Genomic DNA, 121,896 nt, shown 5'->3' on the forward strand with positions numbered 1-121,896 from the left:
TCCCCAGGTGACCCACGCCGCGGAGGCCCGCAGCCTGGCGCGCCTGGCGCTGGCAGAAAGGTGGCAAGACCTCATTACCATACAGCTGAGGGTTTATCTCTCCCTCCCTCCTTCCCTCCCCCACTCCGGCCTCCCATCCATTTAACAAGCTGAAATAAAAAGCCACATGAAAGGCCTTCTCTGTGCTTGGCTTTAATGAGGGACACGCGACCCAACAATAAGCGCACGCTGCAATCAGGCCAAGGGCTTTATGGCACACGCCAGACCGCAACCCGGCCGCGGCCAGGCGGCCAGACACGGCCCGCGGCCCCGCTCCCGCCCCGCTTGCCTGCAGGCGCCCGAGTTTTCCCCTTGCCCACGTTTCTGGGAGTCGGGACAGCCTGGGGAAAACCCAGCTCCGTCCCTGCTGTCGACCTCGGCCACCTCGCAGGAGCGCTCGTTCGCCACCGAATTCGGAAGGGCGACCGAGCGCCCGTCGATCGCCGCCGTGCCCGCCTCCCCTGCCATCACCCACCCCTTCCTCGGCGGGCTGCGTTAGCCGGGTCAGGAATGGGGCCGCGCCTGCGGCACGGGCGCCCCAGAGCTGGGCGCTGCGCCCCGGGAGCCGCCCCGGGTGCCCGCCTGCCGGGCAAACACCGTTTTACTTTTGGTTTCTAGCCGGGGCCAGCCCCCGCCGGGCAGGGCAGCTCCTGCCCGCCGGCCGGCCGCGGCTGCAGGGCACCGCGCCGCCCCGTCCCGCCGCCCGGGACACGGCCGGGGAGGGGGGACACGCGTGGAGTTGTGGGGTGGAGGGCAACGGGGAACGAACAAACTAACTAACTAACGAGAGTATTTTTGAAACATTTCATCCTCTATTGTTCGACCGCCGTAGAAAGCTGCCCTGTGGAGAGGCGTCTGATTTTCGAGGGAACTCTCTCTCCCAGTGTGAGCGCCGTAAATATCTCAACAGATGCTCGGCTCGTTCGTAATCAGCTCGGCTCCTCGGCGGGCAGCGCGGCAGCAGCGGCGGCGGCGGCGGCGGCGGCAGCAGGGTATTAATTCGGGATATGAGGGCTCTCCGCAACATTTGGTTCTTTTTTCCAGAAAGGAAAGATGGAAAAGGGGAGGGATCGCCCGTGAGTCTGACTGACAGTTTACATAATGAGCTTGTGAGGATGCGAGGCAACTATATAAACAGCTCGAAGCGAAGCAAGTTTTCCATTTACTGAGCGCTGTTAGCACCGGTTAAAGGAGGAGCGGTTCCACACTAAGCACTCCCCTCCGCGTCTCTCACCAAACCCACCCGGCTTCGGAGTTTATAAAGGCGACGACAGCGATCAGAGGTCGGCGGCTGGCTACAGGATTAATTTCCAGAAGGGGACGGATCGACACCTGGATTTTACCTTCCGATTTCTGCTGGTGCTCGGGGAATATTTGGAAGAGCAGGTTGCTCCCGGAGAATCGCCGTGTCCCCCCTCTTTTCTCCCTCGACCGAGAAGCGCTTGCTTGGTCCATTTGAGGAATACAGAAGGAAAACTAAACCCACTAAGAACTGGGAGCTCGAATAACACAAGGATGACAGCCTTGCGCATCTTTGGCTTGACGTTTCTGTTAACGATTTTGCAGCAGGTAATCGCACACGAAAAAAAAATAAAAAGGGTACGCGAAATGTAAAGCGGGTGATGGAAGCAAGTTTGCATGGCAAAGCCGGGTAAGGTCTGATTTGGCTATTTTGTGTGTCTCCCCTTTGTGCAGAGGGTGTCCAGCTCCGGCGTCTTCCAGCTGGAGCTACACGAATTCGTGAATAGCCACGCGTCTCTGGCCAGCGGGAAGCCCTGCTCCCCCCACTGCAGGACCTTCTTTCGCGTTTGTTTGAAGCATTTTCAGGCAGTGGTTTCCCCGGGCTCCTGCACTTTCGGCAGCATCATCACCCCGGTTCTGGGAATAAACTCCTTCAGCATCAAGGATACAGAGAGATTTGACAGCCCCATTAAGCTGCCCTTTAACTTCACGTGGCCGGTGAGATTCTACTTTAAACCCGATTTTGATGGTGGGGCAGGAGGGTGGCAAGAGCAGGCTAGCCACGGCGGGCTGATAACCTGTAATGTAAACAAACTACTTTTGCTTTTAGATTTATTTCCAGAACTTCCTTTAAAATAAAAAAAAAAAAAAAAAAAAGAAAAGAAAAGGAAAAAAAAAGCGCAATGAAAAAAACTCATCCAGATCAGAAGCACTTGGGATAACTAATGTTACTAAGAGAAATAAAGCAAGGGGCTGAGGGGCTTGGAGGTGGGGATGTGTATCCGTGGTCTGTGGGAGGGAAGGAGGGAAGTATGTAGCCGCGGGGAGAGAGCGCAAATGCGGGGCAGGGCAGGGCAGGGCAGGGCCGGCCCGGTGTGCGGTGGCGCGGTGGGGCGCGGCTGGGCCCGGTGCGGCTGTGCGCGGTGGGGTGCGGGGCTGACGCTGGTTTCTCTCCCGCAGGGAACCTTCTCCCTGATCATCCAGGCCTGGCACGCGCCGGCGGACAACTACCTGCCGGAAGGTGAATACTGCGCGCGCCGCCGGCAGGGGGCGCCCGCGCGGCGGGAGCGGCCTGGGGCCCGTCCCGAGTGTCCCCCCCGGGCCCGGCGGCCCCCCCGGCTCAGCTGTTTATGCCATAACTCCGGGGCCGGCTTTATCCCACCATCAGGAGCCGGTCCCCCAACGATATCCATCAGGGGCCGCTTTGATTCTGCCCCGGCCTAATCTCCAACACAATTGCGTTTCCTCCGGTTTATTTTTGGCGTGGGAAAGCGAGGCGGGCTGCGGTGAGAAAGCCGGGAGCCTGCCAGCAAGCCCCGTCCGCCTTTTCCTGTATTTTACACCTTGCTCGAATTCCGCCCTTTGGAAAGGAATAATGGCTTTGGGATGTTTTTCTGAGAGGAGAGGAAAAGGATATTTCACAGCAGCCCTCCTTTCACAGGCCCCTCGGCTGAGTCCCTTTGGCCCGGCCGCGATCGCACACCCTGGTGGCCACCTTTTTTGTACCCTTGCATACATCAACATCCATCCACACGCGTGCCTGTGTATATGTGTGTGTACATATATATACGTATGTATATGTATATGTGTGTGTGTGTGTGTGTGTGTACATGTGTACATGTGCTCGCGGGGTATCCCGCTCCGCTGGCCCGGCGGGGCGGGACGCGGCGGGCTCAGAGCCGCTGACCCGCGCCCGCTCTCCCGCAGGCTCCCGGCCGCCCCCGCAGGAGTGGCTCATCAGCCAGATGTCGATCCAGCGGTCGCTGTCGGTGGGCGAGGACTGGTCGCAGGACGTCCATCAGGGCCCGCTGACCAAGCTGCGCTACTCCTACCGCGTGGTCTGCAGCGAGAACTACTACGGCGAGAGCTGCTCCCGCCTCTGCAAGCGCCGCGACGACCGCTTCGGGCACTACGTGTGCGCGGCCGACGGGAGCCTGGCCTGCCTGCCCGGCTGGGCCGGCGAGTACTGCACCGAGCGTGAGTGCCGCGGGCAGCCGCGCGGGGGGAGCGCGGCGGGCGTCGGCCGCGGCTCTAAAGCTCACGGAGGCCTCCCGTGGCCCGGGCCGTGTTTTCGTGCCGACCTCTCCACTCCCTGCCTGGAGAGGCAAAGCTGCGCGCTGAGGACTTTGGCCCCTTTGCTGCAACCACCCAGCGCTGTGCTGCACCTATGCGAGCCTTAGCGGCAAAGAGCGAGCTGGCAGGAAAGGGACCTTGGCTGATAGCCCTGAATAGCAGTAGCTGTTGCAAGGTAAAAGGGTAGCAGCTTGCTCGCACGAAGTCTGCCACCAACCATTCCTGCAGCCAGAGAACATGAGACGGGTGTTGCAGTGTAGTAGTGGGGGCCTTTACTCTGAGCTCAGGGTATCATTGGGTTTTTTCAGCCCTTCATTAGCACAAGCCAAAGCCGCTTTCCCTTGCTGCTTTTCTAGCAAGAGTTGCAAGAGTTCATGCTTGTTGCATAAACAGAAAAACCAAAGGACAGCTTGTCAAGTGTTGGCTCTCCCTGTTTACTTCCTCCTATTTCAGAACTCCCCGTACCAAGAAGTTTTAAAACAAAGCTTTGAAAGTGTAAAACTCTTTTTAAAGTGTTTTTAAAAGCTTTTTATCCTTTAAATGTGTATTCTGTAGTGCCATGTGTATTTACCTAAACATTTATGCTTTTTTATGTTCTCTTCACAGCCATCTGTCTGGCTGGATGTACCGAACAGAATGGATATTGCAACAAGCCTGGAGAGTGCATGTGAGTAGATGGCAAATGCAGTCTGAACATCAGTTAAAGTGTCACCTTGTGACATAGAATAGAAACTTAAACTCTTCTCCATGTCATTAATGTTTTAATTGGACTTTTCTTTTAGCTGCCGTCCTGGTTGGCAAGGCCGCTACTGTGATGAATGCATTCCCCATATAGGCTGCCGCCACGGGACTTGTAAAACACAATGGCAGTGCATATGTGATGAAGGATGGGGTGGCCTCTTCTGTGATCAAGGTTAGTTCTGAAGCTTGCACTTACTACTCTAGGTTGGGTAGTCCTTAGTAGTGCACCAAGGAATCTGACCCACTGGATCTGGAATTAAATTTCCCCAAGGTACATCTTCACAGGCATCCGTTTGTACCACTGCAGCCTTACATAACAGTTCTTGTAGTAATTTTGTTTGAAAACAAGGAAACCTCTTCGGTAGCTGCAGCTTTTTTTCTTGCAAAAGAAATTTCTCTTGGAGAAGGACCTAACAATCTTGATGAGTGTTGAACAGACAAGTTTTCTGCCTGCTCAGGCTAAGTTTAACTTATTCCTTGTACAAGTATAAGAGTTTACTAAATAGTTTCCAGCAGCAGTAAACACCATCATTTGGGCCTTCCTTATTTTGCATACAAGGAAGTTAACTCATGTGATAAGTCTGGAGCATGAGAGAAAAATCATGTATGCAAGAATGAAAAGTACAGGTTCCATTTTAAGGTACACCAGACCACTTCCACCTATTCAACCCACTGAATCACTGAACTGTAGCCAGCTGAGCAGTCATGTCCTCAAGGCCATATATGCACTGCTGGCACTGAGATCATTAAGTGCTCAAAGCAGGCTAAGTGTTTCCAGGACAGTTATAGGATTAACATGGTGAAGGATGAATTGAGCAGGAAAGTTGGAAAGTTGCAGATTTTTTTCTGCTTATAGTTACCTATTAAGCAGTTGCATTCAAATTACTCTATAATATTTATAGAGATAAGAAAGCTTTTCTTACTTACGTCCTATGAACTTATGCTTAACCTCTGTCTCAAATTTAAAGGAAAAAAATGTAAAACCATCGAGCTTGGCAGAGCATTTGACAGTTTATTCTACTAACATCCATAACAAAAGAGCAAATAAACAATAAAAGATTTTTAGTGTTTGTTTAAACCTCAAAGCCAAAACATTATTTGTTTTTCCTCCCTGCCACACAGAATGTGCCTAAGAGCACACCTTTTAAAGATGGAGCTCACTCTTTTAGTGTGTAACATGGTGTACGTGAACTGGCCTAGTGCTGTGGTGTGTGTTTTGGAGAGCACACGCTTTTGAAGTACACTTTCCAGTTGGGTAGCTAAATCCCATTGCAACTAACAGTTCTATGTCCACAAAAAAGGGAGAATATACCAAAACACTAAGAAAGTTATATTTTTGCCAGCTCTCTCAAAATTCAAAGCTCAAGTGATAGATGGTAATCTGATTATGACTGAAAATAACCCGGGTAACAATCTCCAGTATTCCCATTGATACCAAAATGAAATGCTTCATTGGAAGTTGTCTTTTTTTTTTTTGACTGAAGCCTTTTTGTATGTGTATAATTTCCCAGCTGTCAAAGACGTGTTTTCCTAACTCCTGGTACCTTTGCAGATCTGAACTACTGCACTCACCACAGGCCATGCAAGAATGGAGCAACTTGCATGAACACCGGCCAGGGCAGCTACACGTGTGCGTGCAAACCTGGCTTCACCGGCGTCGACTGCGAGCACGAGATCAGCGAGTGCGACAGCAATCCCTGTAGGAACGGCGGCAGTTGCACGGTAGGGGCATTTCAAATGTAAAGCCTTTGTGTGCAGCAAGCCCCGGTGTACCTTTTCAGCAGTGGTTCTGTAACAACATAATGGGAATTCGATAGGACGCGGGTTCATTACTGACGCTCACAACTATCATACTGAACCCTTTCTGAGAGGTGTCAGGGGAGGAAGTCTGTTACAGGAGGAGATGTATCATCTAGATGAGAACTGGTCAACTGATCCTTGGGTTTCTGTGGCAGCCATTATGAGAGCTTGGCAAGATCCAGGGTTGATGAGGGAGCAGATCTGTTAAAAATAAGGTTCTCAAACCACCGGTCATACAGAAATGCGCTAAGTCTGTATTTTAATAGCAAATAAAAGAAAATTTTGCTTTCTGCTATAGAACGTGAGAGGATAGTTCAAACAATATGGGGGCAATCAGCTGAAACTTTCTGTAAAACAGAATTCCACACTTTTGGATTCTCATAGTTTCGTGTTTCAGCCTGTTTTTGGATCCACTTAATGATGGATTCTTACCAATGATGGATTAGTAAAAGCTGATTGATTATAGATATCAAATGTAATCTGATTCATTTTTAGATTAAAGCCTATGCAATTTTTAGATTAAAGCACAAGACCCTACCTCCCTTCTCCCAAGGCCTTGGACATATAGCCCTTGGAAAGAAGAAAGAGTTTGTTATGATTTAAGTGGTCGGACTTAGGCAAACCAAAGCAACTTAAACCCTTGTGAAATAAAAAAGGGCTCTCACACTGAGGATAAATGGCCTGATCACAGCTGTGAGGTCAACACATACACTCTGCTCTGGGAAGACGTCTGGGAAGATCTCTGGATCCCATTAGAGAGTAGTGGTGTTAGCAATGCTTTTGTGTAGCTGCCTGTGTGGTCCCTACACCTGCATCTGCTCTGCGTGTGTAGCTGCACGGTCACTCCTGTGCGCTGAGTATGGCTGATCCACCACTCTGTCCCTCACAGTCCAACCTGCAGTTGTTTATTCTCCTGATGTCGCTTTTGCCACATCAGGCTGTGGATGAGAGGGGACTGAACAGCGCTTGCTGCTGGCCAGAACTAAGCATGTAGGGAGCTATCATTTCTTTCCATGAAATAACAGTGGCCTAATGTTGTGTTTTGCAGGATATGGAGAACGGTTATCACTGCCTGTGCCCCCCTGGCTACTATGGCAGTCACTGTGAGCACAGCGCTCTGACATGTATAGATTCTCCGTGCTTCAACGGTGGCACGTGCTTGGAAAAGGAGCAAGGGGCCAGCTACACTTGCGTTTGCCCTTTCGGCTTCACAGGGTCTAACTGTGAAAAAAAAGTAGACAGGTGCACAAGCAACCCGTGTGCAAATGGTGAGTCTTTTTGTCAAAAAATCTCATGACCCTGACTCATTTGTGCTTTTCAGTGCAGAAGTGATAGAAATCCAATCTGACCTCTACTCTTCCTCTAGAACATTAGTCCCTCTCCCCCGCTGTATTCCACATCCACCCTAATTTTAGTCTCTTGCTGGGGCGGGACTTGCACTGGCATTTTCTACGCAACAAAACAATGCATGAGGTTTATCATATGGTGGGGAAGATGGCAGAATTAAATTAAATTAACTCTATTACATACTTAGAAGGGGCATAATTTTAAGGCGCAGTGATACAATTAGGTAAAGTAGAATGAACTTTTAGGTGTGCGGCTGTTTTGTAAAATAACCTCTCTCTCCTTGAGGTAGTATAACATGCTGACCAGAGAAGGGTTTAGATTTCTGAGTGAAGTGCATTGAAAACTAATTTTTATTTCACTTTTTTCCCCCTCAGATGGTAGTTGCTTTTACCTTGGGCAGATTCGTGTGTGCCGCTGTCGGGCTGGTTTCTCTGGTCAGAAATGTGAGATAAACATCAATGATTGTGCCAGAAACCCATGTTCCAATGGGGGAACTTGTCATGATCTAATCAACGATTACACCTGCACATGCATGCCAGGCTACAGTGGCAGGAACTGTGACATCAAAACCAGAGATGAATGTGCTTCTGGGCCATGTGAGAATGGGGGCACATGCTACAGTGGACTTTATAGTGCCAACTTTGTTTGCTACTGTCCTTCTGGCTTCATGGGCAACCGCTGTGAATTGCCAGTTTATTCAGTGCCCGTTACGCTTCCTCCTAAACCAGTCCCCTGGATTGCTATATCCATGGGGGTGGGGCTGGTGGCTTTGCTCATACTGTTCTGCATGATAGCAATGGTCATCAGGCAGATGAGGATGCACCCAGAGCAAGAGCTGGAGACAATGAACAACCTGTCTGACTTCCAGAAGGACAATCTCATTCCAGCTTCCCAGCTGAAAAACACCAATAAAAATAAAGACCTTGAAGTGGACTGTGGGCTGGAGAAATCAAACTACAAACCCAAGAACCATAAACTGGACTACAATCTGGTAAAAGACCTGACAAGTAGAGGGACACCGGAAGATAAATATTACAAAAGTGAAAAGTGTTTAGGAGAGAAATCTCCCCTCCGACTACACAGGTGAGAATGCAGTTTTTATTACAGTCTTTCTTAAAGCCACTCATCTTCATATCAGTCTAGAAGCAGGCGAGCATATGAGGGAAAAAGAAACCTCGAGCAGATAAAATACAAAAGAAACCAGATCAAAGCCAGGAATCTTCATACTGGAGTACGTGTGTCACAACCAAGTGCTATCCTTAGCTAAGTCCACTAATTTGAGTATTTGTGCAGAGTGCTGCTGGTATGTGAAGGAACTGGAGTGGCTAGGCCAGTGGTGAAAGTAAGAAGTATCTTTCCTTCCTCAGTATATCTTGGAGGAACAACAGCAAAGGCATACAGTGATTAAAAATAAGTATTTCACTTTGTAAGAAGGCAAGATGGTCTGCTTACTGAAAAGAATGATGGGAGTGAAAACAACTACTCTTTTTCAAAAGGAGAAAAGGGCAGGTGTTCAGTAGCTTATCAGTCTTCTGATTCATGTGCTGAAGGTCTTGACTGGGATCTGCATGTGGCTGTTAGACCAAGGGCTCTGAGGAACCCGCTGCTAGGTTGGACATGGCAGGAGCATAGGAAGACTCTCGCTGTTCCTTATTTCCACTTCTTTAGCATAATATCCCGACAGACACAGAACGTGTGAAACTTGATCCCATGCACTTCCCTTCCACACCTTCATGGCTATCTCGTTCCACCGCTCCATATTCATGGTAGATTTTGAGAGTCATGCTTGTCAGTAGTCAGCTAATGTTCTTTTTTCTCTGTTCTGCCTTAGTGAAAAGCCAGAATGCAGAATATCAGCGATATGCTCTCCAAGGGATTCAATGTACCAGTCCGTCTTTGTGATAACAGAAGAAAGGAATGAGTGCATCATAGCCACAGAGGTAAGTAAGTACTGAGGTGGACAGGCATTAATTCACAAGGTAAAAGGGTAAATTATCCTTTGGTATTGTATCTGAGAAGGTTCCCTTATTTCCAGGGATCATGATGCTTCCAGAATTATCCTGTCCTCTTCTGTGGCCCACACAGAACATGCAGTGGGGAAAATAAAAAAATTAAGCCGCTCTGACTTTATTAAACTAGAGGTTTTGGGCATAGATAAGTCAGTGGTAGATGAAAACACAGAACATCAGCCTATAAAAATTCAGCACATTGTAGGATTATTTCCTCTTAAATAGGTGGTCAGAAAAAAATGGAAATAATAATCGTTCTTAGGCCCATTGATGTAAAGCCATGTTTTTTCCTGTGACTACAATGGATAATCTTTGTTCTGTGGAAACAGGCATAGCTATAGATTTCTAGCTGAAGATGGAAGGTAGCAGGATGTGTTAGTGGATAGGCATAACAGCCATTTAGGGAGTCTGTTATAAGGTAATTTCAACCTCTTAGCATTTAAGCTCCAGCTAAATACTTTCTAGCAGAAGTTAATGCTGTTACTGATAAAAACATCTCAATTTTTATGTTATATTGAAAAGTTGGATACAAAAAAAAAAAAAAGAAAAGCCTAATACTACTGAACTTAAAAGACTTTGAAAAGCAAATATTGAGGAACCAAGTAGTTCCTGAAGAACTACCAGCCCTTTGGAAAAAGTCTCAGTGGAAGTTAAAGGCAGTTTGACTTTAACCAATACCTGCCTTCTTCAGTGTAGTCATCTTTTGGACTAATTTCAGCCTGTTGGAAAGAGAAGCTTGCTGTGCCATACAGCAGTGATCTGTGAAGTCAGATCTGCAGGATTCAGTCTGCCTTTCCAAGGTGGATATCAGATTTCCCCTTGAAAGCAAGCTGGAACACAAGTCAACCAACAATATTAAAAGTTTAAGACTAAGTGAAAGGATTCAGAGATACAAATGACAGCTAGACGCTTCATTCTCATTGTGACCTAAGTACTGTATCTTCAAAGATCTTGCTGACCAAAGCTAAGCTCCCAAATTTACATCAGGCATCTCCAGAAATGTTTCTGTTTTCAGAATGACAACCCCTAGAATCTCTCTGCACACCATGCAAGCTTAATGCTTTTAAACACAAGCTATTTAGCTATACCATGTACTTTTTTACAGATCCCTAATGTTAAGCACCCAGGTTTGTAAACATTCTCCCCCTCAGGCCAGGTAGAGAGGCCACTCATCACACAGATGACTTTTTTTTTTTTTCCTGGTGATTCTTTGCCTCTGGACCCAACTGAAAACATTAAGCCCTAAGAGTTTAGCTGCAGTAATGTTTGGCTTAAATTGTTTAGGTTTGACATAGCTGAATTATAGTTTGTTAGTTCTGCACTACTCTGCATGCTGTGATTCCTTCTCATTCCTGGTGGTATTTTATATCCTGACAGGTATAAGACTGAAGATCAGACCATTTGCACCTCAGATTTGATGATGCCAGTAGATGGACGTTCCTGCTGCATTGTTTACAATTCAGAACTGGATTGGACTGTTTTTAATTACATGCAACTTGCTGCTCTCAGGCGGAGGATGGAACTGAGTGAACTGGACAGACTGTGAATTTACTGAAAGATGCAATACACCTTTTTGTTCTTACTGCCCTTGTTTGAAGTTTGATACCAGAAATCTCACTTGCTATTGAAAAGGGGAGGCAGAGGGAAGAGAGAGGTTAAAAATGTTGGTGTTTTAAAAGATGCTGAGGCCAGTTCCTCATGGACAGACCCCTGGCTTTCCAGAACTCTGGTTATGGGAGGTGCTGGTAGATAAGGAGGCACGTAACTGTCACAGATGTTGCCATGGAAGGTGCGAAGCAAGACACATTGCTATGCAGATAACGGATACAGTATAAATGAGGTCTCAATTTTTTCTGGGTTTAAAAGTGCCTATAATGTGTCAAGAGAATCTAACAAGCCCAAACAGAAACTTGACTGCTCTTTTTGCAGTTACCTGAACAGTACTGGGCAGAGGTAGTTGATACTTCCTGCTAAACATCCATTTGCATCTCCTCTCTCCTGCTGCATGTACTGGAGACTGTGTAAGGGGTGAGAGGAGGAGGAAAGAAGAAAACCGAATCTACGTGTCAACTCATTTGGTGATGCTTTGGAGAACTGATTGACTCAAGCCACAATGTGGAACATGATTTTTGTGGAAGTTGTGATAAGGAATGTGTACTGCCTCGTCCCCATTGATAGGGAGGAGGTGATCCCAGCTCTATATAAGGCCTTACAAATGCGTTTAAAATCAATCAGCTCCTAGAACCTTTATGTGCTGAGCTGCCTCAGCCGTTTTCATGCCCTTTGCACTACCAGTGATTGTGAATAGACATTACTTGTTTTCTTCTCCTTCCTCATTCTCTTCCCCCTGCCTTATTTTGACACAAATTCAGGGGTTTATGTAGTGTTTCTGAATTAGGTGCCACCTTTTACTGCAAATAGTCTCAAAATTGCAGCTGTTACTTTCTGAAGAAGCAGCAGCAGTGTGACAGAACCCACTTACTCCCCCCCCCCCACCATTTCTCCATCTGGTTGCAAAACTCCAACTCTTGTTCTTCATCCCAGTTCTAAATGCCTAGTAGTGAAGCACTCGCTGAGATGCCCCCTGCCAAAACAGGTGGAGATTAAAGTTAGAAGGTTTTAGGCTCATCCTGTTTCTTTCATACCCACCCAGTGCTCCATGGAAAATGCGCTGTGTCTGTCCCTGGCAGCCAGAGGCGGGCAGAAGCTCCTTTCTTCTATACATATTTACAGCAATAATACCGGACACCCCAGTGGAAAGTGCCGTGACACTCATGAATGAGACCAGGGCAAGGGGCAGAATGAGGAGGGAGAAACAAGATCCCTGAGAGGAAACCCGGACTGTGCTATCTCTCTGACAGCGATATTCCTGCCCTTGTAAAGCCTGTTGGACTAGCCCATCTACTCCCTTGAACTGTGCAGACAAGACCCCTTCATATTGTCCACTACTGACCTTCTGCTCTGACCACGTAGGACCATTTTGAAGATGACCTTCAGAAATCAATAATATGGGTTTTAGTTTGTCTGTTTGTAGTTTATTTTGAAGACTAGTATTTCAGTAATTTAAAAAAAATCAGAAGCACTGAACTTTCTACGTTTTATAACATTATTTTGTATATAATGTATATTTATAATCAAAACAGAAGTGTAAATATGTTTATTACTTCTCATGTAATGTTTTTAATGTGATGACAAAGTTTGAATTTTATTTTTTTTTTCAAGCAATGAAAATACTTTCCTGCTACTACAAAGTTTGTTGTGGTTTGTCCTTTTACACATGTTATTCTGTGACAGCCAAAGTTAGCAAAGCCCCCCAGAAGTAACCTCGCCTGCCTGGTCCCTGCATTTACATTTTGCACACCAACTGATGTCAGCTGCTTTTTGTAAAAAAAAGTTTTGGTGTTAACACATGTCAACAAAGTTGTTCAGCAGAGTGGCATTCATCTGACATTTTGAAATGTTATACATATTTATATTGTGATAAACTATTTAAATTACATATATACACACACGTATATATATACACACATTCTTTTGCTATGTGTGGGACTGAACTGTCAGGAAAGTTATTTTTATTAATGCTTCACTCTTCTTCTCCTCTGACAACTCATGACACAAAAGATGCAGATTTAATACCATTTCAAAGTGGCTTAATAAATGTGTTGTCTTGGGGTTCACTTACAGAACAAAACGCTATTACCGTCTTTTTTAATCCTATTTCTTTAAACACTTTTAATAAGATCCAAATCTAGTCTGTAGCTTACTCTGGCACAGCCTCTACACCTACAGATATAAGATTGTATCCTTGTTTGTTTGATTGCAAGGGGTAAGATTTGTCTTTCACTTGTGGGATTAGGGGGAGTTTCAGGCTTTCTCCTCCCCAGTTTCCTACACTACATCAGCAGCTGTGTCCTCCCGGGGAATCACAAAGTCATTATCCTCTACAGCCCTTTTGGAGGACGTTTCCACAAAAAAAAGAAAAAAAAGTGTAAAAAGCACACTTGTATAAACACTCCCAGCAGGTTTAGTAGCCTTTGAAGCACATACATTTACAGGCAATTAAGTCTCTCACTAAAGCTAGGTGCAATACAGCCAAGATCTGAGTGCACAAAAGCAAAACTATAAGAACAGGAAACTACGGCTGCTCTATTTTAAAATCAGGGGGTTTTGTTGTTATTGACAAAGTGCCAAAAATCATCTGAATATTGGATGCCTTTCCTATCTTTCCCCAAAATAAAATCTAAACAAAATTTGCTAATTTTTTTAATCAAAAAATGAAAAATTAAAAACCCCAGTAACATTTAAAAAGCACCATAACAAATTATTTTTACTTCATTAAAAAGAAGTCATTAAAATACTGCAAATAACGATTCATAAGGGTCCTTCTGAGTGTATTATTAGGGTTACATAAATACTGTTAACTTTGGATGGTTTTGTTTCTCCTTCTTTAGACCTTTTCACAGCAAAATTAACTTTCAAATCCCAGCCAATTTCCCCAGCTACCATAAAAATAAATTTAAGATGAAACTCAGAAATAAAAAGCCACCTCCCCCTCCCCAAACATTCACCCTGTAGAGCAAATTATGAAAAACAAGCCATTGATAAAAAGCTGAGCAGATGCTCCCTGCTTGCAGTCCTTCCTCGGCAATGTGAAATAAACCCAACAGATGCCTCTCTTAATTGAGCACATGGATTACATACACACATGCACTCTGTCCTGCTTAAAACAAAACACACACAAAAATCAAACAGGAAAATAGACAGAGAACTCTTCCCAATGCCTAGGCAAGCAGGAATGCTAAGCCCAAAAAAGACTCAGCTCTTCCTGCTCAAAACACGACAGGAAACTGTACCCATAGACAGAAAGGAGTTGAAATCCATTAAAACCTGTGGACCTGATTATGTAGATCCCATGGGGTAAAGCAGGTACAACACATGCCTTTGTGTATCCACTCAGGAGAAAGGAAAAAAAAAAAAAAAAAGCATCATCTTACAAGGAAATCTGTGAATATTTACTGGAGGCAGCACTGCACGATGCAGCTACCGGAATAGATCACAGATCCTACACAGGAAAAACAGGAGCGGTGCCTGCTTCCACACAGGGGGACATGGAAAGCATATGTGAATCCCTGCACGTGTGCACATCCCCGAGTCCTTGCCAAAGAAGCCACAAGAAAGTTAGCGGAACACATAATACGACCTGGATTTAACCCACATCTTTGGCCAAAACCTTCCTCACCGAGGGCCACTGTGCTCTGACTGCTCAGCAGCCTGGCTCCCCCCAGGTGAGTACACCTCTGAGCCACAGTGCGGGAATTCACCAGGAGGAGCTGAGATCCCTCTGGCTGGAAAGACTCCTCAACCTCAGTTTCAGAGATTCCTCTTGAGGACCACAGACCCTGTCAGGACCAAAATGTTGTGACAAGCAGTGTCTTTTCTCTTAACAAGCTCTTGACAAGCTTATAGACTTCTCAGACCAAACTGTACAGTTTTTTGCTTTCAGCATAATTTCCAGTAACTATGGTAAGATTATGGATTTGGCTCAAGGACTGCAGCTAAACTTGGCATTCAGTTTTAAAAGACTGCACAAATTCACTTGAAAGCCATGTGAAAAAACAACAATTTTAAGAATGGACTCTGCTTCTGAGAAACTCTTTCATGCTTCCTTGTATTAGCACCTGTTAAAAACTTTTCCACAGCCACACAGAGCCTTTCGGTCTAAGTAATTTTGGAGCTGGAATGAGTGAGAAGCATACTGCCTCGGGCAGTGCTTCCCCTAAGTTGTTTCATGTTCGGCTCCAGCCCTACATCACTTTCCTCTTTGACGACTCCGCTGCTGAAGGGAGACAGATGCCGGGATATACCCGTAGCTATAGCACCCACTGGTGCTGAGACAACATGCAGCAGGACACAGCACAGGGCACGGAGTTTACTTAAGTTAGTGTAGGTGAAGGGTGCTTGTAGAAGTTGGGGTCGATACAGGACATGCACTTGAGCAGCAACAGCTTTCAGCCTTGAAAGAGCTGCTGAGGAAGAGTAAATCAGTTATTGTGCAATTGCAGCCATCTAGTCCAACAGATGAAACTATCTGTAAAAATGCATATCACGTATTTTCATTGCTCCTCAGTCTTTTCTTTCATTAATTTATGCTAAAATGAGAAAGGCACTGTAGGTCACTAACAAACCCTCACTCCAGCAGCCTAAGTGACAGTTACATATCTGTGTTTGCCTGTCATTCCCTTATCTCCCATACCTGACCCATAAATACACATTGGTTTTACGCAACAAATATGACACTCCCAGCACATTTTGCTCTCAATCCAAACTCCAGTTGTGGAGAATTGACATCACTCAGTGGCCCTCTGCCATATCTCACTGTTTCCACAACTTCAATTTTATACCCTCTCCATCAAGATCCCCTGCCCTCATTCTGCTTCTCCCTCTCTAAGTCCTGCTCTCTCTTTTTAAGTTTTGCCAGCTCAGCTCCCAGAGCTGGCAGGTTGGCCAGTGACACCCAAAGCAGTGAGATTTCTCCTTGATCACTCTTGCATCTGCTCTAAACCATCCTACTCTGCTCTCAGACCTTCTCTGGGAAATGGTGTGACCCAGCACCATAAAGCTACCCTTTCTCCTGCCTCTGCTGGGCATTACCACTGCTATCCTTGCTCCTCTACCCCTATACAGTTCTGGGGCATATTTCTGCAGCACAGTGGTCTCTCATGCTGCAAGGTTAGGATGGAACCCTCTGGTCCATCAGGTAATTGATTGTGTACACAGCAATAATTTCAGATGCCAATGCAATTGTTCCACTCACAGCATTTGATTCCAAGGACCTTTGTACTTTGTGAAATGTTCCCTTGTTTCCTCCCTTTTAGATCTTGATGATAGACCATCAGCTTCCCAGAGGTGCTCCATTCTCAGATCCATCAGCTGTCCCCTCCAACGAGCTTTTCAGCCCTTGGGAGATGCAAAGGGAAAGAGACACAACACTCATCTGCTTACCCAGCTCCCCCAGCAGTCACTGCCACCCAGAGGTCTTCACTGCCTTCCAGAAGCACTCCACACATGTCTCTGAGGAACTCGGTGGTGACAGGCTCTGTGCAGCTCCCCACACTGCACGAGTGCTCCTCTGAACAGGAAGAGTAGGTCAAGTTTAAAAGTGCAGGGCATGGAACGGACTGGAAAATAATTCCTGCTGCCCAAGTCTCCATCTCTCCATCCTTCCCTCTGACTGGGTCACTTCTGGCTGACATGTCATGTGAGAGGGGATACCTACAGCTAAGGCACACAGAGGGGTCTACACCTGGGGATAACACAGCCCTGGGTGCTGTGTGACTCGTGTAACACAGATGATCCCATGACTACCTTATGTCTTCCACAGACTGTACAATAGTGATGGACTTGCCTCTCACAGAGATAGCAGCATAGTACATAACCACCAGGGAAGGGCTTAATTCTTCTTCATTTCCTCTGCAAGCATTCTGTCTTTCCTCTTGCCAGCCAAGTTGGAGGCAGTGCTCAGACTCCATCTATCCCTGCAGCCAACCCACCCTGCCAGCTCCTCAGCATGAAGATCAGTTCATCCCCAGGGAGAGTCACAAAGTTCAAAAGGAGCAACTTGCTCATAATCATGTTTTGCAAATACACGTTTAATGGAGGAAACCATGCAGTTTGAGGAGAGGCTGTTTGGTGATGACATCTTTTAGCTGTACTTTATAGCTTATTTGTTGAATTGTTGCTGGCTTCACAGTGGTTTTGGTGATTATATTTTTAACTACTGCCTAGAAGGTCACAGAGACACCATGTGTGTTTTTATAAATGAAATTGAACTAAGTTGTATTTAACATCCAAACAGATCTGCTGAGAGTTATAGCTGGAGAGGCCTTCACCAGTCAGAACAGGATTTGGCCCTTCCTGGCATCATGCAAGAGCTCTGATGATCCTTGTACTGGGGCACATGGCTCCCACAGAGGTTTGTGAGGAGGGCTGAAATTCCTAGTGCAGATATGAATCACTGTGCATTTGAAAGTACTTCTCTATTAACACTGTTTAATATTTGCCTTACATTTTCTGCTTTGGCAGAAAATGCCAAAGCGTTGCCAAAGCATTTTGTTCTTGATCATAAACTCATTTGTTCTCTGGAAGATTGTCAACAAAGAAACAAAAGACAATTTGAACAACGTGTATCTGGGGGGTAAAAACTCACATGAGATAAAAGCATGGTAATTAAAAAAGAAATGGCCCTCTTTCAATTCAGCCCACCAGCTCCTGGTGTTGGTTTCTTCATCAATAGTTTCCCGTCCTCTCATGTCTCCTTATAGTACAGAGGCTCTTTCCTTCCTCCCAACCCTCTCCTATCATGAAGCTTACACTGATTTTCATGCTTCTAATGGTATTTATGATTGTCATGAGTTGCTTAGGAGGAGGTTTTTGAAGTTCTTCAAAACTCTAGATACAATTCACAATACCTGTCCAGGTTTCTGGAGGTAGAGCTCACTTACGTCCTAGGAAGAGGTAGAAATACCTGTGCACTTATAATTCCAAAAATCTCCTTTTTCATGGAGACAGTAATGATAAGAAACCCTTGCATCAGATACATATTTTTCAAACATGAGGAGGAAGAATTTCCTTGCCTTTTTGGCAGTTGCCGCACAATCTGCTCTCAGTCATCTCCAGCAGATGCAGATTCATCTCACCTCACTGCAGCCATCCAAGCGCGAAGCGTCTCGTTTAAGCCAACCGTGTGACTTATCTAGGGTTCATGGAGAAAGGCAGATCCTTCCAGTGTTTGCTCCTGGAGAGGCATCTGAAACAACTGGGGGGAAGGATGACGCTTGGAAGGGTCAATGTCATTAACTGAAACCTGACAATTGCTTTTAAGATGGTTTGAGCTGCGCAAGAGGCATCCTAAAGCATGAATTTGAGGAGCAGGCAGTGCTTCTCTGAAGGGAGCGGGGTGCAGGCACTTAACCCCTGCATGTCCTTGAGGAGGTCTCCGTTTCCATGGCTGGCCGTTTCTCTCTCCTCAAGTATGAGGTGGAATCGTTACTGCTGATGCGGCTTAGAAGGATGTTGGAAGGGCTCGCTCATATCCTTCAGCCTCCTCATGGCTGCGGAAGTGTAAACAAGCCTTCACCGGCTTGGTCGTATTGTTTAAGAGCTGCTAAGGATAAACAGCCCCTGGGCACGGCGAGCCGTGCTGCTGGACCGTGCAGAGCAGACGCTGCTCGCGCCACCTCCCTCACAGCAGCCCAGCAGCGCTTTCCTTCAGGCTGAGCCCGCACCGGGCCGCGCTGTACCGCCATCATCGCTTCCTGTTTGTTACCTCACAACCCCATTTCCCGTTTCCTGCCTGATTATGACCATGCCAACTGCTTTTCCCAGGCCTGAAACAGCTTCCCAGCACCCCCATTCCGACTCAGACGGAAACACCATCATGGACACTGTCCTGGTGGCAGAGGGTGCTCCTGGCTGCCATGTGAAGTACAGCCCTCTCCCCACACTGTCGCCTTCCCTCTCCCTGCCCAGTGGATGCCCAGTCCCAAGCTAAAGAAGTGAATCTCACACATCCCAGTGAGTGGGAGAGAACCAAATGAAGTGCTGATAATTCCCAGGGTTTTACTGCAAGCCAGCAGAAGGCAGTGAGGTACCCTGCCGAGTGTGAGTCAGCTGGACAGAGGTGGTGACATGAGGGACTCATGGGCCCATCTCTACAGACACCCTCTCTGTCACTGGACTTTCTGCTTATTCAGACACCTGGCACTAAGCTGCCTAAAGCAAACACTGTGGGAAATCACATGAAGGCATCAGAGTACAGGGGATTAATGTGGTCTCCAGCAGTGAGTCCCAGTATCTCATCCCCCCCATGGTAGAAATGCTTCCACTTCCATCACTGAACTTGCTTTCAGCATCCAGACACTTCTGGTTATGCCTTCCTCCAGTCTATTTAGGGCTTATTAGTGTGTGGTATTTTCTCATTTCTTGTAATAAAGTGATGTCCCCAGTCCTGTTTTGGTACCTGAGGCAGCTGAGCCCTTTCAGTCTCTCCTGGAATGTCACAGCTTCTAAAGCTGAGGTGAGGTCCCTGTCTCAGGTGGGAAGAAAACCTTCCTCCTACTACTCTTTGCACCCTTGTTTAAGCACCCAAGGAACTCATGGTCCTTAGAAGGTGTCCCTTCCCCCAGTAAAGGGCCTTAGTAGGTGTCCCTACACCTCCAGTATCCAGTTCAGGGCCTGACCCAGCTAATATATATTGCCAGTTACTTACTGTGTTGTGTCACCACTTTTCAGATATGAAGAAAAATAAATAGCTTTGCAGACAAACACCAGGGGTATGGTACTTTTAAGCTGATACTTTTATTTCCATACATCTCACCTACAGCAGGTAAAAAAAAACAAACAAACAAAAAAAAAAAAAACCACCAACAAAAAGCAACATTCCTGTTCCTTCACCTTTTGCCTATTCAGTGTAAAGTACTTGAGGAAGGACTTGTCCTTTGCTGCATCTTTCATAATATTTAGGTGTTTCACAGATGCAACACTGGAAAGACCAGTGGGTCTTTCCCACTGGGCATTCTAAACTGAAGAGTGAACACAAGGAAGTGGTGATCTATATCATAAAAAACAAAAACTGATTTCCCTAGCTGACCCTGAATGAACACAATGTGCATGTTTGTACCAGGTGTTTTTGTACTAAAACACCTGGCAATGAGACTGTACCACTACGAGTGGTCCCCTTGCAGCATCAAGTTTATGACCATTCCATTTGAGGGTTCTTATGAGAAATCTGAGCAGGCAATGGTAGCAGGGCACTTTCTGTACATTATAGTTAGAATAAACTCTCCCCCAATGAGTAACTGTGGGGTTCACTGCTGGAAACAGGCTGGAGAGGAATGGAGCATACCAGGTCAATCCAAACTGGCAGGATCTGAGAGTGGAGAGAGTGCTGGTGAGGAAGGAGCTCTTCACCATGGACAAACTGTTACACTCAGATTTTGTTTTGGGAAAGCTGAGTAAGTTCATCTGTACCAGAGAGTGTGGAGAGCAGCAGGAAAAGGGAGTACGTGTTTGCAGCAGTTTCTCAAGCCCTGCAGCCCCCGGAGCCGGCAGTACAGCATCGCTGAGCAGCCCTGTTCAGCCAGTAGGGGTCTGTAGAGTCGGCACAGCCTGAGCCGGCAGCTGCGCAGGGTAGGTGGCAGACTACATCTTCCTGTCACAAGGCACCTTAACTGAGCAGAACTGTGGGTCTCTTGGAACTGAAGGCACACCAGATCTCTGTCCCTAGAGATTATTGCACAGTGGTTACTGGGGAACAGAAAAGTGGGCCTAATAGAGGGTAAATATTGCAAGATTTGTGGCTGTGGGGATCCCTTACTAATATTGGGAGTACAGGTGTGTCATTGCATGGTCGCAGTGTGCAGATGTCTGGCCAAAATGGGGTGTTTAACACAGTTAAAAGGTTTTGCACAGGTCTGGAACCCCAATGGCAAGGTCACAAGTGATCATGGAAAGTGAACTGAGGCACTGCAAAACACTGCCTTCAAGGATCAGGTTGGAGTCACGGGAGGAGGGTGTGTGGCACCCAAACCCACATTACAGTACAGACAAGGTATCAGAACGTTCCCCAGCAGCCAAGGGAAGGCAACTCAGGCATTTTCAATGAGACTCAATGTTAACACCCTCTCTAAGCTATAAGAGACAAACCAACCTCTACCCTTTCAAAAGCCCACAGGGATCAGGGAAGTTTTATACCCTGGCTTTCAGTGACTAATTTCTGCATGGCACATGATGCAGCACATCAGGTAACACACATTAATTCAGTGCCAGTGTGCAGAGCCAGGAAGGGCATCTCTCTGAAAGTCACTGCTCGTGTTTCAGCTTCAGCCTGCAGCTCCAGATGAGAAGCATTACTGCAGAGCAGCAGGCACAGGGAGAAAACAGCATTGCTCCCCTTCAGTACCAGATTCCCACCCCAGGACCCTCCTCTGGTGTGCTCCCTGGCCATGAGCTGGATTGGTGGGCTGCAGCTGTAGGACCAGGAGGAGCTCCTCAGTGACAAAAGACAGGCTAACACTGTGTGGGAGACAGCAAATTGCATCTCTCCCCAGCCCACTATCACAAAACTGACTGAAAATAGCTGAACCAGAAGGCTGCAGCACTGCCACCCTGCAGTTGGTGCTTTCTGTTGGCACAGAAAAGCTTTCTGCTTTTCTCAGTTGCACCTTTGCTTTAGGGGACACCTGTACACCTGCTTCAGCAGCAGTAGGGTCCTTGGCAGCACTGGAGCCCTCGGGGGGCAGGAATTCAGCTCCAGACGTCAAACAGCAGCCTGTGCATGCAGCACGGTGCTTGTTGTCAGAGGCTCATTGACATACAGCTATTTAATCAGTGCCTCTAAGGCAAACAGGGAGAGAGGCCATGGAGTACAGGGCTTCTGAAGGTTTGCAGGAGAGGCAACACTCCTGTCAGTCGGACTGCAGGCTCAGAAAACCCGACCCCCTGGCAGCCTGGAGGCGTGTGGGAAGGACGGACCATGTGCTTCTTTAGGTGTGGCTAAGGATGTCACCAGAACCCCTCAGGGTCCAGCACAGTTAGTCACTTCTGCAACACTGATGTTTTGGGTGTGGCTGGTTAGCTTTAGTTTTCATTTTCTCAGGCTCACACACATGCTGGAATTATACTAGTGAAAGGGCAGTTAGAACAGTTTAAGGGGTATTGGTAAGCCTACACCAGAATTAGATAACAATACCTGATGGGGAATGTGAGAGACAGAGGGTGAACTCTACAGTGTGCAGTTGCAGAGCCTGATCAGAAATGGATGCCCCATCTCTGGAAGTGTTCAAGGCCAGGCTGGATTCGGGGATGGGGCTTGGGCAGCCTGGTCTAGTGGAAGGTGTCCTTGTCCACAGCAGGAGAACTGGAAGTAGACAGTCTTTAGGATCCCTTCCAACCCAAATGTTCTGAGATTCTATAAAAAGGCGTCAGAATGTCATAGTAAATAGCTGCATTATGTACATTTACGTTGAAAAGGATTTCTCACTGTCTACCTCTGCTTGTCTTTCTCTACTGTTTCATTGCTCCAGAGCCTGTTCCCTCCTTCCTGAGTAGCTAACTGCAGCTCTCTAACTTTTTTGAGTCACGTTGCGGAGAGGCACAGGCATTCAAGGCACTGCTAGGCAGCCACACAGGACAGATACCTCAGGAGAAGACACCACCCCCAACCTGCAGAGATCAGCCATTTCCCAGGAGGGTGGATGCCATTCTCTGTATCCTTCTAGGTGCAGTTGTTCATTTCCACAACCACCACCTCTGTTTCTAACACTGTTAGTCCAGCCGTCCCCCTGTGTCCTGTGGCAGCTAATGCCACAGGGCTGCAGTTGCCAAATGAAAGAGAACCCTCTTCATGCAGGCACACGTCTGCCTTCAGGGTGCTGAGCAGCCTCACCTGTAACTTTGCAGAGCTGAACGATTATCAGGTTCAAAATGCCTTTGCATTAACCTGAGCAGCATTTTATGCACACATCTTGTGTTCTCCTTTTATCCTCTGCTTTAGTTTTATATAAAAAGCGTTGCTAAATAGTTGCAGCGTGTAATTTCCTGTAAGCTGGATGGAGTGTGTTCTGGAGTGTGAAGAAAGCTTTGCTAGTAGAACAAAGAACAGCTGGTGAAGTGACATGGAGCTAATTTTTTTATTTCTCAGCCAGCTTTCCTACTAATGTAATTGCACTGACTCCTACAGTTACATTTGTGTAAATTGGGATGAGAGGGATTCAGGGTTAGGGATCCATTCCCTCTCTTCTTTCCGAGCTCCTACTGTACAGTCTCTGCAGCTGGCCTCTGCAGAATCCCCCATTTCTCTGTGCACCGTGTGCTCCATCAGGCGTTGTTTATCCACTGTCGGTTGCAGCAGGTTTGTACGGTGCTTGGAGATCCTCTGTCCATGGAGGCAAGAGTTAAGGACAAACACCTCTCTGCAGTCACCTTGCTGTCACTTAGCAGCGTGTGGGATGTGCCCAAGCAAATGGCAGAGCTCCTACACTGACACGAGGAGAACCCTGAAGAGGCACTACTGAAGAGATTCCTTTGGCTGCAAACCCGCGCTGCTGGAGCCGCCTGCTTGTCCGGAGAGAGGTGTTACCACAGCATGGCGCTGTGGGTCCTGCGGGCACTCCGCTCCCGCCACTCTGAGCTGGACAGGCTTTATACTGAGCAGACAGAGGAATTAGGAGAAAATAAGAAGGGTTGGTCTTTACCTGGTGCTTCACTGGCTTCAAAAGCTTTCGGCATGAGTTCATTCTTTGCCCCTTTATCCGTCTCAACAGAAGGACTCAAGATCCCTACACCGATAGATTCACATGCAAACAGAAATCTTCATAAAAAGGAGAGCAGCTCTGCCACTGAGGATTCAGTGCACAGACTGTTAGATTGCCTGATGTGAGACACACATTTCAGCTTTCCTTTAGGGAACAGGTGTGCTTTTTCTGATCTTTTCCAGTGGGACCATGCGGACTGCTCAGGGGATGGGAGTGTTGTTAAGCAGTCACATGAGTCTTGAATAAGCCCGTAAGGAATTCACCCTTTAGGTCATAATTAAGTGTATTATATATTTATTACCGCTGTGCTGTGGGGTTTTCAACAGGCCACTGTCACTGACACAGGACTTGCTCTTCAAATTGTTTTGAATGCCACAAAGAGAAGGTTTTTTGCATGGCTTCTGCTGGAATTGTCCAAGCTCAAGTACCTGCTCAGTGTATGAATAGCTCTCTAATTCTAATGTTCAGTTAAAAATTCATCCACCATAGATGATGTTTTGATTGGTTGTTTTGGGGTTTTTCTGGGTTTTGGGGTCTTTGTTTTGGATGGGAGGGGGCGGTTGGTTTGTTTGTGGGTTTTTTGTATTTTTTGTTTTAATGAATACCTCATTACTTCCACACTTTGTCTTCATATTCCAGATCAGCAGCTGGTGGTGAAGTTTGAGAACAACCTTGAAGGATGAACCTTTATGCTCTTTGGACCACAGAGGAACTCACTTTTGATCTCTTTAAACCTACTTGCTCACACTTTCTTGCAGAAAAATTTCTACTAGTTCCAGGATGACATTCCTGCCAGACTCTGAATGTCATCATATGGAGATCTGCTCCCACACAGAAGGGTGCAGAAAAGATGATGTGCTAATGAGCTACCTTCTTATCCCTGCTGTCAGTTCAGTGACTCTCCCTCCTCCTCTTCCCTTCCCCTGAACTGCAAATGTAATTGCTTTCCAGCAGCCCTGTGAACAGCCCGGTCCATCTGCAGCCCTGGAATCCCTCCAGAGGGCAAAGTCTTGGCTTTTTGCTTCAAATTATCTTGTCTTTTCTTGAGAGGAGAAGGAAGGAAATACCAACCAGGGCACTGATGCAGCCAGACTGAGCAGTTGAAATGAGGCCAGCATCCCTTTTGCCATCCGACTACCCAGGCTGTCCTCCTGCCAGTGCTCAGCAGGCCAGTGGAGCCTGTTGCCTGACTACCATGTCACTAGCACTGTCATTCTCCTTGGCAATGCAGCTTGTGCCCCTGAGCCCACTCCCCTCGTGCATTTCTCAACACATTACCTGGCACCCAACTTGCAATATAATATCTAACACAGAATGTTAGCCCAACACTTAACTCCTCTCCCACGTTCTGCAAGGAGCTTCACCACTTCTGCATGCACAGGGCTCGGGTGCAGGCAAACAGGGTATTTGACATTGCTCACACTGGTTGCCAATTAAACTTGGGTCAAGCCACTTTCCCCTTCCACTCTTCCTCGGTGTAAAGTGGGGCTGGTACTCACTCATCTGCCAAGAGGGGTAGTTAGACTCAATTAACTGGTGTAAAAAGAGTTCTGCACGTTACTGGAGGACACTGATGCAACATCTGAGCCTGCTCAGGCAAGAGGTATGCTCAGGTAGAGCACTGAATGGAGCAAGGTCAACACAAACTTTGATGATACTTGTGGTCTACTAAAGCCATAAAATAATTTCAGATGTCATGGTCATCAGCATCTTGCTTTCAATCACCTCTTCATATGCAGATTAGAGCTTGCTAAGAGGCACATGATGTGATTCTTGAGGCTGTCTTCAAGACAGGGCCAGGAGTTCAACTAGGATCATCCTGTGGGTTCCTTCCAAACCAGAATATTCTGTGATTCTAAGTGGTCCTGCTTAGGGCACTTGGAAATGGGGAGAATGAGAGATCAGAGGAAAAAAAATCTGCATGAGAAGAGGAATTTGCCTGGTGAGTTTTCTTAAGAGGGTCCATTGGCACAATATTTGTCAAATAACACTATCTAAGCAGTTGCTTTAATTTCTCTCATACAGAGGCAACATACCAGGAAAAAGATTTGTCAATAAAAATCTGACAAAAGACAATGATGCTTTTAAATTGTGTTGTTCCCCAACTCCCTTGTTTATGAAATCTATGCCAGCCTTTTATAGCTTTTTCAATTTAAAGGTTCATATTGAGAGCTCAGCTCTGTTTCCTGCCCTGCCTTTGTTTCTCAGTTTCCCATTTGTAGTTGTTTTTTGACTAGCCTGGTTGCAAAGCATGAAATCAATTGTTTTCAAATCTAGTGCACTATGTTCCCAACAAAGACACAGAAAAACTGAGAGATTCAGTTTGTAACTATTTTGATCTGATATCTTCTGGGAAAAGCCACATGTGAAAACCAGCTGGCCTTCCCACATGGATTTCTCCCACTTAAAGGCTCTTCAGATGCTCATTAATGGTACTGCTCAGCCTTATGATGCAATCTTTGGTACATATATCATGAATGCTGTAACATGCCACAATGACCCTTCTACCCAGCTACTGAGTCCTCTCACAGCACGTTCCACCATGAGCAATACCTAAAACGTGAGGCTATTGCACAATCATATCATGACACCTTCTTTCCATTACCTCCAGCACAGCACCTTGAAATTCCTCTTTAATTGTTCTCATTATCTTCCTCTACCATATATATCTCTAAAGAACAGCCAAAAATAGCTCAAAGAAAATAGGCCAGTTCTGTTACAGGAAAGTGGCTGAAATTTGTCAGAGGGGTTATCTCTCAGGCTCAAGACTCCTCAGCGAATGCTATGGAATCTAGCTTTGACTTTTCTTTGGTGCATAACCCAATGTTATGACACAACTAGAAGACCTCACACCTGCTGATATTTGAAAGAAGACACATGGCAAAGCAATATTTATGTTCAACACACACCAAGTCACCCTGGCTTGAAGAGAGGAGGATAATAGACAGTTCTTGGCTTAGATTTGGTCTCCCATTGCCGTATTGCAGTATTGCCTGACTTCAAAGAAGTGCAGTACATGGGCTTTGTTAGATGAATGGAGCTCCCCCCAGCTACACCATCACAGCTTGGTGCCATTCCATCATCTTGCAGTGAAATCTGAATCCTTTCTGCTGCTGCATTTAACCTGCCTATCCACGTATCCACCCACAACTGCTCTTTTACAGCCAAGCCCTTGACACACAATAGTTGTCTGCTCCCCTTCCTGTTGTCCGCTCACTCATGGAAATCCAAGGGCTAAGAAATCCTAAGGCTCTACAGTGATGCTTTGCAATATAGGAAAGGGAAAATTTTAGAAAGCCAGTTTAATGAGGCAGTTAAGGGAAAAGAGGGATGCTTGGAGGTGCACTCTAAGCTGCTGTGCCATCAGATGTCACCTTAATCTGCTGAAGAGCAGTTTGCTTGTCCTGCTCATTTAGGATAAAACATATACACACAGCTCTGCCAGCAGACCTGGAGAAGCCACAGGAAAAGCTAGGGCTTTCCCGCCATCGGGATCGAGAAGAGAACAGCCATCCACAGCCTTGGTGTGAGGAAACTTCATGTTAGAGGCTCCCATTTCAGCATAGAAGGTAATGGAGTGGGGGATAGGAGAAGAATAGGTGATGATGATTCAATCATCATCTGCTGGAGATGCAGCATGGAACAGTCCTTGGGCAATAGTGTGATGCCCCAGCCATCTCCAGGATTAGAGAAAAAAGACACTGGCAGATTCAGAGGGATTCTTTCTACCTCTGACTCTGAAGACCTCTCTTGTGCATAGGCTCAGACTCAAATTAAAGGAATCACTAACTGCTTAATCTTAAGCACATTATTAAGTTCAGCATCAAGTGATTTAAACACATTCTTATCAATCTTCAGTCAGGAACCTCTGATCCTTGTTTTCTTGTCTAAGCTTTAAAACACAGTGGGGTCTGATCATGGCATTATAAATGCAGATGGCCAGTCTATGACAGGGCAGCATTGTCACTGTGCATTGTCACTGCACACAGTCACAGCTTGAGGCAGTGTGACAGGGAATAAAGCTAAAGGTTTTGGCATTAGATTGCAGTGACAGACTTTAGGAATAAGCATCTTCCAACCAAGATCTTAGAAAGGAGAACACTACTGTCCTTTCACCGCGCACCCACCTCTGCATGAAGTCTCTCTCCTCCAGACAGTGCCCAGGTGCTCCAGCTGATGCTGCAAGCTACCTGCTGCTAAGCTGGGGTCTTGGCAGATTGTAGCCAAGTGCTCTCAAAAGGTTGAGATTAGATGGCAATTTTAAAAAGAGAAAATTACTATCCTGAAGAATCATTAATCTCTTAAAAGCTACAAGGCAACAGCTTTCCTATCTTAGCTGGCACAGATTTCCTAAAATGGGAACACAACTAGAACAGATTAAAATATATTAGAAAACCCTCACTGTTCCACAACATGACATGTATGTGTAAAATTAAGAATAGGCTGTACATGTCCCAGCGCTGCTGGTAGCAATGCCACATTCATCAGAAACTGGAACACAAGCAGCTGTACAGCCACTTTGTTATAATGGTCTGGAGGCTGTGGGGTAAGACCTTATTTATTCTTTTACTGAGAAGATGTACTCAAGGAACTGTTTCTATCCAAAGCACACAGATAATGGGACAGAGTCTTTCCTCAACAGTGCAATCTGTACCAAGGTGGGATTCACACATCTCTGAGTATTTGAAATATATGTGTTAGCTGAGAGTCCTGAAATCTTATACTGAGGATACCATCAAGGGAACATTTAGAGGCTTTTCTTTGAAATGAGGGGAGGGAAATACCTCTCAAAAAAAAGCTGACATTGTCAGCTGCTGTCCTGGCACCAGTTAGTGTTCCCACCTCACTAGAATCTGTCTGTGTGCTCTTTAGCCTGATGTAACCTCAGGCTATGTGTAACATCAGAGTTAGTAAACAGGTGGTGACGGTGCCTCTGCTTGTGTACAACATTCCAGTCCAGTCATTACGTAACATACCAACCACTCAAGCTATGATTTTGATATTCCACTGACACACCAGTCATCAGCTTCCAGGGTCCATGCCACCAGAGTGTCTGCAGGTTTAGTTTGTCTCAGGAGCACATTCCCTATGGTCAGCACTGTACTGCTCACTGCCAGATTTCACACTGGCCATTAAACAGGGATGGTGCCTTGCTAAAATCTGGATCCAGTTTCAACCAAACCACATCACCCTTTACTCTCTGTTGTTACAACTGGCTTTTGAGGAATGAGTGCTACAAATGTTGTTACAGGGATGCAGGTAGAATTCAGATTGGATTAATTTAGGTAGATTACATCTAAAAAAGCACATAAACCAAATCAATCTCACTCCTCCCTCTTTTCCACCTCCTCTGAAAAAAAGTCCCATTGTTTTTTAAGAGCCAAATGGGCCCAGATGCATGTGGTACTGCACCCTACACTGTCCTTTACTCCAGACAAGGCAGATAAACTGTACTTACATTCTGCTTCGGTGACATTGTTACTGTCTCCCCATACAGACAGATATAACTAGGCAGGGTATTTGGCATTGAGAAGATACCACAGCACCTCAAACTACTGGATAGCTGCTGAGAGATGACATTAGAATGGGAAGAATGGCAAGAAAATCTCTGGCCTTGACATAAAGAGATGAAGTTACTGAATTTAGCATGGCTCACCTGAGCTTCTGCTCTCACATCCATTCCAAAGAAACTCAGCATGTAGCAGGGTTTCAGCTGAGACAAGGTTAGGAACATGAGAAGAATTAAAATCTGCGCTGGAGACGTGTCATGGCAGAGCTGGAAAAGGTTAATGCCAGAACAGGATCGATAGCAGAATCAGACCAGACAGAAAAAAGCAATCTCACAGGGAACATTGATAGGGTCAGGGCTAGCCAAAAGAGCAGCAACATCAGGACATGGTGAGAGCAGGAAAGAGTTCAGTCTGACACTGCAGTTACATGCACAGAGAAGTTATGCAAGCAGACAGGTTAACAGTAAATACCTCGTTCTGTCAACACTGGATGCTGTTTTAGGCCATGGCTATTAAAACCCTGGCACAGTACGAAAGCTCTGGACGGAGAAGAACTCTCTTTGCTAGTGCCCACAGGTCATTGATAGCTGAGGAACTCCTAAGAGGAGTTCAGATGACTTCAGTCGGGACCTTAACCAGCCAAAAGCTTGGTCACTGTCAGCCTATATCATTTTGCTGTCAATCCCACAGCTTCTGTGTGGTCCAGTGCCTGTTCTTCAAGTCACCATGTTGCCTGCACAGAAGAGGATGCAATGTCTCATGAGTCACTTTCCTGTTGCCTCCCAATTAGGAGCACGGCCCACAGAACTGCACTGTCAACACTTCCCACACACTGCTTACATGGCGAGAAGGTGCAGCAGAAACATCTCTGCACCTAGAAAAGCTGTTGAGTTACCCTTCCTTGCCATGCATTCCATCAAAAAGCTGACAGAAACCTTCTCACACATGCACTGGGAGCAGGGAAGTTATAATTAGTGCATGGAGAGGCTGCTCAGGGCTGCAGGAACCCTGCTTGCTCAGGCACTCTGACACAGCACGGGAACAGAGCTACCCTTGCACACAAAGGGCACCCAAGACTTATGCCCAGAGAATAAAAGCGAAGACACAGCTTCTGGGTAGGGACTCCTGGTTTCTGCCTGGAGGAGGGAGGTGAAGCCAGTGCCTGCAGGCACAGGCATGTCTAGGTGACACAGAGCTAGGGCAGAAACACCAGCGGTCACTGCAAGCCGGGCTGCCAGAGCCGCGCAGTCCAGGGCTCTGCACTGACAGTGCCCTGCGTCACAGGCAGCACAGGTGAATCAGCCCAGTCTTATACGTGCCTGGAGTCAGCTTCCCCCAAACACACCCCCTTACACACAGTGCAGCCGCAGGGAATTCACCTCAATTTATGCTAATGCCTGACTCACCCTGTTGATCAGCTTCTCTCTTTGCAGCCACTACAACAGCAGTCTTGGCCGGACAATCAAGTGCCTGAAGCCTGGACATCGGTGTTCCTCCTACCTGCCTTCTGTTACCAGCACAGCCTATGACTTGACATGTTCTCAGAAGCCCTCTGTTTCCATCTTAGTGCAGGACAGCACAACCCTCTGCTACGTGGCCCCAGTGTTCCATATGGGGCAGAAAGGAAACCTTCCCTCCCCAAAAAGAGCACAGTAAGACCCACATATTGCTGGGGTTTTTGTAAAGCCAAACCAGATTTCAAAGAGGCTGTGACCAGAGCCACTGCCTGTCTGGTAACAAGACCACAAAAATCATGCCTTCTCTTCAAGACAGGATTCATCTTATTTCACTAGAAAAACTCTGTTTCCACATGAGCTACAGCTGCACTTTCTGACCTCTCATTCCAGTAGGCTTTGAAGCATTGTATCTTCTAAAAACTCAACTGAAAGAGGTTTAATGTTGAAATAAATTTACCTTCATAATCTGCAACGGTTTGAAAGTATTTGAGGGTCATGATATCCCCATGATGGAAATGATAACACCAAGCTTTCGAATGCTTCTACAGCAAACTGCCACAAAGGTTATGAAGCATGGAATGCACCAGGACAGCCCAGGACTGGCCACGACCAGCACGCAGGACAGCTCTGTCCAGGCAGATGCTTTTCCTGTTTTGATCTTGCATGTGGTTGAGCATAGGAGGACAATGCCCATCCTTGGCCATACAGAAAATCCAAGAGCCACTGATTACTTTTGAGTATTCTCAGCTGTCCAGCCACGCAAGTTTTTGCTGTTCCCACATGCAAGAAGGTGGCAGGCACTTGACTTCAGAGAGCAGCATGACTGGTACAGGCAGGAGTTTACCCAGCTTTGCAGAGATGCTCCAGAACTGCCTGCTGGCCCACAGGATGGGAAGGATGGTGCGGACTGACTGCTGGGCAGCACATGTTACTTATGCATTTGTGCTCCAGGCTGAATGAGAAGTGTTTCTGTGGAACCTGCATGTCTTCACACAAGTTCTCTTGCCTGATATCCTGGCACTCATCTTTGTCTTCTGGAGCAGAGACAGCATGAGCTGATACACAGATGCTCTCTCTGAATTAAAGAGCTGGCAGATCTTGCTTATCATATTTGCCAGGGCACCACAAGGAAGACAGGCAACACTTAGCAGGTGTGTGAGTCATGTCTTGGCTTATTAATTAGCTTTTTTCCATAGCATTTTGGTCTAAATAAATAGCATTGGGCTTTAAGGAAGGTGCTGATCATTGGTGTGTTTTGCTCCTCATCTTAGGGAAGAGCCCCTGTAATTAGGAAGGACAGGTCTTTGGATCTGCTGGGCTAATCACAGGAAGATTCAGAAAAGGAAACTGCAGACCTAGGTTACCAAGTTAAAGTACAAAGAAAACAGGGTTTTATTTTGAGACAGCTGAGAACTAAGTGCCCAAAACCTAAGTGGACATGACTTAGAAAATCACAAAAGGAATGGAGCTACTGTTGAGACAGAATCTATCCTGTTAATGCCACAAAACCAAACATGCTAGATCACATACAACACATCTATACCTGTTTTTCAAACCACAAACAGTTTTCAGTGTATGTGCCAGAATTACTAAAACAGAAAGACATATATTTTCAGCAGGACGGCAAATTTCCTTCAGACATAAAGATAGTCTTTGCATCAGAACACAAAATTCTGCCCAGCATGGCCACATTTAAAGCAAAATCTTTCAGTAATTGTCACTAACAATAATCTGCTCGCTATGAGCCACAATCTCAAGACTATTTGGGGTTTTTGGTCACAGCAATGAGACTTTTAGTCATTCTAGAAATAAACAAATCCTATTTACTGATACAACAGCAAAAGCAGCTGTTTTCCTCTACATTAGTATCACATTAGGTAGGTCATTTGCTTGCAAAGGTTCAAAAGAATGAAATACAAAATAAGTGAGTCATTTGGACACATTAAAAACTGTAAAGGAGAAGGGATGCAGTGAAGGAGGAAGTTCTTATTGAGATAGCTACTTATCACTCTTTCTCCACACTGATTCATAAGTCCCACACATTGAGTGGCTGGGTTATTGCTTTGACTGTAAAGTCAACACACACATATTCCTGCCCTGGAGCAATCAAGAGTCAAAAGCACTGTTCCTACTCTCCTTTTTGCCTTGATAAGGACTTGCATGAGTGTGTAGCAGGTGGGTTTTCTTCCTCTCTCAGATGAAGACTATTAGTGACTATTCCAGGTGCAAATCCATCCCTCTGGCCATTACAAAGAGGGGCAGGGCTGCTGGGAGGCTGGCTCTCTCCTTACAGTGGGGTATGGCAGTGTTATCAGATGCATGGTAGAGGGAGGTCTTTGTTCCTCTCTGTGCTGTTTAGTCTTGTTGCAGACTTTGCTCTTACTCCCTCTCCCATCTCTTTAGCTGTGTGTTTTATGGGCTTTCTTCCCAAGGGCTTTCTCTTGTGCCTTTATTATGCTTGGCAGCTTGCTGCTTCCTCTCTTTGAAAAGCAAGCTGGCTACTTGCGGTTCTTTCTTAGAGCTTGGTGGCTGACTTTTCAGCTCACTTCTCTGCTGCTAAGCAGAACATGAATTTCAACTTCCTTCTACCCTTCAAAATTCCAGATGATACTGTAATGTTGCTTTATCTGGGGTTTCTCAGTAGTCAAGGGATGAGATGATCTTTCAGGGTTTGCATTTGTTCTGCAGCCCTTGTTTTGTCATGAATATAGCAGTCAGATATTTCAGAACTCTCAGTTTGTGCTTGTTTAGGGCTTTGTGGTCATGCTGTAGCTAGCTGTGTTGTAGAAAACGAATCCACAGCAGAAGAGAGGCAACGCTTCTTACGAAGCCACTGTAACAATCTGGGTAAGAACAGCTGCAAGTGTGTCAGGACAAAACCTCATCACTGCAATCTGATGAAGCCTCTCTGACACTACAAATCTGGGGAAATTCTGGTGCTTGGCTATACTCCAGCTACTTCCTGTGATACTCCTGAAATGAAAACTTTCTGCTCATCAAACAAGAGCACTGGATGGAAAGGCAGCAGGTAATAGAGGTAATGACATCACATAATGTCTGTTGCAGTTAAATCTACATAAAGAACTTATTTTTCTGTTATTGGTCCATCATATAGAGGAGTGAAGGGTGCGGGTTTAAAAACTTGCTGTTCTGCAGGTTAGGATATTCTTAATCTTCAAGCTAAGCCACTCGTGTCCAGTTAATGCTCATATCCCTTTGTGTGAATTCAGTTTCAATAACAGGACTTTAGTTTGCTCAACTGTGTTTTATTTTCATGTCTCAAATACAGGAACCACTTGCTATTTTCCACTCATGGTACCTGCCCCATTTATGTATTTACATTCTTTGCTAATAAACTTTTGAGTTGTGTCTGTTTTTTTCACCTCCCTTGACACAAGCACCAGGAGTTCTTAGAACAGTTCTAAGAACAGATGTGGTAATTTTTTTAAAGCACTCACAGCAATCACCATCCTGTCTTTTATTGGTTTGTGTCTAAGGTATCTTTGGTGTTGACCAAAGTCATATCCCTGCTAGTAATCTCACTTTTATCTTAATCCTCTTTATTTGACTAGAGAGCTTTTTATTGGGTTTTAAACTCTTTGCAAATGTGCAAATTGGCCCAAACTTCTGCAGTTCTTACTTCATTACATAGCTAAGTACCAAAACAGAAGTTTCTCTGTTGCATTATTCCTTTTCCATCCTGTATGAATTCCCTATTATTTCTTAAAGTGTTCTTGAAATCAGCTGGTTACTTCCATAAACAGTTATCCTTTCCTACTTAGGATGCAAATCATAGATTTGCTTTCTACCTTTGAATTAAAATTTCTGTTGTTCTGTCATATTTCTGTCTTTGGACTCTTCAGTCTATCTGCTTGTATCAACCAGTTCCTTCAGGTTTTTCCTCCGACCTGTTTAAAATTTTAGCTGTAAACCCATCTTTCTTCTTTTTATACTGGATCTGAAACTAAATCACTTCCTGCAGTGGAACGAGATGAAATTACATCAGCCCAGACAAGATGCTGACTTTCACAGCCAGGGCTGAGGTTCCCAACCCTGGCCTCGTGGGCCCATGCCTCCCTCACCCCTGTCTCACCTCAAAGCTGCCCATGTGGACATCCACATGACTCCTCAGAATGCCCCTCTGGTGTTGGGCAGCAGAGTGAGGCCATGGGGAGTGAAGAGCTGGGCGTTATACTGTACCAAAAGATGAGCCAGTCGAGTTCATGACTCACAGCACGGCCCTCAGATGAACTCCTAGGTTTGGGATGCTGCGGACTCAAGCAAAAGGAGTTTCCACAAGTCTGTACTCCAATTTTAGGTTCAGTGTCCAATTTGTTCATCCCTCAAGCTAAGCTACTAGGAAGTGTTGGAGCTTCTTTCCTACCCTGAAGGGAGGAAAGGCAAAATTCCCTAAGCTGCTACAACTCTACACAATTTCTTCAGTCTTTGCTCACTATATCTACCTTTATCCAGTAAAAAACAAATCTGAAATTGTAATTCTGATTCTTTATAGAGAATTCTTTTATGTACTAGTCCTGGGAGGAACTTCGTCAGTGACATGGAATATGAGAGAGGGACAGGATGACCAGAGCAATCAAGGCCAGCTCCTGCCAGGGGAGTCAAAACTGCCCACCAGCTTGAAGTGAGGACAGGGTGGGGGAACTCAGAAAAACCCATTGTGCAGCAGATCACTCTGGTGTACAACTCAAAAGCCAGAATGATAGTGCTGGGTTTTCTTAAGGGACCCCTCAGCCAACTACCAAGCCACTGGCAGGGTATTGATGGCATGTTAAAACACTTATTAAATGTATTGATTTATTTTTCCCCTCATATAACTAATTCGAATACAAATCAAGTTTGTAATGTCTCCATCAAGTTCGTCATTCTCATCTGTGAACTGGGGACACTGCAAAATCTCCCAAGGCAGCTGACAACAGTCAGAGCTGTAGCAATCATGGGGTAAACAGACTAAATGTGGAGTAGGTCAGCATCAGTTCAAGTTCTGTCCTACAGAAGAATCACCCAAGCTACCACCTTGTGCTAGACTTGGTTTTCACTCTGATGTCCTTACGGTACTTTTTCCTCTGGCTCTTACAGTTGTTCTTTTTAACACACTGCTGTGTCCTTTGCCATTTCTAGTTCTCTGTGCTCAAGAGTGTATTTAACCCCACGAGTTAATGCATTTAACAATGGAAGTGTGTTCCCTTTGGATGCAGCAAACAAATTCAAATACACCTATTTCCTACTGTTCTATATGTCTTTCCTGATCCCCAGGTTTTAATACAGAAACTTTGACAATGTGGCTTCTGCACTTTGATGTTTGAAACAAGGCTGACTGCATGTTTCTATGGTAAGTGTTCATATCTGGAGGGGATTTGTGAATGCCGTAAGAATTGGATTCCTCAAACAGAAGTGAGTAAGACCCCTGGTGATGCACGTGGATGTGGCTTTCTGAGTATCAGGTGAATAGCACTGATTTGCATTTCTTTATAAAGTCTGCGGCATTGTTTGAACCTAATCTCCAATTCCAGTAGCTTTAATCTTTATTGAAGCCTTCAGGAAAAGAGGACAATTAGTTTTTATATTCTCCTGTCTGCTTTTTGTAGAGAGGAACGCAGTGCCAAGGTTTTGGAAGATGTATTGTATCTGGAAATGATCTGGCAATCCTCCTATCCCCAGCTGATATTTTCTGAACATACCAAATTTTGGTAAGACCCAGTATGTGCCCTCAGTTTATGGAAGTAAATAAGAGCCTGACACACAAGCCACTGCCATGTGTCATGCCAGCCCTGTTGTTGGTTCCTCTGGCTCCAAGGTGATTCACCAGTATCCTGAAAAACAGGCAGCCCTGGCACTGCTGGTCACCCCACACTAACATGGGAATGTTAGTGCTCTGGGGAAGCACAGCAGACTGCTAAAGAGAAACTAGCTCCTCCTTTTCCTTGAAACATGGAAAAACTTGTTTCAGGAGTAACAAATAATGCTATGCTTGCCTTTTTCTCTTTCCCAAAGGTTCCAGGGCAAAGCAAACATTCTTACTGCTGTTAAGATTTGGTTGTTGTTTGTTTTTTTTTTTTTAATTATCATTATATTAACAGAGTATGACCATTATATTCCATTTCTTTTTCCCTTAGGCACTTCTAAACTGTTGAAATGCCATGGTGTTTTTCCATCTCCTTTTGTTGTACTACAAAATCTACATCATATTCCCTAACAGTTAACTGCACTGCTGTTCCACGTCCTCTCTCACATCTGTTTGAACATTCCTGTGTCTCAGGTTAGTAGGCTGCTCACCTGGCCTTTTGAACACAAGCTCCAACCATCTCCTTTATACCCACCTGCTTCACTTACATTGCTGCACCTACGCTGCGTGCAAGACACCTTTTCTGCTCAGGCATTTGGCCCTAGTGATCCTCATGCCCTTAGTTTATTTAACCAAAGTGCAGTGAGGGTACAGTCAAGGTAAGAAATGAATGAAAGAAATCTTGAAACAACAACAAAAAATTCTTAAGCTCTTGCTGTACGTGCTACAACTTCAGTTACAGTCTTCCCTCAGGCTGTGCTCCTAATGATGGAGCAATATCCCAATTTACACAAGAAAATCAGGGACTTCAAAAGGAGTTTCTAACCTCATACCTCATTGATCTGGTTGTGCAGCACTGCAGGGAGCAGAGACCTGTAGTGTTTAACTGGTGTGGGATCTGAAGCTGATCCCCTGAGGCTTTTGCTGTACACATTGGCTCTCCATTGCAAATCTGGCTTAGCCATGCACCAGAGCCTTTAAGCAAAGACACATTCACAAATGTGACAGCTCTGCAGAGGAAAGGAGCAATTTTTCTCCCTCACCAGCAAGCGTGCAGTCACTTCCCAGTGATATAATTTTGAATTTCTTGGTCCAATTTTCCTTAGCTTAATACCAGCAGATAAGATACCTAGAGCTTTGTTTGTCACACATGCATTTCTCAGTCACAGTGCATTTCTCAGATCACAGAATCCCAGAAGATGCTGATTTGGAAGGGACCCATCAGGATCATCGAGTCCAACTCCTGGCCCTGACCCCAAGAATCACACCCTGTGCCTGAGAGTGTTATTCAAACACTTCCTGAAACCAGACAGGCTTGGTGCTGTGACCACTTCCTTGGGAAGCCTGTTTCAGTGCTCAGCCACTTTTGGATGAACAACTTTTTCCTGATATCAAACCTAAATCTCTCCTGACTCAGCTTCATGATTTTTCCTCAAGTCCTGTCCCTGGTCACGAGAGTGAAGAGATTGGCACTTGCCCCTTTGCTTCCCCCCATGAGGATGTTGAAGACCACAATGAGGTCTCTTCTCAGTCTCCTCCAGAGTGAACAAACCAAAAAATGGATAAAATTCACATCCTGGGGAAAGCTGAAGACAGAGGTCAGATTTTTTTTTTTTTTTCAACTGGTGTTACTAAGACCAGAACCTAGCAAGACCACCTTCATCTTATCTATTAGCCTGATTTGTCTCTTTTTGTGCTCTTAATAATGAGGATGCACCTACAGGCAACTGTTTAAATGCTTTTATTAACTACATGTTGGGGGTTTGCTCAAATTTCCTTGATTTTAGCAGGAAACAAAAGGTAAAGAACTGAATATGAAAAATATACAGTTGCCCTACATATACAATGGGACACAGAAGACTTTAATTCCCAGAGGACACTGGTTTCATTTGATTGAAAGGCCACATCATTTTAGCATTGACAAACTCCTGCTAAGGCAGGAGTCATGTATATTAGGGGCCAGGAACCACAAGACTGAAAAAATATAAGACTAGAGATTATTTTCTTGTTTTGCCAACTGGAGCTTTTATACAGGCAGCTGATAAGAACAGTTTTTAGAGCACTTTCTGGTCTGACTAAGGACTCTGAATAGAGCAGCTGTACAGACAGGTGACAGATTCACCTTCTGCCTATGGAAAGGGACCATCAGAAAAGGATTAAGAGGCTGCAAGAGGCTGCTGCTGGCCTGTGCCAGCATGGGTGTGTGGTGTGAAGGGCTGGGAGCATGCCATGCCAACCCCATACCTTTGAGCCTGAGTAAGACAGAGAAGGTGACTGGGAAAAGCGCAAGTGGAGAGGAAAATGAAGGAGCTTTGGGCTCCCTAACAAGGCTGACCTTGTGAAGGGTCATCCATGGTGACAAGTCAGAGAGTCAGTCGTGCAGGGCAGGAGAAAAGGATGTGCTGTGTGAGGCACAGAGCAGCAGGGCAGATGTGAGAGCCATGCAGACTCTTGTCACCCGTGAGGAACACACCACAGTACAAGGAGCACCCACCACACACTGTGGGTGTTTAGCTGCAGCACCCTGTGAAGTGGAATGGAAAGGTGGGTGATGGTTGGATGGGGACCCACAGGAAACTAAGTAGAAGACCGCGAACAGACCGTTTAGATTGATTAAGTGCAAAGGACAAGAACAATAATGAGAAACACTTTGGTGATTTTGCTTTTTATTCTTTCTCCTCCTCTCTCACCAAAAGGAGTTACTTTGTAATGTAAAAGTCCACCTCTCTAGCTGTCACAACCTACCTAGAGCTGGTTGACAGCTGGGTGTCCATCCCATACGCAGACAGCACTTGCATCTCTCCACGTAACAAATGTTATGTATTACAAGCTGACACTCCAGCCTGGATATAGCACTAGGGAAAATGCACCCAAGTAGCGGGATTCAGCACCACGTCCTCGCATTAGTGAGGATGTTATTATTCCGTTTCGCCTATGTTCCTTACACCTGGGCCCTGTGGACGTCAGGTGCTGTCGCGCCACCCTGTTAAACATTAACTGTTCGGTTTTCCAACGCAGCGCCTCAGGTTCTGGGGTAAAGCCAAAGGCGGGAGCGCGGGGCGGGCTGCTGAGGAGGGCCGGCCGCTCCTTCCAGCCCAGCCTCTCCCGTTCGGGCACGGCGCGCTCCGCTCCGGCGGCCTCTGCGTTCTGGCAGCGGCCGATCCCCTGGCGCGCCCGGGCGGGAATCTCGCACCGAGCGCGGCCGGACGGGCCGACCCCGGGCCGGGCACCCCGCCTGACGCAACCCGCGCCCCGCTTTGCCCCACGCGCGGCGCCGCGAAACCTCCCGCCCTCGTTGCATCACCCGGCGGGGCGGGGCGGGGCGGGCGGCCCGGGCCGCCTTTAAAGCGCCGCGGCGCCGGAGCCGCCGCACCGCCCGCAGCCGCAGCCCCGACATGAAGCGCGACCCGCAGCTCCCCGAGGAGAGCCCGGAGCCGCCGCCACGCCCGCTCCTCTCCTCCTCGCCCTCGGGGAAGGCGGAGGGCGCGGAGCTGGCGGCGCCGGTGTGGATCTTCGGGTACGGCTCGCTGGTGTGGAGGCCGGGCTTCGAGTTCACGTCGCGCAAGGTGGGCTTCATCCGCGGGTACAGCCGCCGCTTCTGGCAGGGGGACACCTTCCACCGCGGCAGCGAGAAGATGGTAAGGGGGGGCGGCGGCGGGGGGGCCGCGGGGCGCCGGTGGGCGGCTCGGCTCTAACGGCGCTGCCTTTTCTGTGCCCACAGCCCGGCCGGGTGGTGACGCTGCTGGAGGACTGCGGGGTGAGTACCGGGGGGCTGCGGGCGGGCCGGGGCGGGGGGTGCCCGCGTCACCTCCTGGCAAGGTGCGGCGGCCACCGGGTGCTCTTGAGCCCCGCCGGGATCGTGGGGGGTTGTTTGTGCGGTGTGTTCCCCTTCTCTGCCCTCTTACCGCTCCTGCGGGGACTCCCTGGAGTGAGGGAGCCTTGATTTGAACCGTCGGCGGGCGGCTGGACAGGCCAGTGCATTACAGCATCCCGTAACCGCCCTGCCCTTTGACTTTCAGGCATGCACGTGGGGTGTAGCCTATGAAGTCCGTGGGGAACAAATTGCTGCATCGCTCGAGTATCTCAACATGCGAGAAGCTGTCCTGGGAGGCTATGACACCAAGCTGGTGAAGTTCCACCCTCAGGAGAAAGATGCAGAGGAACCCATCCTGGCTCTTGTTTACATTGCGACACCCCAGAACCCTTCCTACCTCGGCCCAGCATCTGAAGAAGACATTGCAGCTCAAATCATTGTCTCAAGTGGTTGTGCTGGTCATAACATAGAGTACTTACTGAGACTGGCAGACTTTATGCGCTACTTCTGTCCTCAAGCAGAGGATAAACATCTCTTCTCCATTGAAGAGGCTCTTATTTCCATCCTTCCGTGTCTATACTACACAGAGGAGTCTCTAGAAGAAACTGCGAGTGTTCCTCAGAAGTCTAAGGGTTGAAATACGAAATTTTTTTGCAGGATTCAGTAGAAGGGACATAAGGGAGAAGAAAGCAGTGGGGACAATCTTAACTCTGATAAAATATACTGGACTGAGTGAATAAAGGGAGAACTAGCAAGTAGTTGGGGAGGGAGGAAGTGGAGAGTAAAATGCTTGCTATAGGACTTGCAGTTAGTACTTGTTACACTCCTTATCTGTAGCATCACAATACCCATCACTGCTTTCCAGCTGAGGAGCTGGGATCTTCACAGGAACTCTGCTCTGTAAGACTTGCTTCTGGAAGTCAAACCTGAGGCACTCATTTTCTGTAGAGAAAGAGGCTCATCTATTCTGTGCACTTTCTCTTTTTTTCTGACCTTTTTTTTTTTCTTTGAAGACTAGTTGAGCAGGACTTGACTGGGTTTAAGCAGTATCTATGTAATTCTACCTCAGATTGGCAAAAAGCTGTTTGTGTGGTGGTGGAGACTTTGGCAGATTCCACCAAATAAAACCTTTATTTTTTTCCCCTGCCTTGTCCCACCTCCAGTGCAATGACCTGACACTAAATTTTAGAACATTTGTGCAATATAAAGTGAACAGGCCTCTTGTGGATCCTACTTCCTTATGTTGTGAAGGATCACAGTAATGCACTTCTTTTCTAAAATGTCATACTGTATTTATTATGTGATACATTTCCTCTTAGGAGGGGTGTCTAAACTACTCACATGCCACAGTGGTATGCAGCCCACACTCAACCTTGCATTTGTGCCTTCTAGTTTAAATCCGTTTTCTGAGGAGCTAAGCCTGCTTTAATGACAAGCTTTTTTCCAAGCTTCACTGTCCTTGTGCTGCTCCAGACATAACTGACCGTGTAAGAAAAGGTCCTGCCTGTGTGGGAAGCCTGTGCTGCCTGCAGGAAAGCAGGCAGGATGCAGGGGAGTTTTAACTAGCCCTGAACTGGATAAACCTCTGGTGCTTCAGGATGACATGGGTTTCTGTAGAAGTATTTTTTGAGGGTTCCATATAGGGGTGTCTGTCTGGCACCTTCCATTTGACTGCAGAGCACCATGAGTGAGCATACTTGGAAGCCTGTGAGCTGCTGAAAAGCCTGCCTTGATCATGTTAAGCAGAGGCACTGCTGCGAGCTCAGACTTTTCAGCTTCACATATCAACAGCATGAAAACCCACAGTATTTTGTGAGAAAACTGCTGCTACTGCAACTGCAGCAAAACAGCTCTTGAGAGCTGACCCCTGGGACTGCTGGCTCCTCCCAAATGCCATGTGATTTTTTTTATTATAAAAAAGGCTAGGGACTGTTTGTATTACTGTGGCTTGTATGCATATGAAGTGGTACGGTGCTGTGCCCAGTAATAAAACAAACTGACAAAGTCAGTCTCATGTAACTTTGGTGTTAGTCTTTTTCATTATGGACTTAAGAGTTCCTGGGTTTTTGGGTGGGTTTTTTGTTTGTGTGTTTTTTGTTTTTTGGTTTTTGGTTTTGTTTTGTTTTGTTTTGTTTTGTTTTGTTTTTGTATTGTTTTTGGTTTGGTTTTTTTGGTGCACGGTTCTTTTTGGTTTTTTTGTGGGTTTTTTAATGGTGATTTTTTTTAACAAAGCCTTAACTGCTAATGCTGCTGAAGTTCCTATGGATTTTTTTGTGGTTTTGTTTTGGTTTTTTAAATCATCTTGCTAAACAGCATGCCTCTGCCAAATCTAGTGGAAGAACCCAACTGACTCTTTCCCTTTGAGAAAAGGGGATTCAGTGACTTTCCAGCTCTTGTTGATTGTGGAGAGCTGGTACTGACAACAGACACAAGCCAGCCCTCCAGACTCTGCAGGGCAGGCACAGAAATGTAATTCTTCCTTGGCAGGTGAAAGGATTTTCATTCTGAGTGTAATTTGGTATTGCTGTTTCCAAGAAGTAATAGTGGACGGACCAGAAACTGCAGCTGCAGCCAGATCTGCTGGCTACAGTGAGGGAGTCAGTTATTTTTTCCTGCCTTGTGCCCCACGTGGTGTGTACAGGGGTAATGTGCACATTCCCACTCCTCTAGTTACCAGCTCCCTCAGCAGCAGCAGATCACTGTACCTACCAGTATAACCTGCCTCAAGACTCGAGTGATGGAGTAAAAACTAACTGAGACAACTGAATATACCACTAATTAAAGGCAGGGATAACAGACTAGAGAAAAATACGCTTTCACTGTCCTGTGGAGGCTTTCACTTCAGCTGAGCAGCTGCACCCTGGGGGCTGGGGTATCCTCCAGCTGGAAAATCAAAGGTTAAAGATTGAACTTACCTGCAGAGAGGCACTCCCTCACTAATACAAGACTGGGATCAGATTCCAGAATAACTCAAACAAAAACAAAAAACAAAACCATCTTCACACCTTTCCAATCTTTACAGGCACAAAGATGCCACTGACAGGAATTAATACCAGCTGTGCACTGAGCAACCTCCATTGCCATTGCACAGGGAGAGCCCCTTGCCTTGTCCTGCCTAGCCTGGGTTGGCCCCGTGACCTTTCCCATCTGGTAAAAGACAAGCAGTGAAAGCTTGTGAACAATGCAGCAGCACTAGGAATGTTCCTTCGGTGGCTGTTTCTTCTCTGAAAAACTTCACTGTTTTAAGCACAGGTACACTACTCCATTGAACTACCATTTTCTTCCCAAGGAATTCTTTGTAGTGGACTTCCAAAAAAAGGACCCCATTTTCTCATCAGAAGTGGTAATTATGGCAGCTTGCTGCTGTCACCCTGTCACTGCATCTTCAAGTCAGTAAGACACTGAGGTAATTAGCTAACTTCTTTCTCCCGAGGCTTTTACTGTGTCCTGTGAGTCTGGAAACTGGTCATATTTTGGTCAGTTTATTAATTTAAACGGTTAACATCCCAGATTTGAACTTTGGCCATGTGAATGAGGAGAGATGGCATCCTGCAACATTTGCTACATGCCCAGGCTTTGTACTGCTACACAAAGGTGGGGTTTCCTTGTCTCTAATGAACCAAGTGGGAGAAATATAATTGCTGCCTGGAGGCAGTCTCACAACTGTGGCACTTGGGAGTGCCAGATCGATGGTGACACACAAAGACAGTGTCCTACCCCAGGTATATTTCACTATAGGTTTCCTGTCCCCGTGCCATGACTTGCCAGCCCAAGCGGAGCAGCTGGCTGTGGGTGCAGCTCCAGCTTCCGGCAGCTCTGCCACTGACAAATGGCCTGGGAAAAAACACTCACCATTGTCAGAGGGTGGGACAACCATTGCTGCCAGAAATTTCTGGAGATGCTTCCCTATCTAGCAGCTTCCTACTGCATGTGCAGTTTTTTCTGCTTCCCTATGACAAGCTTGTGCCTATCAGGTCACCTCACATTAGAAACCAATTGCAATGGAAACACATTTACCAGCTCTATCAATTGCATATTTCCCAAGCCTAAAACCAGCACAATTAATATGATTTCAGTTCCTTCTTCAGCTCTTTCCATTTTCCTGCCCAGCAGTTCCCACACAGTCTTGGAACATGGGCCTGAGTCACCATTTCCTTGAGTACATTAAAACAGGACCTACCCAGCTGCTTTGCAGTGGCAAAAGCCCTAAATAAAGTAGATGACAACAGTTAATCCAGCCCCAGCCTTCAGATGTTAAAGCACTCCTGAGGGCAAACAGTCCTTGAAAGGCAGGGAAAGGATAAGCAAACTCAGCAATGTTAAAAGGATTCAGAGAAGACCAAACCAAGAAGAAAAACCTCTGGTTTTTAGATGCGACAGTATCATCGCAGTTTCAAGGTGGAGTGTGCAGAACAGAGGAGACCACACAGGTAAATCCACCAAAGTGATTCCAGCTTTAGTAAAAATGTAGTTTAAATAGAGCATCTCCAAGATGTGAACTTACCTGTGCTTCATGTACTTCTCCAGGTCAGAAAATTAATGAGACCAAATTCGTATTTGTGGCTGATGACAATAAATGCATGCCACTTTGCAAGGGAAAGAGGTGGCAGGAGAGGGGAGAAGAGAGGGAACAGACCAGATTTCCTCAAATGGGTGTGAAAGCAGCCAATGGCTTGGTCAAGTCTACCTGAGGAAAAGGTGCATTTGAGCATCCCAAGAGTAGGGCCAGCTCACAAACTTTGAAAGCTACTGAGGAGCCAGCCCAGGATCTCAGTCCCAGGAGGAGCTGAAGGGGGAACTCTGCATGCACGCCCACAGGCTTGAGAGGCTCCCTGGGGCTCTGCCATGTGTGGCAGGGAGAGTCTTGCAGGTGGCCTGCAAGTCACGGGGAATGGCACGCGCCGGACACAGCATCTGTTACAGAACTGCAGCTGGTTGTACGCAGCACATGTTATTCCATATGTGTCAGCCTGCTCCTCAAGAGACAGGCTGTAATATGGATTTAATTACCTACAGATGTTTCACAGGCAGAGGAACAGCAAAAGATAAAACCCCAAAGAATGCTGATCACGGCTCCAGGTCGGCCCCTGCAGCCGGAGCTGCCGTGTGTCGGAGGCTGTGCTGGCCGCACTCCCCTCGCAGCAGAGGCACTTTGTGCACACTGAACACAGGCTGCATCTGTCCAGAAAGCACGTCTGGCTTGGTGACAGCCCGTTCTTCTGCTCCTGCCACCAGGAAAGCTTGGAGGGAAAAGAAAGCAGGGGAAAGAGAGAGGGTCTGCCTGGTGTCAGCTGCACCAGCAAAAGGCAGACAGACTTTGCAGGAAGTATCCAGACGTGGCCACCTGTGTGCTTCGACACTTCTCCAGGTAACACATTCCAGAAACTTCAGCACCAGAATGGGGGCACAGCTGACATGTCCCAAAACCTGGTAGTCAATCTAGGGCTGAAACTTTAAATCAGGTTTTATCACATTCAGTGCAATAATTTCAGCCCAAAGATAGAAAGGAAAGCAAATGAGCAGAATTTGGATGGGAGATGTTTCCTGAGTCAGACTTCTTTCTCACTTTGATGCTGCCAGTTTTCACAACAGGGCACAGACTTCAGTAGCACCAAATCCAAATGGTTTTTAGAACTCAAGGACTGATGCAGCACAAAAAAGGGCAGTCCCAGCGCATGACTGAGCAGTGTTGTGCCATCAGCACTCAGCCCAGCTCAGTACAGAATCAGTCCCTGTGCATGGGAGGAACAGGAAGGGATTAACAAAACTGATTTACAGTCAAGCTGTGGAAAAACTACACTTGCAGCAAAACTAGCTGCTGCTCAAAGCACTTAGAATTTCCTACTAACTTAGTTGCCTTGGTTTAGGTGAAAACCTCCCTAATTTATATGCTGTATTAAAATTTTGAGAGAAGCCCCTTGTGGGTTTGAAGGAGCCTTGAGCCCTGGACGGGAAGGAGGGTGGAAGGAAGGAAGTGGGCATTCTGGGCAGCACTGGGGAAGCTCTACATGCTTTGTTTACAAACCCTGTACACTTTTTGTTTGGCTTTTGGATGTTTTTTATCCCTTCTCAACTCTCTTTTCATCTCATCATAGTGCCAGCCACACTGATGAGTGTTTATGCTTGTGAATTCCTGAAGCACAGCCAGTACCTTGAACTCTAGAGAATGAGACTGAAATAACGTTAAAGGTCAGGGAAGTTCAAAGACAGAGGTGCTGTTTTCCTAGCTGGGGACACCACACTGTTCCCAGACCATGCTGGGCTGCTCTGGGAACACAAGAACAAAGACTTCTCTCTTATGTCCTCCTGTTTACGCTGCTTTTTGCCTCCCTCACCTCACTGTTTTAAAAGGACTCATTTCCATGAAGCTTCAGTTAAAACCACCAGGGATCAATTTGGCCTAAGCCGGGCAACTGAGTAGACACTTGATAGCTACCGGCACTTAAAACTCCTGTCACCGAAGGAAAGGGGAAGTTTTTATCCCAGTACCCAAATCCTGCTGGCTCACATAGCAGGAGGAAGCCCCAAAGTGCTGCTTTGTCCACCAGCAGGTATTAGCTATTGAGGCACCTGGAAATCTGTAAGAGTTTCACTCACAGAAAGGCAAGTCAGAGGGTGACTTTGGAGAGGTTTCATGTACCCGTGCTGGTTAGCAAGCCTGAGATTCAGAAACATGATGAACCCGCACCTGAGCTGGCTGGGCACACGCTGGGTACGGGCAGCTCCCCTGGGCCCTGCAAGCAGAGAGCTCTGGCACACCGGGCACCGTCCCACGCTCCCGCTGCTTCCCCGCCACCCGCGCACAACACCACGCCATGCGCGCACCGGCACGGCACCACACCCGCCCCAGGGCCCTCATGCACGGGAGGCAGGCTAGGGAATGGTCCAGGATGCCGTGAGCACTGGGTTTCACTGCCTTCTGGCCTCAGCTCTCTGCTCGCCTAAAACCGAGCCTGAGGGCTGAGAGACACCAACAGCACAGACAATATGGAAGTCATTTCACAGACGCACGTCCAGCCCACTTACAGCAATTATAACCTCGTCTACAAGCGAGCCGCCGGGGGGCAGCCAGCCAGCTTGCTGATATTTAACTCCGTCTACACAAAGCACACGTGACATTTGAAAACACCTACAAAACAAACTTTTAAAAGCAGCTTTTTGTCCCCTCCTTGTGTGGACGGCGTACCAGCCTTTCCGAGGTCCGAGCGCGCCCCGAGGCAGCGCCGTGCCCCGGGCAGCAGGGAGGGAGGCAGGCAGGGAGGCAGGCAGGGAGGCAGAGGGAGGCAGCAGGGAGGCAGGCAGGGAGGCAGGCAGGGAGGCAGAGGGAGGCAGCAGGGAGGCAGGCAGGGAGGCAGCAGGGAGGCAGCAGGGAGGCAGGCAGGGAGGCAGAGGGAGGCAGCAGGGAGGCAGGCAGGGAGGCAGGCAGGGAGGCAGCAGGGAGGCAGGCAGGGAGGCAGAGGGAGCCGCGCTGCCCCGGCCCCGGGCCAGGAAAGGCAGGGCGCCCGCCTCCGGCCACGCCGCCAGGCGCGGGGCAGCGCTGGCACGTGTGCTTCCACGTGTCACAGCACCGAGGGACAGCCAGGCTGCGAGTGACCTGCCAGGACTGCGGCTGACGCCTCGGTGGATGTGCTGGAGGTGCACAGCGGTGGGAGATCCTGTTACAGACAGCTGGGGCCAGCAGCTCTGTCCTCATGGTGCTTCAACTGGCGTCATGGGCCAGTAAAAGCACCATCTCGCTTATTCTTGTTTTCCAGTGAAGTACTCATTTCTTTAAGTAAAATTGAGCCAAAAGTATGTTTCAAACAGCTAGCAGGTTCTTTGATTATACATAAATTCATTTCAGATTATACACATATTCATTCTTTGCTCTGCTTTATAGGAGTGTGTTTTACTTCAAGTTGTTTCTCCCCACAAACACACAATCCCATTTTAAGAGAGGGAGAAGTGCAGGAGTGCCCAGCTCCCCTCAGCTCTGATAGATGCTGCTTTTCATCTTTCCTTTGACAGCAGCTGTTAGGAGACTCAATTACCTCTGGACATGTTAGGCAGGAGCCAGATGAAAATGTCTCTTGCTGCTGCACAGCACAGTTGATTCTGGAAGCATTTCTGTCTCTAAAACTACATATATACTGAATCTATTCCTGGGGAATATATCCTATAATTTGAGGGCAGATGAGTTCACCATGGAGAGGGAAAAAAGTAACTGCGGGACTAGGCTCATTCAGAATAAATCTCCACTATTTTTTTTCCCAGAGGATTGCTGCCTCATATAATTTGATGGGAGGGCCTTAAAAATGGGCAGCGGTTCAATTCCTTTTCCTCTTGTATATATTTGTTTATGCCTTTATGCACACAAATGCAGGGCACATCACTATAGCAACATCTGCACATCACCGTGGCACCTTGGCAAGCCTAAATTCCTCTTCATGAGACCTTTGTGAAGAGGTGTAAATTCTATTGTACAGATGGGGAGCTGAGACATCAAGAATATGATTTCAAAAGCGCACAATGACTTTCAAAGCACATTGTGAAATACTGAGGGATGATGTTTTTCAGAGTACTCGGAACTGTACACTGGGTGTTCAGTGATACCACACTGGAAAAGAGACAGTGTGTGCTCCCGTAATCAGCACTACATCCTGCTGCAAACACGCAAGAGTCATCTTGTATTTTCATGGATACTCTTATGTTTGCAGTTGGTCAGTAAGGATCTGTGCGGCTGCAAGTTTAGTGATTTGCTCTCAATATTCTTAAACTTTCACATACCAAAGCAACTAAAATTGAAGCTCAGCAGAGAAACACTTTTATATAGCTTGGGGTGTTTTTGCTTTATAGGCATCACTCAAATTTCTTGCAGTATCTCAAGCTTTTACCTACTGACAGTTCCAAACTTCTCACTTGTGTTAATTCCTGTAACATCTCAAACATGAGATCTGGTCTAAAGTAAAAATTTAAACCTTACTTTTCCCATATGTTATCAATTATATCATTGCAAGGCAGAGCTGGGCTTCTCTAATCTGTCTGTGAATATTCTACCAAACCAGTTCTCACACTTAGTATTTAGTTATTTGATTCCAGACAGACATAATGATACAAACAGCAAACTGCAGTGAAACCAAATTACGTTAATTATACGATATATACCCCTGATTGCATATGCTAACAGCAAGTTATCGAAGCCAGGGAAGCTGCAAAGCTCATGATTGGTTGTTTCAAAATCATGTAAAGCACTTCAAAGCAGCCAATAAAAGGAATTGTCAGGACTTCCAGTCCCATGTCAACATTGTTTTAGAAACCTCCTTATGCATTACAGATTCAGAATCACAATGTCAGTAAGCTTCCAGTTAGTCAACTGGAATTTATCTGAGTGTCAAATTACTAGAATACTAAGAAAAAAAATTATTGTGCTAACCAGATTAAATAAATATCTCACTAAAATTATGACTGCAAGTTAGTTACAGTAATTTCTTCCAAACTCTGAACATGAAGAGAATGATGAAAGACTGCAGTCAATCTGGACAAACAGACATTATGGAGCTGAATTACTGTGTCAGGGGCCCTTGAAATACAGAGACTTAAATGTCCCGTTATGCACCTTTAGAGCTATTTCAAGATCCACTTCAACAAAAATGGTGTCCCTGCCCATGGCAGGGGGTTTGGAAGTAGGTGATCTTCAAGGTCCCTTCCAATTAAAACCTGACAGTTTTAGCTACATTCTATAGTTCTATGAAATACCATAGTAGTATGACTGTAAATAAGATTAAATCAAAGGAAAATCTAGAGTAAATGAAAAGAAGAGGGAGGTCTGCAGGAATGCAGACGTTGTTCATATGAACTCTTAGGAAAGACCAGGAGCAGCAAGAAAAACAAGACTCAGAAGGGCCCTCCCATTAGCACCCACCATGCATGGAGTAACCCCCCCCAACAGGTTTTTGGCTGTTAGTTTTCAAAATTCTCTAAAGGTTCATATAGCCTGAACATCTCTCGTTTCCCCTGCTTGCAAAGGAGAACCTGGGAGCTTTGTCACAGACAATGAAGTGTCACTCAAGGGTGTGCCAGGCCACGTGCCATTGCATTTACTGTGCAGCAGCACGCTCCGCTGATCAGCACATAGATAATTGCAGTCACACTCCAAAAGCTTAATGTAGTTTAAAAAAAAACCCACAGCAACATTCAGCCAACTACAGGTGAAATTTGCTGACTCTCTCATTCTTAAAAAAACCCCATCATCCTTCCATAGGCTGAGTGAAATATAGACAGGCACTCTGTGCTGCCGCTTCCGACTGACTGGAGGGCAAGGGCTGCCAAAGGTGACTGCTTTGGAAGCACTTCTGTGAGGAACTCAGATGGGTTTAGACCAATCCTGATACAAGTTTTGACTTGTCTGTGGAGGAAAGTTACTTGAATTACAGAAGACTGTGAATTGTAGAGTAGTTGTTCTCAGCAAATGTGAATGTTCTTCCTCAGCAAAGAGCTTACCTGGGAGGGGAGTTCTTCAGGAACACTGTTGAAGAACAAGCATCATAAAACCACTTGTCTACACAGCAGCTGCAAAACTCTTAAAATGTACTCACTAAACTGAATAAAACACTGAATTTCTGTGTTTTAACTCTACTGTAACATCAAGGGAAACTGTAACACCACACTTAAAAAGAAACCTGAAGGACAGTCACCTGAAAGACAGATGACATCTTACCATGGTATGGAGGAAGGGTTCCCGCCTGTGATGTATTTCTTCCTAGAGGAAGACCCAGTTGGGAAGTTAAGATGTAGGGATACATCAGAGGAGCTACAGAAATAGATCAGAGGTGAGATTAATAGAATTTGCTTCACCTAAGAGGAGAATATTTCTTAAAGACAACTTGAGAAGAAAGCTGCTAGTTTCTTGTTATGAATAAGAAGATTTGAATAAATTTAACAAATTGTCCAAAAATCAGTTTTATGAGACAATCCATGTCAGTACTAAATTTCCAAGTAACTTCTAATCTCTGAGCAACAGTAAGAGTTTTTCTTGTATGCTTAGCTTTATCTTAATTCACAGTCCTCACAACAGAGGTGCAAGTCATAAGGGTCATGCATTTAAAAGTTCACACTTCAGACAGAAGCACTTCCCCTACCAACCAAAAGCACTGGAGACAACACTTGGGTCTTAAAAAGAGTTGGAGAAGGTTGAGGACAGGGAGGAAAAAAACAACTGCTTGCAAAAAAAAAAAGTCACAGAGATGACAAGGGATACTTGTAGTGCTTGGATGTTTAGAAGCTCACATGGTCGCCTGTTAAGTACAGCAGACCTAACAGAACCAGCAACACTGACAAAGAAGGAAGAGACAGTCCACGGGAAACTCAAGAAGACACAAAAGTGGTGTTCCAATGTTTTCATCCCTCATTCTATCAGGGATGCTCATCGGCTGAGGAAGGAAGGAGTCATTGTTTCATACCTGAGTACTGAAACACTTCCTCATGCTTAGGATGCAAAAGCATTCCCTCATATGCCCCTGGAAGAGCATTCTATAAATAGAGTACAGTACAAAATGCCTGGAAGGCCATTAGCTTTGGAGTAACTTCACTTTTCTGAAGGGGTAGGCAGGAGCGAAGAGGAGGCTGAAGCTGGAGGAAACCCAACTCATCTTATCATGCATTCCTCCATTTCAAGAGGCATTTGTTGGATGCTTTTCAGAGGAGCACATGCTAATGTGAGTGCTACAAGAACAACTTGTTTACTCTACAGATCTGCTGGTTGAATCTGAGAGCTGGGCCATCTGTATTGTCCTAATAGATGCTCCCGAGAGAAAGGGGGAATCATCCCTTCCCCTCTCATTCACTGCTAGGCAACTGGTGCAGGCTGCAAATAAAAAAAAAAATCCTTCACAATTCTAGGAGTGTAAGATATGATTGCCTTTATTTTAGTACGTATGTCTCAGTTATACTTCACATGCAAGCAGTATCCCTTTGGGTAGTGAGCTACAAATTGTTTTCTAGCCACTCCAACAGAAATTCCAGAGGACAGCAGGGTGTGCACCACCATCTCTCCTCAAGCAGGAAGGTGAGCATAAGACATGCCTGTAAGGATCCCTGAGAGTTATAATGTGTGTTTCAGACTGGAGAGTCAACAAAAAAAGAAAGATGGAGGCAGAAGTGAGAAGATGAGGAGCCTGTAGGTCTATCTGGGAACAGAAGCAGGCCAGCTCACTGAGAAGAGACAGGACAGAACATGCAGTGCAGTGGTCACAGGGCAGCACTTCCTAAATTACACTGATCCACATCCTGCCCCAGAGTGATTTTATCAATTGTGCTCTTCCTCCTCTCAGCTGCAACTTGGCCGTTCCTGAGCTACAATCAAAGTAGTGCAGATCCCTATTCCTGCTGCATGGAGCTTTTCCCACTGAGCTTTGCGTGCCTCCCCCACTGGGAAATGCTGCTGAAGGAAATACTTTGGGGATATGGAAATAAAGCAAGATACATCTCTAGGCAGACAGGCAGCTTTCTACAAAGGGGACACAAGACAGCAAAGAGCAGGGACACTGTGGTGGGGAAAGCATGCGACAGAGAGGGGAGAAGGCACAGAAGTACATTTGGACAGTGCAGCAATAATATCCTAAAGTGAAGAATTAAAGCAGTTCCTGGTTCAAACCATCCTGCAGTAACCTGTTCATCTCTTTGCAGAATAAGGAAAGGAAATTTAGTGGCTAGCTAAATGGAAAGGACAGCAGACTTGAGCCATAATAGAAAAGAGAAATTAGGGTTAGGGGACAAAGGGTGTTCTGGGTCCCTTCTGAACTAGACAACCCTTGGAGGCTAAACTACCAAAATGTGTGTGAGGCTGGGACACTATAGCATATTCAGGTCCTAACTTCTCAGGACCTAAGAAAATGATCACCTTTAAATGTGTTCAATAGGAGCATTGATTGGTGAACTGTATTTACAGTTTTGTAGTAATCAGTGAGTAAAATACTATAATCAACTAGCATGATGAATACACGGTACTCCCAACATGCCCCAAACCATACTGACAGCTTTTTCACCATTCCAGCTCAATACACAAACTCAGTTCATTCAATCATTGTGTCCACCTTTAGCAAATACCTTGATCTCTTGGAGTGAAGTGAATTTCTCTGCCATTTATGCATATAAGTGCATAACACACAGATGGAGTGAAAAGATGCTCAGATGAAATTATAAAGAACAAAGTTTCAGTGTGCACACCCATTTGCTCACTTCAACAGAAGTGTTCCCCAGGTAATGATTACAAAGCTATCTCCACCTCCTTAAAAAATTCCCAGTCTTTGTCTTTATAGCACTACTTCCTTCCCCAAACCAAGAAATTAAACTAGGACAGCCAGCACATGATTTTTTCCAGTTCCTTGGTTACTATCACAGAATCTTGTCTCCTATGATGCATATTACCAAGAATGTTGAAATGTAGTATCTCACAGAAATTGAACCAAATATGCTCTAGCAGTTCATTTATTTTACAACTATGTTAGATCTTATTGAACTTGGACTGGCACAAACTGTGCAAGCAGTTTGGGCTACCACTGCTTTTGCCACAATTTGTGATGTCATTTGGTGTTTCTCTTGAAGATTTAATGATTTAAAATATTTTTAAAAATTTATTTATGTTACGTTAAATGTATTTAATGATTTATTTTAGAAATATATTCTAAATATATTTATACTCTTAAATAAATATTTTTATTTTTATATTTATCAGTGTTTTAAATATCAATAATTTAATCTTCCAAAGGTATAGCATGTGACAGTAGATATTACATTTTTGCAAGCTTTTCAAATGAAAATTTTTCTTCTCTCCAATTTGGATTATAATCTAGTGCAACTGTCTTGCAGTTTGGAGATCAAGACTGTGCATAAAAAAAGTCCTTTCAACTCCCACTGGAAAGAAAAAGATAAGAAAAAAAAAGAAATAACTATAAGAGAATAATGTCTCAACAATGAACTGTATTGAATTCAACCACTGAAGTCCAGGTACTGTTTTATATTATAGTTGCTTCTGTTTTCTTGTGACCTGCTGCACACTTACTCCAAAATAGATTATGAGGTAATCAGTGAATACAAACATGGGATAAAGGTACAGTTGTAACTGAAGAAGGTTACAAACATGATACTTGCCAGAGCACAGACACTCTAGAGCTTTACACTGAGCAGCGTTTGTCTCCAGAAGCACTTCCAGATGCACACCCCTCCATGCTCTCTTCCCTAATCCTCTCATTCATACAGCTACATGCATAAAAACCACAAAGACACTGATTTACATAAAATTATCTCACTCCATTTTATTTAAGATTTTCTCCTCCAGTTAGTAAAAGAAAGATGTGTCTCTCTTTTATACATATGTACAAGTTCAGTTACAAAAATAGACAGCACATTCAAAGAGAAAAAAAGGCTTGGCATTTGTCTGATTCCCTCTAAATATCATATATACATGTGAATAGAAGGGGAAGGGGGAAGTCTTCATGAGTTAATTAAACATCACCTCCCCCTCAATTATCCCCTGCAAATCTGTTCAAAAATCAATCTAACTAAGCTCAGTTCTGCTATTTTCAGGTGTGCAAATTAGAGGCAGAACCAACAGGAAGCACTCGCTCTACACTGTAGGACGCCAGGCAAAGGATTTGGGGTCAGAAAAAAATTATAATAATAAAAAAAGAAATCATCTTCCACTGTCACAGCCCAGACCTGCAACTCAACTTGCTTCTCTCAAGGGATGAAAGTGCCCCGGCAGAACAGCCTCTTAATTCAATGTGTGAGACAGAACAACTGTCCCCCACCTAAATCTCAGTGCAATGCAGACAACGCTTACAGCAAAGCAAGGGGCTACGGGCAGGGTTTGTGCATCAAGAACAGGGAAGGAACAACCAGGGAACAAGAACACGGATGGGTGCTGGCAGCACTGCCTTCTATCAGCCTCATGGGACACGGCTACTGCCCACACTGCAGTAAACTCAACCACACCAGTATGTGTGATGATCACAAAGATGAAGGGAAAACACACTGCAGGAACAGTTAATGGGATGGCTGGGATATGAGACAATTTTTTTCCCAGGATTTGGCTAGAAGGGGGAATGGCACAGTTCTCTCTCTCTCAGGATTGCTTTTCATTGCTCCTCTCACATCACTGCAAGCTGCAGATCCATGCTCTGCTACGGCACGGTGAGAGGAGCAGCACAAACTCCTCCTCAACACTTCCATTTTCCTCCTTCCCGAGATTTATACAAATAGAGCATTATTTTATTTCTAAGCTTTTAAGAGTTCTGCGCACCTCAAAAACGAGAGATATCATCCTGAACACGGCGAGTGTTCGTGCTGATGAGAACTCTGAAATGCAAACCAATCACTGGCCTGTGGTTTCTTCCACTGTGTGAAGCAGAGGCTGTGCTGCTGCTCTCACAAGGCTTGACAGTGCTCCCTGTATTCTGCAGCTCTGAACATCTTCCTGACAAATGGTGCTAAAAAGAGTCTGCTCCCTGGAAACCACCTGAGACACCTTCCTTTGAATTTCAAGTCTTTAAAGAACCCAGAGATCCACACCAGAAGAACCCAAGAATTTTTTTGATCATACATCATCTTCAGCATAGCCCCCAATTACTCCTGCATGTTCACTGACCAGCTGCCAGGACAGAAATGTCTTGTGACTCTCCAGGATTCTCCTGGGGCTTCAGATACTGATTTCACAGGACAAAATTAATGCTGGGCTCCACCTCAGGCTACAAGAGAGGAAGTATACTGGTGTGACTTCAAGCACACACAGCTGCAGGATATTGCATGGAGTAGTTAGATGCTTTCTTACCCCAGACTCCCTTCCCTCCTTCTTGCAGTGTCTGCAAAGATAGTTTTTTGGAATACACATAATCAAAGTGCTCACATCAACCACCCACTCCCATTGTGCTTTGATTTTCTTTCCACACGTGTGCTGGACAACAACAAGGCATTTGTTAGCACGCCTTCCACTGGCAGGGTGGTCTACTCTGAAAGCCAACACAGTTCAGACAAGCTTTGGGGGCTCAAAATTACTACCGACCACCTGAGGTGTGGGCACCTTTGCTTTGCTTCCGAATTGAAGTTTCTGATATGAGACTGCTGGTCAGGTTTAAACTTTTGGGGGTCCCACAAATACTGTTTCCTTTGCTCAAAGGGGAGCTCAAGGGAGAAGAGGCGTTTGAAGGTCCAAAATCTGCAAGTCCGGAAGGCCGAATGATTGCTGTTTGTAGAGGGCTACTTGCAGACATGCCTAGCAATGGAAAAGAGAATCAAATTCTACATGAGCATATTATTCCACCTGTGGCTCTTCAACAGCAGACAATGGATTAACAATCAGTCCTAAGACCACTCTGTATTCATGACTTACAACAGTTTAATGAAGAAGGATGTCCTTAGAATACAAAACATCTTACAGTTATACCCTGGGCTATCTTCAGCTGGTGTAAAGCTGCACCTCAATCACCATCAGTGTAGCAGGTTTTGGAATGTGATACTGTGACTTCAACATGATGCAATGCAGGAAAACCACAGCCATAGCCATGGCATAAACAACACTATCTGATCTGTCTGAATACCACATAAAAAAACCCCAAAACCAACCAAAAAACCCAATCAATCAAACAAACAAACAAAAAAACCCAAACAAAAAAAAACGAGAGGAAAAATATTTGGTGTGAGATAATTCAAAGGGCAGATGAAACTCAAGGTTATCCGAGGTAAAACTGGCTATCCTCTCACACCCTTACCATGTCACACTTTGTATTGGCTGGATCTCAGAATATAATGGACAAGCAATACCAACAACACAGCACTTAACCTATCTCCTGACAGGCTGTGAGCAGCCATCAGGCCAGCTCACGTTGGTTGTGCTCGGGGCAGCCGGGTGCCTCCCTGCCCCACGTACCTTTGGAGACGTTGTAGCCGTAGGCTGCGTACGCTGCCGCAGAGGCCGCCGCTGCCCCCGCCTTGGCCCCTGCCATTGCTGCTGCGCTCCCCGCTATCGACTTCCGGCTCCTGCCTTTCCCAGTGCCACCTTTGGAGCCACCTTTGGGACGACCCCGGCTTCGACTTGACTGGCCTCTCACAGCGAGAGATGCATCTTGCATTGAAACGCCTGAACAAGGAAAGAATGTTAAACCAGTGACTCATACGGTGTTTCACATGCCTCACAAGTGAGTGCCCATCAAAGCTGCCTACGGGTTACATGAACACTGTTCCTATGTGGCATTTACAGTAAGAGGGACACTGTTAGCAAGCAGCGGTCTCATGAGAAGAAATTATGCATACAACTTTACTCTTCAGCAACAGCATCTTAACTGCAACTACTTGTATTATTATGAATCCAACCTACAAAGAGGTGGAGCATTCCAAGTTCTACTTCAGGATGATGCATTTTCTTGTTTGAAGATGGAGATGCAATTATCTTTCATCTGCTATCTCTAAAGAAACTCTTCAAGAAATATGATTCTACTTATTTCACTGTAAAAACTACAGTAATTAAAACCACTTGACATTATTTAAAATTACATTGCACTTGAAAAAAATTGTTCCAACCACCCACTGGAGAAAAAGAACTAATTATTAACCCAATAGCAAATTCAAGGAAAAGCTTAGAGACTAATAGTTCTGTGGTTGTCTGTAACTTGGTAACAAACGTAAGGGTAAGGAGAGCCCTCAATAACATAGGAACAAAGGACGCAAGGTTTTGAAGTAACTAACACAGAAAAGAGGAAAGTGTGGTAAATGACAGACTATAAACAGATTTCCTCTCAAATCAGAAGTAACTTTGCAATGAAAGGCAATTATTTTCCCCCCAAATCTTGCCAACCATTCATATGTCCTGGGTAGAATGCAGAAAACCTATTACTTAGCTATGCAAAGTCATAATAAAGGTTTAATAAACGTTAGAAATAAATCAAGGCAAGAGTACTGACCATTCACGGTGTCTGAAACGGAGCCAGTAATGGAAGCAGGAGAGTTTGTTGCCCTTGACTGAGGTGCTGAAGAAGCTGGATCATCCACAATCACAAGCATATCATTACTGCTCTCATCGGGAGGGATGGAGCCCATATGTAATTCACTGCTGATGGATATCTAAATGTGACAGAGAACAAAGCCATTAGCTCCTCAGGTTAGGAAAGGCTACAAAAAGAGTAAGATCTTCAAAACCTATACAATCACAAGTAATTGGTAATTGTTCTTTCCCATTTTCTCTACAATAGCAGCATGAGCATGATACCTCATCTGCCTGATCACACCACGCTTTATTTACACGCTGAACAGCAGAAAATACCTCCGCTCACTATTTAGTTTCAATTCATGAAAATACATATCAAGTTATGAAGCAAAAGACTAATCGGCTCAGCAGAGATTTAAGCAAATTGCTGTTCAACTGTGTATTTTCAACTGCTGAAGAGAAAATAGGATTCTTAATCCACTACTACTGCAAATAAAAATATTGATCAATAAAGGAACAGTACAATACAAAAATCTTAATCAACATGGCACAGAACAAAATATATTTGCTGCTAAAACCAACTTGTAATTCTTTACACACAGATGAAGGAAAGTAAGATGTATGTCACTGAGAATTTTTACTTTAAATTCCAGAAGAGAAAAAACACAATAATTCAGAACCTGATGCAAGTGAGGAATCAGAGACACAGACACAGATGAGACTAGTGAGGGGTACTTACAAAGACACTGAATGTCAAGGAGCTATTTCAGGGATACTGTTTGGCTCAGGAGCAGACAGTTCTTGCTATGGAAGACATTGGTATGGGACAGGGCACATGGTTATAAATGTGAGCATGAGAAAGGCAGGGAAAAGGAAGAAGAAAGCAGGAAGAAAGTTAAGTGGGAGTCCAGGTAAGAGTGGAAAAATTTCAGGGACTGGAAGGAAAGTCAGGGGATAAATTCACTGTAAGAAAAGGGAGGCAGAGAGTGAAGGAAGAGGGGAATAATGGAATGTCAAATAACATGAGGAGCTGTAAGGCGCCTTATTAGCAGTTGTTGCATTTTCAATAAACTATTTTCATTTGCATGGTTCATCTTTAAGATGCGTCACTTCCCCGAACACTCAAAGCTCTGCAAGAGCTAAAGTACCAGACAGCAAGAATTCTACACAAGATGTAGGGCCACAACTGAAACAGTATGTGGGTTAAAGCAGCAGTGAGTCTTACCTCACTGAAAGGACTGGGCATGGCAGAGTCTACACTAATGAAAGAGTCATCCCCATCAGCAGACAGGTTGGAGTTATCAGCTGAGGGAACAAATGGGATCACAAGGTTCATGTTCTCTTTCTTTCTCTTCCCATCCAATTCATCTTCTTTCTTCTTCTGAAATAAATGAAGCAATACCAGGAATGAAAATAAAACAATAAAACAGAAGAATGGGAACAAGCAACCCAAAATCTCAAAACCTAGTGCAGTACTTTAACTCAGGAATGCCACAGCAAGAATTTCCCAAAACAAGTTTCTGAAGGATATGGTGACAGATCCCTTAAACGCTCCTTCTTTTGATTTCAGAAGGGTTTTGTTTGTTTTCCTTCATAAAACAGCTGGAATGATGGAGTATTACTCTTACAAAATTACTTTGATATCTAGTACCTTTTGGAGTGAGCTTGCAATTCTTTACCATTATACAAAATTCCAATTAATTAATGTAAAGCCTCCCTGTCTTACAAACTGGGAATTTTCATAAACTGATTTTAGTGATGCTTTTTAAACAAACTAATCTTCCCTAGTTCCATGGAAGCCTCATAGCTGTGTGAGATTTACCTGTGTTTGTGCCTCCTTTACATTCCCCTTTTGTCCTTGCAGAACAAAATCTTAATGAAGTCACCAATTTAATGATCAGTTGATTGTCAGGTTTGTTTGGATAGGCAGTACTTCCCTATTTTTGAAGTTGCTAATGGCTAAAATACTGGTAACTATGCATTACTTATTTTGTATTATCCCTCTTCTGTGTAAGGAACTGCCACAGACTGACTTTCAACAGCAAAGGCAAGGTGGTTTACTCATTAAGACTGCTTTGGCATAAAATGTTTTCAAATTCCCTAACAGTGATCCTGAAGCTCTTCTGGCTCTATTACTGACACAGGCAACCTCTCTGTATCAAAGTACCTTCTCAGCATATTTTTCCCTTTTACGTTTACGTTCCTTCACACGGTTTGTTTCTTCTTGTTGTCGCTTCTCTTCTTGACGCTGACGCACTGTTGGAAAAGAAATACAAAGCTGTCATCATTATACAAAGAAATACAAAGCTGTCACCAAGATACTTCCTGTCCTTTTATGAATCTTACAAGAAGTTCTTATTCTAACAGAACTGGGAAGAACAGTCAGTTGTATTGAAACTAAAACACATTGAAAGCATTACTCTATTAAAACCATTTATTTCCAAGTCACTAAAAAGTCTTACAGGGAAATTCTTCTTTCAAGCAACATGAAAGACTATGCCTCTAACTTCAAAAATATGATGAAATACATCACTTTTACTAATACTTTTCTTGTCATGACCCACATAGTTCTTGTCAAAGCTCTGTCATTCAGGAACAATGTAATGATCCTGAATGAGTGCCAATAAAAACTTAATCACATCATCATGTCTCATTTTGCACAACTTCATTCAGCTCAGCAGTGGTATCAAACCAGCTTGTACTAACAAGAGTTGGCAATACAAAGAGAGACAGGAAACAGAAGTTGTTATCAGCAATACATGTGTTTGTAGAGATAAAAACACAGATTTCATAAGGTAATGAAGTGGAAAATGGGGGAATTGCTGAAATACTAATTTCACATACATTTCTTTTCTAGCTCCTCATCATCCAGCAGAAGGCTGACCACCTCTTTTGGCTTCAAGGTGTCAGGTTTGAAATTGCCACCTGAAATTACCATTCGTTGAATCTAGAAGAAAAAAAACAAGTGAAGAAAAGGAAAGATTAGTCAAAGCCACCATGAAACATGTCTCATTACCCATCACTAAAAGCCAGCTGCAAACAATCATGGAAGTACATCTCTGTTAGTTAGACGTGATCCAATTTCTCTACCATACCAAATTTAGCAGCAAAATTTCAGGGTATAAAATATGAGAAGCAACTGAGATAGAGAGCAGAAAATTACCATCCCTTACGGAAAGTTACATTTTTTCTGAAGTGGTATGTAATAAACTACAAATTATAACAGTATTAATTAATATACTGCTGAACAAAACAAAACAAAAATACAGCAACAGCCCTCTCAAGTATTATTTACCCATTCAAATTTTCAAGTAATTGCACAGAGGGTCATGAAGATCACATTCTTAAAGGGTGCAACATTTTTAGTCTCCTTGACTGAAAATTGTATCTCCATCCTGACTCAGTGTTGCAGTTTAAGCAATTCACTCAGCCTGTTACTAAACTATATTAAAAACAAAGTCAACAACTAAGAAGAGTTGTAACTTAACAGGAAAAGAACAAGCTTTACCATAAGGCAATTCTAATGATTTGGATCGTCAGCAGACTACACCTAATTTTCAGGCTGATTTCAGGTAACTCTAGTGCAGTATCTCAGAAAAAATGGTTTCAACAAGTGAAATGTGAACGCATTCAGTTGCTGCAACATCATGAGCAGCCTCCAAGTAAGACAAAAGCTAGAAAAACTCCAAGTACAAAAAATATCTGAATGTTGCATATAGTGTACCTACTGCTACCAAAAGCATAAATCTCCTTTGTTATTTTCTTGCCAATAAGGTATCATGAGGTTTAAAGCTCCCAGTACACTTACTGCTTGATGCTGCAGGACACTGAGCTTTTCTGGCAGCCCTAACACCTCAAATAATTTCCACTTGATTACCTTCCAAATATCTTTAAAAAAATCAGCTGTTGTGTAACATGAGAAGAATCAGTAACTCTGACACAGCAAAGATAGGAGCCCTAGTCTTAAAGAAGCCTGAATAGTTTCCCTGCAACATAAGAATTAGTTTTCATGAAGTCATACTATAAATAATTAGCTTCTTTCCAGTTCATATGTCACTGAACTGCTGCTGTGTTAGAGACACATATTTGAACAAAGACACTTCCTTTTGCCTTCTCTTCTGTCTCCCTGCAGACACTTTCACTGTCTCTTTACTCACGTTGATAATACATGCTTTATGATACCATTCCCATTGCAGGTGAGCTCCTTATTCCTACCTCGCTCTTTTCCTTTGCCCGCTGTAGGATGCGCTCCTCGATGGTGCCTTTACAAATCAAGCGGTACACGGTGACTTGTTTGGTCTGACCCAGCCTGTGGGCCCGGTCCATGGCTTGCTGGTCTACTGTTGGGTTCCAATCACTGTCATAGAAAATCACCTGCAAGGCAACAGCAGAAGGGATTAAATAAAAACACACATTTTGAGCACCTGGTGACGAAACAAACAGAAATCCAATATACTGATAACAACAGAAGTTCAATCATGTTTCACAGAATTACAGCCCCACTGTAGGCTATGTTAAGCTAGCCTTGCCCAGTCCTGTGAAGTGTCTTCCACTGCATTTCAGGTGAATTCAAACTAACTGACACTATGAATGTTTCAACTTCCAAAGAATGTCTTTAATATCTTCTTAAACAGACCTGATAAGGAGGCACAAAATTACAAAGTTTGTTATAACACTAAATCACTGTCACACAATTAATTCTAGACTACTGTCCACATCATGGATGCATTTTACTGTTACTTACCATCATATGAGAATTTAATGAAGAAAGTAATACTCCCATTTTTATTCAAAACCTAGATAAAGTCTAATGTTTCTAGTACTTTGACTATAAAAAACTGAAATGCTACATTAAATTCATAATGCACTACCACCCTAATAGTACTTTGTGCACAATAAGCATCAAAACCAAAAGCATTTAAAAAATTTTAGACAGCAAAGTATTAAGAAAGTTACACAGAAAACCACTGCAAGTACCCATGCAAGGAGCCTGCCTGAGCTTCCATCTGTTTATTTCTTCTTTTAAACCCTGAAAATCCTACAGATACTTGTTTTCTTCTGATTTCTTGCGACTGACAGCAAGATAGGATAGGATTTTTTTGATTCAAAGATCTTTGGGTTTGTGTGGCTATGGACTTGAGGTCAAATCTGCAAACACACTGGGTGCAGGTTAGAAGCACAAGAATAGCTGTTAATGAAAAGATGAATGGTTCATCAGTATTCTTTCCCTGGTGATTAGTGGCAGTTGCTCCAGAGTGCAAATCCTTGCAATCCACCTAAATCAGTCTGTCTTTACACCTCAGGGGAAGAAATTTATCCTTTCTGAGTAGCTGATCCTCAACTACAAATGCCTTCCTACTTTTATAGGCATTGTTTCATTCTTCTGGGCACAGAAAAAAGCGTAACTGATAACTATTCCACTGGTTCCTTTGCAACTGAACCTTAGGAGCAAAGGGTCCTTCATACAGCGAATGCTGTTTCACCTAAGTGTCATTTGCACCTGTAAACCCCTTCAGTAATCCAACTCCCTTCTGGACCCTGGTACTGAAGCAAGTGTGGAGTGGGAAGAAATTTCCAACTGTAACCAAAAACTATGTACCAAAATGTCCAATATTCTACAGCTTTATCATAAGATAATATTACATTGCGAATAACAAAGTAAACAGTATATGCAATTTCACAACGTGAATGGCAGTACTAAAAATATTGATCAGTATGGGCAAGAGTGCCAACTTTTGCACAGAAGGACTGATTTTCCAACATAAATTGTTACCAAATTTCACCTACCGTATCTGCAGCTGTAAGGTTAATGCCCAAGCCTCCAGCTCTTGTACTTAACAGGAACACAAAAATATCATTCCTGTAGACGAAAGAGATGAAACCTCCTTATTTTGTGCACGAACAAGGAATAACCACAGAAGCAATTTTTTGCCCCATATGAAGCAATCAGGGCTATTTCTATTACTTGAACAGTTCAGAACGCTTTGTGCTGCTCATTCATGGTCAAGGAAAAGAAACATATGAAAGAGTGAAAGAAGATTAATCTACAAATGAGGACTGTCTGAACATGTAAACATTTAATTTGCAATAGCAGTTTATTAATCTGTATCAAAACACACAGGGCTTGTTTATCTTCCCCACTCTGGAAATTAAGATTTCATACACACAAAGAACAATCTATTGTTTCATAGAACTGACCCAGTGTTAAAGAAATCTTGCCTTAATGATGCTCAACTGATAAAAAAAGAAAAATAAAAGTCAAAACTGTGTAGAAGCAAGTTTTGTTCTAAACTTGGTGCTTTGAACAGAACTAACAAGGAGACAAGCATATATGTAGCATGACCAAGCACTGATGAAAACTCAAGTGATAAAGCAAAATCAAAGTTTCTGCTAAGGTTGTGAACTGCACTAGCGTCTCTGCAGGGTCACCAGTATTTAGAAGTGTTCCACTTATGGATCTTGAACAGGCTGACACAAACAAAGCAGACAGTACACTAGTAGGGACTCCAAAGACATGGACACATTGTCCTTCTCTGCTTAAGAGAAGACAGTCTGGAATGCCACATCCTTTTGGTACTACACTGTCTGAACAACTTGGTAAATGTAAAATCAGTAAAGTACCAGAAACTCTAGCGGAATGAACGGGAAGGAACTAAAACCATGCTGTCAATCTTCAGACTTTATCTTGCAGGTAAAAACGCCAAAGGAGTCAAGAGGTGCCTGTTTGCACTGAAGGTAATCTTTGGCCAGGTAATCTGTTCTCTTGTAACAATAGTGGGATATGTGTATAGACAGTCACCTGAACATGCAGCTGTGATATGCTTCTGGATACGCCATATGGGAAGCAAAGTGGACAGAGCCACAGACTATGTGAACAAATTATCATGCCATAGCTATGTATTTTCAGCACCTTGCAATGATATCCTGCAGAATAGTTTAGTCTCAGTCATGCTTTTTTTCCTGGAAATATTTCTCATAAGTAAATCAACTAACATCTTAATAGGAATTCTTGTTTAGACTGGCTGACTATATTTCAAAGGGATTTCCTGCTGAAATTATTATTTTTCTTCAGTTGCTTTATTTGCTATTAAAACCAAATTATGTTCATTAATAAAACCATTTTTTTCACTTCTTTTGGTTTAAGGACCTTACAGGAGGAAGCGTCAGGATTCCAGGAGGACATCATAACCTGCAAGGAACTTGTTTCTGACACGTGGAAACAGCAGAAAGAAAGGTACTACATGGTCCTCTCGCTTCTGCACATGTTCAAGTTCAGTAGAAGATTGATCATTGCAACACAGTCCTTCAGGTCCATCAGCCTCATGAGCCAGTGACCTGAAAGGCCTTGACTCCTATCTTCAGCAACAATACTTTGGGACCACTAATATAAGGAATTTTCTCAAATCTAGAATGTTGCTTTCAGCCTGCAATAAACAACTATCTATGAACGTAGCTCCACTGAAATAGGAAAGTGACCTTCTTACAAGCTCACGTCAACATACGGAAGGATAACGTTACTGTGAACTACTGTACCAAACAGACATCGTATCAAGCCATATCTCATGATAAAAAGGAAACTTAATAACCATAAACTCAATCACTGTAAGTAATGCACCCTGATTCGCTTATTAAAATTGTCAGGATCCATTTTGGTTTACTAAATGAGAAGAGTTATCCTACCTTTCTAGCTAATAAAAGTCCCATTTTATCTTTTGTATATTAGTTTAAGGTTTCTTAGTAAAATATGGTTAAATAGTTTGTTTTGCAGGAAACTAGGTCACTTTCAATACTCTAGCATATGCAAGATTTTCAATCTCATCTTTACAGTGTCAATTGTCAAAGCATTTAATAACCATTGGACACTTGCTGCTTTTCTATTGAGCTTCTTTCCAAGGAACAGCCTATTTGGATTGGCAAGAAGTACAAGAGGTGGCTACACTAAAAGGACTTCCAGTACTCTTTCACAGATTCCTATCAACACTACTGGTCAGCAAACCACCAAAAAAACTGTTTCAGATAAATGAGGTTAATGGGATATAAAGAAAGATAAGTGCAAATTTCATTTATTTCCATTACATCTTACACCAATTTCCTAGGTACATGTATTTTAGCACAAACACACCTTGCAAACTACATTACCTGTTCTGAAAATCTGCTACCATGTCCCTTCGCTCAGAAATCTTTGAAGAGCCATCCAATCTCATGTAGGTATGTTTCCTATAAACCATGTATTCCTGCAAAGAACACGCACAAAAAAAATTAGTTGTTCTTGAAATTGTTCAGTCTTGATTCTTGCAGAGCCCCCCGCCACACACAATAAAAACAGGGTGGCTAATTACAACAAGGTTCCACAAACATCATCAACAAATGTTCTGTAAGCAATACTTGATAATAATACAATCCAGAAATAAAAGCTACTCAATCATAGGTCAGCTTCTGCATTTCATGTAAGAGATAAATGACAATGTCAATTGAGAGTTGGGGATATATTTGCTGCACTGCAGACCTGGTACATGCATTTTCCTGTAAATACATAGGTAAACAAAACTGACTAAAATGGGAAGTTTGTTTTCACAGAGTCTAAATTTTTACTAAATTGCAAGTTCTTACTGTGCAAGCAAACCTTTCCAAACAAACCAACTGCACCTGCTCCTCGTCGATTGTATACCATTTGACTGGTGGTTTTAAAAACCTGGTGCTGTATAATGTCTGTCCAGCCTTTATCTCAGCAGCGAAGAGCCTGTGAATCTCTTGCATAGGAGAACCCTGAACATTTACACTAGCGCGTCAGCCCACAGCTCCTGCCAAGCAGCGGAACTGAAACCACTGCCTGAGACACAAATCAAATGGCATCAGCTAGGAATGCTGTAAGCAAAGGCTTTTTCCACTGAGACACATTTTTCAGGCTCTAAGGTTCTCAGCATTTCTTGATACCTGTGCAACCATCAACAAAATCTGAATTACGTACAAAGCTCAAATAACCACAGAGTTTCTCTCCACAGAAAGACATCCTCTGGGGTGCTTAAATGGGATCCTTGCTTGGCTGACAAGATGCAACACCTACTGGTTTACGTGAGTTAGGTTTAGCCATACTGGTGCAGGAGTCTTTTTGAGATGCTGTGAGTGCAAATGAAGACAGAAAGGAACAGACAGTGCTTTAGCAACAAGAACTATTGGATTCATCTTGCTCCAAGCCACAGTGCTCAGCAGACACAGAATTGATGTGCTGTGAGAAGACATGGCAGTGCTTGCACTCTAATGAACCTTCTGACAGTACCATGCCCAGTTCTCTTTTTCAACTATCCTTCAGGGCTCCTGATCCCTTTGAGTTCTGCAGAAATAGTGAAAGAGCTGCCATATTATAAGGACACCGAGAAAAAGACTGATGCAGAGGAAGCAAGCTTCAACATGAGGCAGATGAAAGAGAAAATTAGGTAAATAAAACAGCGTGGAAATGGCCAAATCCAGACTTGGACTACCTCCATGAAACAGAGCTCATAGCTAGTAGGATTTCTGGAGTACAACAACAGAAGTTTAAAGCAGAGAACAGCTACTTCACCAAACAGACAAACAAATCCTAATGAACTATTAATTTATTCCATTTTTATGACAGGTTTCTGTCACCAACTAAAACCAGAGAGATAGAGTTGTCAGGCACTATGCCACCTTTTCTCCAGATTTGATAAAATTCTTTTACTATTATCATAAGAACCTTTTCCTTTCATTTCTTTGTTACTGTCTTTATCTGCCTTTATGATGATTCAACCTTTTGATCTTGACTTAGTATTCCCTCATCTGTAAACCATCTTTTCATTATCTGTCTTCTAAACAAACTTCAGCATAAATAAAAAAAACAACTTATTTCGTTCCATCAGGTGCATTTACCCTTATTCCATACTTCAGACATTTTCACAAAGGCACAAAGTGCCAAAGAGCAAATTATTCTACACCTGCAGTATTGGTATTTATTCCCCCAGGTCTGCAAACTAGCTTTGTACATTAGCCCTTGGCTGAGTATGGCAAGAATGCAGTGCTGCTAAAGCCAGTGCTCTTCTGGGCTTCCACAATGATACTTTCTCAAGAAAATGTTTTCCCTTCATATTACTTCACAGTCTAAATAGAGTACTCTTCTGTTTTCACACAACTCATTAACTTTTGGTAGAGTATAACCAAGACATTTTACTTCATGCAGAACATAATTCGACCCCTCATCTCATTAATACAATCTGATTCCCAGTGAAAGCAAGCTTCATTCTCAATGAAACTTTTACAGAAGAAAACAATCACATGGAGAGAAACAAATTAAAAAGTATGAAATACACATCTGCCTGAAAAAACAATACTGAAATTATAATGTATCCTCTTCTGTTGAAAGAAAATAATTTTCCTCTTTGTATTTATATCTGCAATTTTATAATGGCTGAACTATGCAGCAGCTCTTCAGCTGAAGCTACATAAAACAAACATCGTTTTATAACTTTGTAAACAATGTGCTTTGTGCTCTCTGCCCTGCATAGATTAGGTTAGTGCAATATGGTCCAAATACTGTCAAAAAAAGACATCCTGTGTTTTTTCATATTCAACTAGGCAGATATATTTTGACAGATCAGGAAAAAATAGATATCTACAGATATACAGCTTTTGCAAGGATTTTCTTATTAATGGAGTCCTTACTTGATTTTTAGCTTGCTTAACTTCAGCTTCTGATACTTGGGTGGGGAGAAAGAAAAACAGAGGACTTAGTAGGTGGCTTATTTGGATAAAAAACACAAGTGAAGTTGAACATTCAAGAGATGGAATAGCAAAATGGTATGCTCATAAGCCTTTCAAATAGAATGCTAAGAGAAAAGACAGAAGCACTAAACACAGCTTAATGAGCTTCATGGTGTAATGCAGGGTATCAACAAACCTACACCATGTCCAATGTTTGCCAAAAAAAAGAGGCATACAAAGCAATGCTAGGCAAAGTGCCAAAATACAGAATTGCAACCATGCAAGTTCTGTTTTTCCTCACAGCAGCAAAAACAAAATTCAGCTTGTGATTTGTTATTGAACTATTAACTGCTGACCTTAAAATACTCTCCTGTTCATACAGAACTCATGAGATAGGCAGCTATTGATTCAGGCTTCTCACTTTTTCTCTTCAGTTTATTGTGGAGAAGACAGTAACCTAGCTCTTTGATGGCACAGCTACTCATCAAACAAAGATTTTTTTTTCTTCAGGGGCAGAATGTCTGTTTTTAAATTATAAGTTATGACTTCATTCCTCACTTCTTTCCTATCCCATATGCCAGAGAACCTCCTAATGTTTATGAAACTTCTGCAGAGGAATCAAATATTAGAGGGAAATGGTAATAGTCTGTGAAATTACAAGCAATATAAACACTGTAAAATTTACCACTGCTCTCCATCTTCCTTCCAATAAAAAGGCATGTAGGCATCAAATGAAAAAAGAAGGAAGCAGTTCAAACTAGGAAAAGAAGATAATTAGCCATGCAACCTCTTGCCACACTGCAGTGCAAATACCAACACCTAACAAGGCGTCAAGATGCAGATGAACAAGTCCACAGAAGAAGAATCCATGTTGGACAACTGAGTATACAGGAGGCACACTTGGTTCAGAAACCCCTTGAACTGCTAACTGCTGGAAATTGAGTGAGTAATGGTGAAGTATCAGTATTCTTGTACTTATTTTGCATAACATAAAATAACATGTGCTGTTATACACTGGTATCAGTAGAACACTAGGTTGGACCTTAGGTCTAACTTTGTATGGTAGTTCTTACATTCTCATATTACTGCCTCTGGGATACCTCTGGGTATCCTCTGGTATAGTAATTTTATTTATGTTTGCTGCATCCAAATTAATGTACTTTCTCCAAAACAGTGTTGCTAAATCTCCATCTTCATAATTTGTCTTCTGTCAACTATAGCTCTCCTACCTCCAGTAAGTCAATCATCCGTGTCATCTGGGAGTAAATAAGAACTCTGTGTCCTTGAGATTTCAGCCGTGTCAATAGAAGATCAAGAGCATGAAGTTTTCCACTGTCAGTGATCAGACTCTCTTTGTCTAAAAAGAAACAGAAGAAAAGCAGGTGATTAATAAAGCAAACACAGATACATGCAACAAGTTATCTTCTAAGTGTTCCTAGCACTTCACTGCATTATAATCTCTGAAGTAAGGAGGTGTGATGGAAGAAACTGCAACATCCCTTCTGGCTGATACTTAAAATCACAATGGTAACAATAATTTTTCTTCGCTGGGATGGGAGCACACCTATATGCTCCATGTGGCAAAATCTCATTCCAGACTGGTCTTAAGTATGGGCTCAATCCTTTTTCTGGACAGCCATATCCCTCATCTAAGATTTTATTCTGCCCAGATCAACACACACTCCATGCCTTGACCCTTGAAGAAATACTTTCCACTACACACATGAAAATGCTGTCCTTTGCACATCTGCTGCTACCTGCTGCTGAGCTTTACACTTACCCTCCACAAATCAAACCCCTCACCTTCCCAAAAAAGAACAGTTGTCTAGGTCACTGTAAAACAACAATCTCCTCACAGCACTGCCTTGAATTCTTCCCTGGCCTCTCCTTTTTTTCTTCTTTTGTTTTGTTTAAGAAATGTTTCCAGATGGCAATCTTTTCAGTCACTTCAGATTTTATACTTCATGTCCTGTCTATTTCAGCACTGCTCATGAAGTATTTTTCAGGAAGGAGATCTTCCTGTTTGTACATTCTGTACATAAACTTCAGTAAACAATACATTACTGTTGAAAGAGGATGAAGAGAAATTTTCTTCCAAAAAATTATCTGTTGGAAAGGCCATTGATGATTCTCTATTCTTCTGGATGTCTGAACTTAGGTTTACAGCCAAAACGGAAAGCTGACAACTGCAGATGGTGCAGGATAGTGCAGAACCCAAGGATTTTCAGCATGTCTAGCAAGTAATGCTCTCTAATGCCTAGCAGGTAACACTTTTGCACACTTCCTGCTTCATAGAATGAATTAACTCATGGGCTGAAGAAAATTCAGCTTTCTGTAAGGCAGTTAACTGTCTTGCCCAATATCCCAATTTTAAAAAATTATATACAAAATTAATTAGTTCATCTGACCACCATGTATTTTAATATAACCAAAAAGAAGAGGAGCACAGATCACATAACAGCACTCCTAAAAAGGTCTTACAAGCACAGCAGGCAACACAGTCCATGAGTACCAAAGTGACGGGGTAGGTGTGCAGTTATGTAGCAGAGTAGTAAGCAATCCTTGGAAGTACAGCTATGGGCTTGCTGGGAAAAGCAGGATTGCAGTTGCTCTCTTTCAAAAGTATCTTTAGCTTAAATATAAATAATGGACTTGATTCTGGAATCTACATCCGCACATCAGAAAACACAACCATCTCCTTTCTGAAATTCAAAAAATTGCGAGTTTCCATATGGTTTAAAATAATTAGCTATTCCACTTGCTCTATGAAACAATGCTGTGAATGCTCTCTCCTACGGCAATTTTACATGCACCTGCAATTCACTAGTTGAGAACCCAAGACAAGACAGGTCTGCTCTTTCTTGCTTGTCTGCCTATCTAGATAGTGACTGTATTTCCTCCTTTTGGCAGTGATGATCTTGCCCTGCCTGGAGCAAGTACCACACCATTGCTTAAATTGTTAGCAACTACCTTAGGGAATCCATTAACGAGTCAAGGAAATACTGTAAGGAAAACTCAAGCCCACACATCAGGCTAGTATTTGTTCTAAGTGTAACATAATGTATAATGATGCACTCATCTCTAGAACAGCATTCAGTCTCAATTACATATAAATCATTAATAACTTCATGCATTCTTCTAAGGAAAACCAAATTCTCAACTTAGGCAATTAAGCAAAATGGAAATGAATTACAGCTACTCGGTTTTAAAATACATTTATGGAAGCCAAAGCCTTTGTTCAACAGCAGTATTTACTCTTTATACAAGATGTTATTATTTCCTTTAATTATAAATACAGCCATGACATTCTGCTTTCATTCTAATTGGTCAGCTTGCTATTTCAGAACAAATTATATTAAGTGAAGCTACATGAAAAGTCTAGCTATATAATCTAGATATAGTGACAAACTAACATGGTTATTAACCAAAAGCTATCTAACTGGAAGAAAACTCAGAGAATCAGCAAGGTCTGTTCAAAAGTTAGTGTTGACAGGGTCAGATTAACATATTAGCAAGTTTCCAAAAGCAAAATGCTACTGTTTTTCTCACAAAGGCACCAATAGGTAGAATTAGGCTCTGCTAACTGGAAATGATGCATGTCCTCTGCTGCTGGCTCCTGAGGTCTCCATTGTGTAAGTTACTATTTTTAAATCGCAATGAAATGCAAATTACAAGTAAAGAATTTATTTGCAGATGATTTGAAAAGTTAGCAACTTGTTAACAGTTCATAAGTCATCCAACAGCTCAGCAGTAGAGCAGACTGCACTGGTGAGAAAGTTTTTGAGGTTTTTTTAGGAGAGCGAAACAGTATTACCAAAAAAGAGATTTATCATCTCTGAAAGAGAAAATCGTTTGTCCTTAACCTGGCACCTTTAAGCATGCTATCCTGATGCCATTGTGTTTTCCAAGATCAAGTATTTTTCCATGCCGAAAGCCTGCCACCTAGTGCTTCAAAAAAAAAGTTCCGGAAAATGGTAAGAGAAAATGTTCCTGACTCATGCCATCTTCAGAAAAAAACAGAATTATTTAAAAGAGAGAAAAACCCCGTGTCTTCCACCTCTAGTTTCTCTCGCTTCTATTTCTAATTTTCTCTTACCTAGGAGAAGAAAAAAACTATTACTTTTTTAAAGGGGAATTACCAAAATTTGCAGTTCTACGTGTTTTTACATTTAATGATCAGCAACAACTTCAAATAACAAATTCTTCGGATTTTTTTTTGTTGTTGTTTAAAAGGAACTTTTAAACTTCAAGTCAGTCAGCAGATAGAGATCCTGTACTGCAGTGTCAAAGAGCTCTCCCTAGGACACAACTTTTGGTCTCTTCAGCACTGTATGAAATAAACAAAAAAAAAAGGAACCAGACCAAATGGCTGTCAGTCTGAAAAAAAAACCAAACCCAAATGCCTCCAGCCATGCTAGGATGTGGACATAAATTATCTACAAGGGGATACAGTGGGCCTGGGAAGAATAGTTGCAAACGATTATGACTCAGAATAACCTTTGTCAGGAGCTCTGGCTGATGACTGTAGCTGGGCTCAGCGCTCTCTGGAGAATGAGAAAAAGTGCCTCTGGACATGCAAAATGCAGAGGAAAGAGAGATAAAGCCTGGGTTCCAGTTGACACCCCTGGTTCCCCTCCTGACGGCACAATGGGGTCAGTGAGGAGCTAGCTGGCTCTCACAGTAAACAGCCAGTGAGGCCGGTGCTTTTTATCGATACTAAAAGGACTCAGACACTTCCTGCCATTTAATCCAGGACCATTTTTCTTTCAAAGAACAGGAAAAACCTCAAGAGATTCCCACAGTGATCACAGCTGAGCCTGCTGCCAGGGTACTGGGAACGCTGAGTCTGGGAGAGGATAGATGAGGGTTTAGGGGAGAGAGGTGTCCCCCTTTTCTCCTTGTCACCTACTTGCCACAGACCTTCACAGCAACTGTTCCATTTGACATTTGCTACTTTAGCCTTGCAAATGGCTCCTTCAGCACTTTCTGTAAGGCACCGTGCCTGTTTCTGCACCTATGAACACAGCTGTCCTGCTGTGGTTGTGCCCTCTCCTCTAACAGTAAGTTTAGGTTTGAATGCTACTTTCCACTTAATTAAAACACAGCTATACAAAACTACTTTTTTACCCCACTTCTAGGTCCAACACTTCCTAAATTAAGCCAGCTTTATGTAACACACTCATCCCAACCTCCTTCTCAACCAAATTCTGCTGTGCTTTGACAAAAATTTGCCCAACCTTGCACCTATCCTTTCACTTCTGAAAGCTTCTTGTACCCTATCTTTATTCCTCTAAAATTTTTTGCTGATAACAAGTCCCCAACTTAAAATGGAAGTCTTTCAAGACAATGCAGCTCTGTTACTTTTCTGCATTGGCTACTTTTCTGCATTTCTCTATCCATGTCCTCTATCTTAATTCATCTCTTCAATACTTCCCCCCTTTTCTGCTACAGAGATTAATTTTCTTTTTCCAAATAATCAACAAACAATTAAGAGAATTGCTGAAGAAATTATAAAACCATCAACTATGACAGCATTAATCCAATGCAAGCTCATGAAAAATGGTTTCTCCAATTTTTAAGTACAGACATGCATGTGCTTCAAATGACTCCAAACACTTAAGAAGGTACCTTCTTAAACCAGACTGCAGCAAGCAAAAGGCCATTTTCCTTTTACTGTACTAACTTCCCCTGCCAAACATCCTTGACCCAAAAGGGTCTGGGAATAACTTTGCATCTGGCAGTGTAAGCTGTTTTTCCTCTTGGCTATCTGTCAGATCTCTAGTACTTTCTGCAGAATTCTGCTTGCTGCTCAGGACCATCTTCTGACAGCTAGAGCATGTCTGGCCCATGAAAGTCACCACAGTACTGGAAATCAAACCCTATGAGATCTTGGATTGCTTTAGTCTAATTCTAAGAAAAAACAGTACGTTTATTTTACTGGTACACTGGTACCTTTTTCCCAATTTACAAAGAAATATGAGTAAGTCTTTATTTCAACCGAAATACAGTAAATCCCTCATGCCTTATTTTCCAGACTAATTTCCTCTGAACTTCGTCCTCAAACCTATCCTTCTCATGGTAGACTGCTATAAGTAATTTTAACCTTTTCACCAGACAGACCAATAAAAGATCTTTTAGGACAATATGAAGCTCTTCCAACACCTTAGGAGGCAAGGTATGACTCTAACTTTTCATGCAATCTTCCTATCTCCAACCTCAAATCAGTATTTGGTTGTGAGAGCAGACAGTGCTCTAGTAAGCAAGCCTATCTCTTTACACTCATTTGGAGGACTGACATGCAAAGAGAGGTTTGTAAGCATTAGAAAAACCTGTATTAGATGTTTTCAGTATCCACTGAAGATTTGCTTCAGACAGAGGATGCAAAATCATGGTGTATTTTAAGATACCAGGTTAACTTTCACTCAGCAGGAAAAACAAACACACAACCAATCCCTAATCCTTCAAAAAACTGACAGCTGAGTATAAATTACCACCAAATAACAGATGTCCTTATTTATCTCATCTCCATTCCACTGCAACCTCCAGACTTACCTGGTATCCTGATAAAAGACCAGCCGTTCTGAGGCCTGATCCCTAAGAGCCCTCCTGGATGCTCCGGGAAGAACTGGGAGCACTGCTTCAGCCAGTCAGCTGCTAGCTCAGGGGATCCATGGAGTACACACTGCTTTGCTTCAAGGCTTCCTCCTTCCCTTAGTGCCCTGCGCTCGTATTCCGCACTTCGGTCATTGCAGTAGAACTCCAGTGGCACAGCTGTTACCTACAAGTAAATTAATAATAATCAATATTCTTATTCACATTTCTCCCTGTCCCCAAATCCCCAGTTCAAGTACCTTACCACAGGATCAAATTTTAGAAGTCATTATGAAATGTAGAAACAGAATCTTTGGTTAGGCTTAAACTAAACAAAAATGCAACATCTCTCCATGCCACAAAAAACATCATATGAATGACCAGGCACAGAAAACCTGCCTTTTGATAAACTATGCCTTCTGCCAACTGCTACACAACTGATAGCAAAGCTAGAAGAGTAACATCCTTGCTCTACCTCTCCTTTTGCCAAGATTTATTTATTTTCAGTTCCACCCTTCACAATCAAGTATTTATCTCATTAGCAGAAATTACACATATTGTCCTTAACAGAAATTCATGTGATAATTCAAAATTAGAGTGATTCATAAATTAGAAACGGGGAAAAAAGGAACGGCATATTTCTTGGGCTTTACAGTTGCTTTGAATGAAGTGGGCCACAGAAATAATGCTCTTTTTCTTGTGACATTCTATGAATCCTATGCCCTATTACCTGTTTCAGTACATACAACCCAGCTGGACCAACCAGTATTGCAAACACGGGAAGTGTGATTTCATGCCACGTGAGCTGCTCTGGAACAGCTCCATCAGTTTAACTCCCCCTTTTCTGCCCCATCCACCCAAATCTGTACAGAGTGGAAGGGCACATAAGCCAAACAGCTGAATGACAATGGCTGCAAGGTGCTAAAGAAAAAGTCTGTTCCAGCAGACAAGGCTATATTTTGTAAAATCTGCAGCTTTCTCATATCTCTCCCTTACCACAACAGGACAACAACCAAAAGCGAAACTGAGCCATGGTACACAGCAGGACAGACTGCTCTGCTGGATTTAACTTCAGGTACTTCACCAGGAGTTAAATACCATGATCCAAAGTAAACACAATTACAGCACTTTAATGCAAATATAACTGCAAAACAATTTACTGTCTAGCACAAGATTTCAAAAAACCCAAAAACAACAAAACCCCACAGATTACCAACTTCTTTCTACATTTTTTGAATGTAAGTCTGTTTTGGGAAAACATTCTGGGGTGTTTACAAAAGAAAGCTAGTAGAAGCTTTTACATACTATCTAAAGACATAATAATGTGTTATAAACTCACATAGAAATGAAAACAAACTTTACTGTTAAGACAACCTTACAATACAGGCTAGTAACAGAGAGATTTGAAATACCGTGACAATTTCTTCACCAATGTAAGAAGCAAATGTATCATTAATTTAGAAGTCGTTGTTGCTTTTATTTCAGAAGTACAATGAAAAAATCCCCCATGTACAGTCATGTAAATTAAAAATATTATCATGAATCCTAACAGTGTGCAAAATTACATTTCCTCCAGGACTGAAAAGAAATGTAACAAATGAACAACAGAGAAAACCAAGCTTGTGAGAGTTTTCACATTTAAAAGAGGCAAGTGGGGCTGCATAGGAAGAAACAGTACAGGAGGCCTATAGGTTTTCATGGTGAACAGTAAGCAGTGGACTTCCTGCAGAATTGAGATGGGGTGGGAATTAGGGCGATAATGGGACAACTGAAACATTAAACACAATAGAAGACCATCTTTGTATTACAGATGAAAAGCTTCTATATTTGAAGGGGGTTTAAATTTTTGTTCCAGTTTACTCTCTCTGGTGTGATAAAACTGCTACACTGAGAATAACATATACAACATTGTATCATGCAAATAAAAATATTTTAACAGCTTGTCTAAATGATAAGCAATAGACAGTTTAATTATCACCAGTTTTAAACAGTGCACTTTAGAACTGTAAGGTAAAGAGAGCAACCCATACCTCAGGACTGCCTAGTATCTTAGATATTGGCTGTACCTCGCTGAACATTTGTCAGCTAACTCAAAACTAACAGGTATTAAGCAAAGTGTTCTAGCTGGAACTGTGGCCCAGACCAGTTTCACAGGAGTTCTTCTCATAGGAAAAAAATTAATCTCATAGAGACTTCTGTTTACAAGGGCCAAACAATTGTTTAAATAGACTATTGAGCACAGTTGTAGCACTTAAAAAACAAAACAACAAAGCATACACAATCTTTGCAATAATGGTAAAGACATTGTTTTTCAAGATGCCAAGAGCTATTTTAATACCTGTCTGTGGGTCTTAAACTTAACCACACAAAACACTGCAAAGTGAAACAGGGTGTGTTAAGACTTTGAACACATTTCCACTACCTAAAAGGTACTCTAGAGTTGCTGCTATCCTGTGCTGCCACCTGCAGTCAAAGCATATGTTTGACCTTTGTGAAAAAAGGCAAAACCTCTTTCAAAATGCAAAAAAAAATTCAAAATGCAAGCAAGTTCTGTCACCTGAACACTGCTAACAAACCACAAATGATGGTGCAGACTTAGGTTGTTTATGAGAAACTATTCACTATCACATTTCAGTTCACATTTCTACACTGGACAGACGAACAAATACTCTTTTCAAGCACAGACAACTTGCCATATTGATTTCCAGGACCTAGATTTTCCACCCCTAGGACAGGCAGCCACTACACACAAAACAGAGCAGATTAACTTCTGCCACATAAACTTATCCTGTCTTCTGAAAAGAATACACAGATTTGTACACCAGGATTTTTACAAGACAGACAAAGTCAGAAGATTCTACAAGCCAAGTTTCAGTAACACCTCAACCTAAGGAAGAACTGGTAGGAGACAATCTTGACACAAACTCTGTGTGCCTCAGTGCTATTTCTACACTAACAAGAACTACTCCTCCTACATATCGGGTGCAAAACTGATTGACCTCTGAGGACCTAAGACTATCTTTACCATCAGTTCCTTTTTTTTAGAATGCAGGCACATATTTCTAGGGTACAGTCCTGTATCTTTTGCATGCCCTTACAAGTGAAAGCAAGACTTTTCTGAAATGGACAAAACAAAAAGGCTTTCATTCAAATTTGTTCACTCTCCTCTTTATTTTGTCATGGCGCATTTTTTCAAAATTTTCTCCGCAGAGGTTTGTTTTTGTGGTTTTACTAATAACAAAAGGTAGAGCAGTCTTCAGTATTAAATCCTCCTCTGTCAACATATTATTGTCAAACTGATTGATTGCAAATCATGGTTCAGAAATACATCAAAAATACAGTGATAGGGCTGTATGAATGCATTTCCACCCTAAATTAAATGAGTTAGTTTAGCTAAGGCAATTGTAAAATGCTTCCTGCATTTATATTCATGCAAAGTTAAACTTTCAGACAGTGTGAGATGACCAAAATGGCTTCACACAATATTCCAGTGTGTAAGAAATCTATTGAAATTAAACCAAACAGTATTATTCAAAATTTATTTAATTAGCTCCTTAATGACAATGCAAGATCCATCCTCCAAGTTACGTTTTTTATGATTGAGACCTGTCTGTACTCAGGAAAACTGCCTGAATAGAAAGAAGACTGACTCCCTCCATCAGCTGCTACATAAACATACGCTCCTATTTCTATCATTTGCTCCATTAACTTCCCAAAATTCATCACAGGTCAGACAACAACAGAAGGCTATAGCTTCTGGGAACATATGTGCTCTTTCAGGTCTTCTACACTCCTGCCAAAAGTTTCTAACAAGCATAAAATTAAATCTTTGTGCTCCTAGAAACAAAGGCCATGTCTACACTTAATCATTTTTATACACCAGCCAAACCAAAACAAATATCTTTTCTTCACTAGAATAAATGTCAGATGCGATTTTTCGCCTTTCCCTTCATTTGTAGCCTTCTAAGCCACACTCCACCCTCTCTGCTGTAGGGAGCAATTCAACATATTTTTCATCCATGATGCAAATTTAGGTACAAAGAGGGACAAATCAAAGGAATCTGAAGGCAAAGTGGTTTTCACAATTTACTCTAAGAATAACCTCTTGTTCTCCAAGCAAGGCAGTACATTTTAACAGGGAGGTGACATGTGACTTTGAGCAGTTGAGCTGGTTCCCAGCCCTTGAGCTGCTGACACAGATAAATTCAGCTTGAGCAGTAGCAGGTAGGTAATGAGCTTGCATTTGTGAGGTCCTGCTTGCCATCCACCCCTTCTCCAAATGAAAAAGTATAATTGCACATCATTTATGAGGCCTACAGCAATAACTTCAACAGTGACTAAAGAATATAACATCTGGATGGTCTGGTAATAAAATTGTATTTTGTCCAGTTTTGTCAAGATCCAGCAACATGGAATGCAATAGCCATAGACCTAATGAAGGTCTCTTTTGTCAGCCAGGAAACTTCAACTGAATTAATTTCAAAATTCATTTAATAGATGATGGAGAACCCCATGTAGTAGCACTAAACATCCAAAAGACCTAGAAAATGCCAACTTGAATAATCCTTATATACTGCAATTTGGTGATTCCTCTCCAGAGTGTAAGAGAGAAAACAAACACCCTTTTCCAAAAAGCATTGCTTCCCAGCTCTCTTTTGTCATCTGAGTTGACCACTCAATCATCTCATTCTGTGGTGATGACACTTACATCTCCCCCTTGGACTATCAATTAATAATTTACTTTAATATCTCTTCTATAATTGCTTTAGGTATTAGGAAAGAAAGTGAAATCTTAGAACAGCTCCTGTTGGGTGCATATTACAACTTTCCTTTTCCCTTCAGTACACATTACAGTCACTTCCCCTACGAAAAACCACTATTGAATATCGTAGGAAAAGGATATCCTCACAACAGCTTTACCCAACCAAAAGAAAGTCATATATCATTGTGTTCCAAAGACACAACTCTACCAAGGTTCAAAACACAATAGAAAATACAGAATTTACAACTTGGACTTACCCGTGGACTGGCTATGCACAGGAAGGACGGCAGCTCAGTCACCTGGCAGCATCGTACACATGAGGTAGCTGATCTCCTTCTATATATGACATGGTCCGAATAGCCAGTTACTGCTTTACAGTGGCTGCTGAACACAAGGTTCTGAAAACGAAATTAAGATTAAGAAGTTAAAGTCTATGAAGAAACACTACTCTCAAATCTTGTATCCACTCGTGAGGAAGACACACAAAGCACATTCTGTATGTATTTCTCTTTGAATAAGGACAACTCTACAAAACTTCTGCAGAGAATATGTGTAATATCTTTGTGTAATTTTTAGAACATTCAAGTCCAGAAATGTTTGCAATCAGAATAGATCATATCAATACTTGTCTTGATGCTCAGTTGGAATCAGAAACAATTTTTTTCTGCCTTTGAACCTTTTGACCTTAGCTTTTCTAATGAAGGCAGTACAGGAATATTCTAGTAGGTCTGACACTCAGGGTGTTTTCTAGCTACTCATTTATCTATTCTCAGTTAAAATTATATTTTGCAGAGAGAAAAAAATTAAGAATTTAAATAAGGCTGGATTGGTATCTTTAGACTTGCATCTTTTCCTTCTCTTCTGTACAAAAGGGCTCTAAATTTTATCCTGAAGATTTTAAAAGTGCTAGCAGGGTTACACACATGAACAAATCTATGTTTAAAACCTTGAATTTGCCAAAATGTCCTTCTGATACAGAAAAATATACTGACTCAGAAGTGGAGATACTCAAATGACAGTATAGTTTAAAGAAAGGAAAGCTCTTTGAAGATGCTGAACTCTACATAGAAAAATAACAAAAAATGAAATTTTCTTTGCTTGCAACAGTTATAGCTCCTTTTTTATTGTAAGTATCTGCATCAAAAAAACAAAATAAACTGCTTATAGACTAAGCCATTTCTGCCACTTAGTTTTTATTGACTCTTCTATATTCATAAAGATCCATAGTTCTATATTATATTTGTTTCCTATAGTATGCAGAGCATTAGTCTCCACAAAATAGGAAACTAGCGATAATTTTAGAAGCAGTAAGAGGTGTACCTCTCACTGCCATAGGACCACAGGATGTGCCTTCCTGGCAATTCCAGCACTTAAGTTCACTTAAGTAAAAAGGTAAATGGGATCTCAAGTTTTGGTATTTTTCTGCTCCAGTTCCTAATGCACCAAAATTAATGGCATGCTACTTTTATTTTACAGAGCCTCCCAGTTTTATAAAATCTGAGTATTTGAAGTGGTAAACATCCAGATACATGACAGAAGCAGACACCCTGTATAGCATGTCATTCACTGGATATATGCATTTCTATGTATGTCAAAAAATGCTAGAAAACACCCACAGCAGGAGTTTATTATGGATCATGCATTCTGGGCCCTTTCATCTCCATTCACTGGGCAAGATGCAGATGGCAAGCATGTATCATTTGGAACCTGCTGACAAGAGAGGTGAACAGTCTGACTCTACATACATGCCAGCACTACCTGCACTCAACCCTAGCTCCTAAGCACGTCCTTCAGCTGCTGCCAGTGAGACTCACGGGCTGGAGCTGGCAAAAATAAAGTTTCTACTCTGACTGAACATTTCCTCCTCTATATATGAAAACTGAGAGCTGAAAGTTGACAATAGTCTTTCAATGACACTCAGCAGAGCTAAAAAGTACAGGTCAAAGCTTGGCCCACACTGGATAATGTGAAGTGATCCCAAAACCAGGCTCTTACTCAGCTGACAATTCTTAACCAGTAATGCTGGCTTAAGCAACAATTGCTTTACAGGTTTTCTCCAGTCCTCACAGAGCCCATTGTTGTTGGCCTAGCTGTCTTGTATTCATTAAGATGCTGATCAAGATGAAAACAAAACCTTGCCCCTCTGCTCCAAGTGAGTTTTGTGACATGCTTCACCACCTGGTAAAACTGGCCATGTGCTGAAACAATAGTGAAACAACTCACAGGACTGGAAATACATGCCTGTGGACAATGGATATGAACGCTGCCTTACTCATCTGAGAACAGAAACAGTGGCAACAGGGCACCAACACTGCTGCTAAAAAGGGCAAGTTCTTTCCCATGATATATTTGTGCCACTTCCTGTGCTGATTTTATCTCCTCTCCCGAAGCCTCTTTGGCTACATATCTGATGAAACAAAAAATTCAACAGCCATGAAAATACAAGGTTTTCTGCAGTTGGCTCATACAAGGATGTGGGGTATGCCTGCATCAGCAGATGCAGGGCTCCACAGCTGAGAGTAAAGAAAGGACAGCAAGAGTCAGAGGGGGAAGAGTGAACAACTGCTTTAGCTCAAAGCCTCTCTCTTCCCCACCCCACCTCTTTTTAATGAAGAAAAATCATCATTGCAGGCAGTCACAAGAGCTTTCTGCTAAGTCTTATGACAGCAAGCACTGACATACTGATTGTGGCCCTGGTCAATAGAAGGGTTTGGTTAATTATTTCCTGGAAAGTCAGAATACAAGAAATGGATAGAGAGGAAGTTAACAAACTGTAATTCCAAACCTATGCAAGTTTGCTACTTAATTCTCTTCTGGAAAACAATATCAAAGACCGATTTAAGATGACTTTAGGGCAACTGAAGTACCTAGGAGGATACAAATAAAGCTTCAAGAAGGTACTCTAAATAAGAGAAAAATATTTGTACCTGGGCATTAATCTGCTTTGAGTGCTGGATTCCTGTGTACAAACTATGAGCAGGTCACATAAGAAACATCCCTCTGAATTCTGACATATGCAGCTGTTAAGTATTCATGAATGGAGCAGTCACCAGATATAACAGGGACAGTGGAAACCCATCGGCTTCCCATCAACCACATACATGGAAAAGACTGGGTAAAATTACAGAACTGAACACAGCCACAACTCTGAAATGGCTCACATACTTTAGCAGAACAAAGCCAAAAACCAAAGAGGAAGATTGTTAAAAGCCATGAATGTACAACTATGCACTCCAAAAAGTTAAAAGAGGGTCTCTTATACTGCAAACAGAGCTGCACATAAATATGGGTGATTGCTACCAACATCTTAAGCCCATTAACACTCCTGAATTTTTAAATAGAAATAAAATTACAAAAGGAAAGGAGGGAAGGGTTCATGTAAACAGAGCAGATTTTATATTCATTTAATTCAATGCATACAAATGAATACATATCATGTGGAGGTGTTGAGCAGGAGCAATGAAGAGATCTCACATTCTGCAAGCAATTTCTGTATTTACATTATTAAACATATCTTTAGACAGATGCTACTTAAATTTCAGAAATATCCATTAAAAATAAATGTCTCTTTTTCTACTGACTTATTTTCATACTTTGTCTCTTACATCGGAAATGCTGATCTGAGCAGTTAAGAAAAGCCTTCCCAGATTTTTACCATTTCCTTTTTTCCTCTTTTCTCACCCTTCTCATTCCCTACATGTTACTATCTTATGAAGCCCAAGAGGAAGCCTTGGGGAATGCTATATTGAAAGCTTCTCCAGTTTGAGCTAAGGAAAAAGCTAGCTCATTTCACTCACAATAATGTGCAGTGCTAAATGACAGGCATGTAAAGGGCAGCTTGATCTTCAGCTCTCCTTTAGGTTCTGCACTGCCCAACCACCCTTTCTTTTTTTTTAAGGTGTTCTAAACATAAGCTCTGCAAACAAAATTCTGTAAATATAGCTTATTTTAAAGTGACTTCAGGTGGTAATTTGTCTAACAGGAAGGCTAGAAAACAGCTTTAAAGTATCTGTCATATCTGCAGGACTATTCTTCCTTTAGATTCACTGGGGTTATCACAAATGCACTGTATTGTACACACTGATGAACTCTGCTCCTCAGCTGGCTTTTTTCTGTATCGAACTTATTATTGCAACAGTCATTAGTTACACACAGTCAACAGCCCTGGGAACCCCTAGGACACAAGTACTGACATCCTCAAAGAACAGAAATTATCTGGAGAAACCAAAGTAATGTTTAAATCTTGCTAGACTGTAGTATAGGTGGGTCTGTAGCCTATTCTATTAATTTAATCATTAATATTAAAATCTACATATGCATATTCTACATCTTACATTTAAAATCTAAAATCTTAATCCATCTTGTGTCCTTCAGGAAATCTAATGGTTTTCATTTTGATATTCATACACACCAAACCAAGGGCTATGGAAGGACTCAGACCATCTTTCTACATATGTAAAAATGATTTTTTTTCTGATACCATCTTCTTTATTGCCACACTTATACGACAACACAAAAATTCTCCTTAATTCTTCTATGTACGAACAAGAGGACAGAGCTACGCTGCAGTTTCAGAGATAAGCACTGCAGGCACTATAGAAAGAGCTGAGTGTAATCTTAAAAAAAACGAACTGAAAGCAAATTCATGTAGCATAGAGATTTTATCAAGCTAGACGTGGAAACATGGACTATTGAAATACCAGCACAGCTAGAGTTAACAGGCACACATTCACTTGGCTGGCTCTTTGTTTGATAACTAGGAGGACTCATTTTGTTGGCTTTGCTGTTAACGCTGCAAAACATGACACCAAGTCCAAGGTTGGTTTCCTACTGCTTATGCGTCTTCAATTTCAACTTCCTCTACACAATATTCAATTGAATGCTGGCTATCTCCTTTCCCCTTCCAGACTCATGAGCAAAAGCAATATTCCCTTGAGAAATTTGGCACATTCTCACTGTTTCAGAAATGATTTTTTTTACTGCATATCTGCTAACTGCCCCAGATGTTTTCCTGACTCCACGCTAGCACTTCTGTGAACTTATTTCCCAGTGAACTGAATGGAGTCTTAATCTAACTCAGGAAATCAACTGCAATTTAGTCATAAAAAGGCAAAAATCTTCACACATATCCTAGGCCAAAGAGTAACAAAAATGATCTTGCATTACACAGTAATTTGAATACATCTGGATCTACCAGACAGTAGCAGAAGCAAATTTCAGAGTAGAAATACAGCACTGAAAATGCTTGCTCACCAACTATAAAACACTGTCAGGCTGGTCTCTGTTTTCCCCAGCTGCTGCAACAATGTATTGAATTGGACAAGAGAAGAGTAGTTTCAGCCAGAAAAAGACCATTTTGCATGTAAAAAAACATTATTAAATGTTTTTATTAAACTCCTAAGCTTACATATAGAGTCTATCCCTGACAAATCATGAGTCTAGTTCTGTTGCTCCTGTATCTACTTTTGGTGCTCCAGTAATATGATGAAGTCTTTTAAGTGAACTGATTTATTCATTATAGCAAATTTTGAAATGTAATGCCACATGTGAAGGAGACAGGGATTAAATTATTTTTATGTTCAGCACTCTGGAGTTTCTTAATTGTATCTAAAAAAGCAGATGGTATCATCATCCCTTTATCAAGTCTGTTCTCCCTGTTTCATAAAGGACAGAATGGTTTTCACCATTTCTCACTCATGAGGATTTGTTACTGTCTCCAGATCACAGAAATTTTGCTTACCTGCAGCAAAGTGCAGCTGTGCAAGTTAGGGAAAGACAGTGGGAAATTTACATCAAGCAAGAAATCCCTGTTCCTCAGAAAACATGACCCCTGCTCTTTGTCCTCTTCAGTCTCTGTCCAGAAGCGCATGTGATGGAGCCTGTAGGATGCTTTCAGAGACAGGAAAAGAGCTAACCATCTGGAAAAAACCACAGGAGATGCATTTATTCACTGCTTTGTGAAAGAAAGGCTTGAATATATGTACAGCATAACTGTATTTGACAGAAATGAGGTTTCTCTCAGAATATCAGGCTTACAGCATCCTGCGTTAAAGAAAATAATTTCTGCTAGACATCTTCAAATTTTTCTTATTTCAATTTTTTTCTAAGGTGGCTTAACTGAATCTAAGTGATTAAATCAGGATATACTTTGAAGCACTTAATCTAAAATGGTCAAGCCCCACTTAGCCACTACTATTTAAAACCACATCGACTTTTCTGTAAATTACATATAAATTATTCATAACAACATGTGTAGTGAATGCAGAATTTATCATAAATACCACTGAGACACATCAAGAGAAATCTGAATTATGTTACTGAAGTGCAGTCAAGAAACAGTAATTCAAAATAACCAGAACAAAAAAATAATATTACACTTAAAAAGCCCTAAATCTCTATGTAATAATAAAGACTTACTTTTAGTCTAAAATTTCTTACAGTCCCTAATAACTTGACTCAGAGTCCTTTCAGACTACACTATAACTTAAAAGATCACCTCTCCTTTCAACATAATACAGTTGATGCTATAAATCCACAGTTCAAAGCCTATGCCTCAGAATGACATTCCACATTAAAAACAAGACATGTGGAAAGTATGGCTAAGGGCTGAAGTACAACTACCACAGCAAAAGCTTATTCCACGTGTGATCAAGTGCAACTGGTAAGAACTGCACTGAACTGGCCTTCCAAAGTCTGGATTTTATGCTTGATAACACCAGCAACCTGCAGCATGACACTAAGCAAACTCAGCTTTTGCCCTTTGACCATCCTGTGTATTTACAATGTCAACTCTTTGTAACACAGGGTTTTTTGTGACAGGGCATAAAAATTGCATTGCATAATGGCGCCCTATACCTGGAGGAACACTCCAGAAGCTGTTCTAGTATTAGACAGAGAAATGATAATATTAAGAGGCACAGAAAGTGCAGGCTTGGAGGGGAATGACTGACATCATCTGTACTTTTCCCGTAATTACTAAAAGAGAAAAAAAACCATTGTCCTCACCTGGCTAAATGTCCCTGATTCATAAGGTTTGCCATTTCTGCTGGAGAGACATCAATAAACCGCAGGAAAGAAAAACAGCTTTCTTCATTGACGCCTAGGTCACAGAAATACTGAAGTTAGGCCAACACATTTCACAGACACTCATAGCTGAAAACTAAATTTCCTTCATCAATTCAGGATATACATTCTATGACACATGACAAATCCAGGTGAGAAAACAGGAGATCCTAATTTAACCTAGATCTTTTAGAAATACTGAAAATTCAATCTGAATCTCTGTTGCCAGACTCCACAATCCAGTTCATTTTCCAGTGTGGGCAAGAGAAGGGCTCTTACCAAAAAACAGAAATACATTCTAGGCCCAAGTGCAGCGGACATTTGTTTCATTTATTAAGAATCAATAGGCAGTGTGCATATTTGTAAATTTGAACAAATATCTTCGAGACAGCAGACCAGAACATGCATACCTCAGGATGCCTGTCTCACATGCTTCCTCTCACCCAGGAAGTCAAATGGGTTAGAAGGAGCTGCAGGTATTGGTAGGGAAAAGCCTTGCAGGCCCACCCATGTGCACTGCATAGCCCCAACACCAGGTGAAGAGGTCCATGCTAACAGATTTCAGTATAGTAATGCAGCCAGTACCTTTCTTGCTTTACATTTCTGCAGATTTTCCCATCTTAGTAGCTGAGTGATCTAATTAGCTCTTGTAGGAAAAATATTCAATCATTGATAATAAATTGTATCTGTCAATATCAGTAGCTTTTCCGGGGTTTTTGTTCATTGATAGATTCTGGGTCACTTGCATCTCATCTAGTTTCTAGTTGAAAGTAAGCTGGCAGTTTAAGATACAACACACAATGTACTGAAATGAATCCAAGATTTCTTAGAATTGAATCTATGAAAAATTCACTTTAGACTAAAAAGGCAGCACTAATCTCTTGAAGCAAGTTGAAACAAGACAGACTGAATTAAGATACTGCACTAGGATTAAGCAGTAACTAAATGACAAGTTTTCAACAGACTCTTCCATCCTTTCCTTTCTGAGAAAATGAAATGTATGTATAAACACTAACAAAATTCTAGTAAGTTCTAATCAGATTATCTACGAGAACTAAGTACTCTGGCCTCTCAGTCCTTCCCCCTGGAGAAGAAGACATATTAAAATCCAACTTGCTTCCCAGGACTGAAAACCTACCCTTCCTGTGGAAGAGAGACTGCTGGATGTGGTCTGGTGCAAATGGCGAAAGTAAAACCCGTAACCACCTGAAAATTAAAGGAACAAAACCAAACAACATCAATAAGAAGGTGTTAACACATAACATGTTCAATCATACAAAGCAGAAGATACAGAGTAGCCATTCACTTCTTCATTGGAAGTATTTTAGTGCTCTGAATATCTGGAATTGGACAGCAGTAGAAGGAAAGTGTCATCAGTCTACACGCACTGCTGTTAATTTGACACTGAGACACACCATTGTTGTGTTGGAACTGCATTATATGTTCTAGAAAAGCTGATCTTGTCTTCATACATGTCTCTCTCATCTCTTCCCTCAGCACTTCTCATAACTGAATGCAGACAAAATTAACCAAGAATTGCCAGGGTTGGAGAAAATAGCAAACTGCACTTGGGCAGCTTCTCCACATCCAAGGTGAGCATTAAAAGCTGTCAAGGCACTAGCAGATGGTCACCATGGTTATACCATGTTGCAACAGACAGGTACTGACAGCTTCCTTGCATGAGAAAACTCACTGAAGGGAAATCAGGTGGGGCTTTTTTGTTGTTTCAAGGATCTTTTAAAGCTTAATTCTACCACACATCATCAGCAACAACTCTAAATTCCTTTTCCTGGCTTTCTTACTCAATCAAAGGGATGTTTCTGTGATTAGGATTCCCCCAAGAAAGAGCACCTTTATCAGATGTTTAACAGCTGAATGACTAAAAGGAAATGGACTGTTCAGCCAACATCATTTAAGTACACCAGGTAACGGAGCTAATTAGCATTTATAAAAATAAGTGTAAGTAATAATACTAAATATGCTAAACTGGATAGGAAGTGGAATAGGCTTGCCTGTCCCGTGAGTGGTTAAAGACCCTGATCTGTCCATGACGGTAGAGGAACTTGGAAATCTGGTATGGCTTTAGGGAGATGTGAAATGGAGACCAAGTTTCTTGTCGCTCAAACAGCTCTGGGTGATTGCACACCTGTAAGACAGAGAGCATGTCAAAAGCTGGGAGGAATTAACTCAGTCCGATGCAGCATCTACATCCCAAATCAATCATAACCAATGATTGCTGAAACTTTAGTGTTGCTTAATATTGCATGGTTATTTTAGTATATCTGCTCAAATTTATTTACAGCATCATACCTTTTGCTATTCATATAACAGCTATTGCATCTTCTTCCCAAGTGAATGGCTTCCTTCAACCAAACCAACCTTTGTAACCAAACCAGTTAGCAGATGCATGCATCATAGGGCTAAAGCTCTTCTTCACCCAACATCAATGCTACACTGCATCCGAAACACAACTGAACTGCATGCAAACTTGCTTGCCTATGCCAGATTTTTTCAATATGGTGTTTTCTAGAAGCCATATCTTAGTTTTGTGCTAATCAATGATCATACTTTTCAAAAATTTTTATTTAAAATAGCCTTACCTTTCTAAACTGCATGACTAGATTCATGAGACTACTAGTGGTGGTCTGTGCTTGCTGAGTGGTGCCCATTGATGACTGCAAGAGGTCATCAATAGAGATTTTGTTTTTCAGAGCTTGGTACAAGAGCTTCTGTCGACTTGTTTGCTGGCAGTACATAAGAATTTCAATCTGCAAAATGATAATGAAGATTTAGCCATTCCTCTCTCTAAAATGAAGGATGATAACATTAGTGTACATAAAGCTGAAACACACCTTGAGGAAAACATAACTTTCTCAAAAATACATTTACAGGCAGTTGCATTCAGATCTGCATTTCAGGATCTAACCTGGAAAGGACTTAACTGATAGGTGTGTTTTGGAAGGCTTGTGCAACGATGTAGGAGACAGACCTTTAAAAGTACATGAACACAACTAAGTAAACAGATGGATTCTTAAGATGCTGACATCACACCTGCAGCTGATCAGTTTAAAATGTGACTTCAATTCTACCATCCTACAGTTCCCCACTTAGAGCTGTGCTAAGGAGTGTCAGGGCCCACAGCAGCGACAGGTGCATCACACAACAACAGTGTCTGTGGAAAGTACACTGAAATTACTAAGCACATCAGAACAAACCAGATGGCTCTCAGCCAATGTCTCTCAACCTGGGGACTGCTGAACACAAGATCATCTAGTATTGCTAACATCCATGTGAAATTAAGAGACTAGCAAGAGAAAAGAGCATGATGCTGCCACTGTGTATTTCTCTGTACAGGCAAGCAAAAAAAAAAAAATCCTGAATACATGCCAAATTCTTCAAAAAGGCAACTGGAAATGTTTATCACCCAGTAACTGATGTATCAACCTCCTTAACTGTCATTAGGGATACTTCTAGCAACTAAACCAGAACTGAAGATATTTCATTTTTAACTGGTAACAAAATGCTTTCCAAGAAAAATGTTTGCTAATTAGAAGTTCTTCAGTTACATTCATATCTAATGACATTGCTGGGATGAAGTGCAAGAAGGTGAAGGTCGAAGAGAAGTCCACAGTCAAATTTCAGGTATGCAGACTGACAAACAAGTTTGCAAAAACCAGATCAAAGAACAGAGCTATGACAATAGAGCTGTAATACCCATTCCAGAGAAATACTTCTTCTCACCTTATCTGACAGTTCATTTTCCACATCCTTCTTGATTCTTCTCAACATGAAAGGCTTCAGGATCATGTGCAAGCGGGATAGCTGGTCTGAAATAAAGGGAAAGGGAAAGAAAGAACAATTACTTCATCAAAAAGGAAAATTATTTGGTGTTTTATGACAAACTAAGTCCCTAACTGCTCAGCCATTTCCCCCCACGAGAGTTCTTACAGCAGAGAGTTGATATTTCTCTGTTGATTTTTCTTTTTTAAACGAGTGCTGTGCTACGCTGATTTTCTATTCATTACACATACTATATTACAGTCAGAAACAGAAACTTCAACATAAACTATCAACAGCAATCCAGTAATGTTCCAATCTTATTATGCATCCTCTGCTTTAGATGCCACATCTCATAGAAAATTTAGCCATTATTAGTTTGAAAAGGCAACAGATTCTTAATATAAAAATTATAGCAGTTACACACTGCACTCACTCTCATCAATAGCAGATTTGTTCTCTGCATGGCTCTCTATGTCCTTAGAAAACCACTCATTGAACTCTTCATGGGAATCAAACAGTGTTGGCATGATAAAATGAAGCAGGGCCCATAGCTAAAAGGAGAGGAGAAAACACCAGATTAGCAAAAGTCATCCCCCTGTGCACAAGGTAACTGGGGATCCCAAAATCTTGCAGCTCTTTATTAAGCAAAATCACTTTACTAGATCATGAGACATGGGAAAATTAAACAAAACCCCAGCTGCATTCTCTTCCTGCCTCTCTTCACAATGCCACACATATCAGCTTAACAGAACACCATTAGAAAGCAGTGACAAACACAGCCTAATTACTTTAGCCAACAAAAGGAAAAGTCACTAGAACTAGATTTCTTCCTGTAATCTAAGTATTACTTCAAATATCTTTAGTTTTATTTAAATGTGTGGCAAGTTTCTGTAGTTTTCCCTCCCAGGGCTGATCCCATGTTTGCTTGCCAGTGGTTTGCTACAAGCATGATCCTGCAACCACACAAATGCAACACATTTCTTAACTGTTTCCATATATTTAGTATGTATTATTGTTAGAAAGAAAAATCCACTATTTTGAGCTCCCAAATACCTCAGCCATTGTGTTCTGGATTGGGGTCCCAGTCAACAACAATCTGTTTCGACACTGGAACTGTAGTAGGATCTTCCAACGAACACTGATGAATAAAAGAAAAATAATTTCTAGAGAAAACTGTAGAATTATATGAAACATAAGATATTTTAAGGCAAATTGTTTCCAGTGAGTTTCCCAAATGATCTTTGGAAGCCACTGGACTAGACTATTACAGCTGTTCCCCAGTCTTCCAAAAGAAAACTACAGGAAAAAATAGCCTTTTTCCAATTAAAAAAAATTAAGAGTGTAATTTATTTTATTTTTCTAAGTATCTTTTTTACTCATTTTTAAAACAAATGCTTACTAAGAAAGTCTCATGATCAGAATAATTAACTTTCCAAAAGAAACAGGTGCTTTGAATCAGAATGCCATGTATTTGTCACACTTTAGAAGAGGAAGCGTATAGGCTACTATGGCAGGAGTGCTGAGCTATACATTAAAATCCTCTTCGAGGGCTGGTTTCCCAAGAATATCGAAGAGACAAACTTTGGTCAGAATGAGCCTGCGTCTAAAGCAGTCCTCAACTTACCGTGTACAGTGGCAACTTGGACAAAGGTTATGGGAAAGCAATTACAGAAATAAAGACGGACAAATCCATTACTTGAAAACAAACAGAAAATTTTCTGGCAGAGCCTCATGACACAGATTGGGCTTTACTGCAGCCAACAGTACTCATGGGGTTCTGACCTTCATTCATGTCTGGAAGTGCCACTGAATAAGGAATCAAAATAATGCATTTAATGGTGCCAATATAAGCTAAAGACTACAGACCATTCACCATGCAGAATTCTGTGAGTAGTCAGGAGGGAAAGTGGACAGCATTTCACTCTATTTTGTTTAACTGTCCTGTGCTCCATACAAGTTTCTGCTCCAGAGCTACCTTTTAAATATATTTTACATATTTGGAAAATCTAAATGCAAAAAGCCTAATGGACCAATCCAGTGTCAGAGAGTTACATACATATTTAACAAGGTTAGATACTTAAGGGGTCTTATGTGTGTCAATTTTAACTTCTATCAATTTATGTTCTCTTGATGCTTTCTTCTTCAAGAGGCTGATCCACAGAAAAGATTTTGTTTCCAGTTAGTTTATTACCTGGAGCTACTCTTGAGTGCTTGTGCTTCATCCAGCACCATATACTGCCACTTCACTCGCTGGAAATACTTCACATCCTGCACTACCAGCTGGTAACTGGTAATTACCACGTGGAAAGGAGCATCCTGAGTATACAATGTCTTCTACAACCACAAAAGGAGAAACAAATGTTCACATAATGTAAGTATATTGTCGAGAGTTCACTGCAATTTCAGACTTCTGTTTTCCAGTCTTCTCATTACTATTGCATTTTCCACAGCTGACTTGTAAAATTAATTATATCACAGTTATTCAACTAGTGGACCTGGACTTCAGCCCTTGAACAATTTCAGACACTTCTTAATGCGCAAGACAAGACCTGGGTACTGAACCCTACAAAACTTCTTATTGTTAAATAAGGAACAATCTTGACATAACTGCAGGGATTCTGAATTGGGGCATCCCAAGCCAGGTTACTCAAACAGAATAAACAGTCCTTGACATTGAAACTTCCTGCTTTATTTACAGAGCTCTAGTTCTCCATCTGAACCCCACACCGCATTGAATTGCCCTGTATGGTACTGCTCTTCAGCACAAGAGAAGTCTTCCACCTCATTATCCTAATGAAAATGCTACAGGAATTAGAAAACTCTGCATCCACACAGTAGTTTAGTTTGGTGATGTGTAGCAACAGTTTCTGTTTTCCTCTGCACAGAGAAAGACAGTCAAAGTACACATTCATGCTGGTATTACCTGACTCCAGAACTTTCTGATCACCTTTCTATCATGGGGATTTCCCCAATAAGGTAGCACCTGAAACAGTAAAAAAAAATAGGAAGACATTATTTTCAAATAATGAAACCAGCTCTGGAATTTTATAGTCTGCAGTCTACAAAATGACATACTTCTTTAAAACAACAAAAAGGGAAATTATCTTTTTACCATTGAGAAAAATCAGAAAGCATTTAAAAATACTTTGAAAAAGAGTATTCCAGGAAAAGGCATCAAACAACTTGGCCTGATCAAGCTATGCTAAGAATCTAAAAATGCCCATTAGCATTTAGCACAAACCTTCTAGTCAGGTTTTTCTAAAAATTAAAAATTTTAATTTGCTTATGGCAGAACGAGGTCTGCACTCAACTGCTATAGTTAAAGCTGGAGGCCTAGAAAGCTTGTTGCCTGTTTAACAACTTCCATGGTCCTGTTGGTTTTCTATTTCAGAACCGACCCCAAAAACCTGAGACGAACTTAAAATGTCTGGCAGAGATATATTTAATATAAGGATTTTAAAAGCAAGCATTACTGCCAGAGAAAGCTGTTAAAGCACGGGTCCTATTAGTTAGACCTTTGCACAGCACTGATTCCTGCCACTGGTTAATAACACTGTACTGCCATCTCCTGCCTGGAGGAAAGACTTACAGTCAGCTAAGACTGGGAGGTTTGGGAGGGAGGAAGAATGCTGCTTTCTGAGGTGGTGAGAAGTCTTACAACTTCGACTGACAGATTCCAAAAGCCTTTAATTGAATATCTTCCTATTGTTCTGTTTGTAAAACAACCAGACTGATCAAAAAGTGATTTGTCTTTTAGTTTACATATTCTGCCATGGACATAAATTCACTGTGATTTACTACAAACAGAACTGACTGCACACTTCTGTAAGATTAAAGGAAGAAAAAAAACTGGTTGAAAAAAAAGACTGACTGAAGTTGTAAACATGTGACAGCAAGCTTAGAAAACTTCTTCTTAAAATACATTTTGTTCCATGGATGAGGTAAATATCAGCAGGCAGTAAGATAGTATGCCAAAGAATGCTATACAATGATATAAACAGTTTGGTGTTTAAGTCAAAAAAAGAGAAAACTATCTTTTCACAAGCATCCTGACTGTATTTTTCAAACGTTTGCTGTATTTCATTCCTGAGAAGGAGAAAGCATAAACAGTTGCTTCCCTATTCTATACAATGACTGGATCAAAGGAAGTGAGAGAAAGCAGATAGAATGGCTAACAGCTCTCAAGTTTTTTAATCAAGAGCCCCTATTATTCTGGGCTATGAAAAGACATGAATGGATTATTTTTAGGTTGTGTTGGTTATTTTTTTTTCTTTTGAATACCTCCTCAAAACACAAGTGTTTGAATTTCTTCATTAGTTTCTTTAAAGGCTCAGTAATGACAATATATTCCAAAATACAAGTCACTCGAATAATCCAGTACTGAACTGTGTCTAGCACAACTTCTCCTCATACAGACACCTCAAACTAAACAACACCACAACCAATGAACAGCCTCATCAGAGATGTCCAAAGCAAGCTATTTGGTAAAAGTTAGCTAAGTCCTTTAATTTTGCCTTGCCCCAGATCAAAAAATCTAGTATCACTTATAGTAATAGATTCAAAGTTTTTTCCTCACACTTTTTTAGGTAGCCAAGATATTAAAACAATTAGCCTGATGTTATTGGTATACTAGTTACCCACAACTAGGTGTCTTCTACTGTTTTCTGTAAAAAGGAAAATCTGAAGTTTCAAAAAATACCAATCAAGACTTCTTTCTATCAAAGTTATTATATTAACAACCCAATTACTTAAATTATTATATGTTCCTCTTTGCAGATGTAATCGCAAGCTTCTGACACTTTTGTCTATCCTGAATTCTGAAATTACAGCACTATTTTAGCAGTACATATTTCTTTTCAAATTTTCCTTTGCAACATTCCAATGTTTTCCACTGGGGGACAGGTAAGCAGCTTGTTTATCAGTAACTGATAGTTCCCTGCTTTCTAATTTACTATTTACTATGTTTTCACATTCACAATATACCTGAAAAACCCCATTTGTTTTCTTTCAATCTTTTTGTTTTTATCTTTTATCTTTGTGCTTCACTTCTCTGCTTTTTCTTGATTATTAACTGTATGTCCACAGTTCTTCTATTTTTTTGTAATAACTGCATTTTGCTTCCCTCTTATCTGTTCAGTGTTTGTTCACATACAATCTTTATCTGACTCAAATTCATATGAATGACTGAAAACACAGCTCTAACCCTAACGACATTACATAAAACTTGATATATAATTCTTGGTTCTGCTGCCAGGCCCATATGTTAAAATTATGCATCCACTTGCTGACCTACTACAGTTCCTTACTGAGAAGGTGTCTTTAAGTCAATGCAAAATGAAAACCATGTGATTAAAGTCACAATATTTTTAAACCCTAAATAACTGAACACTTCAGAAAAAAAAAACCAGGATGATGGAGAAAAATACCAGAAACTGGTATTTTTCTCATTACAGAGTTTCATATTCAGTAAGCACCCAGATGTGATACAGAACTCAGGAGAACAAAATGGTTTGCTCTTGAGGAAACAGAAAGAACTTTCTTGGACATGCTTATTACCTTAAATTTAGGTACAAATCTGGCAAACTCCTGGTGCCAGTTGTTCAGAGTAGAGGCAGGTGAAATTATTAAAAACGGTCCCCAGATGTTCTCTCTCTGGAAAACATGCATAAAAAATTAAATTACAAAAAATAATTGAAGGGAGGTGATAAAGAGATGGTTTGATATGGCTTTAAATCTACTAAATGACAGTGACTACATGAGAGGGAACTGTATGCAAAATAGCAAAACTCTCCCAGTACAGCAGGGTGATACAAAATCAATGTTTAACGAAAACTTATTTCATAACAGCACAGTTCTTCCCAGAACAAACTCCTTTGTTTCTGAGAGTTAACACCTGCATGTTACTAACAGCCCTTGTCATTTTGATAAGAACTTCAAGTCACATCCAGAAACTTTGCTCTGCCCCATCACAAATTACAGTGCTCTCTGGTGAATAACTGAGTTGATCCATTAGTATATTAGCAGTTACAAGCTGGCCCTCCTAAGGGAGAGGCAGAAGAATAAAGCCCTGTGTAACCTTCAAAAAACGTCAAGGTGCAGTGCCACAGATGAGCTCAAGAATCTTCAGCTCTGCACGCCTGTACAGTATTTTGGCCAACAGCAGCAGTAACATAAAGAAATGCACACAACTGTCACTTGGTCACTAGCCCAGCTAATTTTGCTTCTAGTATCACTTCACTGATATCTCCTATTTAGGGCAAGTGACTGGATTGCAATCAAGACCTTTATTTTTTTAAATAAATGTATCTATTTCTGCATTAAGAAGTAAGCTCCTGTTACTAATTCTGTTTTGTTTGTCTGCCCTGGCATAGAAGAATCGCCGTGCTTCTTAAAAAACCCCACTGGAATATGGAAATTAATGCTAATTGCCATGAAGCTCAGAATCCGAGCACTTTGATCAGTAAAACTCAGTGAACCATCAAGTATGCAACTTGTTCACTCCTGAGGCTTTTACATTCAGTGCAAGTGAGAAGATTTTACACTGTGAATAAATGAAAACTCTATATAAATAAAAATTGACATACATACATACTTATAACTATTCCAATGGCTCCATGTGAAAATAATGTATAATATACCCTTTAACATATTTAAGCTTTATAAACAAAAATTCATTTCCAACATGTGAAAAGTATGCGTCTTCTATCAAGCATACTACCCAGAAACAAGCTATAACCCACCTACCTCAGCCAGATGAGCAAGGAGAGCAATACTTTGTACTGTTTTACCCAGACCCATTTCATCTGCCAGGATTCCATTGATGCCCTGCAAAAGATCCATAAATGAACACCTTCACTTTACCACTTTTTAAACTACAAAGAACTGGCAGAACAGTTGCTACTGAATTGAGGGGGAACAGCCCCACTGTAACAACTCTGAAACTTTATCATCTCTTGCATCTGCTCCTGAGAGGTAAGCGATCTCAACTGTATTTCATTCATCTCTCAGTCCAATTTTCCCCTAAGCCCCTCTGCACTTCATGATCCCATTGTGACCTGGGCACAGTCAGAAGGACAAGACTGCCTGAAGTTTATCTGCTGACCCAAGCCTGAAACAGTATGCAACTCCAAGCAGGAAAAGTCTACTCCATGTATGATCTAAGTGAATAACAGTCGTATAAATCACATGAACAATACTGAACTCAAAGCCCCATTTAAAGCTGTTATGTCCTAAATAATCAAGAACACTGATACATGGCCTACCTAATATTTTTCATTCTTTCAAATACATTAAAGATAACTATACACCATCTATTTTTAAAACCAGCAGATTTTTTGGCCAACTTTACTCTAATGACTTAAATAATCCCATAAGTTATAAAAATTTGCAAGATGTACTAATATACCTGCTCATATAGGTTGGCCAGCCAATTCATGCCTTTCAGTTGATAACCTTTCAGTTTTCCATTGAAAATGGTAGGCTGTGGAATATCTTCTCCTGCTCGGATAGACGGGTTTGCTAAACTGTAGCTCTCTCCAAACCCAGTCCCGGATTTGTTAGCAGCCCGTAAAGCAGCTGCCCGGCTCTCCTTTGCATCTTCATCAAATGATCTGGTCTGAACAGGAAAAGGAAGGTAATGCATAAGATGATGAATATATTAACTTATCAAGAAACTGTAGTGTAAAGGGCTTTACAATTCAAATTAAGACATGATACTCGCCAGAAATGAAGAGAAAATAAGCCTGTTCCTATAGCCCAAGTCCTTATACCCTGGTTTTCTACTTGTTTAACACAAAATGTGTATATGGAATAAATCCAAGTCTGGCCCCCGGATTAACCTATTTGACTTTGCTCCTATGAAAGATCCTGGTACCGTGGCCTCTGCCAATTAATTTGCTTGCTCTTCTACTTCATGGATCAAAAAAATACTTACCCGGGCTTGATGAATCTGGTAAGCATCCTCAGCATTCTTCAGAGCTTGGGCCTTGTAATAGTTGCTGTCTGAAAATACCATACCCATATTAGAGCTCTGCATCAGTAACCACCCAAACACACAGATAAATTCCAATAATTGCAGCAGTCCTTCTTGCAGAGAAGGATGTTGTGCTTGAAATTGTTCCGTTTGCAGGATAACACACAGAGTACAGTAAATTTCAAAAGAGTGCAAGGATTGTAGAGGAATCACTTACCATAATCTTCTTGGGTGATGTTGACCACTACTCCTCCACCAATATCAATCTGCCTTTGGGTAGAGTTGTCTTCCAGTTTGCGCAGGATTTCCTCCTGTATCCCATCATGTCCAATATCTCGTTTACGACTCATAAAATGGGCATATAATTCAGTTTGTGTGATCAGGAAGTTCAGTTTTCGCTGCTGTCTCTTAGCCTAAGAGAAGAGCATTTACCAAAAACAAAAGAAGGGACAGGACAAGAGTTCAATGTTAAAAATATAATTAAACAACAACAAAAAAAAATCTAATAATGTATCAACAACTAATCTCTCTAGATTATGTTAAGCACTTCACATTGCAAAGTGCTACATTATTAGCTGCACACAAGAACACTGACCAACTCCATAAATATCTATACTAAAATATAAAAATGTTGTAAATGAAAAGCTTTTTAAATTCAGTAATCATGACAAAAAACCACCATAATCTCTTAAAAGAAAGTTTCAAAGTTTTTTTTACACTGAAAAATTAAAATATCAACAAAAATAGCATGACTTTAGTGGTCTTTAAAGGAACTCAGCAGTTAAGAAATGTTCTCATGGCAACCTCACTCCCACATTCTGTTACTTATTAGTAGAGGGAATTATGGTAGTACACATGAGTACATCAACAGGTAATACAGTTCAGATATTATCATTACTCAGCATTCAGCAAGGCATTGCAGAAGCTCTGTTCACCCTTGGGCTTTGGCAAAAAATGCAACAGATAAAATTTGTCTATTTATCTAAGTCAGCAGAAAACTACCAAACGTTAATGAATTTGCAAGAATGAGAGGAACACAATAAATACAAGCATAATTTAGGCATTATAATGCCTTATATTTAGTTTTAAGATTCAACCTTTCCTCATATAAGGTATGCATAGCTAAAATAACAACCACAGTTTCACTAGAGAGCTTTTACGAGGAAACTCTCTTGAATTCAATCCCCTTTACTCTGTAATTGAGTTCAAGAAGTTGTCAGTTAGCCAACAAAAAAGCAAGCACAGAAAAATTCTGTGTCCTGTACATAAATGACACAACCATCTCACAGCAGCAGGGGGAAAAAAAAGAACAGGACAAAAAATTCAATGTCAATGAAAAAGTGTCTTCCCTTCTGGATCCAGAAAAGATGTACAAACCTTTACAAAATGTTGGCCCTTACCAACACTGAGCTGTGTATGTCTGTGAGACACACACAGCTTCTCTGATTCCTTCCTCAATTCCACTCAATTATAAGGAATTTATGCAATTTGAAGGGTTTTTTTAATCACCATTTGCTAACATTAGAATAATTATGTAAATAAAAATAAGACAGCAGAAGAAATATGTGGAATAGCACCAAAACAGAACAAATAACTGAATTTCATGGCTTGCATTTAGAAACTCAAATTATCCAGTCACTTCTGTGTCTCTTCAGCATATTAAGTATCAGCAATCTGTGATTTTGCTGTACCTCTCTCATCTCCTCATCCAGCTTGCGTTGCTCCAGAGCTTCCTTCTCAGCTCGTTTCCGATGCTCTTTTTCCACCTTTTCATACTTTTTCCAATAGAGAAGCATCTCCTTGGTGAGACGACGTGCTCGTGGTAGAGTTTCCTTACAGTTTTTCTGGGCTTGGATAGCAGCTCTACGGACCTCCCTCATGCACTGGTGGGCCAGCTAGAAGGAAATAAGATTTCGGAACAGTGCTAAAATGAGCAGATTGTAAAGAAAGCCAGCAATAAACAGTATCAGATTTAATTATAACCAAGTCTGATACTTCAAAAGAGAAAAAACTGTGATACTTTACTCAGCAGCAATGCTTCTGAAATGGCATGAGAGAATGCATCTTCCAAAAAAATTCTGAGATGGCAGAGAAGACAAAATCTGAAGACAGTTTCACCATGGCATAATACTTAAAAGACTGATCTGATGGATAGGTCCTTGAAAGGGACTCAGAAAAACAAAATTCAAGGCTAACCTACAGCTCTTACTCACCTATTTCTTGACACTTTCCTGGAGTTATTTTTTCACTTTTCAATAAGAATATAGTTAAGAACACTGCAATAGCAGTATTGGTGGAACACAATCCTGTTTACATTAATACACAGAAAAATGAGGGAGCATTCTACAGTTTTGCTACTATTTCATGAAGCATAAGAAAATGTAATTTTTTTGTTCAAGTAGAAATAATTTGATCACATTGTAATAGTGATCAATAAGTGGGTTTTTTAGTTTGTGACAGTTTTTTCTTCCACCAAAATTTGCACATCAACAATTCTAACATACAGATTTCATATGATAAAACAAAATGAAGGGAAAACAATGGAACTTTGAAATATGCATATTCTACTGGCCAAGTTTCTTAAACATAAAAGCATTTTCTGCATCCCTTACATAGAAAATGCTCTCTTTCTCAATAATGTGTATACAGAACAGGAAATTTCCTACATCACCTTGTCTCTAACAATTCTCAGTCATATACTTGATTACCTGTTTATCATTAGCCATATAAATGAATCAGACACTTGAGGATAACCCTTAAAAAGTGCTCAGAAAGCTGTTACCCAGTGTTCGTAAGCAAAGTTCTCTAGGTAGAAACAATGGCGATTCTCAGAGAAGAATCTGATGAGAAGATGGATTGCTTTTGCAATCACTTAAGCTGAAAACTGCTCTATTTTTAATCTCAGGTCCTCTACATATTTATCTAAATTAAAGCACGTAATAGTCCAAGAGCCCCTTTGATTTCAACCAGAGTGCTTAAAACCAGCAAGTTTTAAGTAGTGGATAGATGGGCAACTCAAAAGTCAAAGTGTACCAAAGCCATTAATGTACAGTATCAAAGATTAGTAAATTTAAAATGTACACACTAAATCTTTCAAAAGCCAGAAAGATCTCATGGAAGGAACTCATGTTGCTTGTTTCATCTGTTGCTTATGAAACAAGACAAAACAACACAACTAAAAAATGAGAAGCCTTATAATAAATCACAATTACTTGTATACAGTGCTTTCTCCTATACTGCCCTGCTAGTATAGTCAGTACTGTAAGAAACACAGAGAGGTTACAGTTTGTTTATTACATCTAGTACAAGGAACAGTATGAAACTAAACACCACCTACCTTTTTGCTGTTGGTTAGGAAGAGGTTACGGGCTGAAGCTTTCTGTTTGTATGCCTGTAAAAGAGCACAACCTGTAAATTAGTTAAAGGGTCATGGCTTCATAGTATTTTAAAAAATCACGATCTAGTCTTCAGCAGGTACATGTACCGACTTCAGTCATGCACACTACTGTGTAACTGAGAGTAGGTACTGTATGTATTCTTCATTTTGACTGAAACAGCTTTTCATTCCTAAATTACTGAAGGCATATGTAAATATATTCCAAATCCTAAAGGAAGCATGCAAAACACCTCCTTTTTCACAACTGTTTCTTCAATTACTACTGTTGCAAAGCAGAGGTCTCCTATTCCATTTTCATCACTGAGGCAAACAATATTTTCCACTGTTTCCTAAACATGTTAAGAATTTCTGTAGATCCCATGTTCTTCACATGATCAAAATTCATCATTTGAAAAAATATGGTCCCTCTCACTGCACATATCCTTTGTTTGGCTTTTAAATCCATAAAGGATGATATTCAGGACTTGTTGTAACTTCCTAGAATTCAAAGTCTGCTAACTGTGAACTTCAAAAAGCAGGTTCTAAGGTCCACTCTGACCATCTCAGAAAACTACTAAGAGTGAACCCAGCCTTCTGTTTCAAAAGTGCTTGAAGCTTGTACTGTAAAGGAAACACTTTTCCCTAATCTGTTTCTGAGGTAAGGTTTGAAAAACACAGGTGCTGTGACTGGAACACCCCTTTTTTGAACTCTGCTGTAAACCTAGATAGTGGTTTGCTCTATACTACCATCCTGTAGATCAGTGGGAGTACCTGCTAGAGCTTACTGCACTTTCCACTGCTGAGGGTTGAATAACCACAGCAAAGCACTGCATGATCCGTTTAGTTACCACTGGTGATATTTCAACTACACGTTGCTTACAGATTAGAAAATTCCAGTTTAGGTCATTAACAACCACCAGAAAAATCAGGTCGTACTTTACTCTGTTTTTCTAAGTGTCAAGTCCCCACTAAGTTGATCTGCTATTTCACTTTCTTGTATCATCACTGATCTACTGCCATTAGCCAAGCTCACCTTTGGCAACTCCTTCTTAACAATGCTAAGCCACACTTTGCGCCGACGTGCATTAAGTTGCTCAATAGACAAATGCTTTTTCTTGGACCCAGGTGGTGGCGTATCGTGGGAAAACTTGGCAAAAACTTTGGTCTGGTGATGGTGGCGTCGTGGTGACTCCTCTGAAGAGAGTTCTTCATCCCGTCTCCTCTTTTTCTTTACTTTTTTCAACTTGCCTGCATGGCAACAACAATCACAAAAATAAATTTCTATTTTTGGGGCACATTTAATCAGGCACCTTTCCTGAGTAAATTCTCCTAGTCAATTTATATGTGGAACTAACAAAAAAGCCAAACTTATCCATGTTTCCCAATTCTGGTACAATTAATTTATACTATTAGATATTTCCTTAGTACTTTATAATGGAAAGATTTTCCTGTTTAATACAGGGGTGAAATGCAATTACTTCCACCCAGGGAAACATGCCTTGAGAGTTAAAATGTCTCAGACTTGGTGCATGTTTCTTGCTTTGAAGCAAAATTGTACTTAAAGATACGTAAAGGTAAGACTTTTAAAGGTGACAACATTATAATTTGGTACAGTAAGTCTCAAAGCAAACTTTTCAGCAGAGAGAAGACTGCTTTGAAAGAGACTGGCATGTTGTCATGTCATACCAGCTTTCAGAAGAAACTGATACTGGTATCAGATATTAAAAATGTTCACTGTGAGTATGCAAAATTATGGATGCTGCAAGCGTAATGGAGAAAAAAAAACCACCACAGTTAAAGGAACTTGCAAAAAGAAAGGAAGCCAGCCTGAAATAACCCCTTTAAAACACAGCTCAAACTTAAGTACTTACACTAAGAGAGTTCACCTTACACTGACAGCTCATAGCCTTCTCTGCTTCTTTACAGATTTACAACTACTGCCAGCTCAAACAAGAAAGTAAACTGTACTTTCTGGCAAATGTGCATCTCAGAAACTCCAGCTGTTATGTTGGAGATAGAATTCTTTTCTAACTGACATCAAACATCAACTCCAAGTTTCCCTCTATTTTCCAGAAAACACTTACCCCCTGTAACTTCCTGATCACTAAAACTACATATTCAGGAATAACTGCAGCAGGTACCGGATAAGCTCTTAAACTTTTCAAGGACCTGTCATGTTTTCAAAATACTCTTGAGTAAATGGACCATGATATGAAACAATGTTTATGGATTCCAAACCACTGAATAAGGTCCACAAAGAAAATCCTAAGCCATGAACTCTCCAGTCACAAACCTTTTTTCCACCCTAGCTTTCTAGAAGCCAGATGATAAAGCAAAATATTTTCTGAAGACATTTTTCTTTGCCTGAACTTGGTATTTCCCTGCAAAACTCGCAAGTTTTGAACATTTATGTTTAATCAAAGGAAACAACGTAGGAAAGAAGTTAAACCACAGCAGCCATTTAAAAGCATGAGGTTAGTGACTTTACCTTTTATTTTTTTCTCTTCTTTAAACTTCTTTTTCTTGGGCCCTAGCAGGTGGCGCTGCTGCTCGTAGTAGGGGTCGTAGGTAGAGAGCAGTCCCGCGCTGTAGTACTGGTACTGCTGCAACTGAAGGGGAGAGTGAGCAGGTAACAGAGACAGCCCCTAAACGAGCTCAGATCCTGAACATAAAGAGGAGATCAGGAAGCATGCACTTCTCCATATTTTGCATTTGTTATCAATATCAGAGTGTCTAAAGTAAAACCACTGCTCCCAGGGGTGGCCTCCAAGTTCTGCACTGGGAACCGAGCCCACGTGGTTAAGTAAGAGGGAAGAGCATGCAGTGAAGGCTGCACTTTCAAAACATACTCCTCTGTCTTTTCCATACAGGTGCTGCCTAGCAGGACAACACATTACATGAAGAGGTCCAATTATGGACCCAACATTTGTTTGGCCTGCATTCCCAAATTACATACATGTTCTACTTTATCATTCCAAAGGATGTAAAACAACGAGTTTAAAGAAACGGCATTCACAAGACTTCCACAAGGACAAACAACTTGAACACTCAGATTGTCATGTGAAAATATAGCTGCCTCAGCACTTTTTCCTCTAAATGATGAAAAATGGCAGTATATTCCCAGCATTATTCAAAGGAAGTAGTGAAGAAATCCACACAGGTTTCACATAAACAGGGAAATTAAAGGCAGTGAGATCTCAAGCATAAACAAACTTTTCTGATATTTGTTCCTCTCCCTCCATAACTGTGTACTGCTGATCTAACAATACACTCACTGGTTACTTTCACTGGGTATTATTTCTTATAAGTCTGGAAATAAGTATTTGTGTAAAATCTAACAAAATTATGACCAGTGTAAAAATGTGGTGTATGAATATTTGTGTAGCTAAGTAATATTTCAAGAAGCTAACACAATATTGGTTCAGAGCTTCACAAGTAAACGAAAGAAGTAGAGAGAAGCAAAGACCTGTGGGAAAATATATCTTCACTTTTGTGGAGAGATTTGAAAAGAATATAAAACAGGAAGACAAATTTTAACTTCAGACACATTCTCAGATAACAGAATAGAATAACCTCCTTCATCTAAGACTTTCTGCCACAATTCTAATCAGTAGTGAACATTTCTGCAAAAGTCCTTATAATTTGAAGAAATACATTAATAGAATCAAAGCAGCCATGGAATTTGGCTTACTATTAAGAAAAATGCAAAAATGCAGCAGACTATTTTCTTCTAAGGGAAAGAAAGAGAATAGGAAAAGAAAATTAAAAAAAACCCACAAAAATAAAAGGTAAAAAGAAAGAAAAAGAGTCAAGTAAAACCTCAAATCCTGACAGAAAATGACAAGGCAGTAAACCAGGCACCTCCTTTCAAGATTGTAAACATCACTTTACTATTCATCACTTCAATGATGATATAAATACACTTGAATAGCAGCTACTACCTGTATTAGAATTTAACTCACGGCATCTCCATTTTCATATACATTGCATATATATCTTCCAAATCCTGAATTTTAACACCCAGTATTTGCTCTAGTGACTGGGACAGAGCACTGTGGAAACTATACATAACATGTGCTAGTACTAGTTACATAGATTACTGACAGACTCAGAGCATCTTTCATTCTATGTATGTAATTGATTCAACAACCCTTGTCTAAAAGTGCTGTTGGACAGTTACTGTCTACCAAACAGTGTATTTTCCAGTTCACAAAACTATGAGTTTTGATAAAAACGTAACAGCAGTTAAAATAATGCAGTTAAAAGAAAGAATAAAAAGCAAGAAATGTAAAATTTCTGACTTTTTACCTCTTTGTCTTTGCTATATTTACTTTGATGCAATTTCTTATACTTGTGTAGTCGCAGCATATCGTGAAGTTCCTCCCTCGAAAGAGAAAATTCTTCTTCCTCCTCTCCATCCTCATCACTTGGTGAATCTGTGTCACTGGAATCATCACTCAGAAGGATACTCTAACAAAAATAAATGGGAACTTATTTAACAATCCCAAGTCCCTGTTTATTTATGCAAAGGACTCTTGAGCCTTTACCTAATAAAGGGGTGTGGGTCTTGCCCAACAATGATACTTAGCACTAACAAAGCGTCCATCTAAAAAGACTCATACAAAATAGTTTTCTAGGAGCAGACCCGTATAGCAGTGAATTCAAAACACATTTTCTGATTTGGAGGAAAGTAGTCTTCTGTTAGTTTGTGACAGTTAAATCATTTTAGTCCACTTTGTCTGTTTGTGGTCTCAGGAAAGCAGCAGGATAACAGCAGGGGTATTTTTTGATGTGTCATTTGCAGGTGCTTCCCTACCCCATTTGTAGTTTGTCCCGCTATTCTACCACTCCTACCTCATCTGTTTCTGCAAGTCTGGCTCTTGTTTGACCTCCTGACATGTTTTTGCTAACTTGAGATGACTACAATACAGTGAAAATGCAAAGACAGCATAAAGCCACCATTCTGCTCTCCTCTGCCATCCTCACCGAGACCTTGTACAGAGTTCAACTTACAAACAAATTTTCAGTTGAGTCCCTGCCCTCTAGCAGACCAACACTCCCAGCCAACTTGTCTGCAAGTAACTGAGGGTGCATTTGCTCACTTCATTCAGATAATTGATAAAGACAATAAACAGGACCAGGCCCAGTACTGAGCCCTGGGGATCACCACTGGAGCTGGCCACCAGCTGGGTGTAACTCCAGGCACCACCACCGTCTGGGCCCGGCCATGCAGACAGTTTTTCACCTGGTAAACCATACACCAACCATTCAAACATGAGCAGCCACCTTGTCAAGGAAGATGCTGTGGGAGATGGTGTCAAAGGCTTTACTGACATCTAGACAGACATCCACAGCCTTTCCTTCATCCATTAGGCAGGTCACCAGATCACAGAATATGATCAGGTTGGTCAAGCAGGATCCAACTTTCATAAACCCATGTTGGCTGGGCCTGATTCCCTGGTTATCTTGCACATGCTGCTTGATGACACTCAAGATGATCTGCTCCATAACCTTCCACAGCACACCAAGGACAGGCTGACAGTTCTGTAGTTCCCTAGGCCCTCCATCCAGTTTTTCTTGTAAATGGTCATCATCTTTGCAAACTTTCAAAGTCAACTGGGACCTCCCTGGTTAGCCAGGACTGCTGCTAAATGACTGAGAATGGCTAGGTGGGTACTCTACTCACAGTTTCCTCAATAGCTGCATTTCTTTCCAATGTTCTTACCTTAAGCCACTTTCTGCTTTTCTTCAGTTTGGAAAAATTATACAAGCTCCCTTTTTCAGACTTTGGTTCTGTTTACAGGAAAAAAAAAAAAAAAGTTCTTAAGAAATAATGCTTTTCCAGACAAACCCAAAGAAAGCAGAGATTTAACCTAATACATGCCTACCTGGCTGGAGTACTCCATTCAGGGAATGTGTGTTCAGCATCCCAGAATTCCCTGCTCCAGAAGACTCTCCAAGCAAGGAGTCTGGAGGCTCTTCCTTAACTTGCATCAGGGGATCCCCAGACTGAGGCAGCAAAGGATTGTCATCCAATCCATCTTCACTTTCATCACTGCAAGAAGATCCATAATACAGTGAAAATGACAGGAAAATACTCAAAAGAGAAGATTCTCATCCAGCTTTCTTACATATGGGCATTTGTCTAAAGGTTTGAGAATTGAGACTGCTTTGGATATAATTCTGCACATTAGAAATATTGCTGTGAATAATTTCCCATTAACCCCTTAGCAACAGTTAATCATGAGATCAGCCTGGCTATGTTATCAACCTGCACCTCCAGTCTTCAGCTAGGTGTGTAGTTTTAGAAGCATGAACTATGCAAGTCAAACCAAAGCACAATATTGTCATACTCATTGGGACATGTGAAAAATGTAGATACACCTTTTCTAATCCTTTTGTGGGTCTTAATACATGCTTATAAATATATCTGTTATCTGTTGCCCATTCTGTTACCAGTTCTGTAACTCTGCAATTCCAAAAGACTGATGAAATTAAATAGGTCATTGTTTTGGGATAGAAACACACATTGATGATGCCTCATTGCTACAACTTACACAAATTCTGCATTTGACAAGTCTTTCCATTTTCTTTACGACTAAAGGCCGTAAGCGTCCCTGAAAATCTACTTAGGGCTTCCTCACTCTACTTTTTGCAGATAGTTTTGGCCACTCAGCTACAAAAAAAGAGCTTAAGAGCTTTAAAACATTGTACTAATTCATACATGAGCTTGTAGCACACTGAATTATCACTATGAACTGAGAGAAGCACAGTCCAAAATCTTTCATACTATCATACAATATGCCAAATTGGAAGGGAGCCACAAAAATCTTTAAGTCCAACTCCTGGCCCTGCACAGGAGAGTCCTCAAGAATCACACTATGTGCCTGAGAGTGCTGTCCAAAGGTTTCTTGAACTCTGTCAGGCTGGTGCTGTGACCCCTTCCCTAGGGAGTCTGTTCCAGTGCCCAACCACCCTCTGGATGGAGAACTTTTCTTTAATATCCCACCAAAATCTCCCCTGGCAAAATTTCATGCCATTGCCTCAGGTCCTATCAGTGGTCACCTGTCAGAAGAAATCAGAAAAGCTTTGTTTCTAGCTAATGCTAGATTTTATTATTAAATTTAATAGCATTGTTTAGATTTCCTCTTCTCTAGGCTGAGCAATCCAAGTGACCTCTCCTTTAAAGCAGAAGAGCTTCTAATGAACAAGTCACTGATAAATTCTTCATATGGTGTAGGCATGGATCAATACTATAAAAATGCCTGTCTTTGCTTGGCACTCCCAAGGGAAAGCAGAAAAGCTTTTGGTACCTGGATATACTCCTGTTAAAGATGGCAGACGTCTGTCGTAAGAACTGATCCAGTTGCAGAGCTTTTTCCAGGTATTGCAGATAGAGGGGTTTTGCCAGCTCTGAGCAGCTGCCATCCTCCCTGGCACCCAGCTCTGAGGCCATAGAACAAACTTCTCCTCATGCACAGGTGCCTCTGAACACACAGCTGTAAAAGGAAACAATGGCCATCAGCACCACAACTCCTCTGAAAGGAGCAAACATATTTCTGTTTGACAAAAAACACAAAAAACCAAGACAACTCTGGGCAAAAGCTTAGGCTGCAGTTAATAGGTATGGTAAACAAACAGAAATTGCCATTCAACTTTCCACCACAGCACTACCACAGCCACAAACTAGATTCTTAGTTTTCTGGTTTATGACTTTGTGGTTGCTGTTTGATAGGAATAAGCATTTTAACCTAGTATGATAATCCAAGTGGTGACACAGAAATTCAAAGTATTATGAAGACAGTCCTCAAGCAACTAAAGTAAGCTTTCATCATTATTAAAGATAACATGTTTAACCCTGAACAGAAAGCATGTATATATATATATATATATATAAAACCAACTCAAAAAGGAAGAATTACTAAAAATATTGTTCTTCTGGTTTTTTTACCATTCAGTTCACAGCTGTAGTCTACTGAATACTTGTAATATTTCTCCTTTACCTTACAGCAATGCTCTTTCACCACTGAAAATATAGCTGTTACCTGCTGGCAAACAAGCTACAAATACTTGACCAAAACCCTTTTCCTTCTAAAGCGCAACTGTTATTTTAATAAAGAAAAATAATACATAAAAAGCAACTTTCAAAATACTTTTTAATATTTACAAATTTAGAATGTATTCTAGCCTTATGTTTTTCAACTAGTAGAAACTAAACTGTCCAGCTGATTTTTTTTTAATTTGCTCTCCAGATTTAAGATTCTTAATAAATCCAAATGCACCCCCCTGCAATATTTGCATACTACATACTCTAGAATCAAAGGCATCAAAACATTTTATTTCTCTGTCAACTGCAGTTTTCTCTTCCTTCAACTACAAAGGACGTCATAACAACTGTTATAGTAATAGCTCTGTCAACTCAACTTTTACTTTTCTTTGACTACAAAAGATGCCATCACTGTTATAATAACAGTGAGAAATGTATGTGATTTCCAAAGCCAGAGTTGCTACTTTATAAATCAAAGTGCTGTCAAGATCTTAAATATTTACAACGAAACAAATAAATATCTTAAGCTTTTACTTCTGGTGGGGGACAAAAATCATAGAATGGTTTAGGTTGGAAAAGTCCTTAGAGAACATCTAGTTCCAACCCCTACCACAGGCAGGGACACCTCTCACTAGAATAGGATGCTCAAATTAAAACCAATCAGACTTAGATTAATTGCCCTTCTGAAGGATTCTTCTGGTTTCTATAACTTCTTAAAAATACTAAAAAATCTGAAGCAAACTTCTCATTAATTTATTGAAAGACATATATTTGTTCAATTATTATATCAGTGACTAAACTGTTTTATGCTTATGTAAGTGAACATACAGATTGAGTATCCAATCTTCAAGTTGCTTTCTCTTCACATATACAGATCCAAAACCCAGCATCTAACCTTCTCTAAGTCTCTTATCCCCCAGAATTACAGAACAAATTCAGAACTTCAAAGTTACAATAAACTATGATAAGTGATCCTCATCTTAAGACTAATGGTTGTGCTTGAACAAGAGCAAATTGTACTATTTCTTAACAAATACTGGGTCTTGAGTTAACACCCTTACCCACACAGGATAACCAATAACATACCAGAATTCATTAGACAAGGTAACAGCTCTGTGATAAAAACTGTTTTTAGACCAAAGCTTTCTACATATTAGGTCTTTGCATACCTGACAGCAGTTGAATGACTGACCTCTGTCACCAAATCCTCACTTACAGCAGAACTTAGCAACACCTGTAAGCTTTATAGGGTACTAAGATGCACATTTTCCAAGCAAATTTCATCTACATATGTCATAGTGCTTAACAGGCATTTGAAACCAAACCAACCAACCAAAAAAGCTTACATCAAGAACTGTCTTCCAAGAGAGAGGAAGACACAAAATGAGCCACAAAATCATTAAGGGTGGGAAAGACCCCTAGGATCATCAAGTCCACCTGCTAATCAAACACTGCCAAGTCCACCACTAAACTATGTCCCCAAGTACCACATCCACACACCTTTCAAATACCTCCAGGGACAGTGGGACAGTGACTCAACCTCTTGCCTGGGCAGCCTGTTCCAATGCTTGACAACCCTTTCTGTGAAGAAATTAAGTACAAGGGTTAAAAAATGAGAGGAAACATGAAACTTGTGCCTCTAAAGGAAGAGATCATTCGTGAGGTAGTAGAAAAGAACACCCTGAAGCTGAAAGGGGTTTTCCTTTCCTCATGATCACTAATAAAAATTACATATATTACAAGAGCAAAAATCTCTCCCTAGTATCATAGTAAAAAAGGTATGGTGATTCCTTTTCCCATTCCATTTCAAAATGTATCCATCAACAAGGGCATGTATTATACTAACATAATCAACTCAGAAAAACATGGCATCTTTCATCTGTCTGTTCTTTGCGGAAAACCACATTACCAAAACTCAACCTTGCATTTCCACATTTAATGAAGTCCTCCTTGACCCAACATAGCATAACTCCTCTGCATTTCACCCATAAAAAAGACACGCTTTTGCTTGTCTCCCTATTTTAATTGCTCCACAAGACTCCTGTACATACAACATTGCTCTTGTCCTCAAAACAGTTACTAGTCTGCATCCTGCCTACCAAACAAACAAATAAGCACAGAAGAGCTTAACAATATCTTTAAAACATATTTACAATGCCCAAAAGAAATTTAGTAAGTGTTACACAAGCATACTGAATAGTGAGTAACTCAGACATTGAATTCAGCCTTTCATTTATTTATACGCTGACAGTCACAGAGTGCTTCTCTGCTGATCAAAGTAATAACATAGAAGGCTAGGTGACAAATAATTAATTCTCCATTCTTTCATTTCCACTACAGGTTTTAACAAACAAAGATTTCCAACAGCAAAAACTGATTGAACACTGAGGCGAGAGAAGACAGGAACAAATGAGAGGCACACAGCCTGATCCACTACTGTGTGTAACTGTATGACATTACCAACATACTGCTTCAGTGGCTTTACATGGTGAGGACATTCATTCCACCTTTCTTTGACATGTTTGAAACAAATCTATCCTTTTGTCTACTCAGTTTAAGGACAAAACACAGATTTTCAAAAAGATTTCATTACTGATGGTAACATTTATGTAAATACTCATACTTTACAGGGGTAAAATGAGCAGAAGCTGAAGAGTAATCCTTGTGCCATCATGACTTTCTTACTGATATATACCAACTTCATGTTAAGTTTCAGTATCAAATTCAATAGCTATTTGCCTTCTCCCTTCCTCTTTCCTAGAGTTCTAACAGTTTAGAAAAACAGTAATTGGAAATAAATAGCTTCTGCACTGCCAGGCTGGCACTTTGAATCTTCTAGCATTCTTAATCAGAAGTTCACACTGAAGCCATTTAATTGTATCATAAGGATCACTAAATTACTAAAAGTACATGTAAAATATCAGCAGGAATGTAATAACTTCATGCAAATCACTTCCATAGCAATTGTATTTTTTTAATATCTAAGTTGTTCTGAAAAAGCCTTCCTAACCCCGTTTTAAATCCCATTGCTTACTTCAATGTTAATGTAGGTGTGGGGTTTCTTCCCTCACTCCTGTTTTTTCAAGTCTGCCCATTTATAGCATCCAGTCAGTAAGCAAACACCCCACACTCGAGAAGAATCCTCCAAGGACATCTTCTGAGAGCAGCTAGGTTTTATAACAAGGTTTCTAAATTTTATGCCCACTGACCTGCACCAACCAAACAGCAAAACTGTGGTCTCTTGAAGCAGCTTAGCTTTAAAAGTGGATTCTCCCAATTTAAACAAATATCCACCACATATTTCTGAACGGAAGTCCAGCAAGCTTTTCTTACTGGTATCAAACAGGAACCCCATAAGTGCCAAGTGCAAAATCTGGCTCTTGCAGCTCTAGCTGCAAGCAGGATGGGGTTTGCTTTGCAGAGCTGTTTGAAGCAATACTTTTTCATCCATGAGTTTCTTGTGGTTTTTCCCTTCAGCTGCTGCCACCTCTACACCTCAGATAAGGCCCAGAGGATTAGTTTTTCTGCTCTTTATGACTAACATCAACTGTCATAGTAAATAGTGATAACAACTCCACTCCCAGCTGAGGGCACAAACACAAACACAAGCTGCCATGCAAGTAAAAGGTACTGGATTGCAGCTGATGCACAGTACCTCTTCTTAGCAAGGCAAATCAGGGAGGTAAAAGTAATTCAGTCTCCCCAGCCACACACTAAGTGCACGGATATGAAGTGTGACCAGCTGGCAGGTGAGCATCAATACTTGTTCAGTATTTCAGCCCACAGCAGCAGCTTCATTTCTCTTCTCCATCCCATCACTGCAAGCACACTGACAAAACATCCATGTTTTTTTCAGGACAAAAACCTGAAATCACACAAAGTATGTATTCCTCATTTATATACAGCATGGAAGGTTTTATCTACATAGGGATTAAAACTGGTCCAAAATACAATCTTCTATGCCGCCTTAGTTGCCTTGCAATTTTAGCAGTTTTCAGGGTTTTTTCCTCACATGGGTTTTTCATGCTTTGCAATTTGACAACAACTTATTAAGACAGATTTTCTAAACTTATGCAAATCCCTAAAATACTCTTCCTTCTTGAAGAAATTTAGAATTGAGACATACAGGTCTCATCAGAGCACCAGAATAGTTAATGCTGTGAGATGTTCTGGTAGTAATATCTCCAGAATAAATCCTGACACAAATATATCCAAACAGAAGATTTACCCAGTCAAGATCTGTGGGGAAAACACACACTAGCACAGTAATGCAGCTTGGCATATTTTTGTCAGACTTCTTTAAATGCACATAATCTCCAACAGAAAAAATTGTAGTGGTATAACAAACCTAAAGAACTATTTTGTTTGACGGAGAATTACATGTTCTCCTTTCCCCACTCATTTTAGCTTGCTTTGGTAAATGTATAGTTACACTAACAACAATTTCCCACAGCTACAGACCGCATTTAAAAGCAAAACATAATTTCCATATGGGGTTTTTTATGGCAGTGTCTTAAATATAACTGGGATATATAAGACACTATGGCTTTTCAAAAAGCAAATAGGAAATTTCACATGAACTGAGAGCCTCCACTAACCTCAAGTTGAACAAATAAAATCAATGTATATACAACTAAACTCCGAGTTCACACCATTTGAGTTTGAAATTAAAAAAAGACATTTTAACTGCTTTTCTGAGTAATGAAATCCAGGTAAACTAGATGCTTTACTTTGCTGTTCTGCTTTTGTGGTAAGGTTTCATGTTGTTTTCCAAGGAATGAGACAGCATTTCAGTGATCTGTGTTCCACCTTTTAATCACTTTTAAATACAGAGAAGAGCCAGCAGGGCGCTGCCTCTGGATTTTCCAATTCCCCAAAAAAAATCCTATTACCAAAATCCAAAAATCCAAAAATAAAAAAAAAAATCCAGATAAGGCCTAATTTATTATTTAAAAGAAAAACTACACAGCAGTGTATCAGAAGCATCTAGGTAGCAAACAGCACAATACCTTCAAACACACTGAACACAAAAGTAGGCGTGTCAGAGCTCTGCTTCCAAGTTTAAACTAGCAGAAAAACAAACCTAACTATTTAATTGTTCAATTAGAGTAATTCGTGTCCCAAGAGAGCAGTTAATAGTATTCATGGAGGCCTCTGACAATGCATTTATACTCCCTGCTCTACACAGCAGCACCAACACTTACCCTCACACTTTGCCATTCTGTGCACACAAAACTGCATGGATATTTTCAGTTTTATTTGGTTTTTACTCCCTCCACCCCAGACCACGAAAAGGGAACTATGTCCAAAAAAAGCTCTAAGAGCACTTGCCATCTAAACCAATCTAGCATGTAGTCTAGCCTGTCAAAGAGCATGCTTATTACAGAATTTACAGCTTATTATGTTGTACCCAAATGGAACAAAACTTGCTCATTTGAACCATCAAGAATTGGGAGGCAGTATTTTCAGCAACTTCAACATACATGTGAGAAATAAACAAAAGAAGAATTACAGGCAATATCCTTTAGCCCTGGAAAAAGGTTCAAGCTACAGTTCTATTTCCTGCACTTTTCCCTCACTATCTTACCAACCTCTCAGTGTCACGACACTCTTATACATACAAACTAAAGGAGTAACAAAGAAAATGAATCGTTGGACTCAAAAGCTGTGTTGGTTACACGCATACAGGGCTTATCAGATGTGCTGTACAAATCCATGCAGTAGATTTGCTTCTAAGAAAAGAAACTAAAATCCGAATTATACACATTTCACTGTAAAAAAAATGACTTGACTTGAACCATTTTCTTCATGCAAAGGCGAAAATAAACTAAAGGAGTTTATTATTCTTTGCAACACCACAGTGGGAGAAATCTTCCACAGACGACAGGCAACAGCGTTAAGAACGTATAACGCTAAATCACGAAGAGAAATCGTACTGAGTCACACAGGGGAATTGCACCGGGCTACCTGTTTGCAGTCAAACAGGAGCGGACTTTGCAGCGCAGTTTTAGGGAAGTGCGCATTCACCAGCGCGAACACGGCGCTGAACTACGTTTCACGGGCACCCGGGAGACACTTTCAGTCAACAACGCCACGAGTCTGGCAGGCGGCCCCTTCCTGCAGGTGCCGGTGGCTATTCCGGGAGCGCTGGGGCAGCCCGGGCCCCCGCCCCGCCGGGCTCTGCGGGCACCGCCGCGCCACGCGGCCTCACGCACGGGGGCGGCCCGGCCCGGCCGCGGGGCGGAGGCCGCGCTCTGACGGCACCGGGGAGGGGGGGGGAGAGGCGAGCGCGCTCCCGCAGGCGCGCCCCCGCAGGCGGCGGCGGACGCGCGCTCCCGCCGGTGACGCGGCGCTCCCGGCCCGGCCGCGCCGCCGCCCTCGCCGCGCGCCCCCCCCGCCCCGCACCCCCGCCCGCACCCGCGCACGCGCCACCGCCCGCACGTGCGCCGGCAGGTGCGCGGCGGCGCCCCCGCCCCCCCCCCGCCGGGCCCCCCCCCGCGCCTGGCGAGGCCCGGCCGCCGCTCCGGACGGGGGCTGGGGGGGGAAACGGCGGCTCCACGGCCGCCGGTACCGCGGGGCGCATCCGGCGGGCAGGGCGGGGAAGGGGCCTGTCTCTTTAAGAAGAGGCCCGGCTGCTGCGGCCGCCGGTCGGCGCGGGGGGTGAAACCGCGGCCTGCCCAGCCGGCGCCCCCACTGCCGCCTCCAGTAGCCCCGGCCCGGCGTGCCCTTGCGCAGTGGCCGCGGTGGCTCACCTGGGTACCGGGCCCGGCGGCGACGCGGCGGCGGCGGCGGGGGGCTGGGGGTGTCTCCCGGGCTCGCTCCCCCGCTTGCTCCACCCGGCCTCTCGCCCCGCGTTGCCGGGGCTGGCGTTGCCTGTCTCCTGCCGCGGGGCGCTCCCGGCTCCTGCCTCGCCAAGATGGCGCCCGCGCTGGTGCTGAGGAGGAGGCGGCGGCTGCGGGCGCTGGGACGGCGGCGGCGGCCACTTTCGCTCACTGAGAGGAGAGGAGCAGGGACACGGGGAGCCATGGCGGGGGGGAGGAGAGGCGCCATGCCCAGGCCTGATCAATCGAACCCCGCACGCCTCCCCGCCGCCCCGGCCCCGCTGCTGGGCCCCGCCGCCCCGCCCGCGCCGCCGTGGCCGCCGCAGAGCCCCCACGCCCGCACCGCGGGGCTCGGCCCCGCAGGGACCCCGCGGGGGGCCCTTCCTCATCGATGCGCTCCTGCGGCCGATTGGTAGGGTCTGGCGGTGACGGAAATTGCCGAAGGGACTCGGCCAGACGGCCGGGTGAGCCAGCGAGTCTCGCGCGAGGCGGGGCGGGGTCTCGCGATGCCGGCGCGGGGAGGCGGGTGCGTCCCGGAAGTGACGCGCGCTCGCCCTTGAGGCGGCGCGGGGGGCGCCGGGTGGGCCCGGCTGGCTCGGGGCTCGCTCGCGGCCGGGCCCGGGGCAGGCGCAGAGCCGGGGCCGGGCGCGTGTGCGCGGCGCGAAGGCCGCCCACGGCAGCCAGGCAGCTCGAGCCGGCCTGGCAGCCCCCGCAGGTGACGAGAGCGGTGAGGGGCCGGCGGCGCTGGAAGCGGGGCGCTGTCAAGGCTAACACGTGGGGGCATTTGGTGGGGCTGCGTGCGTTCTACCGCTTTCGCTTTGTCATGCGCTCGGAGTTGCGTTAGAGGAGCTCTGGAGGAGACAGGCCTGAAGGTTAACTGCGAAGATGCTTTGCATCGTAAGCACGGTGTGGCCATCAGCTGTTCAGCAGCGCTGCCTCCCAAAACCCATTAATAGTACACTTAAGTGGATGATTAATCCATATTACTTACTGCAAAGCGATAAAAATCTGTATTTCGTGACTAAGGTACATCACTCCAGCGCTCAGTAGGTACCAGTGTCCTGGTTTTGGCTGGATGGAGTTAATTCCTCAGTAGCTGGGACAGTACCGAGTTTTGCATGCAGAATAAAAAAACTGATGTTTTGAGCTTTTACTAAATCATGTTTATCCTAAGTCAAGGACTTCTAGTGTCTCATCCTCTGCCACTGAGAAGGAAAAGAACTCTTGGGAGGGTGCACAGCCGGGACAGCTGACCTGAACTGACCAGAGGGATATTCCATACCACAGGACATCATGCCCAGTATAACTGAGGGCAGCTACTTGGAAATTAGGCCAATCTGGATTCAGGAAGGGAATCTGGCATTAGTCAGCATAGGGCGAGCAATTGTATTGTGCATCACTCGTTTTTCTTTCCCTTTTTTGTCATTCTTATTATTTACTGCTATTTTTTTTCAATTATTAAACTCTTCTTATCTTAGAGGAAGAGTTTTACTTTTGATTCTCTGCCCCATTCCCGTGGGGCAGGGTGGAAGGGAGCAGCTTTATGGTGCTTAGTTGCCAGCTGGGCTTAAACCACCACAGACAGTTGCTAGGATATAAAAATAAGACCATTGCTACTGCTCCAGTAAAACTTCACTGGAGTTGTCCTTAGCTGGATGCTGATTGTACCCCTAAGTACCGCCGGGAATTGCATTGTTCAGGAGGCGTGCATGATTTGGTTACATGTTAGTACCACATGAGCTCAGGCAAACAGAGCTGGCACTGCGCAGCATCACTGTGCCTGACAGACCGTTAAAAAAATAACTCCTTTTTTCTTCTTGGAAGAAAATAGTAATTTTTAATCTTGTGCATCAGTGAGTGATGACTCCATTCCAATATATTTATTTTCTTTATGCCATTCCCAAAAGAGAACCAAAGGGAAAGCACTACTTATATTTAACCAACAAAGTTTTACTACTTGAATCATTATAGTGGCACAGATGCACCTGGACTGTGAAGTCCCTCTCTGGAAATCCTTATTCCGTGATAATGCCATTCCAATCAGACATCAAGTCCTTGGAAGAGGCTGAGAAAGCAGCTCAGTCTCTTACCAAGAGGAGTAGCCTCAGCAATTACTTTGTATCTTCTAGAGACATTCCATACTATATCCCAGACTTGATGCTTTCATCTCTCAGCTCCTCTTCCCTTTACCTGATGTATCACTATTTTCTGTCTGGTAATAGAACCCAAATGTTTTTGGTTGTAGAAATACAACCTAAGTGCTCTTGTTCTGTCTCTGACAGAGGAGCCTTCATGGTCCACACTGTACGCCACTGATCTGTGATAACCCCTGACTGCTTGGAAAAATCTTCCTTCAGTTAAATGACAAAGAAAACCTTGGCAGTTTTTCTGTCACTCTGCCAAGTGAGCAAGTCTGACTTACAGTTTCAAATGGAGACCTATTTAAATACTAGTACTAATCTAGTATTTAAATCTAGTACTAGGTGGGGAGAGGTAAAAAAATTAGTACTAGTACTTTGTGGAGAGAGGTAAAAAAACCCAACACACCAGAAAACCAACATGTTTCCCCTAAAAATATTTTTTAAAGTATTTAGGTACATCATAAACACAGTCACACCAATTTACATCCAAAGAAAACCAACTGAAACAGGTAGTGGCATGTACTCACATGCAGCTGTTACATCCCTTCCAAGCTGGTGTCATTCTTCTCACCTTTGCAGCCTGATGGCCAGATTGTTCTTGGACTGCAATCTGGTTGGCAAAGTGACCTTTGACCTTCTCCATTCTTCCCTATTCTACATTCATCACTGTTCACTGATCTGTCAGAAAACTTGTTCCGAGACTGAGGCACAGCCCACATTAATTGTGTCCTGTGTAGAGCAGTAGTGTTGCCCTAATACTTCGTTTTGCTTGGGGAGGGACTGGTCTATACCTCCTAAGGTGTTTTTTACACACACCACACGGCACAGGGGTGTTACAGCCTTATCCACAGAGCTGGATGCGGCAGCACTGGCAAACAACGGTGGTGGTCTGCAACTTGCAGCAGGAAACTGCTCTAATGAGTTTTACATACCTGCAACAGGTAGCAAAAGAACTAACACAGTTTAAGAAAGTGGTCTGTTAACAATGCAAGAAAAATAAAAGTCACTCTTCTAATATCAAAAATAGCTCTTGGAAAAAATGGATCTCAAAAACAGACCTAGAGAAGAACAGTCAGACACAGCAGGAATTTCCTCTAAAAGACAGACCATCATTATTTCCATTCAACAGTGGAATGTTGAATTACCTGTCATTGTAAAGTCAGGAGCTTTTGTTTGTCACCTCTGCACGGGGAGTAGCCTCTGTATTCACTTGGATGTCTCCAAACACCCAATCTAAGCTCATCAAATCACCTGTGTCAGAAATGAAATTCATACAGTCTGCTTGAGGTCAGTTTAAGGTCCTCCCACAGATTTTACCACATGAATTTGATTTTGAAGCTCTGCTTTGACAAAGTAAATCCTTGATTGTTGAAGGATGTGTTTTGAGACCCTGCCTCTTTTGTGGGAAAGCAATCACCATCATCTCTGTAGTTTCTATCCTTCTGTGGATTGTTTCCCTCTATTAAATTCCATGGCTGGTTGGATCAAAAGACCATCCTCATTCATTCTGTCATCTTCTATTGCTTTCTCCCTTCTCAGTTTCTGTATGTCTGCCAGCTGACCCAGCTCCTCTGCCAGCTCCATGCAAATGGACTAACAAGGGAAAAGAAACAGAAAAGAAATCAAATCAATAATATGAAATAACATACCATAGTTTTGTTAGAACCAGGGACGAGGTCCCTCTGTAATTAGCCAATGGAACACAACAATCCTGCTATCACATATAGCACAGCACCATATCTACTGCAGCTTTACCATAAGTGCACTGGGGATATCAACTGTGCTGCACAGGGGTGTGGTAATGGCTCTGTGGTACCAGAGCTCTGCATGTCAGCTGGCACCTCTTAAACAAGAGGACTCTGCACTTCTAGGAAAATATTTGCTTCTGTACACCAACGGGTTCCCAGGCATCTGCTTCTTTGAATTTAAGTCCTAAACATGAAAACACATCTGCATTTCCAAGTACCTAACAACCATCAGTATGAATCCACAAGGAGGGTTAGAAATGCAGCACATGTAGCTCCTTTACTAGCTCTTTTCTAGTGACAGAGCTGCAGAGAAACAGAAGCACATTTTCCTAGGTGTCTGCATCCACAAGAAGAACAATTACTGCTGGCTGACAGTTACACTGAAAATGCAGGAACTGCCAAGCCTTTCAGGGTGGGAAGTTTGTGTTCACTCCTCCCCCTCAGCAGGGAGGAAGAATATCAGTTTCTGAAAGCCACGGAAGAGGGAAGCTGAGGGTTTCGATAATGAAGCCCTGAGGATCAGAGGTCACTGCTTTGCATCTGGTTTGTGGGTAAAAAGTCAGG

General features: G+C 42.4%; 3 protein-coding genes across 4 annotated transcripts; 2 read left to right on the forward strand and 1 right to left on the reverse strand.

Moving 5' to 3' along the window:
* The first annotated feature begins 537 nt into the window (after nt 1-537).
* Nucleotides 538-12,709, forward strand: DLL4 (delta like canonical Notch ligand 4). Its single transcript, XM_038139143.1, has 11 exons — nt 538-1,608; nt 1,735-1,998; nt 2,461-2,521; nt 3,208-3,477; nt 4,180-4,240; nt 4,356-4,486; nt 5,867-6,036; nt 7,163-7,382; nt 7,836-8,544; nt 9,293-9,401; nt 10,848-12,709. The coding sequence occupies exons 1-11, from the start codon at nt 1,555-1,557 to the stop codon at nt 10,851-10,853; spliced, it is 2,055 nt and encodes a 684-aa protein (XP_037995071.1). The 5' UTR covers nt 538-1,554; the 3' UTR covers nt 10,854-12,709.
* Nucleotides 12,710-39,462: 26,753 nt separating this feature from the next.
* CHAC1 (ChaC glutathione specific gamma-glutamylcyclotransferase 1) lies at nt 39,463-42,450 on the forward strand. Its single transcript, XM_038138978.1, has 3 exons — nt 39,463-40,190; nt 40,274-40,309; nt 40,572-42,450. Exons 1-3 carry the CDS (start codon nt 39,948-39,950, stop codon nt 41,001-41,003), a joined length of 711 nt encoding a protein of 236 aa, XP_037994906.1. The 5' UTR covers nt 39,463-39,947; the 3' UTR covers nt 41,004-42,450.
* Nucleotides 42,451-54,631: 12,181 nt separating this feature from the next.
* Nucleotides 54,632-117,869, reverse strand: INO80 (INO80 complex ATPase subunit). 2 transcript variants are annotated; one of them, XM_038138975.1, is made up of 37 exons: nt 117,375-117,869; nt 112,123-112,203; nt 109,889-110,074; nt 108,464-108,630; nt 108,301-108,368; nt 106,884-107,045; nt 105,064-105,184; nt 103,609-103,823; nt 102,537-102,590; nt 100,891-101,094; nt 99,417-99,612; nt 99,161-99,228; nt 98,633-98,842; nt 97,972-98,052; nt 96,784-96,879; nt 94,151-94,210; nt 93,419-93,561; nt 92,281-92,365; nt 91,661-91,778; nt 91,189-91,274; nt 90,048-90,215; nt 89,460-89,593; nt 88,586-88,653; nt 87,391-87,484; nt 86,126-86,303; nt 80,643-80,783; nt 75,585-75,810; nt 70,262-70,389; nt 66,459-66,553; nt 64,107-64,179; nt 62,535-62,693; nt 61,164-61,266; nt 60,487-60,575; nt 59,545-59,700; nt 58,297-58,456; nt 57,267-57,476; nt 56,395-56,612 (listed from the first exon to the last, which is right to left on the reverse strand). In XM_038138975.1, exons 3-37 carry the CDS (start codon nt 110,029-110,031, stop codon nt 56,395-56,397), a joined length of 4,677 nt encoding a protein of 1,558 aa, XP_037994903.1. In that variant the 5' UTR covers nt 110,032-110,074; nt 112,123-112,203; nt 117,375-117,869. The 2 variants fall into 2 exon arrangements, with proteins under 2 accessions (XP_037994902.1, XP_037994903.1); XM_038138974.1 differs by lacking the exon at nt 112,123-112,203 and having other exon boundaries at nt 54,632-56,612; nt 117,375-117,864.
* Between the last annotated feature and the right edge of the window lie 4,027 nt (nt 117,870-121,896).

Source organism: Motacilla alba, chromosome 5 (genome assembly GCF_015832195.1).
Source record: "Motacilla alba alba isolate MOTALB_02 chromosome 5, Motacilla_alba_V1.0_pri, whole genome shotgun sequence".
Taxonomy (NCBI): domain Eukaryota; kingdom Metazoa; phylum Chordata; class Aves; order Passeriformes; family Motacillidae; genus Motacilla; species Motacilla alba.

Coding starts and splice junctions, on each gene's coding strand:
- DLL4 (XM_038139143.1), top strand. CDS start 1,555: ATGACAGCCTTGCGCATCTTTGGCTTGACGTTTCTGTTAACGATTTTG. Junction 1,999..2,460: donor CCTTTAACTTCACGTGGCCG/GTGAGATTCTAC, acceptor TCTCTCCCGCAG/GGAACCTTCTCCCTGATCAT. Junction 7,383..7,835: donor AAGCAACCCGTGTGCAAATG/GTGAGTCTTTTT, acceptor TTTCCCCCTCAG/ATGGTAGTTGCTTTTACCTT.
- CHAC1 (XM_038138978.1), top strand. CDS start 39,948: ATGAAGCGCGACCCGCAGCTCCCCGAGGAGAGCCCGGAGCCGCCGCCA. Junction 40,191..40,273: donor ACCGCGGCAGCGAGAAGATG/GTAAGGGGGGGC, acceptor CTGTGCCCACAG/CCCGGCCGGGTGGTGACGCT. Junction 40,310..40,571: donor CGCTGCTGGAGGACTGCGGG/GTGAGTACCGGG, acceptor TTTGACTTTCAG/GCATGCACGTGGGGTGTAGC.
- INO80 (XM_038138974.1), bottom strand. CDS start 110,031: ATGGCCTCAGAGCTGGGTGCCAGGGAGGATGGCAGCTGCTCAGAGCTG. Junction 90,216..91,188: donor AAAATGAACTGTCAGATAAG/GTGAGAAGAAGT, acceptor ATCATTTTGCAG/ATTGAAATTCTTATGTACTG. Junction 80,784..86,125: donor ACAGCTGCACTTTGCTGCAG/GTAAGCAAAATT, acceptor TTTCGTTTTCAG/AACCTTGTGTTCAGCAGCCA.